Below are 144,179 nucleotides of genomic sequence, written 5' to 3' on the forward strand. Positions count from 1 at the left end.
TAAGTAAAGTGAAGGAAATTAGTAAGTTAGAAGAACTAGTATTGACAGCACGACACCAACAGGAAAGATACTTAAAAACATGGACTTCCTGGAAATCCTTTTTGGATTCCAGGGTAGAGATGTAAGGAGGGTAAGGGCAAATATTACAGAGGCCACTGCGAACATGGAGGGGGGATGGGGGGTGCAGGGAGAGGATAACGGGGAGTGGTTGGGGCAGGGGGGTGGGGTTTTTTTTTTTCTCTTCCTCTTTTCTCTTTTTTTTATTTTTTTTATTTGATGTATTGTTTTGGGTGGTGTCGTTGTCTCCCCCGGATAACCAGGAGGAGGGGTGGGAAGTAAGGCTGTGATGACTAAGGTTAAAAGGGGAGGCTCGATAGTATGTACTGTATTATTGTATATTGTATGCTCAGTTGTACCATTTGTACATGTATTATTATTTTGTTTTAAATAAAAAAAGCTTAAATCTAAAAAAAAAAAAAAATCCGATCGAGTCCAACGCGGTGACGTAAAACACAACGACGTGCTGAAAAAAACGAAGTTCAATGCTTCCTATCATGGGTCGACTTGATTCTGAGCATGCACGGGTTTTTAAAACGATGCTTTTGCGTACTAACCATCGGTTTTGACCGATCGGTCATCAGTCCATCAGTCCGATTTTAAAGCAAGTTCTAAAACTTTGGACTGAAGGACAAAAGTCTGATGGGCCATACACACGGTAGGTTTGGACTGATGAAACTGAACCTCAGTCCGTTTTCATCAGTTTGGACTGATCGTGTGTACAGGGCCTCAGACGTCTCCTCAATATTTGGAACCAAATATTCCGTGATCAGGCACACAATCCTCCATTTTCCCATTTTGGCAAAGTGCCTAGAAGCTGACACATAAAAATCGAATCTGTAACTTCTTCACCTGACTATCAAGTCATAGTAGGTTCCGCTAGCCATGTACGCCAGATTTTATCATATTTCAAGGGGCAACCTCTATTTTCATATGTATCTTTATACAGGGGAAGACTCTCGTTTACGAGGCGCTTCCATTGAGCCAGAGAAGGCACAGAGGGTTTCTTCCAGTGCATAGCTATATAGTGTGGTCAGTTTTTAATAGGAAAGCAGAGCGACTGGAAGGAACACCAGGAATTTCACAAAATAAGCAATACAAAGTGAACAGGATACTTCTTCATACAAGTACATGGTGCAGCAGGCACATATCAGGAATATTAAGTTTTGGGGTAACAAATGCTTTAATTGCATCCGTTCTGGAGGTGTTGTAGTCCTTGCTAGCACTTTGAGCCCAAAGGTGAGCCTTTACTTTACTGTGATCACATGGCCAATGCAATTGCTTCTAAATTACCTTGATTCTTTGGCTCCATGTACACGGGACATTTTTACAACTGCTCCTGAACAATTTAACTTGACAGATAGTAACCCATTTTTAAAATGGACGTTTAGCCGTGTTTACATGCCGTGTTTAACCACGTTTGCGTCTAAAAGCATTTGGAAAAACAAATTTTTTTTGTTAAAATGAAAAACGTCTGTAAACTAAACGCAGCTAAACGCAAGTTTCTGCGTTTAGCCGTGTTTGGTGCTTCAACTGTCTCTAAACACAGCTTCTGAACTAATTTTTTGGGGTTCAAGAAAAAGCCTCTAATCACAACTGCCTAGAAAAAAACTACTGATAAGATAACTGATAAGATAACATAGAGGAAAAAATGTCCAACTGCTCCTAAACGTCAGTTTACCAGCAGCAGTGTACAGGCCCTTTCACACGGGCGGACCGTATGTCCGCTTTTTCATCCTTCCGTGTACAAATGAAAAAGGGACATACATTGGTCCCTATGAGATCGCGGGTGTCAGCGGATGAATATCCGCTGACACCCGATCTCGCCTGGTTCCGCATTCCTCAGATTCTTCACACAGAGGAAAACCCTATTTTTTCATCCATCTGCGGATCGGATCGGGTGAACACAGACAGACGGTCTGTGTTCATCGATCCCCCCATAGAGGAGAGCAGAGAAAAGACAGGGAGGTCCCTGCACAGTGTGCGGGGACCGCCCTGTCATCCACCGGCTCAGCGGGGATCAGCGGAGTGATCCCTGCTGAGCAGGCGGAGATTCACTGGGCGTGAAAGGGCCCTACATGAGGCCTTAACTGCCAGGAGAGCATTTGCCCGGGAATCCCAGCCGTATGTATGCTCCCTAGAAATTTTCCCATCAGGAAAACAGTCGGGAATCCCGACGGGAAAATAGAGAACCCTTCTCTCTATTTTCTTGTCAGGTTTCCTGACAGAGTGTTTCCTGCTGAGAAAAAACAGTCTTCTACCTGTCCCAAGGTAAACCCGCGCATGCTTGATAAACCTTCGATGCATGCGCGGTAGCATACAAGGCATAGTGTGGGGTGTAACAAGATGGCGGCGACGTATATAACTAGTTTGGAAATTGGATAGAAATGTTAACTAATGCATTACAATTTAATTATACTCATTAGATTTTAGACGACTAAAATGAGTTTTAGTTGACTAAATACGACTAAAACTAAGACAATTGTAGAAGATTAAAATGGGACTAAAACTAAAATGCTATTTTAGTCCTAAAACTAATGCCTCGTACACATGGCCAGTTTTCCCAATGGAAAAACTGCCCAGAAACTGCCGGACAAAAAAAGAGAACCATCTCTCTTTTTTCTCGCCGGGAAAACCGGCAGACTTTTGCGGTTTTTGGCAGTCGGATTCCCAACCAAAGCTCCATTGCAGTTTTCCTGTAGGGAACTCTGGCACTAACCTAGATCAAACCTTGATAATAAATATATATAAATATATATAATGCTCTACTTTTTTTCCAATTCCTTTTTAGTACGTTTTGTCGTATCGTGGTACAAAACAGAGGCAATTTGGCATATCCTGGCTTGCATAAAATACAAAACACAAAAGTCATCTATGAACAACGACAGTAGAATTCACCTAGACTAAAGAATGTACCTCCAGAGAGACATTGGTAGGGTTTAGCCAAACATCCCATACCTTAGCCCATATCCCCAGAGGTATACAGGAACTTATAAGGTAGGATAGCTGAATGGACTAGAATCTTCCTTTACTCTAAGATTGAAGCCATTGGAGATTTTTACTTCAAAATGATTGCTTTCCTAGCATAAAATAAAAGGAGACCCAGGTGGATCCTAATCACTCTGGTGGGAGATAATGGGTTGACCTGGCCCAGTATACAAATATCTATCCTCAAGGAGATTTGGATGGTAATCAACTAAAAAATAAAGCATACAAGCTCAGCCCAGAACGTTTGTATCAGTAAGCAATTCCAAAACATTCAACGTAGTCAACCTGGTCAGCCATACTTTGCCAGCAGCCTTGTGGGACAGAAGGATATATGTAACTGCTGGAGAGTAAGCTATATCCTATGCACGAAGTGTATTATCCGGTCTCTGGCAGAAACTAAATGGAGCATTGGGTATTCTCATATATCCTACCAATTCGTCCCATCCAGTTCCAGCACCTCCGCTCACCAGTTAAGCCGATCAGTCCATCCGATGAGAACGGACCGACGGACCGCTGTCATAGGTTAACCGATGAAGCTGACTGATGGTCCGTCGCGCCTACACACCATCGGTTAAAAAAACGATCCTGTCAGAACGCGGTGACGTAAAACACAACGACGTGCTGAAAAAAACGAAGTTCAATGCTTCCAAGCCTGCGTCGACTTGATTCTGAGCATGCGTGGATTTTTAACCGATGGTTGTGCCTACTAACGATCGTTTTTTTCCCATCGGTAAGCAATCCATCGGTTAAATTTTAAAGCAAGTTGGCTTTTTTTTTACCCCAAGGTTAAATAACCTATGTGGCCTACACACGATCGATTTGGACTGATGAAAACGGTCCATCAGACCGTTATCCTCTGGTTAACCGATCGTGTGTACAAAGCCTTAGAGTTTAAAGTTAGTTTAAAATTTAAGAATTTAAAGTATCTAAGCCATCATGAATGGAAGGTATCAAGGCCTTGTAAATGTTGGATAAAGGTTTTGGTTAGGGAGTCATTTTTAAGAGACCAGAGGAGATACTAGACACCTCTGCTGTGAGCTTTGCAATTGAGCTTTGAAATTCTGTACTTTAACCCAAATTTTGCAATATATGATTAATAAATGATATATATGTGCAGCCTATGGGTCTTATTACTCTTTATCTACTTTGTTAAAAAAGAAATCACATACAAATTGAGAAAATTTGTCAGCCACTTAACATAATCCATCTCTCTCCCCTGATTTTGCCAAAGTTGGCAAGTTAATAAATTGGGTCTTTGTATTTTTTTAATAACAAATATGAATCATTAAACTTTAATTATGTGGGAAGACAATTTACTGTTAATGTTATGTTACAGTAATTTAGGTCGCTAATTAGTATTATTAGTCAAGTGAAAATTACTTTTTATTTAATAGTCTAAAGAACAGTAAAATTCTGACAAAATCCACAATTGTTTGCCGCACAACACAAAGGTTTGTTGGTACACTTTTGTAGAAGTAACAGGACAAACTTTTTTTCTTATATATAATATAATATAATATAATATATAATAATATATAATATAATTTTCCCTGTCATAATTGTAAATTCAGTCATCCAGGAGGTATTTTCTGACCCCGGAATCTAAATCTAGTAATAATTGCATATGCAAAAAATTTGATCTTCCTGGGTGTATTGGTGTTTGCTGTGGACCAACGAGCCTGAAACTGTATGGAAGGTCCCAAATCTATTTTTTTAGTACGATTGACATCATGCTTCACTGTATACAGTTGATAGGATTGCAGACTGACAAGGCTAAGCCACTGCCTCACAATTAGCAGTAATCTTGTCTGTCTGCCATGTTCTCTCCTTCAGTTAGTCCTTGAACTGCTTATCTGATAGACCTGATAGGCAACCCAACAGTTCAAATCTGGACTGGTTCAGTAGAGACCGAAATTTGAAATTGATCAACTTGGGTACAACGAGCCTGTTGGATTTTCCATGTGTTTATTGCCATATAGCAATAATCAATGTGTGTTTTCCTGCTTGGGACCAGAGTCATCTTAAGAGCATTATAGGCCCCCGGGCAAAACAGTGCACTGGGGCCCTGTCTACACAATCACGCACGAGAATTTACTGACAAAAATCATAAAATTTACTGGCAGAACCACATCTTTTACTGCCACTGCAAAAAAAGTACCTAAAAATACAGTTTTCAGTGCCAAACAATGCAAATGTCAGTATTTAAACTATAAACATATAGCTAGTGCTATTAGCAATGTGTTTAAGTTAAACAAAAGTAACAAAAATTTACATGGTCAGGTTACTATAACCCAGCCAGCACAGAGTTTCCTCTTACATCAGAGTGTGCAGGATTCCTCCTTACAGTGAAAGGGAACTCTTATGTAAAGGGGAACGCTGCAGATCATGATCTAAGGGGGGAACTCTGATGTGGAGGGGGGCTCTGGTGACCAGAGACCACCTTATATCAGAGTCCACTGCTTTCTCTTTCCCACTTACATCAGGGTCCACAGACTGAGTTCCCCCTTGCACTGTAAGGGGGAATCCTGCAGACTCTGATGTAAAGGGGAACTCTGATGTGGGGGGCACTCTGGTGACCAGAGAACACCTTCCGTAGAGTAAATACACTAAGGTAAGGGGGGTCACTAATATAGGAGGGGGAACCTTTATATCAGTGCCCCCTTACATTTTTGCATTCACTCCCCCCTTACATCAGCAACCCCCCGCACTTGTGGAGGACCGGATCTTCTCTGTGATTTCAGCAAACTGGGCATGGGTAGTTCTAACCCGTCACTCTCCACAATTTTTTACTGGGGTTTCTGGGCAGCCGGTGGGGCCCCCCAGGCAAGCGGGGCCCCCGGGCAACTGCCCAGCGTGCCCAATGGAAAAGATGGCCCTGCTTGGGACGCCCCCTGCCTGGAGAACACAATAGCTCTGTGGGAGGGATTTCCCCACTGACTATGTAGATGGGGAATCAAGTGATTTTACTTCCTGAAACCCATGATTGCAAGACCCATCTATGGCTTGGATAAAAGACTGTACATGGCAGTCTAACAACGATGCAGTGAATCGAGAGGCCATGGATTAGCATTGTAAGACAAGAAGGGGGAGAAAGGGGAAGTGCCACCTAAGTGTAAAGGAGAGGGAGGTAGGCAAGGGTTGGGAAGGGAAGGAGAGAGATGGATAAATGGGATGGTAGGGGAGGCTTCATTACTGGCAGGGACTAATGCAAACAACCCAATGCTCCATTAACCTCCCTGATTCTTTCAGATTTTTGGTGCTGAAAGCAGTACCATTATGTTGCATGGAAATTTCGCATTTTATATTGTAGGCCTGTAATTCTTAGGAATGACTCACTTAAATCTGTCCAAACAAGAGTCTAGTAGACATCCCGGGTATGATAAAATTTGAAAAACAAAATCATAAATTATAATATTATAAATAACTATAAATAATTATAATAAATAATAATTTAATTATAATAAAAATGATTCAATAATGTAATCAAATCAAAAACATCTACGTAACTTGAATGCGGCGGCGTAGAATTGTGTGCAATATTACGTTGGCCGCTAGGGGCGCTTCCGTTGTTTTTGGCGTAGAATATGCAAATTACCTAGATACGACGATTCACAAACGTACGTGCGCCCGGCGGTAGTTTTTTACGTTGTTTGCGTAAAGGCTTTTTCTGCGTAAGGTTGCTCCTGCTATTAGGAGGAGCAGCCAATGTTAAGTATGGACGTCGTTCCCGCTTCGAAATTTGAATTATTTACGTTGTTTGCGTAAGTCGTTCGCGAAAAGGGCTGGACATAATTTACGTTCACGTCTAAACCAATACGTTGTTGCGCCGTACTTGGAAGCAATGCACACTGGGATATGTACACGGCCGGCGCATGTCAGGTCATCATACATTTACATAAAACACGCCCCCCTTCCACATTTGAATTACGCACGCTTACGCCGGCCCCATTTACGCTACACCGCCGCAACTTACGGAGCAAGTGCTTTGTGAATACTGTGCTTGCTCCTGTAAGTTACGGCGGCATAGCGCAAATACGATATGCTGCGCCACCGTAAGAAGAAGCGCACGTACCTGAATCTACCCCATTGTCTATAAATGGAGAAAGTTTAGCACTGCTGCTACTCTCCCTAGGAGTGGCCGTCCTGTAAAGATGACTGCAAGAGCACAGCACAGACTGCTCAATGAGGTGAGGAGGAATCATAGAGTGTCAGCTAAAGACTTACAAATGTCTCTGTCTTATGCTAACATCCCTGTTAGGGAATCTACGATTCGCAAAACACTAGACAAGAATGGATCCAATGGGAGGATACCACGGAGGAAGCCACTGCTGTCCAAAAAAAAACATTGCTGCACATTTACAGTTTGCACAAGAGCACCTGGATGTTCCAGAGGCACAGCACACCAACATCAAAACCTTAATCCCAACTGTGAAGTATGGTGATGGGGGCATCATGGTTTGGGGCTGCTTTGCTGCGTCAGGGCCTGAATGGATTGCTATCATCGAAGGAAAAATGAATTCCCAAGTAACATTTAATTCTTTGTATGTTATTCGTTTAAGCAGACTGTGATTGTCTATTGTTGTGACTTAGATGAAGATCAGATCACATTTTATAACCAATTTGTGCAGAAATCCATATCATTCCAAAAGGGTTCACATACTTTTTCTTGCAACTGTATAATAAATTATTTTCCTGTGCTTTTACCTGTCCTTTTCTAAGGTGGGGACCAGGGATGGACTAGCCATTGGGACTACAAGGAGTTTCCCGGTGGGCTGATGGCTCAGTGGGCCGGCTTCAGTGACAGCGGACTGCCGCCCCCTCCGCTCCTCTGTCTCTCCCTCCCCGCAGCACTCACCTGGGGGGAACAAAGAAACAGGGGGATGACCAGAGGAGCAGGGATGACGACAGGGGAGCATCGGGGGAGGGGACAGACAGCTGACTTAACAGCTATGGCACTGAACTGATTCTTTGCCCCGGATGAAATAATTACTAGCTTCCCCACTGGTACCAGCCGTTCTACTCTAATAAAGTAGAACGGCTAGTGGCTAGTGAAGGGGGAGAGGGGGCTTGGGTGGCTGGGGGGGTGCGGGAGTTGTCCGACCGCCATGGGAGAGACCTGTCAAAATGGGCCAGTCTGGATGAAGTCCAGGGCCAAATTTCTGTCCCAGTCCAGCCCTGGTGGGGACAGGGTCTCTTTAACTGATAGCAGCAGAGTACAAGCACTGATAGGACAGGCTCAACCCTCATTGAAATTCAACTTATGTTTCCCCATAATTTTTTTTTTTTAGGAATGACATAGAATATGAATTTAACTTGTTGTATGTCAGTGACAAAGCGCAGTGGCTTTTGGAACTTGGAACATATGGTTTCTGTCGGCATTCACCGCACAAGTCCCTGCAACCAGCCCGACAAAGGCGTCTTTTATTTTACTGGCATAAACGCTCACCACATGGATCCGGCACTTTATGATTCTTCTGTTTAAAAAATCCGCAAATGAAATTCAAATTTCTCAGAGAAGAAAATGGGATATTGTTATATAACAGGTGCTCCAAATGTTTCCACAATACGACTCGTGGTATCATCCTTCTGGCTAGCATAAATATGTATAGGTACAGCACAATTCTGCTTGCCTTTTCTCAAGTCAATTCATCATATTTCTGTAAGTTACATGTGATTTATGATTTATCCTGGATTGTTATGCAAATGAAGTGCCAGCGTCTTCTTTTTTATTTTTTTTAAGATGAGGTGCTAAGACTACGGCGTGCATTGATTGCCTGCAATATGTTCCTGAAAACATACTGGTGTTTTTTTCTTCAAATCTACAAAGCATTACTATTTTTACTTTGTTACTATTATGACTTTTTTGTACATTTAAATACATATGGCAGTTAGGTACTGCAATATAGTAAGATAAGTACAGAAGGACAAATCTCCTGTGGTTTCAAATACGATACGCTACGCCGCCTTAAAGATGCGGCGCCCTACCTGAATCCAGCTAAATTAGTCAATTGAGCAGAGAGAGCCAAGATGGGCAGTCTTCCACAATGATCATGTGAACCCAGGCTTTTTCAGGAGCAGCTTCCAGGGGTCTTGTAGGTGACCGTAAGATTGAGAAACCAAGTTGAAAAAGCCGAGTGGAAGGGCCAAAAGAAAACTCTCATCGAGGAAGATGAAAAGAGAAAAAAAAAGGGCTCCACATGATATAGATCAAAAAGGATAGGTTTTATTGAATAAAAACCATTTGGCATCCGTTTGTGATCAGAAAAGTAAAAAGGAGCAACATGGAGAGCAATAAGCCAAGACAGACGCGTTTCGTCTAAGTAGACTTCAACAGAGGTGTATCTCAGCCAAGAAAAAAATATACAGTATGTGTGGCACTTTGTATTTTAAAGCTGAATTCAAGGCTAGGGAGTAGGCAGGTGTTGGGGTGCAGTTTGTCCTCCGAACCTGAAGGTGGTGCTGAACTTTTGCAGGCTGCTAGGAAACCTGCCTCGCCCACATGAGTTCAATTTGTCCTGCATGCAAGAGTAAATTCTTGCTAATGGGTAATAAATAAGGTGGAATACTTACCATATTCATTGCTCCTCCGGCAGCCACAATTCTTCTCTGCATTCCAGCGTTTCTGGGATGTGGGCAGGTCTTCAGCGTCATCTTGTACTACATGTTACTGCATTGTGCATGATGACATCGGAGAGCTGGGACTGAAAGGATTTTGCAATAAAATATGTTTTAAAGTGCTTTTCCAAAATTTGAGTTGCCACCAGAACAGTAATAGAGGGGAAATCTTCCAATGGACACTAGTTTTGGTGACTCTGATGACACCCTGTGATTTTCACTTCTTGTTTTGAGCGATGGGACAGGAAGTGAATGAAAAATCTCCCCTATGGGACACAAATGGCAAAAGAAAAAAAAAACTGACACAGGTTATACCCTTCATTACTGTTGTTTGTGCTGGGGAGCTGAGTAATTGCATCCGCAGCGCAGGGACCGCACTGTCACCCACAGCTCCAGGTCACTGCTTGTGATTGGGAGCCAGGGATGGGCTTTTGAACATGTGATTACTGTGACAGATTATGCATCAAAGAATGATTAGTGGAATTTATACCTTTCAATAAGCTTGATCAGCTGGGGAATCATCCCATAATAAATAACAGAGCAAATAAGGAAACATTGGGGCTTTAAATGCAACCCTCAGGAAACCATAACACACAATGAACAGGCATGTAAAAATATATAATTGTTTATTATACCAATTTAAACAGATAATGATGGACAACACCCAATGCATATAATAACACAAAAAATCTAAGAACCATAACACATAGTTATTCTGTGTACATGTTTCACTAAGACCACTTCATCAGGACAGAGGCACCAATCTTCATAGGTATTGTGCTAATACAGATTTGTTACAATTCTTCTGTCTTTGCAGTTAGGGGACTGCAATCAGGACCGAGGAGCCCAGTAGAAGAATTTATTGAAAGGATTAAGAACACTCACAAGAGTAAGAAATAAACACTATATTACCAAAAGTATTGGGGAGCCTGCCTTTACACACACATGAACTTTAATGGAATCCCAGTCTTAGTCCATAGGGTTGAATATTAAGTTGGTCCACCCTTTGCACCTTTAACAGCTTCAACTCTTCCGGGAAAGCTGTCCACAAGGTTTAGGAGTGTGTCTATGGAAATGTTTGGCCATTCTTGTTCTAGAAGCGCATGTGTGAGGTCAGGCACTGATGTCAACGAGAAGGCCTGGCTCACAGTTTCCGCTCTAATTCATCCCAAAGGTATTCTGTTGGCTTGAGGTCAGGACTCTGTGCAGGTCAGTCAATTTCATCCACCCCAGACTCTCTCATCCATGTCTTTATGGACCTTGCTTTGTGCACTGGTCCAAATCTTTTGGTGGAGGGGAGATTATGGTGTGGTGTTGTTTTTCAGAGGTTGGGCTTGGCCCCTTAGTTCCAGTGAAGGGAACTCTTAACCTCCCTGGCGGTATGATTCTTTCTGAAAAAAGGTGCTGAAAGCGGTACCATTATTTTGCATGGAAATTTGGCGTTTTAGATTGCAGGCCTGCAATTCTTAGGAATAACTCACCTAAATCTGTCCAAACCAGAGTCTCTAATAGACTATGACAAAGTTTGAAACACAAAATCATAAATTATAATATAATAAATAATAACAAATAATAATTTAATAATAACAATAGTTTTTATTCAATAAATTTTAACAAATAATATATTCAGATACTCTGATTTTTTGGGGGGTCAAACAGGGGTGCAAAATGATAATTCAATAAATGTCTCGGGTGTGGAAATCCTTAAAGCACGGTATGGCGCAAAGTCCAACATCACAGTCGAGACAACAGTAGCGCGTTTCTTTGCGAATTTTCCTTCCGCTGGCGTCGCGCTTGGAGCAGCAAACCACACACATCCGTGTGGGTGCTGCTTTTTTTGGAGTGGGTGGTGCATATTCCAAAAAATGTCGACCAGTTAGTCGCTCTGGATTTACAACCCCAGAAGCCCGTCGTCCAGAACGGTTTACCACCGTTGGTTTTTGTTTTTGAGGAAAATTTGTTCAGCCACCTTCCACATAAAGTCCGCATGGACGATAGACCTGACATTTTTTTTTTTGAGCAGGATGAAAGAGTTCCAAAGACATTGCTCCAAAAGATGTCGGAAAATCTTTTTATAATATTTTTTTTGCTGCTTTCTCATTGCAGGGTAAAAAGTCATGGCCTGGTCAGCCCTGTCCACACCTCCCATCGTGTGGTTGTAGTCCAACACCACCTGTGGCTTTAGAACGTCTTTCCCACCTTTGGTATGGACCATGGCGGTCGAGGTGTTGTGGACCGTGCTCAAAAGGGAAACGTCCTTTTTGTCCCGCCACTTCAGAGCCAACATTTTCCCCTTTTGCCATGCAGCTACTTGTCCTTTCCCGAGCTTTTTGTTTGGAAATCCTGACGGCATGTCACGCCGGTTAGGCCTCACAGTCCCATAAGCGTCTGTCCTATTCAGAAGTAGGAACTCGTATAGTTCTGGGGACGTATAGAAATTGTCCGTAGTGATACAGTAGCCCTGGTTGAGCAAGGGCTCTATCAATGAAAGCACTGACGCGGTTGCCATCCCAAAATCACTGAATCTCGGGGAGAATTTGGTCCCTTTGCCAGTATAAAGTACTGAGTTCCAAATATATCCCGAGCTGGACTCACATAACATAAAGGATTTTATCCCAAAGCGAGCGCGCTTAGACGCAATGAATTGAATCCAGCTTAGGCGACCTTTGTAGGCCATGAGACTTTCGTCTATTGAAATGTCCCTCTCCGGTATGTAGGTCCGCTGGAAATTCTGCAGGACCATTTGGTAAATATCCCAAATTTTTTTAAGCTTTGGAGCTGGATGAGACCGTTCGTCAAATTCCTCATTATTTGCAAAGTGCAAATATTTCATTATTAGTGAAAACCGATATTCGGACATTACTGTTCCAAAAAAAGGTGTGGCCAATAATTTATTTGTGGTCCAGTACCACTTTTGGAGTGGTTTTCCCACCACTCCCTGCAAAATTAGGAGGCCAAGGAATTTCCATATATCCTCGCTGGTCACAGGCTCCCATTTTCTGCGTCTTGAAAATAACTGCTGGGTAGCAGATTGCTGTTCTTCATACCGATTGGTCTCCAAAACAATTTTGTCGATCACCTCATCGGTCAAAAATAGTTGGAGGTATTCTAAGGGATTGTCATCCTCTATGTCCACTTTTATTCCAGGTGATCCTGTAAACGGAAACCTAGGGGGCGCTACGTGCTCCGTAGCGCAATCAATTGCGCACCAGGTCCGCACGTCGCTGGGCACAGGTGCAGGATCGTCAACCACATCACTTTCTGCATCCGACGATGAACTTTCCCACGCGTCGCTGTCGCTCAGCTCCTCCGCAATGGATTCGGCATCGCTGTCGCTGTTTGGCAGCAAGTCGCATAATAAGTTTGATGCAGAGGCGCGCTTTGCCATTATTGCTGTGCAATATACAGACACTGATACAGTAATTCTGCAGACAGGGCACTGGAAAGCACTGGGGGGGGCAATCAAAGGTCACTGTATTTTTTTAAAATTTAATCCAATGATATCAGTGTGTTTTTACTGTGTTTTACTTTGTTTTACTTTTTATACGTTTGAATTTCCCGCCGCCCCCCCCTCCTTCCGCCCCCTGCGTCGCGACGCTCGCAGGGAAGGGAATCAGGGGAACACACAGCATCGAGCGGACATCCGCCCGCCGTGCACTGCGAGGATTCAACGCTGGATCGCGGAGAAAAGGTAAGAAAACCTTTTTTCTGCATCGAGCGAGGCAAGCCCGTGTGTGACTCGGGGTGACCATTCGCAGCCTGAAAATCTCACCCCGAGTCACACACGGGAAGACCGCCAGGCAGGTTAAGGTATCAGCATACCAAGACATTTTGGACAATTTCATGCTCCTAACTTTGTGGGAACAGCTTGGAGATGGCCCCTTCCTGTTCCAACATGACTGCGCACCAGTGCACAAAGAAAGGTCAATGAAGACATGGATGAGTGAGTTTGGGGTGGAGGAACTTGACTGGCCTTCACAGAGTCCTGACCTCAACCCGATAGAACACCTTTGGGATGAATTAGAGTGAAGGCTGCAAGCCAGGCCTTTTCATCTACATCGGTGCCGGACCTCACAAATGCACTTCTGGAAGAATGGTTAAACATTCCCATAGACACACTCCTAAACCTTGTGGACAGCCTTCCCAGAAGAGTTAAAGGTGTTATAGCTGTGAAGGGTGGGCCAACTCAATACTGAACCCTATGGACTGGGTTGTCGTTAAAGTCCATATGTGTATAAAGGCAGGCGTCCCAATACTTTTGGCCATCTAGTGTACATGCTCATTTGGTAAATGACAAGGAGGATACATCCATCATCCATTGTGCAGGGTCGCTGGAGTCAGGTTCCGACTGCTGGATGCCTCTCCTCTTTTGAAGGAGCTAGATGGTCTTCCTTTCCTTCCGGTGACATCACTACCGCTGTGCGTACCATGCTGGTTAGCATGGTCTCCTGCAGGACAGATGATGGATGGATCCTCCTTGTCATTTACCAGATTAGCATGAATATTTCTATCATACTAGCTCATTATTCCTTTGTCTTGCAGGGTTTTTTTTTGAAGGGTTTACTACCTCTTTAAAGGGCTGGCTCCTGCAGAGATGCTCTTTACAATCCCTGATATGCAGGAGACCACTAGAGGGAGCATATACTGTACACATGGGCATAAAGATGGAAATGCACACATCAATCTAATTGTACAATTTCCCTTTTTGCCCTGACCCTGGTAAAAGCAAGGACAGGCCAGCATCTGCCTTCTGGCATTAGGAACCCCTTAAAGGGCTGGCTCCTGCAGAGATGCTCTTTACAGTCCCTGATATGCAGGAGCCCACTAGAGGGAGCATATATTGTACACATGGACATAAAGATGGAAATGCATACATCAATCCAGTTGCACAATTTCCTTTTTTTGCCTTGGCCCTGGTAAAAGCGAGGAAAGGCCAGCATCTGCCTTCTGGCATTAGGAACCCCATAAAGGGCTGGCTCCTGCAGAGATGCTCTTTACAGTTCCTGATATGCAGGAGCCCACTAGAGGGGGCATATACTGTACACATGGGCATAAAGATGGAAATGCATACATCAATCCAGTTGCACAATTTCCTTTTCTTGCCTTGGCCCTGGTAAAAGCAAGGACAGGCCAGCATCTGCCTTCTGGCATTAGGAACCCCATAAAGGGCTGGCTCCTGCAGAGATGCTCTTTACAGTTCCTGATATGCAGGAGCCCACTATAGGGAGTATATACTGTACACATAGGCATAAAGATAGAAACACATACATCAATCCAATTGTACAATTTCCTTTTTTGCCTTGGCCCTGGTAAAAGCAAGCAATATAACAGATCTGAGCATCGCTTGCTATAATCAGTCCATGAACTGGTTAAAGCCCATCTCCAATTTGCAATGCCAGCTGTGCAGTGATTCAAGCAAAAACAGAGAGATCTTTCACCTCTCGTTCTCAGCGATAAATTCGCCCATCTAGGGCCCTCTAACACTCCAAGCCAATTCCTATTAGCAGACAATTATTGTGGTGCTGGTCGATAGTCCTCATTCACAGCCGCGTGTTTTCTGTACATCTTGTTTTTTCATTTACGTCTTTCAGCTCCATATAAATCCCACATGTTTTCAGCTGCTCGCTATCGCTCACTTCTCACAACAGCGGCTCTGCTCTCCTGAGTTACCCCGACTCGGCACGTCCTTCAAATAACACTTTTCCTGACAACTGCTGTCAACTCCATCATCCGACTATCCACTTTCACTCATTGACTCCCAGCAGATAGCCGCATTCCCGGCTCCCTCGCACGGTGCAGCACAAATAGGTCTTCACAGCTGCGCGTTGGATAATTCCTAACCGATTCCTGCTGCTATTAATTGTCTTCCCATATTTCTATTGAGATGATCTGATAGAATCTGACAAGTTGTGAAAACCGGAGAAAACAAAACGTTTTTGTGAGTTAGCCAAGACGTGTATCCTTTGATCTTAACCTGTGAACCCTTGAATATTTTATACCTAGAATGCTGCTTTTTATTGTCCTTAAAGGGACTAAAACCTAAAAAAAAAAAAAGTGTGCTGAAAAGAAAATAATAGTCTTTTGATAAAATGTGATTGGCTAAATCAGCTTAAAGAGACCCCATCACTGACTTAAATAGCTTTAGGTTAAAGCACAGAAAAGTTAAGTATTTTAAATGCTTACTTCTAGTATTTTTTCTTTCCATGATTGTGCTTGCAATGTGCTTTTGAAGTTGCTAGAAAATGTACTGTCTGTGATGCCAGCCTTTCCACCTCTCCCTTCACCTCCTTATATAACTTTTTAAGTGGCTGCCAGGGAGGAATGAAGGGGAATACTATAGGACAGCCTTTCCCAACTCTTGAAATTATTTTTAGGTCCTTGCTAAAAATAATTAATTAGGGGTATGTGGGAAGAATGTCCTAATATTGGTGGTCATCGGAAAGAATGCTGATGGAAAGAGTGGTCAGAAAAAAGAAGAATGCCCCTTACAGTGATGGTCAGTGGGCAGAACGCCCTCCTGACAGTGGCGGTCAGTGGGAAGAATGCCCCCTTACAGCAGTGGTCAGTGGGAAGAATGCCTCTTACAATGGTGGTCAGTGGGAAGAATGCTCCCCTTAGAGTGGTGGCTAGTGCAAAGAATGCCTCTTACAGTGCTGGTCAGTAGAAATAACACCTTCCTTACAATGGTAGTCAGTAGGAAGAATGCCCTCCTTACAGTGGTAGCCAGTAGGAAGAATGTCCCCCTTACAGTGGTGGTGATCAGTGGGAAGAATGTCCCTTACGGTGGTGATCTGTGGGAACAATGCCCCCTTACAGTGGTGGTGAGTGGGAAGAATGCTCCCTTACAGTGATGGTCAGTGGGAAGAATGCCCCCTTACAGTGATGGTCAATGAGAAGAATGCCCCCTTACAGCAGTAGTCAGTGGGAAAAATGCCTCTTGCAATGGTAGTCAATGGGAACAATGCTCCCCTTACAGTGGTGGCTAGTGGGCTAGTGGAATGAATGCCCCTTACAGTGCTGGTCAGTGGAAAAAATGCCCTCCTTACAATGGTAGTCAGCAAGAAAAAGGTCCCCCTTAAAGTAGTGGTCAGTAGGACCCCCCTTTACAGTGATGGTCAGGGGGAATAATGCCCCCTTACAGTGAAGGTCAGGGGGGAAGAATGCCCACCCCCCTCTTACTATGATGGTGAGTGGGAATAATGCCCCCCTTACAGTGATGATCAGTGGGAAGAATGCTCCCCTTAGAGCAGTGTTTCTCAATTCCAGTCCTCAGGCCCCCCCAACAGGTCAGGTTTTCAGGATTTCCATTATTTTGCACAGGTGATTTGATCAGTTTCACTGCCTTAGTAATCACCACAGCCTTTTCATCTGAGGGAAATCCTGAAAACCTGACCTGTTGGGGGGGCCTGAGGACTGGAATTGAGAAACACTGCCTTAGAGTGATGGTCAGTGGCAAAGGCCCCATTTGGCACATTTGCAACAACATCATACTGGTGGTCAGTGGCAGTGTGATAAACCAAGGGGCATACCATATTTATAAGGCGGTTACTTTGACGGTCACCAAACATTTACTGCAGATGAATCTTCTGGTGGAGGTGTTTTAAATCACAGCCAGTGAATGTATAATGAAAGTCACCTCCCCTACCATCAGGCCTATATGAGACCATCAGGCCTATATGAGCTTGTTGGAGGTCCCATACCCAACAAGGACTTTATTATTGATTTGCCCCTCTTTGAGGCTATAACAAGCACCAGTCTCTCAATATGCTTCTCATAATATTTTGGAGTGTGTCTATAGAAATGTGTGCCCATTCAGCCAGAAGGGCTTGTGAGGTCATGTACTGATGTTGGATGAAAAAGACCTGGCTCGCAGCCAATGCCCTAATTTATCCCAAAGGTGTTCAGTAAGGTTAAAGTCAAGTTTCTGTGCAGGCCACTCAGATTGCTCCTCACCAACCTCCTCAAGCAATGGGGTTCATTTACTAAAACTGGAGAGTGCAAAATACGCTGAAGGTTTGCATATAAATCAATCAGCTTCCATTTTTTTGGTCAAAGCTTACAGCGGAGTTCCGGCCACAATTTCACTTTTTAAATATAAATACCCCTGTAATACACAAGCTTAATGTATTCTAGTAAAGTTAGTCTGTAAACTAAGGTCCGTTTTGTTAGGTTGTTACAGCATTTAGACACTTTATAAAATAGAAATTGACTGGGGCCATCTTAAGTGTGGGCATCATGAAGCCAGACTGTATGACTTCCTGGATTTCAGCCTTGCAGATCTCGCACATGCTCAGTGCTGCACAAGCAGTGTCAGATCAGGTTTCAGCCCCTGTGCTGTCCAAGTCACATGATTCTTTGAGACTGGGGAGTGCACAGACTCCTGGAAAGTTACACCCACTACATTCCCAGGAGTCTGTGCGGTGTAGGTTAGGAAGCATTAAGCACCTGGGTGCAGGAAGTGGGAAGATTAACTATTCTGCCTAGCAACAACACTTTGAAGGCATCTAAAAAAAAAAAAAAAATTCGTAAAGGACTAATGACATTTTTTTAAAACTACTGATGTAATGTTATATTTATGGGTGGAACTCCACTTTAATTGAACAAGCTGACATCAAATGCTGATTGGCTACCATGCACAGCTGCACCAGATTTTGCACTCTCTAGTTTTAGTAAATCAACCCCAACGTCTAAAAGCCCAGCTCCGGGGTAAAAAAAAAATGCATACCTTACATGAGTCAGCTGCTCTTTTTTCCTTAGGGGAGGGGAGAAAGGAGATTTACTTACCTAATCCTCCAATCCTCCCAACACAAGACCAGTTTGGCATCCTTGCACTCCAGCGGTTTTGAGTTGTGGACTGTTCCTGATGTCGTCAAGCCCAGAGCAGGCTCCATCGATCAGGAACAGTCCACTGTTGGACCATGAGGGAGCACTGTCTGCCGATGGAAAGAAGGATTGGCTGAGTATAAGATTTCTCCTCACCCCTAGAGGAAATTAACAGTTGACCCATGCACTGTGGGCACAGCCCGGCTGCTTGGGTTTTAAAGTGGTTGTAAAGGCAGAAGTTGTTTTTTATCCAAATGCATTCTATGCATTAAGATAAAAAGCCTTCTGTGTGCCTCAGCCCCCCCCCCCTAATACTTTCCCCGAGCCCCCTTCTCAATCCAGTGATGTTGCACGAGAGACTCTGCTGCCCAGGACTCTCACTCCTGATAGGCTGAGACTGCAGTGAAGGGCCATTGGCTCCCGCTGTTGTCAATCAAAGTCAGTGAGCCATAGAAGACAGAGAGGGGGCGAGGCCAGGCCACGGCTCTGTGTCTTAATGGACACCGGGTGTTGCGGCTCTGCTCGGGTGCCCCCCATAGCAAGCTGCTTGCTGTGGGGGCACTCAACAGGAGAGGGGGCTAGGACAGTGATGGCGAACCTTGGCACTCTAAATGTTTTGGAACTACATTTCCCATGTTGCTCATCTACACTGAAGAGTGCATGAGCATCATGGGAAATGTAGTTCCAAAACATCTGGGGTGCCAAAGTTCGCCACCACTGGGCTAGGAGCACCGAAGAAGGACCTGGGAAGAGGAGGATCTGGGCTTCTCTCTGTAAAACCATTACAGAGAGCAGGTAAGTATAACATGTTTGAGACTTTAACGGAGCTGGCTTTAGATACAGGAGCGCAGTCATGGTGGAACACAAAGGTTCCCACAAGGTTGGAAGCTCCAAATCACGTAAAATGCCTTTATAGTATATAGCTTCACTGGAAACAACTGAACTTATTTGGAGGGGTGTCCACTTTGGCCATGGCGTGTGTGTGTTTGTGAGTATACTGTGACCCCCTTGGTCCTTCCATACAGTGCTATTGACATTAACACAGCAAGATCCCGGTTATTCTAGATACACCAGGTAATTTCTCACCTTAGACACTGTTACAGCTTTATGATATAAGATCCTTTACAAGACTTTAGTCTCTAAAAGTTTTATATTTCATATAAATTCAAAGTGGATAATTATTCAGTGCCCATCGATAAATACAGGTAATGTCTTGCCATGTTAATTCTGAGAAGAGCAATTGTGTTTTCCGCTGGGGAGCGGAATCTATAGCAGCGTTAGCGAGAGATTGACATAGCCATGTATCAGCAAACTCATTACTGATAATAACATTGACTGCGCCACTCACCAGCAGTGAATGAGCGTGCTAAAAACGGCTGGGTTTCTTATATATTAAAATATTGTTTTTCATTTTCAAGACGTATTAAATAACCCGAAACTCACTGGTGACATTATAACTGGTTCTTTGTAAATTAGGTTTAAATAAATAGATGCTCTAAATAGGAGCTTGTCGAGTGTATTTTCCTGTTTACTGACGCCTTGGAAGTGTTAAAGTAGAACTCTTGACTAACGGCAAATCGGGATATTGTTTTAAATGAGAAGCTGCTTAAACCAGTAAATAAAACTGAAAAAAGAATTGTCTACTTCCCTTACAATGGCATAACAGTTAAGTGGAAGAGCAGTAATGTACAGTATATCCTCTCTTCTACTATACCAAACTGATTGACGTTGTACCGATCAACCATGATTCCTTTTATTCATTGGAGACCTGACTATGCCTTTTTCCCTGCATAGGTTCCAAGTGACCTATATTTTGCAAACAGTCCTGATTAAGGATGAGTCGAATCCTGGGCAAGTTTACAGAACATGAATAAAGTTTGAGTGCCAAATCTGAGCCCCCATAAAGTCAATAAGAGCTGAATGTTAAAAAAAAAGTATAGGCTATTAAAGCGTGTGGGGTGTTGGGCACTTACTCAGAACCCCCAAACATCATATATATATATATATATATATATATATATATATATATATATATATATATATATATATATATATATATATATATATAAAAATAGCAGATACCCTAGGGACACCCTAGGGAATAAAATGGCGGTAATTGCAACTTTTTATCTTGCACGGTATTTGCGCAATAACTTTTCAAACACCCTTTTCTTTATCGTACATCACGGGACACAGAGCAGCATATTCATTACTATGTGGGTTATATGGAGTACCTTCAGGTGATGGACACTGGCAATCTCAAACAGGAAATGCCCCTCCCTATATAACCCCCTCCCATAGGAGGAGTACCTCAGTTTTTACGCCAGTGTCTTAGGTGTTGGTCATGGTTTAGCTTGCCTCCGCATCCTTGGGATTAGGTGAGCTAACCGGTTCTGTCCAAAGGCCTCAGCGCTAAAGTGGTCAGTAACCGGACCCCAAACCCTTGGGGTATAGCCCATAATGCTTCTCTTTTTAGAGAGCTGGACCCTGGGCCCAGAACTTAGAAACCTTTGGGGGCCTAATGTTTCTGTTGCCAGAGTGCTATATGGGCCCAGGACAGTGGATCCTTCATAGGAACCCAGGGCCTGAAGGTCTAGACAGCCCCACGGAGATGGGGGAAGATTGGGCCTCTTGCTTGGCAAAGTCCTGCGGCATGGAGCAGGTAAGTGAGGGGAAACTTGCGGAACTTGGTTCTTAGCAGGTTTTTCTGGGGGGTCACAGGGGACATGCCTAAAGTTATGCGCTGCATCTGGCAAAGTAAGTCACATATCTTAATGATAGGATGGCTTTATGTGTTATTTCCCCATAAGAGGTGACCTCCCTAGTAGTATTGAAGCATTGAGTGGCTGTGTATGTGTGTTAAAGAGAGCTGTGCTTACCTGCAAGCCTCCAGGCGATGCTGCATGGGTTTCTTCCTCCTAGCCTGGATGACAGGCAAACGCTGGCCTCCTCGTGGGCTCCCTTCCCCCCACCCCCCCCCCCCGGTCGGCGGGCGCGCGCCCCCGTTTTATGAGCGCAATTTCGCGCCGTTAGCTGAGGGGGGAAGGGCGGGTCAGTCGGTTTAAGGAAGGGGCGGCCCTTCCTTTCGTTCCATCAGCTCAGTTTATGCTGGAACTGAGGAGGAAGAGACCAGAGCGGCAGCACGGGGCGCCGAGGACACACAGTGGCCAAAAAAGATATTACAGTCTTCATAAGACTGTCTAGCCTAGAAATAGGCTGTTCTTTTCTATCTCAGCAGTTTTTTGGCAATACTACTAAGGGGGACAGAATGTTTTTTCTTTCTTGGGTTTAAAAAAAAAAAAAAAGAAAAAGAGAAAATCCATCAAAGGGAGAGAAGGCATTTTTTCCCCCAAACGGGTTTTTGGACAATAATTGTTATAGTTCCAAACACCGACAAGTTAGCGGGCGTACCTCGGTATTGTACCATGGCATCCGGGTCAGAGGGTACAAGAGGTGGGGATTCCCCCAGAGAGTCTGAGGTCTCGGAAAAAATTATGCCGCTGCTTTCCCGAGAGGGAGCCTTGGGGCCATCGGGATCTGGGGCTGGAGCTGGCTCGGGTCAGTCCAACCCTAGGATGGTCACGGACGAGGTATTGTCCACCTCATTAAAGGAGATGGAAAAAAGAATGGAAAAGATGATAACCATGGCTCTGCGGGGCAAGAAACGGAATAGATCTCCGTCGCCCGAGCATGGACCCTCTGAGGAGGAGGTCCTTTCCGCAGGAGAATTGGAAAACCTCTTGGACAAGGACCAAGCAGGTTCGGGGATCGAGGATTCGGATACAGAGGAGTCTGGGACAGTCTCCCAAAAGGAGAGCTGTTGGGTTCAAGCCTTAACGGACTTGGTCCATAGTGCTTTCAACTTGCCAACACCAGATCTCCAGGTATCGACTGTTTCAGCTTTGGGCTCACTAAGGGCGCCTCAAAACAACGCAGTTTTTCCGATCCATCCTCTGCTAGAGGAAGTTTTGTTCCAAGATTGGATCAAACCAGACAGAGTCTTTTTACCACCTAAAAGATTCTCTGCCTTGTATCCTATGGAAGATAAATTTTCCAAGAGATGGGCAACCCCTTCGGTGGACGCAGCCATCTCATGTGTTAACAAGTCTTTAACATGCCCTGTAGAAAACATACAGGTGTTCAAGGATCTGGTTGATAAACGCTTGGAAGCACTACTTAAAAGCTCCTTCACTACTGCAGGGGCAGTAGTGCAGCCAGCTGTGGCTGCGATTGGGGTTGCACAAGCATTATCGGATCAAGCTAAGCAGATGCTTAAACTTATTCCTGCCCAGCAGGCAGAAGAATTTTCGGATGTCCCTAGGGCCATACGCTTTACGGTAGATGCGATTAAGGATTCTATCCAGCAAGCGTCACGTTTATCGTTATCCCTTATCCATATGAGAAGACTCTTATGGTTAAAGAGCTGGGAGGCCGAGCCCCCATGCAAGAAGCTCCTGGTAGGGTTCCCCTTCCATGGAGGACGACTCTTCGGAGAAGACCTGGATAAATACATTCAGACTATTTCAAGCGGCAAAAGTACTCTTTTGCCAACCAAGAAGAAGTTTCAGGGGCCTGCGTTTAAACGACAGCACTCCCCTGGGCAGGGGCCCTCTAATGCCAAACAGTATCGACGGCCTCCTGCAAGATCAAACTTTAACTTCAATAGCAGATCGCAGGGCCAGGCTGCTAGAGGCAAGAGGCAGTGGTTTCGCAAACCAGCAAAGCCAGCCCCCAAGCCGACCTTATGAAGGGGCGCCCCCACCCACGAAGGTGGGGGGAAGGCTGCGTCTCTTTTCAGAGATTTGGGAAGCCAGCATTCCCGACAAGTGGGTACGGTCTTCCGTGGCCACGGGCTACAAATTAGACTTCCTAAGGTTTCCGCCTCCTCATTTCCAGGAGTCAAGGATTCCAAACGATCCGGAGAAGTGAGCCGCATTAATGACGGCATTAAATCACCTACTCTCCCAGGAAGTAATAATAGACGTACCAGTCCTAGAGCAAGGGCTGGGTTTCTACTCCAACCTATTCATCGTCCCAAAGTCCAATGGAGATGTCAGGCCAATTTTGGGCCTAAAGATGGTAAATGCATACCTAAAGGTCCGCTCATTTCGGATGGAATCCGTGCGGTCAGCAGCTGCCACACTCCAAAAGGACGACTTCATGGCTTCCATAGACATAAAGGATGCCTACCTTCATGTCCCAATTTATCAGCCACATCAAAGATATCTACGCTTTATGGTGGCTTCGCGTCAGTTCCAGTTCGTGGCGCTTCCCTTCGGGTTGGCTACGGCCCCCCGGGTGTTCACGAAGGTCCTAGCCAAGCTAAGGATCCAAGGGGTCACGATCCTAGCGTACCTGGACGACCTCCTAGTCATAGATCACTCGTCTCCTGGCTTGGAACGAGCAGTGGCCCTCACGGTCCAATACCTCGAGAGGTTCGGCTGGGTCCTAAATCGAGACAAGTCAGCATTCCAGCCCACAAGGCAGTTGGAATATCTCGGCATGAGGTTAGACACAGAACAACAAAGAGTGTTTCTACCTCTGATGAAGGTCAAAGCCATCAAGGAATTAATCCTACTGGTTCTAAGCAAAAGCGAACCAACTATTCGCCTATGTATGCGGTTACTAGGCAAGATGGTGGCCACATTCGAGGCGGTACCGTACGCCCAGAGCCACACTCGCATCCTGCAGGCAGCCATCCTGTCAGCATGGAGCAGGAGGCCACAGGCCTTGGATATCCCTTTGCCGCTCTCATCAAGAGTCTGACAAAGTCTGTGTTGGTGGTTAGACCCTCAGAATCTAGTGAAGGGGAAGTCTTTCAGCCCAGTGGCTTGGAAGATAGTAACCACAGACGCCAGCCTGACGGGCTGGGGAGCAATTTTGGATGGTTGCACTCGCCAAGGTACTTGGGCAAAGCCAGAGAGGCAGTTGCCCATCAACATCTTGGAGTTCAGAGCTGCTCGACTAGCCCTCAGGGCTTGGACGTCCAAATTGCAGGGGTTCCCGGTGAGAATTCAATCAGACAATGCCACGGCCGTGGCATACATAAATCACCAAGGGGGAACCAAGAGTCAAGCCGCTCAGAGAGAGGTGAGCTTGATTCTCCTATGGGCAGAGGCTAATGTGCCCTGCATATCGGCAATATTCATTCCAGGAGTGGACAATCTTCAGGCGGACTTCTTAAGTCGCCAGACTCTGTTGCCGGGGGAATGGTCTCTACATCCACAGATCTTTCAAGCACTCTGCCAAAGATGGGGAGTGCCGGACGTGGATGTCATGGCATCGAGACTCAACAAGAAGCTAGACAGGTTCATATCCCGCTCAAGGGATCCGATGGCCTGCGGAACCGATGCGCTGGTTTGCCCTTGGCATCAGTTCAAACTTCTTTATGCTTTTCCCCCGATCCAGTTACTACCTCGCCTGCTGCGCAGGATCAGGGTGGAGCACATACCAGTCATCCTGGTAGCTCCAGCATGGCCCAGAAGAGCATGGTATTCACTAATCCTAAAGATGGTAGTGGGAGACCCTTGGACTCTTCCTCTACGGCCAGACCTGCTATCGCAAGGTCCGATCCTCCACCCTGCCTTACGGCGTCTAAATTTGACGGCCTGGAAGCTGAATCCCTGATTCTCAGGGGTAGAGGTCTGTCTCAGAAAGTAATCTCTACCCTAATCAGAGCCAGGAAACCGGTCTCTAGGGTGATTTATTACAGGGTCTGGAAGGCCTATGTAGGCTGGTGTGAGTCCATGCGATGGCTTTCTCGCAAATTTACCATCGATAGAGTATTAAGTTTTCTCCAGCTAGGAGTGGATAAAGGACTGGCATTAAGCACAATCAAAGGACAGATTTCGGCTTTGTCAGTGTGGTTTCAGCGGCCGCTGGCCACCCACTCGCTAGTTAAGACCTTCATTCAGGGGGTCTTACGTATTAATCCTCCAGTTAAATCCCCGCTTTGTCCGTGGGATTTAAATCTTGTTCTGTCAAGTTTACAGAAACAACCTTTTGAGCCGTTGGCTGAAATTCCTTTGGTTTTACTGACAAGGAAGTTAGTATTTTTGGTCGCCATGGTTTCCGCCAGAAGAGTGTCGGAACTGGCCGCCTTATCCTGTAAGGAACCATATCTTATTTTTCATAAGGACAAGGTCGTTCTCCGCCCTCATCCTTCCTTCCTACCAAAGGTTATATCCAGTTTTCATCTAAACCAGGATTTGGTATTACCATCCTTCTTTCCTAAACCTACTTCCAGAAAGGAAGGGTTGCTGCATACCTTGGATATTGTCAGGGCCATGAAGGCCTATCTTAAAGCTACAGAGAAGATCCGGAAAACAGATGTGTTGTTCATTTTACCGGATGGGCCCAAGAAGGGGCAGGCAGCTGCAAAGTCCACCATCTCTAGATGGATTAAGCAGTTAATCACTCAGGCTTACGGCTTGAAAGGGTTGCCTCCTCCGTTATCATTAAAGGCTCATTCTACTAGGGCCATGGGTGCCTCCTGGGCAGCACACCACCAGATCCCTATGGCTCAAGTTTGCAAGGCGGCAACCTGGTCTTCTGTCCACACGTTTACAAAATTCTACCAGTTGGACGTAAGAAGGAATACTGATACAGCCTTTGGGCAGGCAGTACTGCAGGCTGCAGTTTGAGACCCTCGGATTCCGGGGGCTCCCTTTTGAGTTAAATTTAATATTTAAAATTATTTTTCTCAACTAAGTTGGATTTATTATGATTTGAGTATACCTCTAAATTAAATCCTTTTGTCTTGGAGATGTTCTCCCTCCCCTCATTGTAAGCATTGCTTTGGGACATCCCACATAGTAATGAATATGCTGCTCTGTGTCCCGTGATGTACGATAAAGAAAAAGGGATTTTTAATACAGCTTACCTGTAAAATCCTTTTCTTGGAGTACATCACGGGACACAGAGCTCCCACCCCTCTTTTGGGGACCATTTTGGGAGGCATACTGCTTGCTACAAAACTGAGGTACTCCTCCTATGGGAGGGGGTTATATAGGGAGGGGCATTTCCTGTTTGAGATTGCCAGTGTCCATCACCTGAAGGTACTCCATATAACCCACATAGTAATGAATATGCTGCTCTGTGTCCCGTGATGTACTCCAAGAAAAGGATTTTACAGGTAAGCTGTATTAAAAATCCCTTTTTTTAGGAAAAAAAACTGTTTCGTGAATTAAAAAATAACAAAACAGTAAAGTTAGCCCAATTTTTTGGTATAATGTGAAAGATGATGTTACGCTGAGTAAATAGATACCTAACTTGTCACACTTTAAAATTACGCACACTCATGGAATGGCGCCAAACTTCGGTAATTAAAAATCTCCATAGGCGAAGCTTTAATTTTTTTTAATGTTCGTTTCCAGTTTATTTACCCCTATTGGATTACAAATTGTTTACGTGCACCAACTAATGCTAGCAAAGACTTCAGTTAACCGTAAGGGAACTATTGCAAGGCTTAGCCTGATCAACTAAGCTACCATAGTAGGACACATGTCCAAGGACTGCCCGCTAGGGGGTGCTAAGAGTTATAGACTCATATACCTAGAGTAGTTACTTTATACTAATTTTGTACAGTGTTGCTGTTCCGTAGAGCTGGGTGAGGCCTGGTGGAGAGGTACTTCAGTGCTAATAGTACTGTACTGGAAAGGCCCCTCCCCCTCATTCTTACACAGGTATGTACTTTGATTTGTGATATTTAAACCTGATATTTAAACCTGTGATACAGCAGGTGTGGTGCCCACAGAAGCACGGGTGTCGGGAAGCTGGAACTGTAGACAGGTGGGCCTGGGTGGTCCAGGAAGCAGGAACTAGATAGCGGAGTAGGGAGCCAAACAGTCAAGTTTAGGGAGCAAAATAAACGAGTAGCCAGGCCAGGATCGGGTGCAGGAAGCAGGCAGAGAGAAGTCAGGTGCAAGCCAAGGATCAAGCCAGAAGGTCAGAAGGATCAGGTCAGAGCAAGCTGGGTCGGTACACAGATCAGGAACAGCAGATACACGGAACTCAGGAATGCAGGACAAGCTGAAGATAGCTTGTTTAGGCCGGGGGAACCATCACGCTGGGAATGCGCCATTGCACATCCTTGTGCGCACATGCACATCAGCGCGTCTATTTCCCTGATATCCAGTTGTGCCAAGGGAGAGTTTGAACCAAATATATTGGGGTTGATAGGCAGAGTACAGACCAAAAATATAATCAGCAGCTCCTTCAGGGGTAGTGCTACATGTAGTTTGGAGTTTTGTCGTGATGGAGACGTCCGGAAAATCTGACAACACACAATTGTTGGTGGATAATTTTAAAGCATGCTATCCCACATTTGTCCACGGAAAATCCGACAAAATTGTTGGATGGAGCATACAAACGGTCATATTTTCCGACAACAGCCTGTCATCAGACAATTCCCATCGGAAAATGCAATCGTGTGTACGAGGTTACTACTAGGAATATTATAGCTTTGACTATAAGGCACTTTGTTGGTAGGGTGATGTCTCTGCTTTTTATAATGTTGTCTAGGTTTCCAATTGCTTTCCTCCCAAGAAGCAAGTGTCTCTTACGTAATATCATGGCTACGATCACCATCTTCCATGATCTTGGAGCCTAGGAAGATAAAATCTGTCACTGTTTCCATTTCTTCTCCTTCTATTTGCCAAGGATTTATGGGACCCGTTGCCATGATCTTAGTTTTCTTAATGTTTAATTTCAGGCCAGCTTTTGTGCTCTCCTCTTTCACCTTCATTAAAGGGTCACTAAAGGCAAACTTTTTTTTTAAATAACAAACATGCTTGTTTTGCACAGAGTGTCCTCTAGCCCTGTCTTCTGGGGTCCCTCGGCGGCTGTCTCGGCTCCTCCTCGCAAAAGCTTTCCACCTTCATGCGAGCGAGCGAGCATGGTGGAAAGCTTTTGCGAGTGTGCTCCCGTGATAGCATAGCCGCCGTCTGTATCACTCGGCCCCGCCCCCCGCATCATCCACTGTGATTGACAGCAGCGCCAGCCAATGGCTGCGCTGCTATCAATCCGTCCAGCCCAGCCAATCGACGGCCAGGCTGTGAACCGAAGAGGATCACGTGGACGCGCGGTACTTTCGAGGGGTCAGGTAAGTAAAACGGGGGTTCCGGGGGGGGGGGGGGGTGGGTGCTACCGTTGGATGTTTTTTTACCTTAATGCATAGGATGCATTAAGGTGAAAAAAACATTTACCTTTACAACCCCTTTAAGAGACTCTTTAGTTCTTCTTCACTTTCTGCCATTAGTGTGGTATCGTCTGTAATGCCTTGTACACACGATCAGAATTTCTGATGAAAAAAGTCCGACTGACTTTTTCCATAGGAAATTCCGATCGTGTGTATGCCCCATCGGAGAAAATCCATCGGAAATTCCGATGAATTCCATCAGAGTTTAAATATAGAACATTTTACTCCGATGGAATTCCGTCGGAATTCTGATGTGCTTTTTGTCAGGCAAAAGCCAGATCGTGTGTACAAGGCATAAGGATTTACAACCACTTTAAGGTAAAAAATAAAAACACTCAGAATTTAGTACTACTTTAATAGAGTTAAAACAAAGTCTAATGTCAATCATGTTCCCATTCAAATATTGTCTATTATCACATACATTTTTTTCTATACTCCCCTATATCTTCTGTTTCCCAAAAGGCAGAAAATGCCCAGCTTCCTCCCAACTTCCCAACTCCAAAGGCCTTAAAAGTTTGTGAATCTGTCCTGAGATTTTCGTGAAAGAATTGCAAGTGCAAAGCCAAGTGTGGAAGACTCTTTCGCTACCATGTCCTCCCTTCTAATGAAAAACTACCCCTCCGACAGAAAGCCGTCTCTGTTTTTATTTCACTCAGGAGGCAAATAACTAGTCAGTCAGGCCTGAGGCACTCATGAGTGATATGGGCCGTGTAATATGCTTTCTATTGCGCTTACTATTATTAAGGACTTCAGAATTAACTGTGACAATTATTCTATCCAGAGTTGGCATCGCCATTAGCTTGCGCCGTTTACTGCTAATAAAACTTTTAATTGACTGTTACTAGTAATAACCTTCCTGCTACCTTTCCGATAGGAATTAGACTAAAAGCGTTGTTCCCCGACTCGCCTATTGATATTTTCAAGAGGTGCAGCACAGCGGGGTGGTAATAGGTTCCTAAACATCATTATTGAGAATTATTTATAAACGGCGTATGTAAAGTAGATCTCACTCACCACTGAGCTGATAAATGGAATGGGCTCGCTAGCAATATTCAACAGTTACCATTGCAGACGATTAATCCGGTAGACCAGTCACCACTTCAAGTGATTGCCGCTTAAGCACGAGGCAGTATTAAAACCTGTTTCATCAGATACATAGTAAGTGTTAATTTTTGTTCTTTTTCTGAAGGAGGGAAAAAGAAAAAAAAAACAGCCAACGGATATGGAATATTTTATTCTCTTTTAAATAACATTTTGCTATCTTTTTAAAGAGGCTGGTGCGTAATAAACAAACTCGAGCATAGTGGTAAATGCATGACGGATGGGGTTGGAGGAGTTTTAAAGGGATTTTCAGGTTTTAATGTGATGTTTTAAACAATGCAAAAGCACCAAATGGTCACAAACAAGGGAGGCCGTTCTTGGTTAATATTTGCTATCTATATAAAGCCTCGTACACACGATCGGACTTCCATCAGAATTTTCCGTGGGTTTTGGTCCGAAGGGCATTGGCCGTGAACTTGTTCTTCATACAGACAGCACAACATTTTCAGCCAACATTCACCAAACCACGTTTTTCAGCTCTTTACCGCTAACCCTTTGGGCAACTTCTGCTATTGTTGTCTGATGTTTTAGCATTGACTCCGAGCATAGGACTTTTGGTCTCCAAAACCAAAAAGACCAGAAGAGGTCTTTTTGGTTTTGGGGACCAAAACTTCTATCTAATAATAATAATAAAAAAAAAATGTTGGTACTATTAGTTAAAGCGGAGGTCCACCCTTAAAAAAAAATGCCAAAAAGGCTACAAAAAAATTAGGGAAAAAAATAATAATTATACTTGCCAGAAGTGGTTTCTACTAGGCAGATCTCCTAATCTGCCACTTCCTTGTCCACGGTGGTCTTCTTTCTTCTCCTCCTCGCGCTGCCTCCTGGGAAATGGGGGCGGGGTCTTCTGGGACCTTGTGTGTGTCCCAGGAGACATCCGCCCATTCACATAGCGCCGCGCGGCTCGTGCGTAGTAGGGAATCGGGCAGTGAAGCTGCAACGCTTCGCTTCCTGATTCCCTCACCGAGCAATTGCTCAGCTTCGGCTGCCGACATTACGGGCACCCTGGACAGGTAAGTGTCCTTATTAAAAGTCAGCAGCTACAGTGTTTGTAGCTGACGACTTTTCATTTTTCTTTTTTTTTTTTTGCCAGACCGCGGCTTTAACAATATTATGCATTTTCTTTTAAGAGGCAAAATTTTAATTCACATTGGTCCCGAGCATGCGTGGATTTTAGTTGGATGGACTTGTGTACACACGATCGGATAAACCGACGTAACAGATTTATTGTCAGACAGTTGGTGAGCATGAACAGCCAATATTTGTTGTCGTTAATTCGGCCAACAATTGTCTGATGGAGCATACAGACGGTCGGATTATCCGACACAACGCGTCCATCAGACAATTATGGCCATAAAATTGGATTGTGTGTACAGGTCTTATGGCACACAGTGAACTAGTAAAAAGGTTTGTTGGACCCCTTACAATTTCACTTGGGGCCCTCTGACTGCGCTAGCAACATATTTTTTTAAGCTCCTACGGTGACATTACTGAAACACATAGACTGCCATTACTGACTTCTTCTACTTCTTCTTCTTCTTCTGCAAATTTTAGTTGCCTGGCTGTCATAGTTTATTAGGCACAAAAAAGGGGTTTATTAGGGAGCAAAAAATACACTGTCATAGGTTTCTGCAGGCTCAAAGAGCGGGTGGTGCTGCAACCAGGAACGCATAGAGGAACCATGTTTCTCCTGACTTTCTCTTCAACTGTAATGTCACTGCAGACTAGCGCCACCTACAGTGGACAAAGTAGACTGCACCTGCCTACATGTAGGCTCAGAGAGAGGACAGTGCTGGTACCAGGGAACACATAGCGATGAATTTCTGCAGGCAAAGAGAGAGGTTGATGCTGGAACTAGGGTAAATATAGCCATGGATATCTGCAGCCTTAGGGAGTGTACAATGGTGTATTTAACACATAGCCTAAAATAACAAACATCTCATACTTACCTGCTCTGTGCAATGGGTTTGCACAGAGCAGCCCTGATCCTCCTTTTCAATGATTGCACCCGCGTATGCTCGCTCCCAAGCCGCCCAGTCTGCGTCTTTTGGCACAGACCAGGCAACTCAGCCCCACTCCCCACTTCCTCATCACTACATTTGATTGATAGCAGCAGGAGCCACTGCTATCAATCTCCCCAACGAGGAAGAAGACAGCGACAAGAACTGCACATCATTGAACAAGATCAAGCTCAGTTAAGAATAAGGAGGGGGGGGCTGGGGGTCTCCTGCAGCACAGAAGTTTTTTTTTACCTTAATGCATATAATGCATTAACTTTTATTCCAAATTTTTTATTCTCTTGTTGTGCATCCGTATCTTGCTCCACTGGTCTCATCAAAGCATCACTGGTTGGTATCTTCCAACAGGACCTATCTTGACCAGAGCTGTTGCTGGTGACTGTCTAGTCATCATATATTGCGCTCTCTGTAAAACTTTCCAACCATTTGTCATCTGAACCACTGATATAAGATACAGTGGGGATCGAAAGTTTGGGCACCCTGCTGATTGTTGGGGCAAGGTCAGATGAGTCTGGGCATTTAAAACCTTTGAGATTGACATCACCTGGTCTTCCCAGACGATGATTGAGAACAATGCATGACACTGGCAGGTCTCAGCTTTGCAAAGGGGGCAGTGCATGCTATAAATTCTGCAGGGTGCCCAAACTTTTGCAGACGCCATTTTTTTGTTTTCTGTAATTCTGAAAGTGTAAATGATGGAAATAAAATCTAACTTTTTTTGACATATTATAAGAATGTCTAATCTGTAATTTAATGCCTTTTGGAGATTTTCCCATCTTTCCTTGGCTTCCTTATGCACATTAATACAAATTTTTACCTGGGGTGCCCAAACTTTCGATCCCCACTGTACAACTACTAGACTTCCCCACCAGTCTCTAAAGCCCTGTACACACGACCGGTTTTCCAGTCTGTAAAACTCGGATGAGAGCTTTTGGCCAGGAATCCCGACCATGTGTATGCTCCATCTGACTTTTTCCAACAGGAAAATTGCCGGGAAAAAAAGGTAGAGCAGGATCTTTTTCATCGGACATGTCCCGTCGTGTGTACGAGGCCTTAGAAGGCCACAAAGGAACTTGCCCCCAGAAATCTCTGCAGCCTTATAGCCCTCAACTAATGCAGTTCTCTGTCATTTCCTACACAGCAGCAGTAGCAAAGTCAAACACACTGTAAAGATAAGCACACAGTGTGCGCCTGGGAATTCCACAATCCCCAATATCTCATTACACAAATGCACTACTTTATGCTCTTTTATTCTTTCAATAAGATTGACATAATTAGTAGATTAAACTCTAAAGGTGGATCGGTCTTTTCATGTTGTCGCTGTGTAACAGGCAAGCTTTTTTTTTTCAGTGTTTCTGTCCTCTATGTCTTTGTTCTGTAGTTGCGTCAGGGGAATTTCAGCTACTTGTATTTCAAACTGAAGTGAGTTATGGAAAGAATAGTTATTTAGGCATACATTATTTTTGCGTGCTTGCAATGTCTGTTTACCCATCAAAACAAAATTCTTGTTTGGGGTTATAAATAAGAAACTGGAAGGTGTGCATGATTTTTTAAATTAGGATGTGTTGCAAAAAATATGTTTTATTTGTACTTTTCACCCTCCACTTCCACATTGTGTTCTCCCCTGCAGGGCCGATCCTAGGCAGGGTGCACAGGGTGCATTGCACCCAGGCGCCTGCAGAGGTGGGGGCGCCGAACATCTAACAGACTCTTTAACAGAAGCCCTCTCTGTGTCCATCACAGAGGCCCCCCTCCAGGTCCCAATAAAGTACTCTGCTTCTCGCCCTGCCATTTCTCATCTACTTCCGGACTAAATGAAAGCCATTTAAAGGGTCACTAAAGGAATTTTTTTTTTTAGCTAAATAGCTTCCTTTACCTTGCTGCAGTCCTGGTTTCATGTCCTCATTGTTCGTTTTTGCTTTGATGTTGCTGTAAATCCTCTCTGTTTTGGACACTTCCTGGTTGCCTGTTTCCTGATAACCACAGTACTGGGAGATTTCTCACGGTGGTCACTAATCAAGGAGGTGTGATTACTGTGTGTAAAACGAAACTGGATTGGTGCTGAGGAGTTTTAGACAAAGTATCACTGCTCTCTATTGGCTGACTGCCCTCTAGTGGCTCTCTGTACATCAGAGAACCAGGAAACAACAGCAAAAACGAAACTACACTGCAGGCACATTATATGATTGTTTTTTTTATCAATTTTTAATCATTTTTAAAAGGAATCAGTTAACTATTATGTCTCTATGCCCTGTAAACAGTCATTTCAGCTAAAAAAAAAAATTCCTTTAGTGACCCTTTAAGGTCTTCCTGTGAGCCTAGGCCATCATGGACATTCCCCTTTGCGGGTGCATCATCACACTGAGCTCAGACATCATTTTATGTGCTGTGTTGGACCCCTGTTGCTGCATTGCTGGGACTGGTGAGGGGACACTGCTGCCATTAACCTAATGCTGCTAGCAGAGACTGAGCACATAGGGACTGGCCATCCAATCAGTAGCATTATTTATTGTATAAAAACCAATAGATGCGCAGTGATTAGCAGAGGCATTAGCTTAAAAAATAACCGTATAAATATAAACATACTGTATATAGTCGGATTCAGAAAGCACTTACGCCGATGTATCTTTCTATACGCTGCGTAAGTGCACTGATGCGCCGTCATATCTATGCGCCTGATTCTTAAAGCTAGATACGCCTGAATTTTGGCTTCACCCGACCGACGTAAGTTTCTTACGCCATCGGAGCCTGGGCGCATATTTACGCTGGCCGCAAGGGGCGCTTCCATTGATTTACGCGTCGAATATGCAAATGACCGAGATACGCCGATTCACGAACGTACTTGCGCCCGTCGCTGTAATCTACGCCGTTTACGTAAGGCGTACGTCCGGCGTAAAGTTATTCCACCTATAGGAGGCGCATCCCATGCAAAGGTATGGACGACGGAACAGCCGTTGTATTTTACATTGTTTACGTAGGACTATGTGAATAGGGCTGGGCGTAGGTTAGGATCAGTGATTCGACGTATCTTAGGCGTTAGGTCCGACGTGATTCTGAGTATGCACACTGGGAAGCGCCCACGGGACGGCGCATGCGCCGTTCGTTCGGCCATTCATTTGCATGGGGTCACGGTTCATTTAAATGGATCACGCCCACTTCCTTCCTACTTTGAATTAGGCGGGCTTACGCCGGCCAATTTACGTTACGCCGGCGCAACGTTAGGGGCGAGTGCTTTGTGAATACTGTTCTTGCCTCACTGATTTACGTTGTATCTCATATGCGCTACGCCGGAACAAAGATGCGCCGATCTACCTGAATCTGGCCCATAATACCGCCGCTAAACACTGCACATCTATTGTTTTTTTGTGGTTTACGAGGGTTGTACAGTCACTTTGAGTGCTAGCTGCTGCATTGGTTTGGTGCGCTCACTATATATATATATATATATATATTATTGATTGGATTATTTATGAAGACTTTACTGGGACTGTGTCAGAGAACAGTCTGCAGAAGGATTGGCAGATCTGTCAATATCCAGCAGAATCGCGCATTGATGAACAGAAATTCGCCAATGCTAATGCACCCATGCACAGGGGCAAGAATGGTCAAGAATAGATATGTGCCAGTGCACACGTGCGTTCACCTATGTGCAAGCAATGCGTAATGAATTCTGGTGCCCTGTGGCCTATTTAAGGCCAGAAGCAGCAGCCACTAATTGCTGGATGATCTTCAGCTTCCTCTGTGTGTTCCTTTGTTCCTGCTCTTGATATCTTTGGATTTCCTGTTAACGACCCGGCTTGCCTTTGATCTGTCTTGTCTCCACTGCCAGCTTTGACACTTACTCAAGTGACACAGCTTCTGCCTGCTGATCCGTGCTTGACCCCTGGCTTGGTTTTCTTACTCTGCTACTGCCTGATTACCAGTGAATGACCCTGGCTGACTCCTGACTCTGCTTGCTGCTGTACCCCTGGCTGATCTTATGTGCATAACTTCTGGCCTGGCTCCTGACTCTGCTCCTGGCTCCCCCTGCTGCCAAGTCTCAAGAGGTACTCCTGAGGGACTCCTGCCCAGCAGTGCATTCGGCTCGTCAGTCGCCATCCAGAGGGCATCTCGTCATCGCCTCAGCCTGTTGCAGCTGGCAACCCCTGATTCTCTGAGCACAGCATTCCTCTTACCATCTTCAGAGACGCGCTCTGCACTCAGCTGCAAGGAAAGCCCTTTCAGGTACTTGACAGACTGTCCTTATGTGCACCACCTTAAAGACTGGGCCCCAAAGCTAGCCTGCTGATGAACTAGGGATAAATACTGCTCACTTAGATAGCTGCTTTACACAAACTTTGCCAATTGTCCATAGTAAGAGGTACCTCTTAAAGGAGTTGTAAAGGATTTTTTTTCTGCCTAAATAGCTTCCTTTACCTTAGTGCAGTCCTCCTTCACTTACCTCATCCTTCAATTTTGCTTTTAAATGTCCTTATTTCTTCTGAGAAATCCTCACTTCCTGTTCTTCTGTCTGTAACTCACCACCGTAATGCGAGGCTTTCTTCCGGGTGAGGAGAAAGCCTCTTGAGGGGGAGGGGGCGAGCAGGCAAGTCAGGACGCTCTCTACTTTTCAAATAGAGAAAGGAGCTGTGTGTTAGCGGGTGTCCTGACACTCCTGCTCGCCCCCTCCCCCCTCAAGAGGCTTTCTCCACACCAGGAAGAAAGCCTTGCATTACGGTGGTGAGTTACAAACAGAAAAACAGGAAGTGAGGATTTATCAGAAGAAATAAGGACATTTAAAAGCAAAATGGAAGGATGAGGTAAGTGAAGGAGGACTGCACTAAGGTAAAGGAAGCTATTTAGGGAAAACATTTTTTCCTATACTACCCCTTTAAGGATGTTTTCCATTTCAATATTTTTATTGATTTTCATCAGTGAAAAACGGAGTAACAATACTGTAACTGAATGACCCGCGACACCCAGACACTTTTGAAGGATGGAGGGTACTCCTGTGCCAGCATCACTAATGACTCTTGGGTCTAGGGTCACCCTGTGCCCCTTTTGGGCATAGGGTGACTGATAAATGATAATTCATGTTTTGCAGGATATCTTGGAATATTACAAGTTGTTAAAGTCTGACTCCAAATGGAGTGTTTTCATTCAATGTGGGGACACATGCTTTTGAGGTGTTAATTGCGTCTGCTCCTAGACATTCCATTGTGTTATGCTAATACATTCTGTGTCCATTGTACTAATTAAGTCTGAAAGGTCAGATGTCTCCTTTCAGGGGTAGGGAATTAGCATGTCAATTATGTTTAGTAAAGGAATGTAATTTGTGTAACAGGTGAGGGGGACTTGTCAAGCTGTATGCGGAGACAGGCCGTCTGGATAATGACTAATAATTAACTCAACTGAATGTCATTGTCTAAGAGAATGTGTATTGAAGCCCCCCATTGTGTGATGTGTGGGGGGGGGTGTGTCTTTGTCCCTGTGATTAACTGTAACATTCTTGTACTGTATATAAGAGAGCTAGGATACCATTAAAGTTCATTCATACATTTTGAAACCAGAGAACAGAGCGTATGTCTCATTTATTCTGAGGGAATTCTTATGGATCGTGTCTGCTGGCTTGTCGGACTGTCGGATAAGCTGTCGTGGGGCAATGGAATAGGAATATCGTAAACGGTGGTGACCGTTACAAATACAATGATTTGGCTTGCCCTTGTCAAACTTTTAGAGTAGCTAACAATAACCATCAGAGTTATACATAAGAGGAGTAGAGACACGTAAATGCTTAGAATCTCTTTGTGGCTTATGTATTGATCTACAATACGTATAAAGAGTTTTCCACCATGCTGGAAGTCAGTGTTTTCCCCCACTCCAACCAAACTTCCCTACCACCCCATTAGGTTCACGCTGTGGACTGGGGGAATCCAGTCAAGCCAGCCAGACAGTAACCTTGTTATCCAAAAACGGGTCCTTGTTCAGACTGGGTCTTAGGAGGGTCAGGGAGGTCACTACTCCGCAACTCAGTTAAATCTCAATTTTTATTTAGGTAATCCAAGGAACTTAGAATCTGCATTTAATTATTACCCGTCAGTCATCTTGCCAGGGAAGAATTACCCAATGTGAGACTTTGAAGTTTGACTCCCTTCCTTTGTTTTATTGATGCTTATAAAAGAAAGGAAAGAGGAAGAGTGATGCAGCGTACACACGACCGTTTTTCGGGTTGTAAAAAAAAAAGTTTTTAATGGTCTAGAAAAAACAACGTTTTTTTCAACCCGATCATTAAAACGGCCTTGCCTACACACGATCGTGAAAAAAAAAATGCTCTAGCAAAGCGCAGTGACGTACAACACGTACAACGGCACTATAAAGGGGAAGTTCCATGCGGATGGCGCCACCCTTGGGGCTGCTTTTGCTGATTTTGTGTTAGTAAAAGACAATTTACGCTTTTCAGTCTGTTACAGCGTGATGAATGTGCTTACTCCATTACGAACGGTAGTTTTACCAGAACGAGCGCTTCTGAGCATGCAACTTGCTTCTGAGCATGCACGTTTTTTTCACGTCGTTAAAGCCAACAGACGACCATTTTTTACGATGTTAAAAACGACAACGTTAAAAACGGCGTGAAAAATTAGAGCATGTTCGAAATTTTTAATGCCCATTTTTTGTGCTCAGAAGCCCACACATGATTGTTTTTAATGACATTAAAAAAATCTTGACGTTTGGCCACTATTTGTTCCGGGGACATAATCCAGGAAATTTTATTTTTTGCTGCCATAAGAGACACTGAAGATTTCTTCCAGGCACCTGTGATGGTAATTTTAGGTTTAGGAAGTGTTAAACTTCATCATTGCCTTTCATATAAAGTGCACTCTAAAGTCAATATAGCCTACTGTTTACAGAGGAGTTATCTCAGTATTGATTATTATTGTTGTTACTGTTATTAATGCCATTACTTATTGCTGATTTTGTGGATTACCAGGTTTACTGTGATTTAGCTGCATAGAACTCTATTCTATGCTGCTTTAGTCTATTGAATGTATTGTCTAGTGAACTGTGATATTTTTTTTCCCTGTTACTTATTAATTTATGTGCATACTTCTTTTTACAGCAACCCACAGTAATACAGTATACTGGGTTCATTTACCACTAACCAGTCGTTTTGCTTTCAGCGTTGGTCTGAGGCTATTCTTAAGCCTTGTACACACGATCAGTCCATCTGATGAGAACGTTCTGAAGGACCGTTGTCATAGGTTAACCGATGAAGCTGACTGATGGTCCATCACGCCTATGGTGTGTAGGCGTGATGGACCATCAGACAGCTTCATCGGTTAACCTATGACAACGGTCAGGTTAAAAAAGAAACGATCGTGTCAGAACGCGGTGACGTAAAACACAACGACGTGCTGAAAACAACGAAGTTCAATGCTTCCAAGCATGCGTCGACTTGATTCTGAGCATGCATGGATTTTTAACCGATGGTTGTGTCTACTAACGATCGGTTTTGGCCTATCGGTTAGGAATCCATCAGTCAAATTTAAAGCAAGTTGGCTTTTTTTTAACCGATGGTTAAATAACCGATGGGGCCCACACACGATCGGTTTTGACCGATAAAAACGGTCCATCAGACAGTTGACCTCTGGTTAACCTATCGTGGGTACGAGGCCTCAGAGTTGGAGCAGAAGAACAAAGAACCCGATCCACAAAGCGGCTCCTGTGTCTGGTGCTACACTTTTCAGCTAGCCAGGAAAAAAAAAATACACTCCCTAACAATTGGCATTAAAAACAGAGGGCCAGATTCACATAGAATCCGCGGCAGCATAGTGTAAGCCATTTACACTACGCCGCCACAACTTACTGGAGCAAGTGCCGTATTCTCCAAGCACTTGCTCCGTAATTTGCGGCGGCGTAGTGTAAATGGCCCGGCGTATGGCCGAGTAATTCAAAGGGGGCGGCTTGTATTTAAATTAAGCGCGCCCCCGCGCCGATCGAACTGCGCATGCGCCGGTCGTAAAAATAGCCCAGTGCGCATGCTCAGCTCACGACGTAAATGACGACGAGGCGGCGCAAAAACGTTCGGGAATCGGTGTATCAGGCTCATTTGCATAGACAAATGAGAAATCGTCGTAAACGCCATCTAGCGGCCAGCATGGAATTACATCTAAGATCCGACGGTGTAAGTGACTTACGCCAGTCGGATCTACGCCGTATCTATGCGTAAATGATTCTAAGAATCACTCGCATAGATACCCAGGCTCAGAAACAGAGATACAACGGCGTATCCAAAAGAGGGGGTGGGACTGACTTGGGGAAATGACTGATCGCTGTTCATACATTGTATGAACAGACAGAACAGTCATTTCTCCCCCTGACACCCGCGATCGCTCTGTAATGAGCGATCGCGGGTGCCCGGTGGTGATCGTGCCCGCCGGGCACGTGCGCGGCACCAGGGGCAAGCAGGGGGAGCGCGCGCCCCTAGTGGCTGAAATGCGAAATTACGTTATATTACGTGATTGTGCGCAGCCGAGCCGACCTGCTGCCATAAAACTGCGGCACCTGGTCGGCTATTGGTTAATGATTGTTACAAACATTAGCAATGAAACAAAATACAGATCTGAAACTTTCCTGCCCTGGGCTGGAACCTATGCAGACCTTTATCCACTAATCCTGGAAGGTCAGCCTTATCTGCACAATATATGATTTATCTATTTCAACTATCTTGTCTCCATTATAAAGCAATCCTTTTGGTTGCATGCTTCATTTTTTTGGGCTTAAGGCTTTTAAAGTGGAATACTGTGTAAGATAATACAGACAAGTGATATCGAGCGAGATCAATGGAAATTGTTCAGCGGGATATCGTTTTGGGGGGGCTTAGCACGACACTCACTACAATATATTTAGTCTTCCCCAGCACAAGTGTGTTAAGAGGCTCTCAAAAATCAAATGTCTGATAAGATCGTGTGCGGAGGGAATATCCCGCTGCTAACTCTTGTCAGAGAAGATCCTAAACAAGTTCCTCCAGCCAGGATCAAAATGGAGAGAGGTAAAAGGTCACCGTTGAATGTCAGAGGTCATATCAAAGCTCTGCAAGGATAAGCTAAAGAGCTTATAAATGGGAACAATAAGACCATTTTTTTCCTCTCTTGTTTCCTCAGATCAGACACTCCGAGCAATAACGCACTACGGGGCGCCGAAAGAAGATGCATGGAAAGTTGTTGAGAGAAGCAAAATCATTTAGAAATTATTGATTCGGGTTTGGATTCCATTTCTTGTTATAAGGCAGGAGATTCTGAATGAGGAATATATTTCTGAAAGTGTTACACCATCTGAACTGTATGATACGAAGGGATTTGGGATTTAACACTTTGTTCATGCCCGGTCACCCTCTAGTGTTGTCTGGGGAAGATTTGTAGAATTAAGAAGTAACAACAAATGATCTGAAAATAGCAGAACTTTTGTGTAAGTTTGTGTATACAGTAAGGGCCAGATTCACAAAAGAGATACGACAGCGTATCTCCTGATACGCCGTCGTATCTCTGTGTTAGGGCCGTCCTAACAATGCAACTGATTCTTAGAATCAGTTACGCATAGCTAGCCCTAAGATCCGACAGGTGTAATTGAATTACACTGTCGGATCTTAAGGATGCAATTCTAGGCCTGCTAGGTGGCGAGGCCATTGCGGTCGGCGTAGAATATGCAAATGAATAGATACGGCGATCCCCGAACGTCCACGCTGCCCATCGATCTAACTTCACGTCGTTTCCGTCGAGTTACGCCGCGTAAAATTAGGGCTGAGCCCTAATTGTCCTAAGCCATGTTAAGTATGGCCGTCGTTCCCGCGTCGAAATTTAAAAAACAACGTCGTTTGTGTAAGTCGTCCGTGAATGGCGCTGGACGCCATTTACGTTCACCTCTAAACAAATGACGTCCGTGCGACGTCATTTAGCGCAATGCACGTCGGGTAATTTACCCGACGGAGCATGCGCAGTACGTTTGGCGCGGGAACGCGCCTAATTTAAATGGTGCCCGCCCCATTTGAATTGGGTGGGCTTGCGCCGAGCGCATTTACGTTACACCGCCACAAGTTTACAGGTAAGAGTTCTGAGAATCAGGCACTTACGCTGTAAACCTGCGGCGGTGTAACGTAAATCACATACGTTACGCTGCCGTGGAGCAACGTAATTCTACGAGAATCTGGCCTTAAGTTTGTATGTAGACAATGATTTTTACAAATATGCTCACTGTGTTTACAACGTACTGTATTTATCGGCGTATAACACGCACCTAATTTTTTAGAGGGAAGTTTCAGGAAAAAAACTTTAAAGCGGGAGTAAATGATGTTTTATCCTGTTTTTACCCTTAGTCTGATGCTCATTTAGTCTAGGGCAGGGGTCTCAAACTGGTGGCCCTCCAGATGTTGTGAAACTACAAGTCCCATCATGCCTCTGCCTGAGGGAGTCATGCTTGTAACTGTCAGCCTTGCAATGCCTCATGGGACTTGTAGTTTCGTAACAGCTGGAGGGCCGCCAGTTTGAGACCCCTGGTCTAGGGGAATCGGCTAGTTGTTTTAAAATCCGAGCATTACTTACCGTTGTAGAGGGCGATCTTCTCCGCCACTTCCGGGTATGGGTCTTCGGGACTGGGCGTTCCTTCTTGATTGACAGTCTTCCGACAGGCTTCCGAAAGGCTTCCGACGGTCGCATCCATCGCGTCACGAGTAGCCGAAAGAAGCCGAACGTCGGTGCGGCTCTATGCTGCGCCTGCGCACCGACGTTCGGCTACTTTCGGAAAATCGTGACGCGATGGATGCGACCGTCGGAAGCCTTTTTGGAAGCCTGTCGGAAGACTGTCAATCAAGAAGGAACGCCCAGTCCCGAAGACCCATACCCGGAAGTGGCGGAGAAGATCGCCCTCTACAACGGTAAGTAATGCTCGGATTTTAAAACAACTAGCCGATTCCCCTAGACTAAATGAGCATCAGACTAAGGGTAAAAACAGGATTGTACCGGTGAACCTCCGCTTTAAACAGACCCCCTGCACAATGCACAGACCCCCTGCACAATGCACAGACCCCCGGCACAATGCACAGACCCCCGGCACAATGCACAGACCCCCGGCACAATGCACAGACCCCCGGCACAATGCACAGACCCCCGGCACAATGCACAGACCCCTGGCACAATGCACAGACCCCCGGAACAATGCACAGACCCCCAGAACAATGCACAGACTCCTGGAAAAATGCACAGACCCCCGGAACAATGTGCAGAGCCCCTCCACAATGCACAGAGCCCCTCCACAATGCACAGACCCCCTGCACTCCCAGGAGACCCCCAGTCTCCTGGGATGGCCCTGCCAGCTTACTCTAAATTTGAGAAGACTTCACACTTCACACTGTCAGCCTGCCGACCCCTTCTTGTGCGCCGCTGCTCCTGTGTCACTCGTGGATCGGGGCTGGATACATGGATACATACATTGACGCTGGACCCGGTCATGTGACTGCTTTCATTGACAGTTATGTGACCGCTCCTCCTCCAATCAAAAGCTACACACGAGGAGGAGGCGAGAGGGAGGAGGAGAGAAGCCACAACGAGCAGAGTTGGTTGAGGGATTCAGAGGCTTGGATTTGCGATGAGAATTACAGTGGAGGAGCGGTGTATGACAGGGGGCTGGTAGTGGTGTTTTCTGGGCTTTGGGGTTTGCTGGAAGCACTGTCCTAGGGCTAGGAGAGGCGGGCGCCCGGCCTGACACCCTCCCAAAGGGTGGCACCCAGGGCAGACAGCCCGGTCCACGCCCCCTGCTCATAAAAAAAAACAGATATGGGCGTATAACACGCAGGCACGGTTTACCCTCTAATTTCAGGGTAAAAAAGTGTGTGTTATACACTGATAAATACGGTAATTCCTGTCCATGCACCAACATATTATTAACAACAGTATATTACTAAGATACATCGTCATTAAAAATGTTGCAATCCCCATGTGTTCTTTTTTCTTCTACCTTCCATATCACCACTGACATGTTTTTTTTAAAATAACAAACATTTCATACTTACTAGATTGTAAGCTCTAATGAGCAGGGCCCTCTGATCCCTCCTGTATTAAATTGTACAGTAACTGTACTGTCTTCCCTGATGTTGTAAAGTGCTGCGCAAACTGCTGGCGCTATATAAATCCTGTATAATAGTAATAATTTCATACTTACTTACACTGTGCAGCTCGTTTTGCACAGAGTGGCCCATATCGTCCTCTTCTGGGGTCTAACAGAGTCTCTCGCAGCTCCTCCCCGCAATAGCTAACCCCCTCCATAGCTGCCGAGTTTATGACTTGGCCCCGCCCCCGGCTGCAGCATCATTGGATTTGATTGACAGCAGCGGGAGCCAATGGCTACGCTGCTATCAATCTATCCAATGAAGAGCCGAGGCGAAAGCAACGCGGGATCGCGCCCACAGAGATTCAGGGCTCAGGAAAGTAAAACGAGGGGGCTTGGGGGGGGTCAGGCACAGCAAGGTGTTTTTTCACCTTAATGCATAGGATGGGACAGGAAGTGAAGGGAAATATCCCCAATGGAACTCAAATGACAGAAAATAATCACAAGGGTTATGACCCTCCCTTTCTTTATCCAAAATGGAAAAAAAATGTTCCTCGGCTTCCCAGCGGTATAGGGGGTGTCCGCCCATAAATACACACACAGATCCACATCCTGTCATGGGAGAGGGGACAGATTGTGTGTTACGAGTACAGAGGAACATCGATCGGTCTCCTCCCCTAGCCAGTCCCCTCCCCCCACAGTTGGAATCACTCCCTAGGTAACACATTTAACCCCTTGATCGCCCCCTAGTGTTAACTCCTTCCCTGCCAGTGACATTTATACAGTAATCAGTGCATGTTTATAGCTCTGATCGCTATATAAGTGTCAGTGGTCCCAAAATAGTGTCAAAAGTGTCCGATCTGTCCGCCGCAATGTCACAGTCATGATAAAAATCACAGATCACCGCCATTATTAGTAAAAAAAAATATTATAATAAAAATGCCATAAATCTATCCCTTATTTTGTAGGCGCTCTTATACTACTATAGAAAGAGGTGAGTACTCTTGGGTTTGTTTGCTGATGTTTTTTCTTTTTCCTTTTGCTAACTTTCTAAATCCAGAGGAATGTTATCTTTGCTCATTTGTCAAAGAACTTCTCTCTGGATTACTATACAATAGCAAGATACTACACAGCATAGCAGTAAATGTACATATGCTTACCCATTACTCATTACTTATAGGTAGTTGTGTAGTCACTTTTCACCCATGATCTGATATTATGATCATATATATATATATATATATATATATATATATATATATATATATATATATATATATTATGTTAGATTGGTTTCCCATCTCATGGTGATCTCTGCGATTTTTGGTGCTTTTTCCAGCCAAGGTGAAGCTGCAAGGCTCCTCAGCATGTACTACTTTTCACACAAAGGTCTCTTAGGAATTCCATCACCCTTGGTGAATGTGAGACACATTATTGCAGACTCACTCGTAGTTTCCAGAGTCCCTCATGCAACTGAGCGAATGCAGAGATGCAAGCCCCTCCTACTTGTGAACTTCTGATGTGTATTGTATTTCTAAGGACATGATCCTCTGTGGGTATGATGAAATCCCATGTCCCATGAATAGATGTTTTGCTGCTTACCTGCTGTATTCATATACATTTATATTTATTTTCTAGCATTTATATGTACTTATGCGTTTTTTCTCTATGCACATTCTTTTGAATAGAAGAAGGAATTGAAGAAGGAATTGAATACCCACACCTCCCATCTCCGAAACATGTTGGGATCATCTGTGACCAAACATTTACTGTAACCTCTAATTTTGAGGCTAGTGTGTTCCAGTATTCAGTTGCTGTTCACATGCATTTTTTTTAGGTGTACATACTTGTGCATTTTCAATATATATGTTAGACATGTGCACAACACAAATTTTTGTAATTTTTTGTTCCGTTTCGTCTCGTTGCGTAGATTCGTAAAGATTTGTAATTTCGTAAGACGCAAGTTTTCCTATTCGGACCCGTTCGTATTTCGTAACAGTTTTATTTTCCTTTATACTGAATGATTTGTAATTCTGTCTAATTTATTTGCGTTGATTCGAAATTCGTAATTTTGTTAGATAATAATTTTCGTTTAATGGATTCGTAATTTTGTACTTTCATGAACCCCAAGGACAGGGATATAACCCCTCTAAATAGGCCTCTAAACTAACCAATTTCTCAAAAAATGTATAGGATTCCTCTAATGGGTGAGTGGCAGGAGCAGCTAAATTTTCTCTTTACATACAAGTGGGTGACAAAGGCAATTATCTTTGACAACATTCTTTGCAAACAATTTAAATAATGCTAAGATGAATGTATGCATGTTGTCGGATAGAGCTGACAGTCCCTTGCAAGTAGAACAGGCACACTGTGACAGCAGATACGCCGGTAATGAGTTGGAATAAGTCAGATTCTGCAGGGTTCATTTACTAGTCAGATAGGCTATTCACTTTGCAAGGGAAGTTGAGCTTTGCAATAGAGATTGTCCAAGAGCTTAGTGAATGGGGTAAAGCTCTGCTGACTTCTATCATCCAATCATTGGCAAGCAAAAATGTGTTTTTAAAAAAAAAATGTCACATGCATGTGATAGCATATTCTTTGCAAATCGAAACTTCACTGCATTCCGTAAGCCAACCTAAATAAAAAATGTGCGGAGGTCCCCGCAAATTCAATAACCAGACCCTTTAGGTCTGGTATGGAAATTAAGGGGAACCCCGCCGTCAATTTAAAACAAAAATGACGTGCGGTTCCCCCTAAATATCCATAACCAGACCCGTTATCCGAGCACGTTGACCTGGCCGGCCGCAGAAAAGAGGGGGGGACAGAGTGCGGCCCCCCCTCTCCTGAACCGCACCAGGCCACATGCCCTCAACATGGGGAGGATGTCCCCATGTTGATGGGGACAAGGGTATCATCCCCACAACCCTTGCCCGGTGGTTGTGGGGGTATGCGGGCGGGAGGCTTATCAGAATCTGGAAGACCCCCCCTGTGTGAAATGGTAATGGGGTACACTGTACCCCTACCATTTCACGAAGGAAGTGTAAATTCTTGTTAAAAAAAAACACACACACACCGTAGAATAAAGTCCTTTAATATAAAGTCCTTTAAGTCCTTTAAAAAAAAAAAGAAAAAAGCTCCAGCGGTTATAATCCACTCGTTCCCGGATTCCTGCTCCAACGATGTCCTGATCCAGCGACGAGTGCGGGTGATCTCCAGCGATGAGAAGATCCAGCGACGGCCGGGTGATCTCCGCTCCAGCGATGAGAAGATCCATCCGGAGCGCAGCATCGCCGACCTCCTCTCATCGCTGGACACAGACCAGCGAATGACGCGCTGGAGCTGTGACATTACTTATGTAGAGGAGGCAGGGCCACCCGTCACGTGACCCCGCACCCTCTGACGTACCCTCTGCTACGTCACTGGGGAAGCCCAGGAAGAGGGAAGACTCTGTCCACCTGAACTTGGCCCTATCTGTATATGTTATTGACAAGGAATATTTTACAGACAAGGGATATAGTCTTATATACAGTATACCTTTTTAAAGCTGATGTTTTGTATATTATAGTTATTAGTTACTTACTGTACATCCAATCCTAATTTGACAAATACACATTTAATATAGGATGCACCTAGACACTGGTGTCGGAGACACTAAGGGGTTGATTTACTAAAGGCAAAAAACAACTGAATTTTTACTTGCACATGTTTGGATGATGGAAGTCAGCAGAGCTTCTGCTCAGTTACTAAGCTCTTGCAAAGTGCAACTGCACTTTGCAGAGTGCACTGTTGTTTGGCCTTTAGTAAATCCACCCCATACTGTATGATTTTTTTTCTTCTGAAGATAGAGCAGAAGCTGTTTTGCCTTCAGACTGTCTCTCTCTGATTGACATTTTGTATGACTCAATTGGAGCAGAGCAGGCAGGGAGTAGAAAGAAGAACCTATTCAGTCATATGTGTAAATTTCAGCTTGAGACATTTAACTCAGTAAGAAGGTTGTTAATATGTGACTCAGTTGTGTTATCAATAGCAGCCAGTCAGATTTCTCTTTTCATACTTCCAGTATGTTAGATGAATAAGGGAAAAATATGATGGTACTAAGCAACATAGAAAATTCCTATAGACCCCCTGTTAGATGAAGCCTAGACTCCTTCACAGTCTCATCCATGTCGATACTTCCTATATAGTTCCTAATTTAGAGATGCAATGGGCTTATCTACTAAAACTGGAGTATGTAAAATCTGGTGCAGCTCTGCAAAGAATCCAATCAGCTTCCAGATTTTTTTTATCAAAGCTTAATTGAACAAGCTGAAGTTAGAAGCTGATTGGCTATCATGCACAGTTGCACCTTTTTTCCCCTTTTCAGTTTTAGTAAATCAACGCCATTATGTCATCACCCATACTGCTGCCCTTTCAATAAACCTAAAACTAAGGCCTCATACACACAATAGGTTAACCAGAGGACAATCGTCTGAAGGACCATTGTCATAGGTTAACCGATGAAGCTGACTGATGGTCCGTCACGCCTACACACCATCAGTTAAAAAACAGATCGTGTCAGAACGCGGTGACGTAAAACACTACGACGTGCTGAGAAAAACGAAGTTCAATGCTTCCAAGCATGCGTCGACTTGGTTCTGAGCATGCGTGAATTTTTAACCGATGGTCGTGCCTACTAACGATCGGTTTTGACCTATCGGTTAGTAATCCATAGGTTAATTTTAAAGCAAGTTGGCTTTTCTTTAACCTATAGTTAAATAACCTATGTGGCCCACACACGATCGGTTTTGAGCGATGAAAATGGTCCACCAGACCGTTGTCCTCTGGTTAACCTATCGTGTGTACGACGCCTTAGGAAACTTTCTTCAGAAGACTTTGACCTTAGGCCATGTGTTGTGTCTTGTTGACATGTTTCTTTTTCCAGTTCAGAGATCATATAACTGATAGACTGCCAGTTCACAACCATACATTTACAATTCTTGAAAAATGTCTTCATTATTAAATGGAATTCCTGACATTCTACACAGCCATCATGTATTAAAACTTTTCCGGCGTTGGTGAGAACTCTGTCCATTTCCAGATGTTTACGTAAGACTCTATGAAGTGTTTTGTTTAATAGCGCGTGGCAGGTGCATTCCGGTAAAGCATGACACACACACACTTACACACACACATGTGGTACTCATGTAACCCAAGACTATACAAACTTCTTCATACCCGTTGGCCATTGTCCAGGAAACAACACAAACACGGTATAGCTGTTATATGAAACGGACCAACTGATCTTCTTCCAAGTGCACACTGTATTGTTCAAATTGTATTCACTAAAATGTCACCACACCTCCTCCATCTGAAATACTTACTCAATTAAATTCCAACTCCAGCTTGTAATTTAAAAAGTAATTATTCAAATTAAAAATAACACCATCCTTCTCCTCTTTGGTGAGTTCTCTTGCCGATGCAGGCCGGCTCCCGTCAGCTTTGACGGGAAGAATCTTTGTGGCGCCTGGTCATCGCTGCAGGTCAGGGATGTATTAGGAAGCCTTTGCAGTGAAGATGTCGGTGCCGGGCGTTCGTGGATGTACGGATCCCCCACAGTGCTGGCAGAGCTGGGTCTCTATGCAGCCATCATGGATCAACGGTCGCTCCACCCCATTTTTTATCTGGCTTTTGACTACATGACATGAGTGTAATGCCTCGTACACACGACCGAGAATCTCGTCGTAAAAGAAATGTCGTTTTTCTCGACGAGGTTCTTGTCAAGCTTGATGAGATACTTGTCAAGCTTTCCTTGCATACACACTGTCGAGACAAAATCTCTTCATTCTCAAACGTGGTGATGTACAACACGTACGACGGCACTATAAAGGCGAGGTTCAATTTCACTGGCGCCACCCTTGGGGCTGCTTTTGCTAATCCAATGTTACCGCGTGTTAAGTAAAAGTTTGGTGAGAGACGATTCACGCTTTTCAGTCTGTTACAGCGTGACGAATGTGCTATCTCCATTACGTACACTACTTTTACCGAAGGTCCGCTCCCGTCTCATACTTTATTCTAAGCATGCACGGGTTTTTAAGCATACACACGAACGTGTTTCTCATCGTAAACCAGCCCGACGAGAGGCGTAAGGGTGCGGAATTCAAATGACAAAGATGTGGGCGTGTTTTATGTTAATTCAACTTGACCCCACGTAAATGACGTTTTTTTTTTAACGCCGCATGCGCCGTCCGTGGGGGTATCCCAGTGCGCATGCTCGAAATCACGTCGCAAATAGTCAATGCTTTCAACGTGAACGTAATTTACGCAAAGCCCTATTCGCGAACGTTTTACGCAAACAACGTAAACAACGGAAAATTCGACACTGGCCCGACGTCCATACTTAACATTGCGTACGCCTCGTAGACCCAGGGGGTAACGTTATGTCGAAAAAAGCCTTACGTAAACGTCGTAAAAAAATGTGCCGGCCGGACGTACGTTCTGAGAATTGGCGTATCTAGCTAATTTGCATACTCTATGCGGAAATCAATGAAATCGCCACCTAGCGGCCAGCGTAAATATGCACCTAAGATCCGACGGCGTACTAAGATGTACGTCAGTCGGATCTAGCCCCCATTCAGGCGTATCTTGTTTTGTGGATACAAAACAAAGATACGCCGGAGCATCCTAGAAGTTACGTGGCGTATCAATAGATACGCCGAAATAACTTCTTTGTGGTTCTGGCCCATAGTGTCCCATTGGGTAGACTTCCTTTCACTTCCTGTCCCTAAGCCAAAAAAGGAAGTGAGAGGAAATCCAATCAAAGTGAGGGAGTCTATTCTTGTCACGAAGGTCACCACAACTAGTGTCCCCACTGGAAATTTTGGATTTTCTTTCACTTTAACTTTTAATGATAATGGTAAATAAGACAAATAAAGAGGGTGAATCTCCCTAACCTGGGCGCAGACAGCGATAAAACCTGACAGGTGTTCTAAACCCTCTCTGCTCTATCCAAAACCCCCCAAAAAAATATGTTTTGCATTTAATTTTATTTGTTATTTTTACTTTTCCCCTGCCACATGTCTTTATTTCCCCTTTGGCAGCATGAGATATTAACAAGCTTTGAGTCACTGGCGCAGTCATCAATAAATGACTTGTCTGTGAGAGTTCACAGACCAAAACTACTAAATGTATTCATTTTCAGTAGCCTGCAGCTTCAATTCTCAAATGCCAGGGCAAGGCAGTTCATTTACTAAAGCGGAACTAAACTCTCTCAATTAACTTTTTTTAAAGGATAATTTCAACTTTGTAAAATGTTACACCCATATTCAGGTGTAACGTGACACAAACGGACCAGCCCCCCATCCCCTCGTCCCCCGATTCCCTAACCTGTCAGCTGGCGGGGTTCTTCAAACCCTCCCCCCCGCCAGTGCCATCTTAAGAGCATTATAGGCCCCCGGGCAATACAGTGCACTGGGGCCCTGTCTACACAATCGCGCACGAGAATTTACTGACAAAAATTATGAAATTTACTGGCAGAACCACATTTTTTTACCGGCACTGCAAAAAAAGTACCTAAAATTACAGTTTTACAAATGTCTTCATTGACATTGAAGGTTAGGTTACTATAACCCAGCCTGCTCAGAGTTTCCTCTTACATCAGAGTCTGCAGGATTCCCCCTTACAGTGAAAGGGAACTCTTATGTAAAGGGGAACGCTGCAGATCATGATGTAATGGGGAACTCTGATGTGGAGGGGGGCTCTGGTGACCAGAGTCCACCTTATATCAGAGTCCACTGCTTTCTCTTTACATCAGAGTTCCCACTTACATCAGGGTCCTAAGACTGATTTCCCCCTTGCACTGTAAGGGGGAATCCTGCAGACTCTGATGTAAAGGGGAACACCAGGAACTCTGATGTGTGGGGCACTCTGGTGACCAGAGACCACCTTCCGTAGAGTAAATACACTAAGGTAAATGGGGGGGTCACTAATATTTTTGTATTCACTCCCCCCTTACATCAGCAACCACCTGCCCCTTAGACTGGCCTGGCGGTGCCATCACTGGCCTCCTCTAAGGTGCACCATGCAAGGCTCAGTCAGATGGCTCCAGCTTGGCTGCTCTGGTTTTATCCTACAGTCTCCTCGTGTCTGACTTCTCCCATGACCCCCATCCTGGCGACGCTCCCACTCTTGACTCCTCTCCAGACTCTCCCTCAGAGACTGTAGACACGATACAGTTCTACAGTTCTGACCCGCCGCTCTCCACCATTTTTTACTGGGGTCACTGGGCAGCCGATGGGGGGCCCCCCAGGCAAGTGGGGCCCCCGGGCAACTGCCCAGCGTGCCCAATGGAAAAGACAGCCCTGCCCCCCGCCCTTGCTAGCTGTCACAATTGTCTCAAAAAAAAACGTGACCGAGTGGTGCTCCGCCCACATGGCCGTGTCACTCATTTGCAGTGCTTTGTGAATGGAAAACTACAAGGTCCGGCAGCCTTTGAGGCTGTTGGCTTGTAGCCACGGCGCTGTGGTGTGGAGCACTATGGTACTTCATTCTCTCTTCCTGTCATTTTGTATCTGCTTGCCTGTATGGGATGTGCATGCACACAGATACACTGACAGATCTGTAGAAGACCTGCATGGCACCAGAGATCTGCTGGTCGCTTGTGCAATGCTTTAGAGGCTCCAGAAACAAAAAATAATAAATAAACCTGCAGAAAATTGTCCATTTATTATTCTTTGTTAAAAAGTGAACTTATCCTTTAATTCTCTTGCTATTATCATAATAAATAGATAGGAAGGTATATTATATTTACTTGTTTTAATTATTTATTTCTTCTGGCTTCCTGATTTCTGGCCTTGGCCAAAATAATGTCATTCATCCCATAATTCTTTATTTTGCCATTTTTTTCTTCCCTTTATCTGAAGGAAGAAGGAGGGGTTTTCCCAGCTAAACACACCCTCCTGGCTGAATGCCTGAGCTAAGGGCAAATGGATCCCAGACAGTAAATGCTACAATAATCATCTGCCTTTATGCATGAAGGCTGCAGTTAGAAATGCTTGCTCAACAAAATAAAGCTTGGGGTCATGGCTGGATGGGTAAACTTGCTTTCAATGGTGCCTAGATACAGATTTTTTTCCTCTTAAAGCGGAGGTTCACCCTAACAACATGTATATAACATTACATTCTGCATACTTCCAACATTTACAGTATGCTGTTTTTTTTTTTTGCTGTACATACCGTATTATTGATATTTTCCACCTAGCTTCTGGGTACTCACTACCGCTGGAGTAGGCGTTCCTATGCAGAGGCGCAGTGTCATGTGGGACTTCGCCCAGATGATTGACGTCTTGAGAAAAACTTCCCCCTGGCAGATAAGGCACGTCACGAGTTTCCGAAAGTATCCGAACTGCGATACGGCTCTATACGGCGCTATACGGCGCCTGCGCACTGACTAGGAGCCGTGTAGAGCTGACTGCGCAGGCACGGTATAGAGCCGACTAGCAGTTCGGCTACTTTCGGAAACTCATGACGCGCCTTATCCGCCGAGGGGAAGTTTTTCTCAAGACGTCAATCATCTGGGCGAAGTCCCACATGACACTGCGCTTCTGCATAGGAACACCTACTCCCGCGGGAGTGAGTACCCGGAAGCCGGGTGGAAAATAGCAATAATAGCAATAATACGGTATGTACAGCAAAAAAACAAAAACAAACAGCATACTGTAAATGTTGGAAGTATGCAGAATGTAATGTTATATACATGTTTTTAGGGTGAACCTAGCCACAGCTAGCAGTATATATAACAATATAGCATTTACCCTATACAAAAAAGTATATCATCAGGGGTGGCCCGTCTATTAAGGGTGCAGGGCACCGCCCCCTCTATCCATGTCACCCCCTATATAAGTAATGGATAGATTCATGCATAGCATGAATCTAACCACGGCCGCCGCCACCCCCTATCAATGATTACGACCCCTTTCAGGGCGATGTGCGCCTAAATTACAACGCCAGGGGTGTTTTTTTTAAGTACCTGATTAGAGCCATAGACTCTAATAGGCTTCAAAATAGAGTGAACTTGTGGCGCAGAGCTTTGCGCTCGGAGCCCAACCAGGTGTGTTATAAAAGCAAACGAATATTCACTTTTCTAACACTAAATCGCCTTTCCGCCAATCAGGAAGTGTGGGTCTGATACTCATTTCCCAATTGGCTGAAAGGTCAGGTGGTCCTATTGGGCGCCTAGGAGGAGGAGAAGGGGGATGCCCGCCGTAATCCACACCACAGGAGGAGAAAGAAAGCCGTTGGACTCGCTGCCTAGTTTGGGTAAGTGCGGGGCTTTGATGTCCTGACTGTCCTCCAGGGGGGGAGGGGGTGTAGGGGGGTGGCTGTTTGCTGCCCCCCAAAAGAAAAAAAAAACAGCTGCCACTGGTGATCATTCCTTGGTTGTCCTGATTTTTACTCTGAAATAAACATGAATAGTCCGTTTTCAAGTTGGATTTGGGTAGACGAAAGCTGGCCATATATTATACAATTTTCTTATTCAGTTTCTCTTAGATTTACCTTCAAATATGTAGTGCCAGGGCCTGCCTGATTGCATACAAATTTAAAGTGTTTAAGTTTGACCTCATATTATATGGTTTTGGTAAAATTGTACAATAAATGTGTATAAAGTACTGTATGGCCAGCCTAGGAACTTGAGGAACTACAAAGACCCAGTAGGGCTTATTTTCGGGGTAGGTCTTAATATATTCACTCTCTCGCTGTCTGTCAGGAATCCACAGTTTGAACAAACTTAAAATACCCAAATTCTTTCTTTTACAGCAGTAGCACACAATACAGAATGTGTGTGCTTCTGCAATCCAACAGTGCTAAATACCTCAGCCTTCCTCCACCTCTCCCAGCCACTAGCGAGGGACCCCAGCCCCCCTCCCTCTGCAATGCTCGAAGCAGGGAAGAGGGCACACCAGCATGTGAGGAAAAAAAAAACTGTAAATACCTTGTGGAGACCATAGTCAGGCGATCCTATTGGTATGCAGCATGGATATGCTGCATACCACACACATGTTGATTGCAGAGGCTCTGCACTGTAGATTCAGAGACACGCCAAAGCTCTGTGAAGGGAGGGGGACCAAGCTCCCCGCAGACAGGCAGGAGAAGAGACCGAAGTATCCGCGCTGCATACCGCACACGTTGATTCCAGAGGCTCCGCACTGTACAGTGCTTTCAATTACCCGCCAAAGCTCTGTGAAGGGAGGGGGGCCCAAGATCCCACACAGACAGGTGGGGGAAGAGGAGACCAGCGGGGAGATCAGCTGAGCGCCGCTCTGCATTAAAGGGCACCTGACACCGATACAGACACACAGCACCCTGCACACCACCGTAACAGGATTATACCGTGTTTCCTCAAAAATCACACAATCACCTCGAACTAGTGCTTATTTTGGGGGTAGGGCTTATATTGCAGCCCTCCTGGAAAATAGTGCTAGGTCTTATTTTCGGGGTAGGTCTTATTTTCGGGGAAACACGGTATACTGCCAGGCCATTGGATGCCTCTTTTAATTTCCATATGTTATGGTAAGCATGGATCTGGTGTTTATTTTCTCCCACGACTGTAGGTAAACCTACTAAATCATCACACTTTCCCATGATTCTCAGATACGGTAACCATTGAGCTAAGTGAAAGAGCCACTTAATTCTGTTTGCCCTTCAGGACAATTATTTGCATCATTGATAACCCAACAGTATTTTATTCAGAACTAACAGGGAATTATTAGAGACATCTGTAGTATAGTGCTAACCATTGCCGCACAGACATGTTTTTTTTTTCTCCGTCTGGAATTTGCCTTCCATTATATGAAGCCTAATATTATCCACATTCAGCTGCCTGACTTTTATCTTGTCATATTGATCTATCCATGAGTCTATATTAGAAGATGGAGTCTGGATCAGTAAAAGGTAACCACCATTAGAAAAGATAGCCGAGCTAAAATAGGCAAGGCAGCAGGACACTTAGCGCCTGGAATTGTACAATTTGCAGACAAGGTAAGTGACAGGGATAAGTGTCCCCTTCAATGCAAGATGTTACAAAACACGGACTGCATCGATAACCTCATGACCTCTCTTCACAATATTATACGCTTTAAGATTGATTTTTTTTTTCTACGTTTTTTCCTGCTGAAATAGATCTAAGTAAATGCTGGCTACAAATCCTCCTCAGCCTAACAATTTACAGGTCTTTTATTTTTTAATATTATTTGTTTTCTCTTATACAGTATGTATGAAGTTTTCAAACTAATTCAAAAACTTTCTACAAGAGCCACTACTAGTCAAACTATTTTGAGGTTATTTTTTAGATGTACAAGGTTCTCCCATGATTGATCACAGCTTGTTGATTTCTGAGACACGGGGGGGTGATATACGAAAGGCAAATAGGTTGTTCACTTGGTAAGTGAATTCTTAGACCTCGTACACACGACCGTTTTCCTCGATAGAATCCATCAAGAAACTTGGTGGGAGAGCTTTTTTTTTGAGGAAACTGTCGAGGAACTCAACGAGGAAAAAAGAGAACAAGTTCTCTTTTTCCTCGACGGGAGTCTCAATTTCCTCGTCGGGCTGGTTTTCGACGAGAAACACGATCGTGTGTATGTTAAGAAACCCGCGCATGCTCAGAATAAAGTATGAGACGGGAGCGTACCTTCGGTGAAAGTAGCGTTTGTAATGGAGAAAGCACATTCGTCACCCTGTAATGCCCCGTACACACCATCACTTTATGTGATGAAAAAAAAACGACACTTTCTGTGAAGTAAAAAATGACGTTTTTGAAACTTCAATTTTCAAAGACGAAGTTGCCTACACACCATCGTTTTCTCACAATGATCTTGCAAAGTGAGGTTACGTTCCACCACGTTTTACCATTGAAGCTTGCTTCATAAGTAGCTTCTGGGCATGCGTGGATGAAAAAACGTCTTAGAAAACGACGTTTTTTGCTACACACGGTCAATTTCTGTGAAGTAAAAAGTGCACTTTTGAAAAACGACACATAAAATTGAAGCATGCTTCAATTTTTTTTGGTCGTTTTTTACAAGACATAAAACAACGTTTTCCCCCACACACAGTCAATTAAAGTGACGTTTTTAAAAACGTCATTTTTTTTCATCACATAAAGTGATGGTGTGTACGCGGCATTACAGACTGAAAAGTGCAAATCGTCTCTTACCAAACTTTTACTTAACACGCAGTAACATGAGATTAGCAAAAGCAGCCCCAAGGGTGGCGCCAGTGGAATGGAACTTCCCCTGCCGTTGTATGTGTTGTACGTCACCGCGTTTGAGATCGAGGAGATTTTGTCTTGACAGTGTGTACGCAAAGCAAACTTGTCGAGTTCCTCGACAAGCCTAACAAGGAGCTCGGCGAGGAAAATGATGTGTCTTTTCTGACGAGTTCCTCGGTCGTGTGTACGAGGCCTCACTTAGTGACTGTGGTGAAAATTCACTGTGACTAAAATCCACAATCACGTACAAGAAGAAAAAAATGTTTGCAGGTGACTGGATGATGAAATTCAGTTTACCTACAAATTCTAAGCTAAGGGAAACTTTGCATGATCCACTGCTGTAGCCAGACCCAACTGGCTCTCATTGGGATCGCTATATGTTCATAGGCGTGTGCAGCCTATTGCATTAGGGTGTGCGCCTCAAACCAAAGTTCAGACACACATGCGTCTGTGTGTATATATAAGACTATATATATATATATATATATATATATATACATACATACATATATATATATATATATATACTGTATATATTTATTATTATGGTACTTATATAGCGCCGTCAATTTACACAGCGCTTTACATATACAATGCACATTCACATCAGTCCCTACCCTCAAGGAGCTTACATTCCAAGGTCCCTAACTCGCATACACATACTAGGGCCAATTTAGGCAGAAGCCAATGAACCTACCAGCATGTCTTTGGAGTGTGGGAGGAAACCAAAGTACCCGGAGGAAACCCACGCAGGCACAGGGAGAACATGCAAACTCCAGGCAGATGGTGTCGTGGCCGGGATTCGAACCAGCAACGCTTTTTACTGCTAGGCAAGAGTGCTACTCACTACACAACTGTTCTGCCCATTTATATTTTTTTGTAAATATTTCATATCGATTCGAATTGTATATGTAATATATTTATATTCATATATATAATATAATTTATATATATATATATATATATATATATATATATATATATATATACACACATATATATACAAATAAATACACAGTTTTTTGTAACAAGCCAAGGGTTCATATCGATTTGAATTGCCTTTTTTTTAGCCTGCCCTGCTCAGTGCTGTCTCAGGGCTCACCTTGATCTTTCCGCCACCTGCCTGCCACCTACCTATTGATGGGGGGTCCAATCACAGCGCCTGTCATTTAAGCCAATCAGGTGACAAGTAACAGACCCGAGCACCTGATTGGCCACTGTGCCCATCAAACGCAGCTACTGTGCCTATCAAACGCAGCCACTGTGCCTATAAAATGCAGCCACTGTGCCAATCAATTGCCACCACTGTGCCATCAAACGCAGCCACTGTGCCCATCAAATGCAGCCACTGTGCCATCAAACACAGCCACTGTATCATCAATTGCCACCACTACGCCATCAAATGCAGCCACTGTGTCCATCAAACGCATTCACCGTGCCATCAATTGCCGCCACTGTGCCAAAAAATGCAGCCACTGTGCCATCAATTGCCATCTCTGTGCCATCAATTGCTGCCACTGTGCCCACCAATTGCCGCTACTGTGCCCATCAATTTCTGCCAGTGCGCCCATCAATTGCTGCTACTGTGCTCCATCAAATGCTGCCAGTGTGCATCCCCCACCCATCTCGGTGGGGAAGCGGGTCACATCGCTGTACTCCATGATCCTCAATGTCTTCTCCCGTCCTCTCTTCCCGTCCTCTGCTATGATTGGATGCCTGCTAGTCTTCCAATCACAGCACCTGTCGTTTCAGCCAATCAGGTGACAGGTTACAGACCCTAGCACCTGGTTGGCTGAGAGGCGGTTCAGTGTTAGGAATGTGAATATTCATTTGCTTTGCTAACACAACTCTGAGTGAACACCAAGCGCCCAGCATGGCTCCTGCTGTTCACCTTTTTTGGACGCCTATGGCTCTAATCAGGTGCTTCCAAAAAAGACCCCCCCCCCTCCGCTGGATGCATACCTTAGCCCAGAGGGTGTGTCTGTGACAGCCTGTTCTAAAATGAAGGGGTTGGATGATGCTGGGTCTCATCTAACCTGGAAACGGAGCTGCAACTGATGTTGCAAAAGATGTGAAGGGCAGAGCTTGAGTATGGAGCTATAAAAAGATAAAAAAAAAAGAGGGTGCACCAGCCTCGTGCATTATGCAAATGCAATTTATTCGTAAAACAAAATAAAAACTACTCACAAACATGTGGACCGTAAATGCTTGTAAAAGCCATCAAATTGTGGCAATCAGTCCTGGAACCAACAGTCTCCAGATAACAAACGGGAGGACATCAGGAATGCTGCTGACTGACGCGGTTCAAAGGAGTACCTTCTTCCTCAGAGTCTCCTTTGAAATGCGTCAGTCAGCAGCACTTGGATAATGCACAAGGCTGGTGCGCCCTCTTCTTTTTACCTTTTTATGACTATTAGGCTATCCCCTATCCTGGAGGGCAGGAAAGCCAGAGACACTGGGCTAGATTCAGCAAGCATTTACGGCGGCGTATCTCCAGATACGCCGCCGTAATTTTAAATCTGCGTCAGCGTATCGTTACGCCGATTCTCCAAGGCAGATACGTCTAAAAAATAGGCTTCCTCCGCCGACGTAACTTGAATGCGGCGGTGTATAATTGTGTGCAATTCTACGCTGGCCGCTAGGGGCGTTTCCGTTGTTTTCGGCGTAGAATATGCAAATTACCTAGATACGCCGATTCACAAATGTACGTTAGCCTTTTTCGGCGTAAGGTTGTTCCTGCTATTAGGAGGCGCAGCCAATGTTAAGTATGGACGTCGTTCCCGCTTCGAAATTTGAATTTTTTACGTCGTTTGCGTAAGTCGTTCGCGAATAGGGCTGGACGTAATTTACATTCACGTCGAAACCATTGTCATTGCAGCGTACTTGGGAGCAATGCACACTGGGATATGTACACGGACGGTGCATGCGCCGTTCGTAAAACACGTCAATCACGTCAGGTCATCACACATTAGCATAAAACACACCCCCACTTCCACATTTGAATTACGCGGGCTTACGCCGGCCCCATTTACGCTACGTCGCCGCAACTTACGGAGCAAGTGCTTTGTAAATACTGCACTTGCTCCTGTAAGTTGCAGCGGCGTAGCGTAAATACGATACGCTGCACCGCCGTTAAAATGCGTGCCCCTACCTGAATCTAGCCCACTATCCCTTGAGCTATAGACCACTTGGTCATCACACTAATGCGCAAGAGTGTTTGTTTGCTGTAGTTTGAGTATGGAGCATTTTAACCTTTTTTTTTTCTAAGGGGAAAATGTAATATTTAACAAAATGAAAAAAACAAAAAAAACAAAAAAACAACTGAAGCTGGTGAAAGTCTTTAATAATTCATAGAACTTGATACAGAAGTACAACAGCTTAGTAAGTGTCACATATTTTCCAGTGATATAGTAATACAATGACAGGTACTGACATGTATGTTATTTCATATGCTCAACGTAGATAAATATTTTTTTTCTTAAGAATGGACCACTGAGCTTGTACTTATTTGTTCATGTTCATAAATATCATAACCTTAACACTCAAATATGCAAGATATGAGAAAAGGTTTAGAAAGTATAATTCCGCGTACACACAACCGTTTTTCGGGTTCTAAAAAATTATGTTTTTTTTTTTTAATGTCATTAAAAACGATCGTGTGTGGGCTTCAGAGCATTGTTCGGGTTCTAAAAAATGGCCAATTTTTTTTCTGAACATGCACTATTTTTTCACAACGTTTTTAACGTTGTCGTTTTTAAGGTTGTAAAAAAATGGTCGCGTGTAGGCTTTAACGACGTGAAAAATCCACGCATGCTCAGAAGCAAGTTATGAGACGGGAGCGCTCGTTCTGGTAAAACTACCGTTCGTAATGGAGTAAGCACATTCATCACGCTGTAACAGACAGAAAAGCGCAAATTGTCTTTTACTAACACAAAATCAGCTAAAGCAGCCCCAAGGGTGGCGCTATCCGCATGGAACTTCCCCTTTATAGTGCCGACATACGTGTTGTACGTCACCGCGCTTTGCTAGAGCATTTTTTTCATGATCGTGTGTAGGCAAGGCCGTTTTAATGATCGGGTTGAAAAAACTTTGGGCCAGATCCACAGCCAGCCGCCGTAACTTAAATATTCCCATTTAAGTTACACCGCCGCAAAATTTCTACCTAAGTGCCCGATCCACAAAGCACTTACCTAGAAATTTTCGGCTGTGTAACTTAAATCCGGCCGGCGCAAGGCGTTCCTATTCAAATGGGGCGAGTCCCATTTAAATTAGGCGCGCTCCCACGCCGGCTGTACTGCGCATGCTCACAACGTCATTTTCCCGACGTGCATTGCGCGGTTTTACGTTACGCCGAGTTTTGTGAATCGCGCCGGGTAAAAAAAGTTGCGTCGGGGAAAAAAAAAGATACGGCGGAAAAAATAAATAAATAAATAAAAAAAAATAACAGCGTCGCGGGAAAGAAGGGTCTACTTTTACAAGGTGTACTAACTTTACACTTTGTAAAAGCAGCCCTAATTTTGCGTTTGCAAACTAATACTTACGGAGTAAAAACGAAGCGTAAAAGCTTTGTGGATCTCCGTAAGTGCTAATTTGCATACCCGAGGCGGCATTTCGACTCAAAATGCCCCCAGCGGCGGATGCGGTACTGCATCCTAAGATCCGGCAGTGTAAGTCCCTCACACATGTCGGATCTTCTGCCTATCTATTGGAAACTGATTCTGTGGATCAGTTCCAAAGATAGAAACAGGGATACGACGGTGTATCAGTAGATACACCGGTGTATCCCTTTTGAGGATCTGGCCCTTTGTTTTTTCTAGACCATTAAAAACTTCGGGCCAGATCCACAGCCAGCCGCCGTAACTTAAATATTCCCATTTAAGTTACACCGCCGCAAAATTTCTACCTAAGTGCCCGATCCACAAAGCACTTACCTAGAAATTTTCGGCTGTGTAACTTAAATCCGGCCGGCGCAAGGCGTTCCTATTCAAATGGGGCGAGTCCCATTTTAATTAGGCGCGCTCCCGCGCCGGCCGTACTGCGCATGCTCACGACGTCATTTTCCCGACGTGCTTTGCACGGTTTTACGTTGCGCCGGGTTTTGAGAATCGCGACGGGCGTAAAAAAAAAATACGAGTTGCGGCGGGAAAAAAACAAATTGAAAAAAAAAGACGGCGACGCGGGATAGAAGGGTCTACTTTTACAAGGCCTAAACAGTATAGGCCTTGTAAAAGCAGCCCTAATTTTGCGTTTGCAAACTAATACTTACGGAGAAAAAACGAAGCGTAAAAGCTTTGTGGATCTCCGTAAGTGCTAATTTGCATACCCGAAGCGGCATTTCGACTCGAAATGCCCCCAGCGGCGGATGCGGTACTGCATCCTAAGATCCGACAGTGTAAGTCCCTTACACATGTCGGATCTTCTGCCTATCTATGTGAAACTGATTCTGTGGATCAGTTCCAAAGATAGAAACAGGGATATGACGGCGTATCGTACTACGTACTGATTCGTATCCCTTTTGTGGATCTGGCCCTTCATTTTTTAGAACCCGAAAAACGGTCGTGTGTACGTGGCATAAGACAACCTCTTCTATATGGAAGAGTCACCAGAATAATAGAGAGAGGGAAAAGCGTAGGTGTTAAAGAATGATAATGGGTTGAGAGTTTCTTGGATGAGGCTTCAGCGTATGGAAAGTAATGACTTGTAGATTATAAATTTTTTAGTTAAACCTCATGTCAGGGTTTAAATTCTTTGTGTATATATCCATTTATATAGAGAGGAGTTATGTCTATCATGGCAAAGGATGACCAAAACTGAAAATGTTTCCTTTGTCAAAATTTTTGCAAAAAGAAAACATTTCAGAAAATCCACGAGTTGTAATTAAAGTCCAACCCTGCGTTCCTCCATATTGTTTTTCCACCTCCTTCCAGAGGATGTCAGCAGCGATAATGTATGTTTTTTACCCTTTTCAGGTGTCTTCAGGCCTGTCCTTTTCCTCTTTGGATCTTCTCATGGTTGGTGGGCAGTACTTGATGACACTGGCAGTGAAGGGGTTAACCAGGAGGGGCGCTGTAGGGGTTAAGTGTGACCTAAGGGAGTATTTTTACTGTGGGGGGGCGTGGCTGTGCGTGTGACATCACTGATCATCGTTCCCTAACACAGGGAACCGACAATCAGTGACACACACACTAGGAAGCACGGGGAGAGGTTTGTTTACACTTACCTCTCCTCGTTCTTCCTCTCAATGACCAGATCGCGGGACACCGGCGGCGATCAGGTCCGCTGTTCCCGCGGGGCGGTCACTGAGAAGAGGACCCGGTGGCTGCGCGACTCATGGCTGGGCTCTTAAAGGGGATGTGCATGTACGCCCTTGTGCCCAGCCGTGCCATTTTGTCAACGTATATCGTCGTGCGGCAGTCCTCAAGTGGTTAAACGTAGCTGTTAAATCCGTGCAGCCACTTTCTGTCTATATGCACTTACTCCAGCAAAACTCTATGGGCCAGATTCACATACATTTGCGGCCGTGTAACGTAACCCGTTTACGTTACACCACCGCAAGTTTCCAGTTTTAGTGCCCGTTCCACAAAGCACTTACCTGGAAACTTGCGGCGGTGTATCGTAAATACGTCCGGCGCAAGGCGGGCCAATTCAAATGGGCGTGTGCCATTTAAATTAGGCGCGCTCCCGCGCCGGACCTACTGCGCTTCGGAATTCCCGCTGTGCTTTGCGCGCAGTGACGTCATTTTTTCGAATGGCGACGCGCGTAGCATAATTCCGTATTCCCGGGCAGTTTACGCAAACGACGTTAATTTTTAAATTTCGACGCGGGAATGACGGCCATACTTTATACAGCAATACGATTGCTGTGTAAAGTTAAGGTACCAAAAACGACGACTAACTTTGCAACGGGAAACTAGACCAGCGGCGACGTAGCGAACGTGAAAATCCGTCGTGGATCGCCGTAACTCCTAATTTGCATACCCGATGCTGGTTTACGAACGCGAATTCCCCCCAGCGGCGGCCGCGGTACTGCATCCTAAGATCCGACAGTGTAAAACAATTACACCTGTCGGATCTTATGGATATCTATGCGTAACTGATTCTATGAATCAGCCGCATAGATACTCTGAGAGATACGACGGCGTATCTGAGATACTCCGTCGTATCTCCTTTGTGAATCTGGCCCTATAATCCTAGAAATGTCACCCCTTTAAATGAAGCATTGTTTTTTTCCATTTCATATTTTCGTGACTGGATGTCTTTTTTACTAATTCATAAATGTTTCTAAATAAATAATCTATTGATACGAGTGTACCGACATAATATAATTTGCTCTTTTCAGCACGGCACAAAACTGCCAACCTTTTGCAGAAAAGATCAGGATTATGCTCGCTAATTGGAAAATGAAAACCGTTTCAAATATGATTTCATAACAGAATGCCGTTGAATATCACAGCACAATATATGGAATGTTTTGCCTTTACGGAAATAAAGATACAAAATGGCTTCTCGGCACAACAGTGATTAAACCAAACTCTCTTTTGTCTCCAATCAGCGAGCTGTTGCTTCATCCATGAACAGATGTTGGCTGCCTGTATTTCATATGGAATCTTTTCAAATCACATTTCCGACAAATTCAGAAGTGAGAGAAAAAAAACTCATTGTGAGACAGTAAGGCTCTTTTATTCTGAGGTAAATGAGGTCAGTTTTATCTGTTTTCAGGTAATTGAGCACCATTTGACAACATTTTCTGTCGTGGAAGGTACAATATGTTAAGCAGACACTACTGCATATTTTCAGCGTGTACGTTTTATGTTATAATTTGTACATGTTCCTATAATTTATACATGTTTTATGCTTTATTATTATGCCTGTAAGTAATATTTGGTAAAATATATTTACATGCTTGTGCCATATTTTTATTATTTTAACCACTTGAGACCCGCGCTAGTGACAAAAGACGTCAACAGCGCGGCTCTCAAGTGCCGGGTGGACGTCTTTGGACGTCTTTTTAAAAGCATTACCCGCACGCACCACTGGGTGGCGCGCAGCGGGTAAACACTGTCCCGGCGCATCGCTGGGAAGCTGATGCGTGTACCTGGCGGCCGCGATGTCCGCCGGGTACACGCGATCGTCGGGAACACAGCAGGGACGTGGAGCTCTGTGTGTAAACACAGAGCTCCACGTGCTGTCAGAGGAGAGGAGACCGATCTGTGTCTCTTGTACATAGGGACACAGCATCGGTCACCTCCCCCAGTCACCCCTCTCCCCACACAGTTTGAACACACCCAGGATACACATTTAACCCCTTCCTCACCCCCTAGTGTTAACCCCTTCCCTGACAGTCACATTTATACAGTAATTAGTGCATTTTTATAGCACTGATCGCTGTATAAATGTGAATGGTCCCAAATTTGTGTCAAAAGTGTCCGATACGTCCGCCGCAATATCAAGGTCCCAATAAAAATCGCAGATCGCCGCCATTACTAGTAAAAAAAATAATAATAAAAAAAAAATCATAATTCTGTTTTTTTTGTAGGCGCTATAACTTTTGCGCAAACCAGTCGCTTATTGCGATTTTTTTTTTTTTACAAAAATACGTCGAAAAATACGTATCGGCCTTAACTGAGAAAAAAAATAGATCTTTTAAAAAAAAAATTGGGATATTTATTATAACAACAAGTAAAAAATATATATCTTTTTTAAATTGTCGCTCTTTTTTTGTTTATAGCGCAAAAAATAAAAACCGCAGAGGTGATCAAATACCACCAAAATAAAGTTCTATTTGTGGGGAAAAATTTGTGGGAGCCACGTCGCACGACCGCACAAATGTCAGTTAAAGCGATGCAGTGCCGGAAGCCGAAATTTCGCCTGGGCACGAAGGGGGTTTATGTGCCCAGTAAACAAGTGGTTAACTCATATGCAGATTATGTATTCCCCCCTCTAGTGGTCAGACAATGTTTTGCGTTTCAAAAATGGACTTTGAACACATTTTGCACTATAATAGAAGAAACAGCTTATAAAAGGTATCTATCACCTGTCTGGTCACTGCTGGTAAACGTTATCCCTAGGAAAATGTTTAAATTTGGTTTGCCGCAAGTGCAGTTGAAGGTTGTAAACCATAAACAGGCACTACTGAGACAACTCAGAACTGTTCCCACTGTGTACAAAACTTCCAGGCAGAGCCCCTCCTGCCACAAAGCACCCACCACCCCATGTTGAGGGCATGGGGCCTGGTATGGTTCAGGGGGCACTCGTTTATCACCCCCCTTTCCTGATATATCCAGCTGCAGGCCTGGATAAGGGTCTGGTACAGATTTTGGGGGGACCCCACGCCTTTTTTTTTTTTTTTACAATCCATACCAGATCTGAAGTGCCTGGTATGTACTGGGGTGGGGCACGCTGTTTTTTTCTTTCTTTTTTTGCCGGAACATTTTTTCATTGTTCCACTGATAGCGGAAAACCCATTGACAACTGATGACTCATCGGTTGTAAAGGACGTCGGCCTCCCAGACCTGCTTCTTAACACCCAGCTTATACTACACCCTGATTTGGCAGAGCATGCACTTTACAGTACTCAGTGCTTTACAGGGTGTTTGTAGGGGCGAACACCCGACAAAAACCCTGCAAATTCAGATGTTCGGCGATTGGTCGAACGGCAAATGTTCAGCCCAAACTCATTCTCGGGCCAAAACGGCTTGCCCATCCCTAATGGCGATTAGTGCTGTGCTTTCTTGTCAGCTACCCTATGATGGAGATTACTATTGTTCATGCTTTGCCAATTGTGACCTAGAGTTTTCTTTTGGTGGTATTTGATCACCTCTGCGGTTTTTATTTTTTGCGCTATAAACAAAAATAGAGTCACAATTTTGAAAAAAAAAGAAAATGTTTTACTTTGGCTGTTAATGAACGTAACAAATACAAATTTATCCGAAAGTTACAAATTATCCGAAATAACACATGCCATATCCAAACGAATAGAACGTAACAAATGAATAATATCAATAATAATAAAAACTTTTTTTATGATTACTATTATTATTTATTATTAATTTGTTCCGTTCGGGCATTCGTTTTTTCAGATAATTCGTAACTTCGAATAAATTTGTATTCGTTACGTTCACTAACAGCCAAATTTAAAAGAAAATTCTAAATACCTTTAATTCAATAATTAGTTATTATGAGTTAGTTAGTAATTCTTTAGAATTTTTGGATTTTCTTTTGAATTTTTGGATTTTCTTTCAAATCTTTGGATTTTCGAATTTACGAAATTACAAATTTCCGAATTTACAACATTTTTAATCTACGAGTTTAGGAAATTAGGAATTTACGAATTGCGATCATAGTGACTAACCCAAAAAACTAAAAAATAATTAAATGAAAATTAACAATGGCAGTGCACGTGTCTAGTTGCAATGCTTTGCAGGCTCCTTTGCAAAAAATATTAACTGCATTTTTTTTCTGCAAAAATATGCGCATTTATAATTTTTTGGGGTGGACATTGGGCCAGATTCACAAATGAGATACAACGGCGTTTCTCCTGATACGCCGTCGTATCTCTGTTTCTATCTATGCGACTGATTCATAGAATCAGTTACGCATAGATAGCCATAAGATCCGACAGGTGTAATTGTTTTACACTGTTGGATCTTAGGATGTAGTACCGCGGCCGCCGCTTGGGGGAGTTTGCGTCGTAAACCAGCGTCGGGTATGCAAATTAGGAGGTAAGGTATTTTTTTGGTGCCCTAACTTTAGTCAGCAAATGTATTGCTGTCTAAAGTATGGCCGTCGTTCCCGCGTCGAAATAAAAAATTTAACGTCGTTTGCGTAAGCCGTCCGGGAATACGGAAGTACGCTACGCGCGTCGCCGTTCAGAAAAATGACGTCACGGCGCGCAAAGCACGGCGGGAGTTAAGAAACGAAGCATGCGCAGTAGGTCCGGCGCGGAAGCGCGCCTAATTTAAATGGCTCACGCCCATTTGAATTGGCCCGCCTTGCGCCGGAGGCCGCCGGCGTAGTTTTCATCGCAAGTGCTTGGTGAATCAGGCACTTGCGATGAAAAATTGCGGCGGTGTAACGTATCTAGGATACGTTACGCCGCCGCGATTCTACGTGAATCTGGCCCTTAGTCTTTAAGATTCTGATATAATTTCACCGGCTTATATCTCTGCATTTGCTGATCATTTGAACCTGTTGCTTCAAAGGTAACCTCAGTTGAGTCATTTTTCATCATATGTTCAAGGACGACTACAGACAGCAATTTTTAAGATTTTTTTTTCATCTTTAATCAACACATAAACCATGTCTTTCTTTTACTCCTATACCTCTGCTAAAAGCTGCCGAGATGTACAGCCCACTTCCGGCTCCCGCTGCATCGGAACAGGGTCTATGATTGACAGATTGGGTGTTGTGCCTCCGCCCCCTCTCCCACTTACCTTGCTGTGCCATTCAAAAAGCTCAGCTACAGCGTCATCACAATACATATTAAAAGCTTTTATCAAAGCTTAGCGGGCACTTGAAGTAGTAAAAGAAAGATATTATTTATGTGTTGATTAAAGATTTAAAAAAAAAAAGTATAAAAATTGCTGTGCCTGAAGTTAGGCTTCCAGTATGAATTGCTCAGGCGTGTGACAGTTTTAATTTAACATATATGTAAATGTAACTGAATTGCATTGTAGATTATTAACAACTGCAGTGATTTGAATACAACACTTGATTCAACCTTTTTTTTTTATCCTCTGTTGCATCTCTGTAATGCTTATCTCCCGCAACCGCTTTGCAGCCACTTCTTTTATACATGCACCCCAGTGATGGCTGGATGGCATTTCTCAGTGTAGGTTTCCTGATGTTGATAGCGGGGGAGCGTGCCCTTGTATTGTGTGTTGAAATAACCACTTGTAATTAGGATGAGCTTGTTTGGGGTCCGAACGCAGAAGTCAGCTGATCCTGGGCCAATGATCTTCAGGTGTGGATTTCCCCGCCCTGCGACTGACGCACACAAGGGCTCGGGGATACCGTAACATCATCAACATAATATGAACACATGACCATATTAGGTTACCGCTTGCTGACTGTATACTGTGGCCCGGATTCAGATAGGAGATACGACGGCGTATCTCCTGATACGCCGTCGTATCTCTGAGTGCGGGCCGTCGTACCTATGCGCCTGATTCAGAGAATTAGGTTACGCATAGATTTCCCTAAGATCCGACTGGTGTAAGTGTCTTAGGCCTAGTACACACGAGTACACACGAGAGGATTTATCCGCGGATACGGTCCACCGGACCGTATCCGCGGATAAATCCTCTCGAGGATTTCTACGGATTTGGATCCGATGGAGTGTACTCACCATCGGATCGAAATCCGCGCCGAAATCCCCTCGCGATGACGTGTCGCGCCGTCGGCGCGATGATGATGCGGCGACGTGCGCGACGCTGTCATAAAAGGAATTCCACGCATGCGTCGAATCGTTACGACGCATGCGTGGGATCCCTTCGGACGGATCGATCCGGTGAGTCTGTACAGACCACCGGATCGATCCGCGGGAGCCAATTCAAGCGGATAGATTTGTAGACATGTCTACAAATTTTTATCTGCTGGAATTGGGAAATTTCCGCGGATAAATATCCGCAGGACTGTACACACCATAGAATCTATCCGCTGAAACCGATCCGCTGAGATTTTTCAGCGGATGGATTCTATCGTGTGTACGGGGCCTTAGGCTGCATATTTCCGCTGGCCGCTAGGTGGCGCTTCCGTATATTTCCGCGAGGAATATGCAAATTAGGAAGTTACGCCGATTCAGAAACGTACGTCCGGCCGGCGCATTTTTTTACGTCGTTTACGTTAGGCTTTTTTCGGCATATAGTTACCCCTGCTATATGAGGCGTATCCTATGTTAAGTATGGCCGTCGTTTCCGCGTCGAGATTTGAAAATTTTACGTCGTTTGGGTAAGTCGTTTGCGAATAGGGCTGGACGTAATTTACGTTCACGTCGAAAGCAATGACGTTTTGTGGCGGAATTTCGAGCATGCGCACTGGGATTTTTTCACGAACGGCGCATGCGCCGTTCACAAAAAACGTAAAATACGCGGGGTCAAGTGAAATTTAAATAAAACACGCCCCCAACATCCCCATTTGAATTAGGCGGGCTTACGCTGCCACACATACGTGACGACGCCGTAACTAAGGGCGCAAGTTCTTTCTGCATACAGAACTTGCGCTCAAAGTTACGGCGGCGTAACGTATCTGAGATACGTTACGCCAGCAGAAAGATCCGCTGATCTTTCTGAATCCAGCCCTGTATATATACAGCAGCAAAGCTCTCCTGGGCAGTATGTGATCCTGCACTTCCGGATCTGGGGCGCGCATGCACACTGCTGGCGAACCCGTTACCGATGTGATTGGACATAGCAGGTCCGCCGGTCGTTCATGACACAGCCCGACACAGGCCAACACAGGCCTATGTAAACAAGGCAGATCGCCGTTCTGTGAGAAGGGAAGGTTATGATCCTGTGTTCCTGCAAAGCAGGAACTGTCTTCCCATAGTACAAGCATCTCACACACAGTGTACACAAGTACAGGTTAGGCACACATTTAACTCTATGATCGCCCTGGATGTTTAACCCCTTCCCGGCCAGTGTCATTAGTACTGTGACAATGCATATTTTTAGCTCTGATCACTGTATTAGTGTCATTGGTCCCCAAAAAGTGTCATTTAGGGCCAGGTTCACAAAGAATTGCGTTACGCTGCGGCGACGTAACGTATCCCATTTACGTTACACCGCCGCAAGTTTACAGCGTAAGTGCCTGATTCACAAAGCACTTACCAGTAAACTTGCGGCGGCGTAGCGTAAATCCGCTCGGCGCAAGCCCGCCTAATTCAAATGGGGCGGGCACCATTTAAATTAGGCGCGTTCCCGCGACGAACGTACTGCGCATGCTCCGTCCGTAAAATTACCCGACGTGCATTGCGCTAAATGACGTCGCAAGGACGTCATTGGTTTCGACGTTAACGTAAATGGCGTCCAGCGCCATTCACGGACGACTTACGCAAACAATGTGAATTTTCAAATTTCGACGCGGGAACGACGGCCATACTTAACATTGGCTAGACCACCTAGAGGGCAGCCTTAGTTTTACACGGCGTATCTCGACGGAAACAACGTACATTTAGAGCGACGGGTAAAACGTACGTTCGTGAATCGCCGTAACTAGTCATTTGCATATTCTACGCCGACCGCAATGGAATCGCCACCTAGCGGCCGGCCTAGAATTGCAGCCTAAGATCCGACGGTGTAAGTCACTTACACCTGTCGGATCTTAGTGAGATCTATGCGTAACTGATTCTATGAATCAGGCGCATAGTTACGACGGGCGGATCACAGAGATACGACGGCGTATCAGGAGATACGCCGTCGTATCTCTTTTGTGAATCTGGCCCTTAGTGTCCGATTTGTCACTGGCAGGGAAGGGGTTAACACTGGGGGGCGATCAAGGGGGTTAAAAAAATCACATTAATTCCAAAGTAACACACATATATGAGGTCTCACTGCACTGTGCTTTTTTTATGTGGGGCCACATAACGCTCCCAGCACAGAGACCGGGGTTTCACCTGAGAGCCAGGCGCCCTGTAATAACAATCAGGACCTGGATCTTCTGATTCTGGGTCACCTGATCGTTGTGGTTTCCTCTCATTGGCTGCCATAGGGATCAGTCACCGTGAAGCCCGCCCCTGTGTTTTTTTCTTCCTGTGAATGAAGAAGGAGGATGCAATGTATCTTTCATATTCCTTGCAGAAAGAAAAAAAAAGTGTTTATATTTTTTTACATAAATAAATAATAAAAAATAAAAAAATAAAAAAAAATACCTAGATCAAGGTTTGATCTAGGTCAGTGCCAGGGTTAGTGTGTGGGTCGAGTAAGGGTCAAAAGGTCACAGTTTATTTCGGACTATTTTTTTTTTTTTTTAATTAGCATCAGTGTCAGTTAATATCACCATGTTTTAGGTAGGACAACAAAAAAAAAAACACAAAGGGGCAGATTCACAAAAGAATTACGCCGGCGTATCTATTGATACGCCGGCGTAATTAATTTTAATATTCCCGCGTCGTATCTTTGTTTTGTATCTACAAAACAAGATACGACTGCATCTCGGGTCCATCCGACAGGCGTACGTCTTAGTACGCTGTCGAATCTTAGGTGCATTTTTTCCGCCGGCCGCTAGGTGGCGTTTCCGTCGAATTCCGCTTTGAGTATGCTAATTAGCTAGTTACGGCGATCCACGAACGTACGTCCGGCCGGCGCATTTTTTTACGTCGTTTGCGTTCGCCTTTTTCCGGCGTATAGTTAAAGCTGCTATATGGTGGCGTACTCAATGTTAAGTATGGCCGTCGTTCCCGCGTCGAAATTTGAATTTTTTACGTCGTTTGCGTAAGTCGTTCGCGAATAGGGATTTGCGTAGAATGACTTCACCGTCGTAAGCATTGGCTTGTTCCGGTTTAATTTCGAGCATGCGCACTGGGATACCCCCACTGACGGCGCATGCGCCGTTAAAAAAAAAACTTTGTTTACGTCGGTCACAACGTATTTACATAAAACACGCCCCCATCACATCGTTTTGAATTGCGCGCCCTTACGCCACAAAAGATTAACTACGCCGCCGTAACTTACGGCGCGCATTCTTTGTGGATTTAAAAAAAAAAAAAAAGTTACGGCGGCGTAGTGTATCTTGGATACGCTACGCCCGGCGGGAAGATGCGCCGCGCTACGTGGATCTGCCCCAAAATGCGCACTATTGCTTCTGGGCTGTACTATGGGTACAAACAACAAATACCATACACATGCAGTATGTGGTAGCGTTAAGATCGCCAGGAGCAGGAGAATTTATTTTGGCTTGTTCTTTGGTGGTAGGTAGTACTATTATAGTAACAAGAAATATACAGCTATATTTAATTTTTTTTTTTTTTTTTTTTAACTATTTTGGCCCAGTTTTCCTTTGATAATATTTTTTTTCTTTAAATCAGGAGATATCCACAGCTATTTACTACCAAATGAAAGCCAAATTTGGTATAATCCGCTGGATGCACAAAATAGTTGATGATATGATATGTACGGTTTTTCTAACACGTGTCGAAATTGCTAAATTGTGCTTAGGCATTTATTTTTGTTAGGTGTGAAGGGGTTAACATAATAAAACGTATATAAGATTTTAGTAATTGGGTTTAAATCTACTTTGAGGTCATTTTTCATAGTTTGTGGTAAATTTAGATACATCGGGCCAGATCCAGAGAGCGAGTACGCCGGCGTATCTACTGATACGCCGGCGTACTTTCAAATTACCCGCGTCGTATCTTTAGTATGAATCCTCAAACCAAGATACGACGGCATCTGGGTTCAATCCGACGGCGTACGGCTTCGTACGCCTTCGGATCGTAGATGCAATACTTCGGCGTCCGCTGGGTGGAGTTCGCGTCGTTTTCCGCGACCATATCCACGATCCACGAACGTACGCGCGGCCGTCGCATTCTCTCACGTCGTCTCTAGTCGGCTTTTTCCGGCGTATAGTTAAAGCTGCTATTTTGCGGCGTATAGATAGACTTGCCATGTTAAAGTATGGCCGTTGTTCCCTTCGTCGAAATTTGAATTTTTTTTTTTTTTGCGTAAGTCGTCCGTGAATAGGGATGGATGTAAGTCACGTCTAAGTTAAAAAAAATGACGTCGTTGCGACGTCATTTTGCGCAAAGCACGGCGGGAAATTTAGAAACGGAGCATGCGCAGTTGAATCGGCGCGGGGACACGCTTCATTTAAATGAATCACGTCCCCTAATCGGCGAATTGAATTCCGCCGCCAGAAATACACTACGCCGCCGTAACTTTCGGCGCAAAATCGTTGCGGCGCCAGGTAAGGTATGGCAACGTAGCGTATCTCTGATACACTGCGCCTATCTAATTCTCTGTGAATCTGCCCCTTCATGTGCTTATTTCATTTTACAATAAAAAAAAAAAAATTAAAAAAAATCTTTATTTTATTTTTATAAAAAATTTTTAATAGTCATGTCCAGCTAATATTGCTGTGACATCAAAAGAAGCATATATGTATTTACCATGGGTCAATACTAAATGGTAGCCCTCAATTTAGACAGAGGCTTTACAATCCATTAAGTTTCAGGCCTAAACTGTTATGGATTTGACGAAAGCATTACCGTTATATTCCAATTTTTTTTATTTATTTTTTTTTGTTGACTCAGACTCGATGTCAGCAAAACCAAACATTTTGGCTTGAGGCCCAGGCTCCCGCTGTCTATGAAGGAATCGTAGCTGCTTCTTCCACCATGACAGTAATGAGAAGCCGGTATTAGCGTCATTTGCATAATTGCGATTTTTAAAAAGTTGTCCTCTTTGTCAGTGGGAGACAACCAGTCTCGATGATGCGGCCGGAACATTATTCTGCGCGTTTTGTACTATCAGCAGTTATTTATGTAAATCCCATCATTACGAAGGGGTCATTTTCCAATTTCCCACCATTAACTGACTACCCTTGACAACAAGATTTGGGGAAATAGTTTGAAGCAATGAGGAGATACGCCGTGTCATTCAACGGACCATCTGAATTGTCTTGTGAAAAAATCATCTTTTTTTTTTTTTTTTTTTTGTTTCTTGACTTTTTGAGGAGCTGACAAGCCAGATGACAGAGGTAAAAAGATAGGACATTCTCTTGTTTTAGACATGAGTTGCCAAACAAGTGGGAGATCAAACAAGCAAAGCCCGGGAGCTTTTCAGGAAGAATTATTATTTTTATTTTTTTATTTTTTTAAAGCAGCACATTTTTTTTTCTTATTTTTTGTTTCTTTTTTTCTGAAGATGTTTTTCTTCTGACAAATAAATAATGAGTAAAAATTCCACGCATAAAGCATTAGAATTCATTTTTCAGATTTCTTAGAGTGCATTTGAAATGCCCCTTATATTAAAGCGGGGGTTCACCCTAAAAAAAAAAACGTTTTTTCTAGCATGCCATCAAGCATACTAGCGCGATCTACAGTACGCTTTTCTTTCTTTTTTTTGCGCCGTACTCACAGTTTACTGCCGTAGTGAAGTTTCAGACTCCCCGCGGGGAATGGGCGTTCCTATGCAGAGGGAAGATGATTGACGGCCGGCTATGGTGCGTCACGCTTCCCGAAGATAGCCGAAATAGGACTTGCCTCTTCACGGCACCTGCGCAGTCAGCTCCGATGTCTGTGCGCAGTCGCCGTATAGCGCCGTGAAGAGACAAGTCCTATTTCGGCTAGCTTCGGGAAGCGTGACGCACCATAGCCGGCCGTCAATCATCTTCCCTCTGCATAGGAACGCCCATTCCCCGCGGGGAGTCTGAAATCTCACTACGGCAGTAAACTGTGAGTACGGCGCAAAAAAAAAAAGAAAGGCGTACTGTAGATCGCGCTAGTATGCTTGATGGCATGCTAGAAACTTGTTTTTAGGGTGAAACACCGCTTTAATAGATTGACATACTTTTTTTTTATTTATTTAAGGAGCACAATAGAAATATTTTTTTCAAAGTCCCATAAGTTCTAAAGAAAATGTACATAAAATAAAAATTTTAAATAAATAAAGGGTCCATTTATAAACATGCAAATTGTCAAGTACATCTATTTGTCAGTTTAATCTTATTTTATTAACCACTTCAAGACCAGGCCTTTTCCTGACTGTATTTTTTGCTAGAAAATAACTTTGAACCCCTAAACATGATATATATATATATATATATATATATATATATATATATATATATATATATATATATATATATATATATATATATATTTTTTTTTTTTTTTTTTTTTTTTAAGCAGAGACCCTAGAGAATAAAATGTTGTATCAATATTTTATGTAACACTATTTGCGCAGTAGTCTTTCAAACTTTTTTGGGGGAAAAAACACGCTTGAATGAGTAATTAAAAAAAAATACAGTAACGTTAGCCCAATTTTCTAAAAAATAGGAAAGATGATGTTACATCAAGTAAATTGATACAAACATGTCCTGCTTTAAAATTGCGCACGCTCGTGGAATGGCGACAGACTGCGGTACTTAAAAATCTCAATAGGGGACTTTTTTTAAAGATTACCTGTTTAGAGATGCAGAGGGGTCTTGTGCTAGAACTATTGCTCTCACTCCAACGATCGTGGTGATACCTCACATGTGTGGTTTGAACACCATTTACAATGGGACGCAACTTACGGATGCGTTTGCTTTTCTGCGCCCGAGTTCCGATAGATTGGGTGCTTTCATTTTTCTTTTCTTAATTATTTTACTTTTAATTTTTACACTGTCCATTTATTTATTTTAATGTAAACATCCCTTGTAATACAAATAAGCATGACAGGTCCTCTTTATTTAGAGACCTGGGGCCAAAAAGATCCCAGGTCTCTCATTTACCTTTAAAATAAACATAAAATGTAATTTTGATTTTAAGTAACAAGTCCCGTGGATCTGCCCGAGGACCGGAAGTGACATCGGAGGTCGCTCCGGTCCTCCAAGGGCATAGAGCCCAGTGGGGGCAATCTTGCCCTCACTCGGCTTCCTGCCTATCAATCGGTCACATTGGATCGGTTCCGAGCTTACCGGCTGTTCCGGTAAGCTCAGAATTGACTGGAAAAAGGCAGAAGGGGGACACCGCTGCCTATAAAACTAATCTGCATTAACAGTAGCAAGGTCATCTAGAGTGTAACAATGAGCAGTAATAAAGCTTGATTTCCTGAACACAGGAACTATGCTGCCAGAGTACATTAAGCACTTGCTTACTGGGCACATATACCCCCCTTCCTGCCCAGGTGAAATTTCAAGCTTTCAGCACAGTCACGCTTTGAATGACAATTGCGCGGTCGTGCGACGTGGCTCTCAGACAAAATTTACGTCCTTTTTTTCCCACAAATAGAGCTTTTTTTTGGTGGTATTTGATCACCTCTGCGGTTTTTATTTTTTGCGCTATAAACAAAAATAGAGCGACAATTTTGAAAAAAAAACTAAATTTTTTACTTTTTGCTACAATAAATATCCAATAAAAAAAAATAAAAAAAATCTCAGTTTAGTCCGATACGTATTCTTCTACATATTTTTGGTAAAAAAGAAATTGCAATAATCGTATAGTGATTGGTTTACACAAACGTTATAGCGTCTACAAAATAGGGGATAGAATTACGATTTGTTTTTTTTACTAGTAATGGCAGCGATCTGCGATTTTTGTCAGGACTGCGATATTGCTGTGGACACATCGGACACTTTTGACACATTTTTGGGACCATTCACATTTATACAGCGAACAGTGCTATAAATATGCACTGATTACTGTATAAATGTGACTGTCAGGGAAGGGGTTAACACTAGGGGCCGAGGAAGGGGTTAATGTATTCCCTAACTAGTGATTCTTACTGTGGGGGGAGGGGGGTGACTGGGGGAGGTGACCGATGGTTGTCCCTATATATAAGGGACACACCATCAGTCTCCTCTCCCTGAAAGGATGTGGAGCTCTGTGTTTACACACAGAGCTCCACATCCCGGTCTCCGTGACCGCCGATCGCGGGTGCCTGGCGGACATCGCGGCCGCCAGGCTCGCGCATCGGCACCTGACTGACACGGGGGGCCGCATTGTGGCCGTAAATTGAGAGCCGCATTGTGGCCGTAAAATGAGAGCCGCATTGAGAGCCGCATTGTGGCCGTAAAAACACTCCGTGCGGGCGGGAAGAGGTTAAAGTGATTGTAAAGTCTCTTTGTTTTTTTTTAAATAGCTAACATGTCATACTTACCTCCTCTGTGCAGTTGTTTTTGCACAGAGCAGCCTGGAACCTTCATAGGAAAAACATTTATAATTACCTGTTCTACTGCCTATTCCTTCAATTTCTTCTCTCTTGCAGAGCTATGGCATCTCCAAATCCCACACTTCCAGCTGTGTCAGATATCTTGGTCCTCCCACCGGCCTCTACATCATTGCAGGACGCAGTACTGATATAGGAGTAGAAGGTACTATAGTGCTTGGCACAGCCTGCCAGGATCCAACACTCCAGGCAGTGTCAGGCCGGGTTGACACTTGTACGACAAACCCTCCGACATTGGGAGCTCATGTCGCATTACGTGTGAAAATCAATGTTTCCCTATGGGAGTCGTCTTAACTAGTCAGACACAAATCGGTCCGACTTTGAAAATGCTCTCTGCACTACTTTGGTCTGACTTTGATCCTACTTCAGCCCATTGAATATCACACGTCAGCTCAAAGTTGGATGCCCGTCTTAAGTTATCCGACTTTGGCATGCAACTTGTGCTCTGATTATCTTGAAGGGGAACTCTGTGCCAAAATAAAAATCGGCATGGGTTCCCCCTCCAAGAGCATACCAAGCCCTTTGGTTCTCCCCAAAATCCATACCAGACCCTTATCCAAGCACACAGCCCGGAAAGCCAGGAAAGGGGGTGTAGACAAGCGAGAGCCCCCCAACCCCTGAACTGTACCAGACAGCATGCTTCCAACATGGGGGGGTTGGTTCCATGTTGATGATGAGGACAAGGGCCTCTTCCCGACAACCCTGGCCGTTGGTTTCGGGGTCTGCAGGCGGGGGGCTTATCGGAATCTGGAAGCCCCATTTATAAAAGGGGGCCCCCAGATCTCGGCCCCCCAGCCTATGTGAATGATTATGGGGTACATTGTGCCCCTACCCATTCACCTAAATAAAAAGTGTCAAAAATAAAACACAGTACACAGGTTTTTAAAGAAATTCATTAAGGCAGCTCTGGCGACTCTTCCAACTTCTTCTCCCCTCTCTGGCTCTTCTCCCTCTTCTGGCGACGTCTTCTGCCTCTGCCATTTCTTCTAGCCGTCTCTGGTTTTCCCCCTCTGTCCGGGGACCCCACGCTGTTTTTTCAGCATGGGGGTTCCCCTTAAAATCCATGCCAGACTGAAGGGTCTGGTATGGTCTTGGAGGGGGAACCCATGCCATTTTTTTTGCATGTTCCCTCTAAAGATTAATACCAGACACACGGTGCCTAGCATTGTCGGGATCAAAGTCAGATCCCTGTCCATTGAAGTCGGACGCATGTCGTACTTCAGGTTGCAGGGCAAAGTTGGAACCCGCGGTCGTATGACTGTCGTGTCACACCCGACCTTAAACATGAAGATTCTTCAGGTGTCATTAGGAACAGGTGAATATAAACCATCTTCCTTTGCAGGTGGTGTTTTTTTTATGCTATTTTTATGCTAACCAAGCAAAAGAGCCACTTTAAGGCATAGTTTTGACTGTTTTACATTTTGAGAACAGTAAATATGATTCAGCATTGGGGAGGATGTTGTTAACTCCTGTGAGGGAATTCTCTGCAGCTTTTCATTGCCCAGATCCAGCCAACAATTGCACAAGTCCCACAGCTTGTTTAGCACACGACTCCTGAAAGGACTGTGTTGATGCTAAATAAGCTGAGGGACTTGCGAAACAGTTAGCTAGGTTTGCTCACTGAAAGACTGCAAAGTGTTTATTTAGCACATAGCATTCCTGCTGAGGAACTTAATAACAGCCATGTGCATACACTGTATCTCTCTGTCACTTATTGTAAACCATATTTACCATATTTTTTTTAAAGTAACACAATAAAAAGCTACATCAAAAAAATGGAACTCCAGCTTTTAGTTTTTGATTGAGTACACGGCACAAAGTAAGGATTTCCCCAATGGGATTATAGACGGCAATAAAATAGGAGATCTTCTTTATCCCAACTCTGCTAAAAATGTTCTTTTTTATTGCTGTTTGTGTACTGGAGATATTTGGAGAGATATATCCTCAGAGAAGTACGGCTGGCCATACATGGCTTAAAGGGTCACTAAAGGATTTTTTTTTTAGCTTAATAGCTTCCTTTACCTTACTGCAGTCCCGGTTTCATGTCCTCATTGTTCGTTTTTGCTTTGATGTGGCTGTAATTCCTCTCTGTTCTGGACACTTCCTGGTTGTCTGTTTCCTGATAACCACAGTACTGGGAGATTTCTCACTGTGGTGACTAATCAAGGAGGTGTGATTACTGTTTGTAAAACGAAACTGGATTGGTGCTGAGGGGTTTTAGACAAATGAATGAATAATGTAGCTGTGTGGTCAGAGCTCTCTCAATTGACATTAACTATTTTTAATCCTTATGCTAGCCTTAAACTGACCATACATGGATCGAAATTCATCAATTGCTGACACTGTGTCCATCAATAGCCGCCAGTGTGCCCCATCAAATTCTGCCAGTGTGCCGATCAATTGCTGTTACTGTGCCCCATAAGATGCTGCCTGTGTGCCAATCAATTGCCACTACTGTGCCCCATCAAATGCTGCCAGTGTGCCAATCAATTGCTACTACTGTGCCCCATCAAATGCTGCCAGTGTGCCGATCAATTGCCTCTACTGTGCCCCATCAGATGCTGCCAGTGTGCCCATTAATTGCTGCTACTGTGCTCCATTAGATGCTGCCCGGCACTTACCTGTCTCGCAGCGGGTCAGCGGTGGTCTCCTGCACGTCCTTCATGTCTTCTTCTGTCCTCTCTCAGGCATCCAATCACAGCACCTGATGTTTCAGCCAATCAGGTGACCGGTAACAGACCCGGGAACCTGATTGGCTGAGAGGCGGTTCAGTGTTAGCAAAGTGAATTCCTTCGCTCTGCTAACACACAGCTGAGTGAACAGCGAATGCACAGCATGGCTCCCGCTGTTCAATGTTTTGGGGCGCCTATTAGAGCATAGGCTCTAATCAGGTGCTTCCGAAAAACACCCCCGTCACTGTAATTCAGGTGCCCTCCGCCTGAAAATGGGCCGGGCACCTGAATAGGGGGTGTAAGCAGCGATAATAGAGCGGTGTAGGAGAGAGGGGACGCACCGCCACTGTTGCATGAGCTAGCTGGTTCAACCCGCTGGTTGAACAAAAATACAAATGAATCATGTATGGCCTGCCTTAGTAAATAGATAGAAAGGTATATTATATTGTTTAAATCTTTTTTTTAACCTTTTTTTACATTTCTTCAGCTGCATTCTGGTCTCTGGCCCAGGGCAAAAAGATGTCATACAGCTCAAGAGATGCCTTTCTATTATCTCTGCCCAACAAGACATTTTCCGCCACACAACTGCCACTCATTGGATATTTTCTCCTTTTCAGACCATTCCCTGTAAACCCGAGAGATGGTTGTGTGTGAAAATCCCAGCAGATCGCTATTTTTATAAATACTCACACCAGCCTTTCTGGCACCAATAACCATACCTGGTTCAAAGTCACGTAAATCCCCTTTATTCCCCATTCTGATACTCGGTTTGAATTTCAGCAAGTTGTCTTCACCACATCTAGATGTCTAAATGCATTGAGTTGCTGCCATGTTATTGGCTGATTAGCAATTTGTATTACCAAGAAATTGAACAGGTGTACCTAAAAAAGTGTCAGGTGAGTGTAATTTTTCTTCTTCATCTGAAAGAGGGGATGAGGGGCTTTCTCAGCTAAACACGACCTCCCGCTTGCTAAGGGCAGATGAATTCCAGGAAGTGAATGCTTCATGAGTCATCTACCCTTACTCAAGATGGCCTTGACTAGAAATCTTAGGGGGGGGGGGGGGGTTCAAAGTGATTTTTCAACAATAAAATAAGGCGTGAAGATATGGATGGATGAGTGAGTTTGCTTTTATAATTTTCAAGTTTTCATTTTTTTTGTCCTCACTTTAGTTCCATTTTAAAGTGGCGGTACAAAAATAATGATCAAATACACAGAAAAAACGTGTAGCGGATGGTTGCTACTAGTTACTAACATCCACCATATCACCCTGCTGCCAGACCTCCATTTATCACCTCAGGCCTCGTACACACGACCGAGTTTCTCGGGATATTTTTTTGCCGAGGAAACCGGTCGTGTGTACATTTTCGTCGAGGAAACTGTCGAGAAACTTGACGAGCCAAAAAGAGAGCATGTTCTCTATTTCCTTGACGGGAATGGAGAAAATTGGCTTGTCGAGTTTCGACGGCTTCACAAGGAACTCGACGAGCAAAACGATGTGATTCGCCCGTCGAGTTCCTCGGTCGTGTGTACGAGGCTTTAGAGACAATGAGCAGTCATTTGCTTTGTTTTGTTTTTGTTTATTTGGGGGATATAACTTGGTTGGGGAACGGAGATATGGGATGCCCATAGAATAGATCGCTTTGCCATCATATTTAAGAATTGGTTAAATGAATTGAGCTTTTGAAGAACTGTGTCACACTCACCGACCTTCTCCTGCCCTGAGTCCATGGTGAAGAACTTAACCTGACATGCGTTCCAATCGCTTTTTCAGCCCCTCTGTTCTAGGACACCTGTTCCATGATCGTGTAAGGACGAGTCTCCCTCCTAGCTCCCGGGCTTCTCTGCCCCCTCCCCCCCCCAGATGGAGAGATGGGCCTCCTGCAGTGATCTAGCACTCCATTCTTCACATCTTCCAGCCGACAACTCCCCTCCAGTGGGCTGGACCTGAGTTTGTGAAGGAGGCCTGCCCCCTGCCAATTCAAGTTGGGGATTGGTCAGGGTTTCTCACATGAGCTCCATGTCTTTCCAACTCTCAGCCCTGCCCCTCTTCTAGAACAATCTCCCTGAAAGCAGGGGAGGCGCGCAAAAAATGAAGCACGGGTGATCACACCCACTGCTACACTAACCACTCCCTACCTCCAGATCAAAACCAGCAGGCCTAGCCCGAAGCATAGGCCTGCCTAAATTTACCTGCCTTGCAGCTACCACACAAACATCCTCACCTCTAGCACCTACCTATGGTAGAGGATGCTACTTAAGAAAACAAGCACATACAAAGAACAAGAAGTAAAAGAGAAAACAGTGTAAATTACACTAAATACACACAAAATTACTCTAAATAAAGAAAAGAATGGATCTTAATTATTAAGCAAATTTTGCAGCTCAATAAGCAAAAATTACAGTTTTCATTTCCTCATAATGTTGGTAAATTTCAAAGATTGCACAGCATTCCTGAACAAGCAAATATCTTTTCCTTATTGGTCACTGAGGACTGGAGTTGAAAATCCCTGATGTATACATTATATTTCCTTTCCCTTTTAATTCCCCATTAGTAGATCAATCTCTGAGGTCAGGTGGATGGATACAGATCTTTTTTTACAGTAATCACTGCCATACATCCAAACATTACTCTGGTCTCTCCCTAAAGCCTCTAATTGCCTTGATACATAACGAGACATTGCAAACTCTGCTGCCTTCTCTATCTATCAAGCGAATGAAAGCGCGGGAGCAGAGTATTGATCGGACAAAGATTTGGTTTCCACTTACACAATTAGTCATGAATGAATTTATACATGTGATGAAGTGGTGTTTGGAAAGGCCGGCTGATCAATATTACTCGAAGGAAGAGGTCGAACGACCCAAACATTAATATAAATCTTCCATATTGCGAAACATGTTAGTTTGCGCTTATAGTTTTCATTCGTACCATGGCGGCTCAGTAAGAAGAGCTCAGCGAAGAAAATTGCCAATATCAATAAATCAGTGTCAATATTAAGTTGTGTTAGTTCAGCTAAGTTTTTTGCCTTTATTATTTTTTTGTTGCTGTCTCTGTTAGGCCCCATACACACGGGAGGATTTATCCGTGGATACGGTCCAGCGGACCGTTTCCACGGATAAATCCTCTCGAGGATTTCCGCGGATTTCTATGCATTGAAATCCGCGCCAAAATCCATCGCATTGAAATCCGCGCCAAAATCCTCTGGCGATGACGTGTCGCGCCATCGCCGCGATTATGACGCGGCGACGTGCGCGACGCTGTCATATAAGGAATTCCACGCATGCGTCGAATCATTACGACGCATGCGGGGGATCCCTTCGGACGGATGGATCCGGTGAGTCTATACAGACCAGCGGATCCATCCGTTGGGATGGATTCCAGCAGATGGATTTGTTTGTCATGTCAGCAAATATTCGATCTGCTGGAATCCATCCCAGGGGAGAAATATCCGCGGAAACAGATCCGCTGGAGTGTACACACCATAAGATTTATCCGCTGAAACCCATTTGCTGGGATTTTTCAACGGATGGATTCTATCGTGTGTATGGGGCCTAAGGGAGATACACGGGGGCAGATCTACAAAAGAATTACAACGGCGTATCTATTGATACGCCGGCGTAATTTTAAATTTCCCGCGTCGTATCTTTGTTTTGTATCTACAAAACAAGATACAACGGCATCTGGGATCGATCCGACAGGCGTACGTCTTAGTACGCCATCGGATCTTAGATGCAATTTTTTGGCGGCCGCTAGGTGGCGTTTCCGCCGAATTCCGTGTCGAGTATGCAAATTAGCTAGTTACGACGATCCACGAACGTACGTCCGGCCGGCGCATTTTTTTACGTCGTTTGCGTTCGGCTTTTTCCGGCGTATAGTTAAAGCTACTGTTATGAGGCGTACTCAATGTTAAGTATGGCCGTCGTTCCCGCCTCGCATTTTTTATTTTTTACGTCGTTTACGTACGTCGTTCGCGAATAGGGATTTACGTAGAATGACGTCTCCGTCGTGAGCATTGGCTTGTTCCGGGTTAATTTCGAGCATGCGCACTGGGATACCCCCACGGACGGCGCATGCGCAGTAAAAAAAAACGTGGTTTACGTCGGGTCACAACGTATTTACATAAAACACGCCCCCATCACAGAGATTTGAATGCCGCGCCATTACGCCGCCAAAGATATACTACGCCACCGTAACTTACGGCGCGGATTCTTTGTGGATTTGAAAAAAAAAAGTAAGTTACGGCGGCATAGTATATCTTAGATATGCTATGCCCGGTGGATAAATGCGCCACTGTACGTGGATCTGCCCCACTGTCTCTATATGTTGTGGTGACCACCATCACCTGGAAGGAAGGTGGGGGTGAAAAACAAATTTTGAGTTGCCACCAGAACAGGAAAAAAGGGCGAAATTATCCACCAGGGACACTTGTTCCAAATGCAACTGCCTAATGCCTTGTCCACACGAAGAAGAAAAAGTCTGACGGAATTTTTTCATCGGATATTCCAACCGTGTGTGTGCCCAATCTGACTTTTGTCCCGTCGGAATTTAGAAAGAGAACATGTTCTCTTTTTTTCCGAAGGAAAAAAAAATTCTTTCGGAAATTCCGTTAGTCTGCAGGGAACTCCGACGGAGAAAAGAACATGCATGCTCAGAATCAAGTCGACGCATGGTCGGAAGCATTGAACTTAATTTTTCTCGGCTCGTCGTAGTGTTGTTGTACGTCAGTGCGTTCTTGACGGTCAGAATTTGGTGTGACAGTGTGTATGCAAGACAGCTTGAACGGAATTCCGTTGGAAAAATCAGTCTGAGTTTATCCGGGCGGAATATCCGATCGTGTGGATTAGGCATTAGAAGGAATTTTCCTTTTTTGAAGATATTTCTTCTCACCTCCTGTTATCTCTACAGTTTGGATAAGCCGGAGTTTGGTCCAAAGTCATGTTCAGCCAAATCTGGAAGGAAGTGGTCAGTGCCAGCCCAATCGGCTGTGGTCAGAGCATTTCCTATCCAGCAGCAGCATGAGTAAAATGGGTACGGAATGATTGTGACATCACTGACCTAATATGGCCACATGGCCATGTTAGGTCAAGGATATTGACCTGTTGGGCGAGCAATGCTACAAAGGTGGCTGTTTGGGCCAGCACTGACAGCTTCAGTCTGGGTTCAGCTGAACATGGCTTTGGATAGAACCCAAGCTCATCCCTACACTACAGCACAGTAAATGAAGGGGCATCTTCCCAGCGGGACACAGATAGAAAGAAAGACCTGACAGAGGTTTTTGTTATTTCCATACTGTACCCAAGATGAAAAAAAAGTTTTGATTTTCATAATACTTTAAACAAGAAATAAACCCAATCGCTAAAGTCTCATATAAGCTTTAACATGGTTATGCTAATTTCATTGTACATTTCAGTATTTTAAAATTGGAAACTTACGTAATAATACCTAGAGATCATGTCATTGAGGTCCTTGTTCAGGTGCTCCCCTTTGTAGGGTGACAATGCTCTATCCCTGTCCCTATATTCCAGAGTTACTCAACAAGGGTTCCATGGAATCCTGGAGTTCTTCCAGAGGTTGTTAGGGGTTCATTGAGCAATGAGCATTTTTTGCTTCTCAGATAAGTTCCCACTGACACCAATGATCTTTTTAGCTATCTGTAAAGGGGTAATTCTTCCCAATGGCCACAAGCGTGAGGAGCATTCTTCCTACTGATGTATCATGAGCTGTAGATACAGTAATTTTTAGCAGGGGTTCATCTGTGTTGAAAAGGTTCAAAAAGTCTGCTATATACCAGTTGACTTATTTGGGGGTGAGGGGGATGGAGATCACACTGGAAAAGTCCTGCATACTGTAGAAGTCCATGAAAAACCACTTCTGATCACGCTTAGTGTGAGGGACGAAACATGCTAGGTGGTAACTACCACTGATATAATTTGCTGTCAATGGAGTGCATGGTGGAATGCACGTTGATGCATTGCTTCTGGTCCGGCTGATTTGAAATAAATGGAATTACGCTATGTGGATCCCTTCTGTCGTTCCCTTTACATGTGAGAGTAAACCATCACCCTGGAGCATTATTACTACAGTAAAGGAGTGGTCTTAGAGGAATAATACATGTCCCAAGAATCCTAGGAGTGCTGCTGCTCAATAGGAATGGTCCCAAAGGAGGAATATAAGTCCCAGCAACACCAGGACAACTGATTATCAAGCGCATATGACTATCATCTCATATGTAAGAGTCCACAACTGTTGGTGAGTGAGTGGGGACCCTGAAGGGGAGCACCCCATTGAAAAGATTTTTCACTTCAGTTCAAGCAATAGCACAAAGCACTACTAAGAGACCGAACTTTTGTTAATTTCTGAAAGATACATGTGGATACAGTTTGGACTTTTTTTTGCATGTGTTTAAATTAATTTGTTATTTATGCCTGGTAGTGTTTAATTAGGCAGTGCTTTATTGTTTGTTTGCAATTTTGAGGGTTCAGAACCTTACCAAAGCAGCAGCCTATTATAATAATTTGAGGTTTACTTTCTGGTTTAATTGTTTCACATAAGTTAATATCACACCCGCACTTTGGCCAGACCACAGCGTAGCAGTGTGATACAGTCCTATAGGGCAATTTGCTGGGAACTAGGGTTGTCCCGATACCACTTTTTTGAGACCGAGTACAAGTACCGATACTTTTTTTCCTGTACTCGCCGATACCGAATACCGATACTTTTTTTTAATGTCATTTTTTTTTTACTATTTTTTAATGTCATTTTTTTTTTACTATTTTTTTTTTTTTTAGGGGGGGGGGTTTAGTGGATTGTCAGTGTTTTTTTTTTTTTATTATTATTATTTACATTTTTTTTTTTATTATTTATTGCAATTTTTTTTTTAACAGCCCTGTTGGGGGGGCTTGGGTGAGATATTAGGGGTCCTTTACAGACCTCTGACATCTTCCCTTTAAGACAGAGAAAGGGACTAGGGATATAGATTCCCCAGTCCCTTTCTCAGCTGCCTCTGCTGCGCTGAAAATGGAGAGAAGACAGCCGCTTCTCTTCATTCATAAACTGAAACATTGTAATCACAGTTTACGATGTTTCAGTTATGTGAATGGACAGAGTCAGTGATCACTGACTCTGTCCATTCGGAACAGTAAGGAGCCGGATTTACCGGCTCCTACCTCCGCTCTCCATCCTGACAGTTCCAGGGGGTGGAGGAGGAGTACGGAGGGGGAAAGAAACACTGGAGAAAGTGCAGAGAAGAGCAACCAAACTGATAAGAGGCATGGAGGAGCTCAGCTATGAGGAAAGATTAGAAGAACTAAATCTATTCACTCTTGAGAAGAGGAGAATTAGGGGGGATATGATCAACATGTACAAATATATAAGAGGTCCATACAGTGTACTTGGTGTTGAGTTATTCACTTTACGGTCAACACTGAGGACAAGGGGGCACTCTTTACGTCTAGAGGAAAAGAGATTTCACCTCCAAATACGGAAAGGTTTTTTCACAGTAAGAGCTGTGAAAATGTGGAACAGACTCCCTCCAGAGGTGGTTCTGGCCAGCTCAGTAGATTGCTTTAAGAAAGGCCTGGATTCTTTCCTAAATGTACATAAAATAACTGAGTACTAAGATTTGTAGGTAAAGTTGATCCAGGGTAAATCCGATTGCCTCTCGGGGGATCAGGAAGGAATTTTTTCCCCTGCTGTAGCAAATTGGATCATGCTCTGCTGGGGTTTTTTGCCTTCCTCTGGATCAACTGTGGGTATGGAGTTGGGTGTATGGGATTGTATTGTGTTTTTTATTTTGTTTGTTTATTTTTTTTGTGGTTGAACTGGATGGACTTGTGTCTTTTTTCAACCTGACTAACTATGTAACTAACTATGTAACTATGTAACAGAGGGGGACACGGGGGAGACGCAAACACCGAGGGGGACACGGGGGAGACGCAAACACCGAGGGGGACACGGGGGAGATTCAAACACCGAGCGGGACACGGAGGGAGACACAAATACCGAGCGGGACACGGAGGGAGAAGCAAACACAGAGGGAGGGAGACTGAAGCAAAATGGATGGGGGACTGGAGGAGGACACGGGACAATCAGCGGTGATCGTGTGTGGGGGAGAGTTACAAGCACCGATCACCGCTGATTTTAAAGCAGCTGAAAGCCGCGGGTGGGGGGGGGGGGGTGAAGAGAGAAGTGGAGAAATTACTTTTAAATCTATACAGCGGTGATCGGTGATTGTAACTTCCCCACACACTAATCAACGCTGACTGTAAAAAGTATCGGTTGAAGCATCGGGAGCATTTGTCCGAGTACAAGTACTCGGGCAAATGCTTGGTATCGGTCCCGGTACCGATACTAGTATTGGTATCGGGACAACCCTACTGGGAACTATAGGCATGTGCACACCCTAATCACCCAATGCGGTAAAGATTCCCCCTGCTGATATTTGACCAAAGCTCTTTTTTTTTTTTATTATTATTATTATTATTATTATTATTTAACAAAATGAATACAATTGTAAAAAATAATAGAAAATTTAAATATATATATAAACGCACGCATGTGTGTTTGAGTTTTGGGATGCATACCCTAATGCAATAGGTTGCGCACACCTATGCTGGGAAATAATGGAAAATACAAGCAAATCTGGGCCCGACTTTCATAACATGTGCTGTTAATAAGCAACATTGGCTGCCAAAATGCACCAATGATTTTTTTCCGCTGTGGAGTGGCTGCAAATCAGCACTGCTCTTATGCCTACTCTTTATAAATAGACTCCTATAATAATGATTCCTGTTCAGCGTAATGGTTTATTGAAAAAGATTGTCTATCATCTACTTTGCTATAGAAATTGTTTCTCTAATTGTCTTATACAAACAAGCTTTTCATGTTTAGATTCCTATTTACTATTTGGAGAGAATGTGCCATTGCAGGCTTTTCTACGTCTATTAAGCCATTCTTCTGAAACCCAATATAGAACACAAGTCTTGCAAAATAGTCAGTATGTGCATAAAAGAATCTCATCTTCTGAAAAGAATTAAATCCATATAATGGCTCCATACCTTATGAAAGTAATGCTTGTGCGTATAGCTGAAAAGCAACAATTGGATTATAGCTCCACTTGCCTGCTAGTGGGTTGTTGCACGTAATGCATACTGCCTGGCAATCATATGACATAACGAGGTTAGTGCATTTAAATAGATGTTCTGAAATGCACACATTCCTACCCTAATCGCCTCCATTAATGTGGACCTGAACTAAAGAAGTGAAGATTTGCTGTGTTGAAGGCAGTGGCGGCTGGTGCTCAAATTATTTTTTTTTGGGGGGGGGGCGCGAAAAAACTGAAAAAAAAAAAACATTGGGCCAGATCCACGAAGAAGTTGCGTCGGTGTATCTATTGATACGCCGCGTAACTTCTAGGATGCTCCGGCGTATCTTTGTTTTGTATCCACAAAACAAGATACGCCTGAAGCTGGGCTAGATCCGACTGACGCACGTCTTAGTACGCCGTCGGATCTAAGGTGCATATTTACGCTGGCCGCTAGGTGGCGCTTCCGTTGATTTCCGCGTCGAGTATGCAAATTAGCTAGATACGCCAATCCACAAACGCACGTCCGGCTGGCGCATTTTTTTACGCCGTTTACGTAAGGCTTTTTTTGGCGTAACGTTACCCCTGCTCTATGAGGCGTGCGCAATGTTAAGTATGGACGTCGGGCCAGCGTCAAATTTTCCGTTGTGTACGTCGTTTGCTTAAAACGTTCGCGAATAGGGCTTTGCGTAAATTACGTTCCTATCGTCTAGGCATTGAGCGGGCGTAATTTAATTTGAAAATTCAACGTGATACTGAGCATGCGTGCGCATGCTCCGTACGAAAAAAGCGTCATTTACGTGGGGTCATGCTTACTTTACATAAAACACGCCCCCCTGTTTCTCATTTGATTTAGGCGCGCTTGCGCCGGCAGATTTGTGCTACGCTGCCGTAACTTTAGATTCAAGTGCTTTGTGAATACAGCACTTGCCTCTCAAAGTTGCAGCGGCATAGTGTAACTACGATACTCTACGCCTGCCTAAAATTACGCAGCGCTACGTGGATCTGGCCCATTGTGCCCATCAAACGCAGCCACTGTGCCCATCAAGCGCAGCCAGTGTGCCATCAAACGCAGTCACTGTGCCATCAATCACAGCCACTGTACCCATAAATTGCTGCCCTTGTGCCATCAATTAGGTGGCACTCATGATGAGCACTAATATACGGCACTGATGGTCACTCATAGGTGGCACTCATACTGATGAGCACTGATGGGTTCTTATGGTGGCACTGATAGGAGGCACTGATGGGCACTGATAGGTGGCACAAATAGGCACTGATGAGTGGCATGGATGGGCATCCCAGTAAAGGCATCACTGGCGTGCATTACTGAGGGGCACCGTGTGGCATCATATATGGGCACTGATTGGCATACTTTTTGGGCACAGGTTTGCATCCCTGGTGGCCATGGGTTGCATCCCTGGTGTTCCTGGGTGGGCATCCTCGAGGGGGGGCTGCGCTGATAATTAATCAGCGCAGACCCCCCCTGTCAGGAGAACAGCCGCTCGGCTCTCTTCTACTCACTGCAGTTTGGAGACCACTGGTTTACAGGGAAAACTTAGGCTCTACCAAGCTTAAAAAAATGAACATAAAGTGCAAGGTTTCGATTTTTCCTGATGTGAGATTTTAAATGAACCCACCACCAAACTGAGGTCCACATGGTGTGTAAATAACACCCCCCCCCCCCCCCTCCAGTGCACTTCTCTTTCATGTTAATCTCCCTTCTCGGCGCATCTTAGAACTTATATAGTTTCCTCTTCCTAAGTGTGAGAATTCCCATAGACTTCTCCAGTTCTTCACATGCCCCAGGAATGTCCTGCTGTGGAGCTAGGATGTGATTTTAAGCATTTGAGTCAGTGGAATGAAGGCAAAGAAGCCAAATGATAATTATGTAGCACACTAGTTAGGCAGCACACTTACCACAATTGTCTCCATCTATTAGGCTGATGGAAGGTACACCAAACCTTGGGATTTACCAATGTTGACCGTTGTGACTCCACGATGGCATAATACAGTAATAGATGCGGAAAAGTGATAGAAGAGAACCCAACAGATATAATTCCATCCAGCTGCATAGACCTAATTCACCATAGACAGATCTGTGAATGAAAAATAGTCTAACCACTTCAGAACATTCTCCGTGTCTACCTCCCGAGGAGAACCATTCATTGGCTCCGTGAGACAGATGGGATATTGCCGACAAGTGACAAGATTAAACCCACCACTTCTTCCTAAAGAAATATTGGCAAGCTGTGATTTTTCCATCGAGATCACACATGTCAGCCGAGTCAGATTACCTGTGGCTAAGAAGGACGGTGGTTGTACGCGGGATCACAATAAAGCCTGCAGCAACTCAGGTGGAGTAAGTCAAGGCTCCTTCTCTAACTAAGATTCTTGTGGCTTCAGAAAACTGATATTCCAGGAATCTCATAATCTGTCCCCAGAGAGATGAAGAATGAGGGTGATTTAAGTTCTTTTCAGTCTATTCCATTTTTCAGTGACTACCCCTCAAACAGGAAAAGTATGATAATAAGTAGAACCGTCTCCTGCTAGTGCAGAGTATGGCATTACACATACAGCTGGAGACTACCTGTGGCTCTCCATCTGCTGTGGAACTACAAGTCCTGACTTCTAGTTTGTAGGACAGGACATGCTGGGACTTAAACATCCGGGCCAGATGGAGAATCACAGTTTGCTATTCTTAGCTTGAAAGGCTCATGCAGAGTGTAAAGGAGAACTCCAAGAAGAACCCCAAATATAGCCATGGAAGGAGTACAGAGAGGAAAGCAATATACCCAGGTCTGCCTTTAGGTTTTCTTTGGTTATGACTTTGTTTGTCCCTTTGGTGTTACCTTCTGATCTGTTTCTGCTGGGTAATCCAGCTTTCACAACTGTCCCTGATTTCGAGGGACTGTCCCTGATTTGGAGCAAATCGACGAAATTTGGACGAAATTCTAATCGATTTGAATAGTTTTCGAATCAATTTTGAATTGTTTTTGAATTCGAATAGTTTTCAAATTTGAATTTAAAAAGATTTCCAATTTCCAAAGAGAATAAACTAGAATGGAAATAAAGGAATAGAATGGATTTTTTTTTTTTTTAGAATAGAATAGAAAAAAATATAACAGAAAATAAAAGAATATAATATAATAGAGTAAAACAGAACAAAATAGAAAAAAAAAATAACAGAATATAATAGAAAGAACATAAAAATCTTCTGAAATTCGGATTTAAAAAAATGAATATGTAAGAAAAGAATAGAATATAAAAAAAAAAGAATAGCCTAGAATAGGCTATAATAGAATAGAAAAGAATAACATTAAAAAACAATAGAATAGAATAGAAAGAATATAACCATTACCCAAAATTCTAATAGGATCAAGTCGAATTTAAATAGAATAGAAAATAATACATTAGAATAGAATAGAAAATAACAGAATAGTATAGAAAAAAACAACAGGATATAGTAGAAATATAACCATCTTCCGCAATTTGAATTTCAAATAGAATACATTTTAATAGAAAAGAATAGAATAGAATAGACTAGGGTAGAATAGAATAGAAAATAAAATAATATAATAGAAAAGAATAGAATAGAATAAACACGTAGAAAAATAAGACAGTCCCCTGATTGAGGACACTGTCCGCGGACCAAGTCTGTCCCTGGTTTTGTCCCCAGATTGGATTTAATAGGGGACAGGGGCAATTTCAAAGACAGTCAGTGCAGAATTAAAATAAAAAAACTTGGATTACACACCCCCGCTCCGCCGTGCCTACTAGCATAGGGGGTTGTATTTTTCCTATTATGTGTGCCCCTTTCTGATGATCGTGTGCTGGTCGGAGCAGAGGGAATATTTCTTCAGCTTCGCTCGCATGTTCTTCTGCCTTGGCTCAAATCCTGGCCAGCCACCTGCCTATCTCCTTGCCTTCCCTGGCGGAGTGATCTTCCTCCGCTCCCCATCCAGTAGTACTCGGGGCCCGAAGAGTAAGACTTGAGAGGCTGTGAGGCGGGCAGCAATGAGCAGAGAGTCGCTGATTGTTGCCATTACTAGTAAAGAAAAAATATGTCCCTGGATTTCATTTAAAAAATCTGGTCACCTTAGGTTAGGAGCCATCTCTTCACCTTCTGGGCCATCCTTACCAAGGTATTGGTAGTGATCCTTTAAATATTCAGGCCCTAATCTTTGCCCCTCCGCCCACTAAGTTCTAGAACCTTCAGGGAGTTTCTAGAAAACCAGGGGAAGGCAACAGAGACTGCAGAGCCTGACAGCTAACTGAACAATTGAACCCTGGCTCCATTGGTTACAGAGGAGCCCAAGTTAATTTACTTAAACAACTATGTACACAGAGGGGGCTCTGCACAGGTTTTCAAAATAATATAATATCATCATTGGCTGCAGGGGGAAATATGAACAGTATCATCTCCTATTGTTCCTCCTTGTGATCAGTATGTGATCAGTATGCTGAGGGACTGGCCAAAGGCCGGAGCATTAGGAAGAAGATTTGAGCACCGGCTGCTGGGGGATTTAGGTAAGTAAAAGTGCTCGTTATGGTTTCCCTATGTATTTAACCCTCACAGTGCGGGGGATCCCCACAGCAAGGGAATTCTTTTCTTTTCCCTCGGAGTTCAGCTTTAAATGATAATGACATTGGCTTCATGCAGTATAATTTATGAAACAATTAGACTTTGCATATGATAACAATCTTGCACCGACGTTCTGTTTTTAAGCCGGTGACCGAAAAACAGCCAGGCTTTCCCCTTAGGCTAATTTCGAGATTTATCCTAATTAAAAGTCAATGATAATTTTACACTTTTTATGTGTAACACATGCTTTTGCTTTGTATTAGTATAGCTCTGTACTGTATTATGGAGGTATTGGGATACGCCGCACAAAAGGAATTCATCTGAATATTTCTGTTAGATCTAATAAGCAATTCACGGTGTGCAGAGGGAACCTCACCTATCTAGCACCCTAATAAACTATCTGCAAATTAAAAGACAAAGGTGACATCTTCTTAACTTCTTCAGGATATACAGTAGGGCCCGGATTCACATACATTGGCGCATATTTATGCCGGCGTAGCGTATCGAATATACGCTACACCGAAGCAGCGCAGAGAGGCAAGCACAGTATTCACATAGCACTTGCTCCCACTCGCTCTCAAATCTACGCTGGATTTCCTCAGCGTAAGCCAGCGTAGGTGGAAGTGGGCGTGCGCCATGCTAATGAGGCGTGACCCCATGCAAATGATGGGCCAAGCGCCATAGAAGTACTTAAAACAAACGGCGCATGCGCCGTCCCGTGGCCGCATCCCAGTGCGCATGCTCAGAATCACGTCGAAACAACTGCCTAAGATACGTCGAATCACTGCCTATGACGTGAACGTAACCTACGCCTAGCCATATTCACGTACTACGTAAACTACGTAAAATACGGCGGCTGTGTTCCCTGGTCCTACCTTTGCATGAGTTGCGCCTCCTATATGGGGAATAACTTTACGCCGGACGTACGACTTATGCAAACTGCGTATATTATGCGCCGGGCGCAAGTACATTTGTGAATCAGCGTATCTCCCTCATTTGCATATGTGCATAGAAAATCAATGGGAGCGGCAAATGCACCTACGATACGACGGCATAGGCAAGTTACGTCAGTCGTAGGAAGCCTATTTTTAGGCGTATCTCAGATTGTGGGCACGGCGCACAAATACGACGGCGCATAGTTACACTTACGCGGCGTATCTCGAGATACGTCGGCGTAAGTGCTATGTGAATCCGGGCCTAGGTCTTCAAGCTTTCATGTGTTGCAACTGAGCCCTTCTAAATGCCCATACACACAATCGTATTTTCCGACGGGAATTGTGTGATGACAGGTTGTTGTCGAAAAATCTGATCATTTGTGCACTCCATCGGACAATTGATGTTGGATTTTCCGACAACAAATGTTGGATAGAATGCTTTAAAATTATCGGATTATCTGATCGTGTCTACACAAGTCCTTCGGAAAAAAAATCCAAAGTACAAACACGCATGCTTGGAAGCAATGCTAACCATAACACAACATTAGCAGAAGTTACCCAAAGGGTGGTGCTAAAGTGCTGAAAGAACACGTAGTTTGATGTTTGTTGGTCGACAATTATTTGCCGTTTGTATGCAAGACAAGTTCATGGCCAATGCCCTTCGGACAAAAAAACTTACGCTTTGTCTGCAGAAAATACCATCATGTGTACCAGGCTTTAGGTATGCTGGTGGTAGGATATTTCAATGAAACTGTTGTGTAGTGGTGGAACGCAACTACTTTTTTACTTATTCCCCATGGTTAAGTCCCTTAATTCGGCTGAGTACTGCACTGGTCATCTAGGAAGCAACTGCAGTGCAAACGAACCAGGCCTAACCAGCATTAACTAGGATACTTTCCAAACCTTTCTAGGCTTAATTTTGCAATGGACCCCACCAAAGCAGGGCCACTTCCAAAAGATGATCCTACGTAGGTTAGAGGAAGAAGAAGCAGTCTACCATTGCCCATGGTAGATTCCCTTGATTGAGCTGAGTACTGCACTGGCCATCTAGGGAACACCTGCAGGGAACATGAACCAGGCCTAACAAGTACTCACTAGGATACATAACCACCCTTTCTAAACTTAATTGGCAATAAACCCCACCACAGCATTGATGCAAATGGCCACTTCCAGAAGATGAGCCTACGTAGGTTAGAGGAAGAAGAAGCAGTCCACCATTCCCTATGGTGGAGTCCTTAAATCAGCTAAGTACTGCACTGGTCATCTAGAGCAGTGTTTCTCAACTTCAGTCCTCAAGGCGCCCCAACAGGTCATGTTTTCAAGTTTTCATCAGATGAAACGGCTGTGGTAATTACAAAGGCAGTAAAACTGATCAAATCACCTGTGCAAAAAATGGAAAGCCTAAAAACATGACCTGTTGGGGCGCCTTGAGGACTGGAGTGGAGAAACACTGATCTAGAGAACACCTACAGGGCAAACCGGCCAGGCCTAGCCATCACTCACCAGGATTCTCTCCCACCCTTCCTAGGCTAACTGGCAATGAACACCACCAAAACGCTAATGCAACGGGCTACTTCCAGAAGATGATCTTACATGAGTTAGAAGAAGAAAAAGGTGTCCACATGAAAAATACATTTTCAAGTATCTACTGAACAATGAAAGCAATGATATTTACACGTAACAGCCATCCTCTGAGGGTGACATCACGCAGCTTGCAGTTGCAAACAGTTGAGAGTGGAGTGGGAGTAGAAATGAGAGACAAGTACCTACAGAAGAGCTGTCCTAGAGTGCAGCATCCTTTGCCAAGGGGGTGCAAGTAGTCCCACAAATGCATACCACCCCTTAATTTCTCCAGGCTTCCCTCTTAAAGGGAAGTTAAATGGGTAGGACCCAACTGACTACATGTTAGTCTAGCTTGTTACACCCGCAGAGAAACCTCAAGTCACAAACTCTGGGTGGCAAACTGCCTGTTAGTTCTCTGTTTACATATGCCCAGCTTTCATAGTGGCAGGGGCAGGCTGGCTTAACTGATAGTTTGTAGCACACCCTGTAGGAGACGCTAGTGAATGTAATCCTATTTTCCCATTTAAAGCACACATAGTCAGACACCCAAAATTTTTCTCACTCTTCCACTGGCTCTGAAGAACAGTCTTGCAATTTATTTTTTGGGGGTTTTATTGGGAATGATGAACTGGGAAAAATCTTTCAATGGGGACACTAATTCTGGCGACCACCAGGGATTTCCTCTTTTTGGAAAGATTTCTTATTACTTCATGTTTTGGCTTTGGGACAGGAAGTGAAGGTAAATCTCCCAAATGAAACACAGATGGCAAAAAAAAAAACTGAAACCCTCCATTACTCTATCCAAATAAAAACAATAAGTTGTATTGTAACCCCAGCAACTTGTAGGCTTTTTAACCGCTTAACGACCGCCGCATGTACATATACGTCGGCAAAATGGCACAGACAGGCAGAACGACGTGCCCGTGCGTCGCTGCCTTTCCGCGGGTCGGGGGTCCGATCGGAACCCCCCCAGTACATGCGGCGTTCGGTAAGCCTCAGGGAGCGATCCGGGACGAGGGCGCAGCTATTCGTTTCTAGCCGCCCCCTCGCGGTCGCTCCCCGGAGCTGAAGAACGGGGAGAGCCGTATGTAAACACGGCTTCCCCGTGCTTCACTGTGGCGGCTGCATCGATCGAGTCATCCCTTTTATAGGGAGACTCGATCGATGACGTCAGACTTACAGCCACACCTCCCTACAGTTGTAAACACACACTAGGTGAACCCTAACTCCTACAGCGCCCCCTGTGGTTAACTCCCAAACTGCAACTTTCATTTTCACAATAAACAATGCAATTTAAATGCATTTTTTGCTGAAAATGACAATGGTCCCATAAATGTGTCAAAATTGTCAGAAGTGTCCGCCATAATGTGGCAGTCATGAAAAAAATCGCTGATCGCCGCCATTAGTAGTAAAAAAAATAAAAAAATAAACAAATGCAATAAAACTATCCCCTATTTTGTAAACGCTATAAATTTTGCGCAAACCAATCGATAAACGCTTATTGCGATTTTTTTTATACCAAAAACAGGTAGAAGAATACGTATCGGCCTAAACTGAGGAAAAAAAAAATATATATGTTTTTGGGGGATATTTATTATAGCAAAAAGTAAAAAATATTGAATTTTTTTCTAAATTGTCGCTCTATTTTTGTTTATAGCGCAAAAAATAAAAACCGCAGAGGTGATCAAATACCACCAAAAGAAAGCTCTATTTGTGGGAAAAAAAGGACGTCAATTTTGTTTGGGAGCCACGTCGCATGACCGCGCAATTGTCAGTTAAAGCGACACAGTGCCGAATCGCAAAACCTGGCCTGGGCATTTAGCTGCCTAAAGGTCCGGGGCTTAAGTGGTTAAAGGCAGCTTTAAATCTATTTTAAGCAAACATTCAGAGCTAAAATATTTTACACATTTTGGAAGAGTGAGCTAATTGTGCTTTATATAACAAGCTTAACGTACGTGTTAATGTGCTATGCAAGGTAAAGGTGTGTAAAGGTATAGTCACACATTTCTATACGTATGTGCATTGCCTGCTGTGTTATATTCGGTGTCATCCAGTTTAAATGCTCACAGTATAGAGGGTGGAAACTTGCCACAATAACTGTGACAGCGAACATAAATGGGCATGCCGAACACTGGAAACTTTTGTTATGATATATGACAGGAGGTGAGCTACCCTCTAGATAAAGGAAGGCTCCTAGACGTGGTGTATCTGGATTTTGCAAAAGCATTTGACTCTATTCCCCATAAACGTTTACTGTACAAAGTAAGGTCCGTTGGCATGGACCATAGGGTGAGTACATGGATTGAAAACTGGCTACAAGGGTGAGTTCAGAGGGTGGTGATAAATGGGGAATACTTGGAATGGTCAGGGGTGGGTAGTCCTGAGACCAATCCTATTTAATTTGTTTATAAACGACCTGGAGGATGGGGTAAGCAGTGCAATCTCTGTATTTGCAGACAATACTAAACTAAGCAGGGCAATACTTTCTCCGCAGGATGTGGAAACCTTGCAAGAAGGTCTGAACAAATTAACCTCCCTGGCGGTATGATTATTTCAGAAAAAAGGTGCTGAAAGCGGTACCATTATTTGCAAGGAAATTTAGCGTTTTATACTGTAGGCCTGTGATTTTTTAGGAATAACTCACTTAAATCTGACCAAACAAGAGTCTAATAGGCATCCCGGGTATGACATTTTTTTAAAAACAAAATTATAAATTATAATATAATAAATAATTATAAATAATTATAACAAATAATAATATAATTCTAATAAAAATTATTCAATAATGTAATCAACTCAAAATCACTGAAATTTGCTCAGTTGCAGAATTGTCGCTGTCATTATTTATTTTTTTATGACGAATTTCCCCACAAATCGCTATCGCACAATTCTGCAAGTGATTATAATTTATTATCGCTGTTTTCTAGCTGCTCTAAAACCATTTTTGACATAAAGGGACACTTTTGGTTGCTATGGACAATCTACAGTTTGCAGGGAGAAAGAACCGTTTTTATTATATAAAAGTACATGTAGGACACTGGGCAGACCACTAGGGACAAGGGGGGTGTGTATTTTTTTCATACAGTACTGTAATCTATAAGATTACAGTATACTGTATGTATACTGTTTGTTTACCTTTTTGAATTTGGCGCCGATCTCCGCCCCCGTGCGTCGTAACGTCACAGGGAACGGAGATCGGCGGCACAGGAGGACACTGTGTGAATCGAGCGAGGTCCCGCTCGCTCACACAGCGCGGTGGCATCGCTGGATCCAGGAACAAGGTAAGCCAGCGCACGCTGCAGGCTCTGCTTAGCTACCCCGAGCGTGACTCGGGGTTACCGATTCTGGCACAAAAAATCCATCCCGAGTCACGCTTGGGAATACCGCCAGGAGGGTTAATGGGGTGGACAACTACATGGCAAATGAGGTTTAATGTGGAAAAATTTAAAATATGCATTTGGGTGGCAAAAATACAAATGCAATTTATATACAGGGGGAGGACCACTGGGGGGAATCTAGGATGGAAAAGGACATGGTGGTCATAGTAGATTATATGCTCTGCAATGGCATGCAATGCCAAGCTGCTGCTAACAAAGCAAACAGAATATTGGCATTAAAAAGGGGATTAACTCCAGAGATAAAACGATAATTCTCCCGCTCTACAAGACTCTGGTCCAGCCGCACCTGGAGTATGCTGTCCAGTTCTGGGCACCAGTCCTCAGGAAGGATGTGCTGGAACTGGAGCGAGTACAAAGAAGGGCAGTTAAGGGTCTGGAGGGTATTAATTATGAGGAAAGGTTACAAGCACTGAACTTATTCTCTCTGGAGAAGAGACGCTTGAGAGGGGATATGATTTAAATTTACAAATACTGTACTGGTGACCCCACAATAGGGATAAAACTTTTTCACAGAAGGGAGTTTAATAAGACACGTGGCCACTCATTAAAACTAGAAGAAAAGTGGTTTAACCTTAAACTACGTAGAGGGTCTTTACTGTAAGAGCGGCAAGGATGTGGGATTCCCTTCCACAGGTGGTGGTCTCAGCGGGGGGCATCGAAAGTTTCAAAAAACTATTAGATAAGCACCTGAAAGACCACAACATACAGGGATATACAATGTAATACTGACATATAATCACACACATAGGTTGGACTTGATGGACTTGTGTCTTTTTTTCAATCTCACCTACTATGACATCTTACTTTAACCATTTGGCAAAAAGTTGCTGCTTTGTTCTATTAAATATGAGAACCTGTTCTAAAGCAAACCAACAAATAATTATACTCATCTGGGAAATGTTGCCATCACTATGACTTTTTTTTGTTTATCTTTTAGTAAATTTTACAGGAAAATTACTGCATCTTTTTGCACTTTGACATTGGACACAAGTGCAATGATTTACCTTTTGGTGTCACTTTGACATTTTTACTCACTTGCTGTATCATATTTTTATTATTGTACTGTGATTACAGATTTGTGAGTGTGCTCCCTCTAGTGGACACCTGTGTTTGTTTCACTCTGTATGCCTGATTAACCACTTTACCTCCAGAAGATTTGCCCCCTTTGCGACCAGGCCATTTTTTGCAAAATGGTATTGTCTTTCTTTAACTGACGATCGCGCGGTCATGCGAGACTGTACCCAAATAAAATGTATGTATTTTTTTCCCACATAGTGGTATTTGATCACCTCTTCATTTTTTATTTTTTGCGCTATAAACAAAAAAAAAATACGACAATTTAAAAAAAACAAATATATATATATATATATATATATATATACACACATTGGGCCAGATTTACGTAGAATTGCGGCCGTGTAAAGTAACCCGTTTACGTTACACCGCCGCAAGTTTTCAGTGTAAGTGCCTGATCCACAAAGCACTTACCTGTAAACTTGCGGCGGTGTATCGTAAACACGTCCGGCGCAAGCCCGCCCAATTCAAATGGGGCGGGTACCATTTAAATTAGGCCCGCTCCCGCGCCAGACGTACTGCGCATGTTCAGTTTTAAAATTCCCGCCGTGCTTTGCGCGATGTGACGTCATTTTTTAGAACGGCGACGTGCGTAGCGTCCATTTGTATTCCCGGACGTCTTACGCCAAAACAATTAAAAATTGAAATTCGACCCGGGAACGACGGCCATACTTTAACATGGCTCGACTAAAGTTAAGCCATGTTAAAGCAGGTGTAAATTTGCGACCGGAAAAAATGACTAGCAACGACGGGAAAAAACTTAGTGGTTCGCCGTTAATCCTCATTTGCATACCCGACGCAGGAATACGACGCAAACTCCCCCCAGCGGCGGCCGAAGTATTGCATCCTAAGATCCGACGGTGTAAGTCAATTACACCTGTCGGATCTTAGGGCTATCTATGCGGAACTGATTCTATGAATCTCCTCTGTGAATCTGGCCCGGTATATATATGTTTACTTTCTGCTATAAAACCTATCCAATATAAAAAAAAAATATCAAATTTCTTTATAAATTTAGGCCAATATGTATTCTGCTACAAATGTTTGGTAAAAAATCCCAATAAGCGTATGTGGATTGGTTTGCACAAAAGTTATACCATCTACAAACTAGGATATTTTTATTTATTTATTAATATTTGATTACTAGTAATGGGGGTGAATTATATTTAAAATGGACCCACTCGGATCGCACAAGATTAAGAGACGTCCTAAAAGCAAACGCCTTTTGTTCATTAGCGGAGTTACGGGGAAAATACGGTACAACACCACGGGATGGCTGGAGATACAGACAGCTACAACACTTCATAGAATCCTTCCCAAAACCCCTTTGCTAGTAGGTTCAATCCATGGGAAAGATTAGTTGACCAGGGGGGGAAAGCAGACAGGGGATCTCTAGAATATACAGGATGCTGATAACCTCTATGGGCGATGAAAAAAAGTGATTGGTGTATCCTCTATTGGATCCGGCACCTCATCCCTATAAAGTAGTAGTATAGGGTTGTGAAAAATGGGAGGGATTATAGCGGTGCCTTAAACAAGTCACAAAAAATTATAGTCAAAATCCAAAAATAAATGCAAACATTTTATTAGTAGTATAAATGGTTTAAAAACACAGACAATAAACTAGGATTGACATAAATTGTTACAGTATCCCGACATGTTTCGGCAAATCGTTGCCTTCCTCAGGGATATGTGAGTCAATCAGTGTATTTTGTACAATCTATTGAAAAAATACATACAGGTATATAGTTCAGACATAAGAAGAAAATGAATGTTTCATAACAAGGTAGTTCTTCAGAAAATAGACGAACAAAAATAGATCCAATGTGTGGAATAAACCATTGTGAAAAAGCTGAGTGCTAAAACAATGCCGTGCCTACCCCAAGTCTATCCAAGAAGCATAGCGAGATGTCGCAAACATGGACGATGGGTTAATGTGTCCCTTGGGGAGGTGGGAGATAGAACTGAACCAATCAGTACCGGAGATGCTGAAAGGAAAGGTTATAAACTACGTCCACTCTACCTCAAGGGACACAAGGATAAAAAAAATGAATTATAAATTATTGACTAATTGATACTACGTTCCATCCAAGATGCATAAGATGAATCATGATTTATCACCTCTACGTTGGAGGGAATGTGGGAAGGAAGCAACCCATGCTCATATATGGTGGTAGTGTAGCTCGATCCAGTCATACTGGATGGAAGTATTGGATTTAATTAAAAAGATTGATGGGACGGAAATAGAATTAGACCCCTGGAAATTCTTGTTCTATGAGATTGGGGGTTCTAGGAAGAAGTATAGTGCAGCACTTACTCCTTTCCTGCTGAATGCAGCAAAAGCACTAATCCTGAAACATTGGAAAACAAAGGAAAACAAAGGAATCACCAATTATAAGGGATTGGTTTAGAGAAAAAGATAGAACGAGGATAATGGAAAAAATGTATATGTTTACAAAGGGACGCAGAAACAAGATTTCAGGGTATCTGGAAGAAATGGCTAGAATTTAAACAGTCCCTGATTTATCTGGTAATTATGGGAAGCGGATGGAGTACTTTCCATCTGAGACGCTTTCCATCTGCGTCCCTTTTCCCCTCTCTTTCCCCCCTTTTTTTGTACAATTTGAAGGAGGATAGTAATGGGGACAGAGAGATGAGAATCTCTCCTCTCTTCCCCTCGAAAGTAAAGATAAATAGACATGGGTAAGAGGGGTATAGATTTGTTTATATTGGGGTAATGTAGTTCACATAATATAAGAAAGGGGAAAAGAAAGGAAAGAGGGAAACTCTTTTTTTTATTCTTTTTTTTTCTTTTCTCCTTGCACAATTTGAAGGAGGATAGTAATAGGGATAGAGAGATGGGAATCTCTCCCCCCCCCCTTGAAAGTAAAGATAAACAGACATGGGCAAGAGGGGGTATAGATTTGGGGTACCCCCCTTTTTTTGGGGTGGGGATAGGGGAATGGCCTGCTCCCATGCTTCTCTTTTTCTTTTTTTTCTTGTTTGTTGCTTAGAGGGCCCAGGTGAATTAAGAGTATATGCTGCAGTATAGATAAATTGTTGTATTTAAGTGCTAGAAGACAGATCCATTTGTGTACCTATTCTGAATCGGCTACAAAGGCTATGAATGTATTTTTCAGTAGCACATGGAGCTCATTGCCCTGAAGAGATTATCCATCCCAAATCACCTTTCCAGATAGCTTACTCAGTCACAACTCACATGAAAGAAGATCTGGCGATGTTTATTCGTCGTATGATCCGTAGAATGCAAGTTACAACAGGTAAAAGAACGATTCTTACATGCAGGTAGAAGAAACATACAGGTCACATGAAGTACAGCATTGAAATGACTGATACAGAAAAGAGGGGGAGGAGACTGAGCAGCATGCAAACTAAGGAATGCCACAAGAGTCAAACTAGATAGGGATTAAAGAGACAGTACATAATAAAAATAATATCATGTAACATGACACTCCCCGCCTGAAATCTTTAGATTTCAAAGTCTATTACATATATAAAGATAAGTCCAACTTGAACCTGTAGGGGAAGAAACGTTAAAGGTAAAACTGGTGTGTAAACCATAGATACGAGATACCCGCAAACACAAGAAGGTATGCAGTAAATGAACAATGAAACATGACGTCCAAAAAACAGATGGCTTGAGTCCTGCAGTCTATCGTTTGTAATCGTGGGACTTCAACAGTAGCACAGTCAATAGTGATAGTGATATTCTCCCCGCCATAGCGGGTATAGCCGGTACTCCTGCCTAAGTCACTCATTATGACTTCAGCTATTTCCACTGCTAGCACAGCTGCACAAAGTTCAAGTCTGGGTATGGTATGTGCGGGTTTTGGTGTTAGCTTTGTCTTGCCTAGAACAAAGTTGCAGTGTATGTCTCCATTAACTCCTGAGGTCTTCAAATAGGCCACTGCAGCTATAGCTTCAACTGATGCATCAGAGAAAATATGGATTTCCCTCTGGACAGCGGCTGAGATGGAGACTGGGGCATAGCAACGTGGAATTTGGAGCTGTTCTAATGTCTTCAGAGAACCTCTCCATTTCTCCCATCTTTGTTGTTTCTCAATAGGTAACGGAGTGTCCCAATCTAGGTTATCAGTAGTAAGCTGTCTTAATAACATCTTACCTTGGATGGTGACTGGGGCTATAAATCCCAGTGGGTCGTAGATGCTGTTCACTACGGACAAGACTCCTCTCTTGGTGAAGGGTTTGTCACAGGTTGACACCTGGAAGGTGAATGTGTCTACTTTGATGTTCCACAGCAGACCTAGACTTCTCTGCATAGGGGGTGTGTCTGACCCAAGGTCAAGGTCTTTCACACTGGCGGCATAGTCCTCAGGGTGAAATGCATTCATTAGCTCTTGGCTGTTAGATATAATTTTGTGAAGTCTCAAGTTTGCTACAGCTAGCATCTCCTTTGTTCTGGTAAGAAGATTAATTGCTTCTTTAGCAGTAGGAAAGGATTTGAGCCCGTCATCTACGTAAAAGTTCCTTTCAACAAATTGACGAGCATCGGATCCATACTCAGCTTCTCCAAGCTGAGCTGTCTTTTTTAGTCCATAGATTGCTACAGCTGGGGAAGGGCTGTTCCCAAAGACATGTACCCTCATTCGGTAATCAATTACCTCTTTGTTGATGTCGTTGTCCTTGTGCCATAGAAACCTGAGGTAATTCCTGTTATCTTCCTTGACGATGAAGCAGTGGAACATTTGTTGAATGTCGGCCATCACCGCTACAGGTTCTTGACGAAAGCGAATTAGGACTCCAATGAGGTTGTTGTTCAAGTTGGGCCCTGTGAGGAGCATGTCGTTAAGTGAGAAGCCTTCATGTTGGGCACTGGAGTCAAAGACAACTCTGATTTGGTCTGGCTTTCGTGGGTGATACACACCGAAGGAAGGGAGGTACCAGCATTCTTCTCCTTCTTTCAATGGGGGTGCGGGTTCGGCATGACCCCTGTCGAAGATATTCTGTATGAAGTCCACAAAATGTCTTTCCATCTCTGGCTTCCTGCTTAAAGTACGCTTTAAGGAGGAGAATCTTTTGACTGCTTGATGTAGATTGTTTGGTAGCTTCTCTCTCGGGAGGCGAAAGGGTAGGGGTGCTACCCAGCTATTGGAATCTTCCTGAAAGAACTCATTGTCCATTACTTTAAGGAATTCTTTGTCTTCTGCCGAAGGAGCCAACTTGTCGTCTTCACTGCTTACGTTGAAAACTGTAGAACCAAAGCTGTCATCGTAGGTGCGGGAAAGGTTTGTGTTGCAATGTCGCAACTTGCAGCTAGTTACCTTCTCCTTTACCCAGTAGTGATGTGGGCATGGCTCAAAGTGAGTATTACGACCATTTGGCAATACATTTGTCTTGAATGAAGAAATGTTAGTAGGCCCTTTCATTTTGCCTATACAGACGTTGCCTATGATGACCCAGCCTAAGTCCAGGTACTGGGCGAATGGGGCCTCTGGAGGTCCGCTGACCTGCCTGTGTACCTTGTGGATCCTTAGAATATCTCTTCCCAGCAGAAGAAGGATTTTAGCATCTTTGTCAAGTGGTGGGATTTCACTGGCTATTGACCTTAGATGAGGGTGGTAGAAGGCAACTTCTGGTGTAGGTATTTCTTCTTTGTTGGCTGGTATCTGGTTACACTCTACAAGTGTAGGTAAGGGTAATTGTAGGTTATTTTCTAGGGAGGACACAATAAATCCATGAGCCCTTCTTCCAAAAACCTCTGTAGTTCCACTACAAGTGCCTAATGTGTAAGGGTGAACCTCTCCTTTTGTGCAAAATAGATCGAACAGTTCGGATCGTGCAAGCGATCGATTGCTTTGATCGTCTAAGATAGCATACACCCTTAAAGTCTTTTCTGGCTGATCCTTGTGATGAATATTCACTAGGCATATTTTAGCGCAAGATTTGTCACAGTGGTCTTCCCCACAGACTTCAGTGCACGAAGAAAATACCATGGTGGAATTAGGTACGTGATCTGTACTCTTCCCGCTGTGGTTCTGCCCAGGAGGAAGATCTGCATGTTGTGAAGGATTGGACTCAAGGGGATGGAGTGCTTGCACGTGGTCCTCGGAACCGCACTCTATGCACTTGATAGGAGTTTTACATTCCTTGGCAAAGTGATCGGTGGAAGCACAGCATCTATAACATACCCCAAAAGTCTTTAGGAGTTCCTTTCGTTCTTGTAGGGGCTTCTTTCTGAAACCGATACATTTTTTGAGGGGATGAGGCTTCTTGTGGATGGGACATAATCGGTTTGGGTTTTCGATCTTGCCGCTCTTGTTTGGGGCGGGAGTGGGAATAATGTCTGTCTTCCTAACGGACACGGGACCTCTGCGGTTCCTGTAGCTAGTATGTAGGTTGTCACCTTTAGGTGAGGGAGTATTGAACTCGCTGAATGCAAAACTAGGATCGTTCTTGGTGTCGGCAATGTTCCTGACGAAATTGCAGAAGTAGGAGAACGGGGGAAAGGAAACCTTGTTTTCCCGTTTGTATGATGACCCAACTTGGATCCACTTTTCTTGTAGGCCATGCGGAAGCTTGCAAACGATAGGGTTAACTCCTCGAGCAGTGTCCAGGTAACTGAGGCCAGGTAGCTTAGGGTCAGTTTTGGCAAGCTGGACTTCGAGAAGAAGGTCGCTGAGTCTCTGGAACTCTATATTGTCCTTACCAGATATCCTTGGGAAATTTTCCAATCGTTTGAGCAATGCATTCTCTATGGCTTCAGGACTACCGTAAGTCTGTTCTAGACGCTCCCATGCTGCGGTGAGACCTGCAGTTGGATTGTCGATGTAAACTGACCTGAGGCTCTTGACACGTTCTGTTGACTGTGGGCCAAGCAACCCGATCAGCAGATCCAGCTCACGATCGGCAGTAAAACCGATACCGCCTAATGTAGTTTTGAAAGCGGCTTTCCAGCTTCTATAATTTTCAGGATGGTCGTCGAAGTTTACTAGGCCTGACTTGGCGAGCTCATGTCGAAGTAAGTACTTTACTACCTCTGTTGCCTCTGACTTTACATAGGAGGTTGCTGGTTGATTGTTGTGGATAGCATTGTTTATGGTATCGTTGCAAAGAGACGTGGGAAGATATGGTGCAGCAAGGGCATTCAGCTGAATTGTTGGGTGAAGGTCTGGAACAGTACTGTTAGCAGGAGGCTGGCGACTTGCTTGCGGATTAGTGTGCCGTTTTGTGACATATGCGGGATCAGCATGACAGTCGGGAGCTGCACTGGGGTGGGTTTGCATGTAGGAAGTGGCTGGAACAGCTTTTACCTGATGATGTGGTGAAGTCCTTGCGTTGCCGTGAAACGTGGAGGTAATTGAGTGTTCACTGCTGTGGTTTAGAACATAGTTCTTAGTGCGTTCAAAAGGATCTTCTACATCTGCCTTGACGCTGACCCTTTCGCTAGCATCTTCATCTGCACCGATAGCTTGTTCCAAAACCTTTAGTTTTGCTGCAGCTGCCTCGTAGTTGCTCTGTTCCTTTAAAGCTTCAATTGCTGCCCTTTGACGTGCCGTTTGAGCTTCTATTGCTGCCTTTTGATGCGCTGCCTCGGCTTCCATTACTGCCTTTTGATGCGCTGCCTCGGTTTCCATTACTGCCTTTTGATGCGCTGCCTCGGTTTCCATTACTGCCTTTTGATGCGCTGCCTCGGTTTCCATTTCTGCTCTCTTTTTTGCATATGCGGCCCGTACCTTGATAGCCTCTGCTTCGGCGCGGGCATTCATTAGCTGTTCACTAAGCGTTGAGTGCCTTGAACTTCGGGATCTAGAGGAACCTTTAGAACGTCTAGTGGATACAGATTTGTGAGATACAGTGTCCCGTGGCAGCATTAATTTTGCTTCTGCCTTTGCTTTAGTTCGCTGGATAAAGCTTTCTCTTTCCTCATTAAGAAGCTGGGCATTGTTAAGTTGCTCTAAGGACTCCTCAGTGTTGATGCTTTGCAGAATAGTTTTATACTTGTTGCTTGTAGTCTGGTACAGTTCGTATGAAGCAGAGAGATGCTTTATGGCGCCCTCTAGTTGCAGTACCTCATGGCTGGGACATGAAATCACATCAATGTGGGTGAGGATTTTATCCCAAATCTGCTTCAAACTGGTTGCTAGTTCAGTTCTCATGGATTCATAGTTCTCTTTAACCTTCCAAGTGGGTTTCACAGAGCGTTTGGTCAATGCAGTGGACTCTGGGTCCTCATCCTGGCTTTCTCTGTGTGAAGCATGCTGTGGTGTTTCATCACACACTGAGCCCTTTCCACTCATGATGGCCTGCAGTACACAGGCTTGACTGTAGCAGTGAAGAGAGTCTGTATACTGTGAGGAGCTGTAACAAGCTGTGCTGGGGTTGTATGCAGAATTCTCATGCAATACACACAGTTACACTTCCCTATGATCTGTCCTGTGACGCAGTTATCTCTGTGCAGGCTGCTGGATACGTTCTTTTACTATTCTGAATCGGCTACAAAGGCTATGAATGTATTTTTCAGTAGCACATGGAGCTCATTGCCCTGAAGAGATTATCCATCCCAAATCACCTTTCCAGATAGCTTACTCAGTCACAACTCACATGAAAGAAGATCTGGCGATGTTTATTTGTCGTATGATCCGTAGAATGCAAGTTACAACAGGTAAAAGAACGATTCTTACATGCAGGTAGAAGAAACATACAGGTCACATGAAGTACAGCATTGAAATGACTGATACAGAAAAGAGGGGGAGGAGACTGAGCAGCATGCAAACTAAGGAATGCCACAAGAGTCAAACTAGATAGGGATTAAAGAGACAGTACATAATAAAAATAATATCATGTAACATGACAGTACCTATATGTATTATTTATGTATTTATGTGTACTTTGAAAATGTTTTGTATTTTTTTGAATGACTTGCAAATTGTTTTGCAAAGTGTTTTCCTGCCGAGAAACCCGAGGGTGTGTATACTTACCTGTCGCCGTGGAAACCCGCGCATGCTCGAAATTACTTTGACGCATGCGCGATAGCTTCCTAGGCATAGGTAGGGTGTAGCAAGATGGCGGCGACGGCATCAAATGTGACGAGCGCATGCTCGTTGTAGTCGATGACGTCACCGGTTCTTTTGAATGGAGTGTCTGTACACTTGGCCGGGCAAGAGATTCTTGCCAAGAATCTCATCAGGAAAAACAATGTTTTTTTTCCTGACGAGATTCTGGGCTGTGTGTACAGGGCTTTAGAAGGAAAAGTGAATGCGAAAAATAATGGCACAGAGAAAATAAAAATTAGAGGCAAAGGGTGAAGGACAAGGTGAAAGAAAAACTAAGGGCGTGGCGTGGCTTGACGCACGATGTGAATGGCCGCATAGCGTGTGAGCTCCTCTCTCCCCGCAGCTTCCACAACCAGACACTGACCCCGCTCTGGAATAATGCCGCAAACCGCTCAGTAATAGCCGACAGTTAGCGCTCGGTGTACCCGCATAGCCTGTTCCCTTTGCTCGCTCTGCTTCTCACGCTCCCCCCGCAGTCTCTACAGTCAGTCAGTCAGACCCCGCTCTGATCCGCCTTTGATCTGGCCCGGGTATAGACTCGCACTGCTCAGTGAGCACTCGGTTCACCAGTCAACCTAACGGCAGCAGCACAGGCTCTCCCCCTATTCCATAGGCTTTCCTTAGTAGCCTAGCAGTCTCTTCATTGCCACAGCTGTCTTCTAATTCTCGAAAGTTATACTCCAACCGGCCGATCCTCCGACCCTGCCTGGAGTAAAATATGGGTAAAATCAATCTACCACCACCTGCTTTACCTGTCACTCGCTCCTCTTCGGTCCCACGATCCCAGATCATCCCTGACCTATTTAGGTCCCGCTCAGCAGCACGTAACACAGGCAACTCAGACACCCCAGGCATGGCAAGCATTTCAGGAATCTCAGACATCCCAGGCACTTCAGATGGCACAGATATCCCCAAGATGACGCCGGATGATCTTGAGCAGGAACATGAGGACGGTGAGGACTCGCAAGCACCTCTGGAGGACACGGTGAGACATTGCACCTCCGCTGACCATTTACTAACCTATGCTGATATGGCAGTTTTTGTGGATGATATTAAGCATACTTTAGCCTCTGCTATCACAGAGCTGAAAACTGATATGCTGGTACTGAATGAAATGGCTCACACTGCTGAACGTCTAGGTAAAAAAAGAGACACTGCAATTTCCAGATTAGTGTCGGTTTCGAATGCACACACTGCACAATTAATTGCCGTAAACCGTCACCTAGAAGATTTGGAAAATAGGGGGAGGAGACATAACATCAGGGTGAGGGGGGTACCCGAATCAGTCATACCTGAGCAAATTGTCCCCACCTTGTCCTCTATTTTCAATAATTTATTGCAGAAACCAGCGGATACTTTGATTGATTTTGACAGAGCCCATCAGGCACTCCGCCCACGTCCGAGCGAACTAGCACCACCCAGGGACATTATTTGCTGTATTCCGAATTATAAGCTTAAAGAGGACATTCTGGCACATGCCCGTCAAAATGAGTCGATTATTTTTTGTGACCAAAAGATCTCCTTATACCAAGATCTCTCCCCTATTACCTTAGGTAATCGTAGGGCTTTGCGCCCTTTACTTGAAGTACTTATAGAACATAATCTCACTTATCGATGGAAGTTCCCTTTTGCTCTCTCCGTCACTCTGGAAGGAGTTCCACATACTCTTAAGACCCCGGATGACTTACCGTCATTTTGTGAAGCTCTCCACTTACCGTTGGTGGAGTTACCTGATTGGTATAGGGAATTTAGGTTCCTTGCGGACCAGCCTAGCCCTAGCCTTAGTCCACTAGCTTCACACCAACCAACTTTGACTAAGCAAATACCGAAGAAGAGGAAACATCAAAAACAACAGGGTGTGGACCCCGAAAGATCTTCCCAGATGACCAGGAATACGAGGGCTAGAGAATACACTTGAATAAGGAAAAGGGGAAAGAAAAGATAAAGAGAAGAAAGAGAAAGACAATTTTTTTTTTTTTTTGGCAACCGCCACCTTTGTTGTTTTTTTATGTATATGTGTGTGTATGTATATGTACATATACATATGTATACAAATTGGCAATTGAATAAATGTGGCTCTCTGTATGGACCATCCCCATCTACTGCGTATGGAATGAAGGTTTGCTGCAGTTATATTGGATGGGGTTTGTTTGCTTTTTTTTTTTTTTTTTTGTTCCTTTTTTTTTTTTTTTTTTTGGTTGTTTAACTGGTGACGGAGTTATTCCTATGGATTTATGTATGTTGCTATTTTTATATGGGTCAGTGTTTGTTTGTTTTTTTGGGTATGTTTTGCCCTTTCTTATTATAATATGCTTCTTGTAGGCTGCGGGTGGGAGTAGTTGTTTTTCTGTTATTTTGATCTAAAAATAAATTTTGTTATTGACCATTTCACGGGTTTCTCCCACGTACCCTATTCTGTGTCTACCCCGGGTGTTCCACGGAGCTTTTTTCCTTCTGCCCGCGTACCCCTGGCTAGACACAATTTTTCCGGAGCCCCTCTGCAGCGGCAGAGGAGTGCTAGATCGTTTTTTTTGTTTATATCTAGCCTGTTTATTCAGGAGACTTTTTTTTTTTTTTTTTTTTGGGTTTTTGTTTGTGTGTTGTTGGACTAAAATGGCTTATTCCTCGCTAGGAAGACACCCTACCCTGATTTCTCATAACTTAAGGGGTCTTAACGTTCCAGAGAAGAGGGTAACCCTCTTAAGAGAACTGAAAAAGGTTCAACCTGCTTTTGTGTTTATTCAAGAGACCCATTTTAAATCCTCGTCTGTACCTAGATTATTTGACAGACACTTCCCAGAGGTGTACCATGCACCAAACCCTGAATATAAGTCCAAGGGTGTGTCTATTTTGTTGCACAAACATGCAAACTTTAAAGTGTTCCAGCAATACACGGACCCCAAGGGACGTTATCTATTCCTTAAGGGAATGTGGCATAGTAGAGAGGTCACATTGGCAAATGTGTATTTTCCAAACTCAGGCCATCTTGCATTCTGTCGTCATTTTATAGACGAATTAAAGGGCTTTGCTACTGGCTGTATTATCCTGGGTGGGGACTTTAATATTCCTCTGTCACCTTTACAGGATACCTCCAATGGTAGGTCTAGTATCTCATACTCCATTATACAGAAAATTAAATCCCAGCTGAATTCTTTGGGCTTGGTGGACGTTTGGCGCTTGGTATATCCGATGGGCAGAGATTTTACGTATTATTCTCCTTTGCATAAAAAGCATTCTCGTATTGATTATGTATTTATCTCACAGCGCGACCTACCTTTGCTCCAGGCTGCCAATATAGGCATACAATCAGTTTCGGATCATTGTCCGGTATCGATCACTCTTTCACAATCAGACAGGCCCCTGAGACCATGCAGCTGGCGGCTGAACTCTACATTACTGACTGACCCCTCCACCTGCCAACAAGTTCTAGAGGTGCTTAAACAATATTTTCAGCTTAATGATACAGAGGATATGTCACCCCTGACGATTTGGGAGGCCCACAAGTGTGTCCTACGTGGCGAACTGATCCGTCTGGGCTCCTTTAAGAAAAAAGAAGCTGAGAAAGTTACCTTGGCATTGGCAAAGAAAATAGCGTTGTTAGAAAGCCAACATAAACAGTCACATATGGAGGCCATCTTAACGGAACTTTACAAGACGCGGGAAAAACTTAACTCCCTACTTAATCTTAAAGCAAAACGTATTCTCTATTTCAAGAAAGGCTTCTATTATGAACATGGGGATAAATGTGGCAAATTTCTGGCAAAAGCCCTTAAAACAATTTCTCATGCTCATTCTATTCTTTCTATCAAAACTTCTAATGGCCAACTTATACAAAAAACGGACCAGATTGCATCACAGTTTCACGCTTTTTATTCCAAGCTTTATAACCTTCCTTTGGCACATAAACCCCCGGAGCTTCAGGGAAATAGAGAATCCGTTTTGCGGGAATATATCATGAAGAGTGGTATGCCCAGCTTATCGTCGTCTGAGAGTGAATCTTTGGAATCACCGATTTCAGAGGAAGAACTCCTTGCGGCAATAAAGACTTTAAAACCGGGCAAGAGTCCAGGCCCGGATGGGTTTACGGCCCATTACTATAAAACTTTTATAGATATCTTGAAAGCTCCCTTACTTCGGGCACTTGAATACTTGCGAACGTCACCATCGGCTTCGAGCTCTTTTACGACGGCTTACGTAACCTTGATCCCCAAACCAGCTAAGGACCCCACCGAGTGTACAAGCTATAGGCCAATCTCATTGCTGAATTTGGATCTAAAAATACTGGCGAAATTATTGGCTTCCAGATTGACATCTTTTCTACCAAGACTCATAGGACCAGAACAAGTGGGGTTTATGCCGGGGAGGGAAGCCCGGGACAATGTCATAAAAGCTCTTAATCTGGTGCATAATGCACACTCCCGGGGAATCTAGGGCCTTCTCCTGTCTACTGACGCGGAGAAGGCCTTCGACCGTGTTGCGTGGGACTATTTGTTTGCTACTTGCAGACATATAGGGTTGGGACCACATATGATGGCGTGGATATCTGCCCTATATCATAAACCACGGGCACAGCTTAAAATTAACGGCTCTCTTTCAGAACCAGTGGATATCAATAATGGCACAAGGCAGGGATGCCCTCTCTCGCCCCTTCTATTTATCTTATCTTTAGAACCTTTTATTCGCTCAGTTAATACAAATTCTGATGTACAAGGCTTCCAGATAGGCCAACGTGACTTTAAAATAGCAGCATACGCGGATGACCTTTTATTTTTTTTAACACAACCTCATATATCAATTCCGAATCTCACTAAAGCCTTTAAAATTTTTAGCTATATCTCAAATATGAAAATTAATTATTCAAAGTCAGAAGCTCTGAATCTTACATTGCCATCTAACTCCCTAGAGAGGGTACGTGCTTTGTGTTCATTTAAGTGGGTAACGTCATCTATCACTTATTTAGGAATCAAACTCGCGGCCAACTTTGGGGCTATCTATAATATTAACTTCATCCCTTTGCTAAACAAAATCGAAGCAGATCTTAAAGGCTGGACATCTAGACCCTTTTCTTGGTTTGGTAGAGCGGCCATCTTGAAGATGGCAGTTCTACCCAGAATTCTATATTATTTTCACACTTTACCCATCCCACTTCCAGGTCCTTTTTTCAAACGTCTTCAGGCAATTTTACGCATTTTTATCTGGAAGGGACAAAAACCCAGGATAAGATTTGACACGCTTATAAAACCTAAGGAGGAGGGGGGTATGGGCGTGCCCGATTTTAAACTTTACCATATTGGGATACATTTAGCCAGAATCTTGGACTGGAACTGTCACAGGGAAAATAAGGATTGGGTCGCACTAGAGGAATTATTCTCTCCACTCCACCTTAGATTCCTTCCTTGGATTCCATGGCGGAAATTACCGCAGAGTTTGCAGCAGCACCCTTTGCTGGGGACCACGCTTAAGGTGTTTCACGCGATGACGGATCATCATAAATTGTCCTCATCCCCCGGCCCGCTTACTCCTATTACATGCAACCCAGACTTTATGCCCGGGATGAATTTGCATTACCATGCACCTACGGACCAATTGACGCCCCTTTTAATGACACACTGTGTAGAGGCTAATACCCTAAAATCTTTTGACTCTCTAAAACGAGAATTTAACACCCAGAGCCCTCTTTCATTTTGGACATACCGCCAGCTGCATAATTATATACAGGTTTCCCAGACTAAAAAACATTTTTTTAGACCATTGACTCCCTTTGAACAAGTGTGCATGGCTGGAGCACCGGTTTTCAGATCCACTTCTCTCATGTACTCTTGGCTTCAACGCGATAGGGGGGGATAGAGTCTGGAATACGAGCACAGTGGGAAAAGGCGATTAAAATAAGCTTTACTGATAAGCAATGGAAACGGGCCAGTATCTTTGCTCATAAGTGTTCTTCTGGTACGAGATTGCAGGAAATGTCTTATAAGCTTTTAACACAATGGTATGCCACTCCGGATAAAATCAAAAAATGGTATCCGTTGACCTCAGATTTATGCTGGAGATGTGAACAAGCCAAGGGGACCATAGTCCATATTTGGTGGGAGTGTCCTCGTCTGAGACCCTTTTGGGATAAGATATGTGAATTGATCAAAGTCATTACAGGTACCACAATCTCTCTTACACCTGCATGTTGCCTACTTCATATCGCGGATTGCTCTATGCAGCATTATAAAAAATCATTGACGCGACATTTGCTGAATGCAGCGAAAGTCTTGATTCCCAGGCACTGGAAATCGAAGGACATTCCTTCTATCCCGGAATGGCTTAGTTCCATAGGGAACATTTACCAAATGGAGGAAACAGTAGCCATGGCCAGGGAATCATCGAATAAATTCAATCAGATATGGTCACCTTGGGTGGCATTTAAGCATTCTGATCAGTACTCACAACTAGATTTGGGATAGATTGATGTTCTGGCTTTGATCTTCTCTCTTTCAAGCACCTTGATATGTTGAGATTCTAGATAGTTTATCTATTACAGTGCTTTTTTCGGGTGCGTGTCGGTGCCTATATTTGAGATACTCTTTTATTGTTTATTGTTCTCCGTGCCTTCCTCAGAGGAATGGAGTATTTTGTCCAAAACAAACACATTTTTTTCTTATTTTTTCTTTCCTCCCTCCATTTTTTTTTTTTTTTTTTCCCTAGTTATAGCTAGTATTGGGTAATATCCTAGATTGTGATGTTTCCCTCTGCTTTCTTTTGATATAAAAGTTCCTCATTTTTTTTTGAGTATGTATTGATCTGTTCTGATTATGTGTTAATGTGCGGTACTCATATACAATGGCTGTATTTTGCATTTTGATTTATCTTTTTCTTAATAAAAAAAAAAAACTTTAATGTTAAAAAAAAAAAAAAAAAGGTGAAAGAAAAGGGCAAGTAGAAGATGAAGGACACGTAGAAGTAGAACTGGTAGGAGGAGAAGGGCAGGGAGAAGGACAAAGACATAAATAAGGAGAGGGACAGGGAGAATTAGAAGGATGGGAAGAAGAAGGATGGGGAAAAAACAAGAGAAAGGAATGCAGGAGGGAAAAATGAGGACAGAGAGAAAGATAATTATTTAATAAATGTCAACTGGTCTGAATATCTTTGGTTACAGAAGTCTAAAGATCTTTAGATCCAAAAGAGAACAGGGTAAATACCGTATAATATATATGATTGTAAAATTTCATCACCGGCTACATGCAGAGCACAAATTGCAAGATGACAAATAGAACAGAGCAACAGTCAAGCTTTATTCTTTTGGTTTATTTGAAAAGATATCAAGTTTAGCTAGAATGTGACTTTAACTAAGCCACATTTTCATCATTTAGCAAATAAGAAATGAGAAAGACATCGATTGTGATCACAATGTGCAAGGGAATCCGGTCTGTGATAGATGGCCTTTTGTTCCATTAGCAAGTCATTAAAGCAGTAGTGCGGTACTGAAAAATAAAATAAAATAAAGGAACAACTTTTGGCTGTCGATAAGTAATTTTTTAAACCTTTTTTAAAACGTTCATGCATAAGGAAGAAAAATGTTAAAACAGAACAGAACCCTCCCAATATCCCTTTGTCCCTCTTTAAATAGCCATTTTGCCGACATCTTTGCGATCTTTTATGTGATTTCTCAAACAATACCTTCCCATAAAATTAAAACACAAAATAAGCAGCTTTACCTGAACAAAAGATGGTGCATACATTAAATATTCTCAAACATTCTTCTGATTAATAATGTTTAATCCCTAATCTGTGCCGTTCATTGTAATAAAAATAAGGCAGCGAAGGGCATTCAAAAAAAAATTATCATTTGTTAAAATGCAAAACACTATCAGTCTATTGTGGCTTAGGGTGTTGACTTTAAAGTAAATCTTAAAAGAAAATTGAAGGAAACCTTTCATAAAAAAAAAATGGAGGACACAGTTCACAAATACTGGGCTGCCATGCCTGTCATCTTGATTCAATGCTTTGAGTCACTATATACAGTGGAACCTTGGATTATGAGCATAATCCGTTCCAGGAGAATTCTCGCAATCCAAAACACTCACATATCAAAGCGAGTTTCCCCATAGAAGTCAATGGAAATTAAAATTATTTGTTCTGCATTGACTTCAATGGCATGCAATACCACATGTGGCCAGAGGTGTGGGGGGGGGGGCACCGGAGAGCCTCGGAAACATGTGCACAGTACTCCAGTAATGGGAAACAAAGAACATTCCTCTGCTCCGGGCACCACTCCTCTACAACCCTGATTTCAGGGAGCAGGCTCCCAGCAGTCGCTCAACGCTCTTCAAAAAAGGTTAAAGGGTTAAGAGAACTTCTGTAACGTATATGCCTATATGCATGTCATGCTGGTCTTCCAAGGTGCCACACATGATAGGAAAAAAAATGAAAAGTAATAAATAAGTCATGCTTGCCTTTTTTCCAAATACCAGGTAAGAATAGATGTGTGGTACTATGGCTGAGTGATAAGTGCTCTTAACTGATTTTAATATTCACCTATAAGTGAAATATAGGGTGCTTCTGCCTCATGGGTCTTTACAGTGTGGATGAAGATAACACGTAGAATGCATGGAAATGGCACTAAGGCAGCTCTTCGGAGAGTAGAAGCAACTCTGGCATTAGAAGAAAGGACAGAGAAGGCACCTATAAGCGCAGTATGCCAGTGACACACAATTTAAAATCACTTACAATAAGGTGGTGTAAAATAGATGCATCAAGTTTGTGCATTTCTGGTGGGGTTCCTGCTGATATCATTCCAACTCCCACTGCTGTCCAGCATCTAGGGGGTGGATTGATTAACCTGGTCAAGATCCAGAGAAGTCCGGAGTAAAACATAGAATACATAGACGAAGGGCGGACATGACAGGGTTAACAGTGGTCCATTGTAGGAGGGTTATGAGAGAGGGTATGCAATTGGGTATAGGAGAGAGGGGGAGGAGCAAAAGGCATGAAGGAAAGTGTTGGTCCCTCACCAGCTCAGTGTTAGCAGGAGGAGCGAGCTTCCCAACCTCCCTCCCTGATTGCGGTAAGTATTGTGATTGTTTTCGTGCTAATGCAAACAGTTTTTTCTACAGAGAAGTTGATGTCATGGCAGTGGCGGGTGTCGGTCTTTGCAGGTGAACAAATAAATCTTTGAAACGGAAGAGTTTGGGCCCCCAGCTTAGTGTGGTCTGCATTTATGGGTAAAAGGTATGGGGAATTGGGAGCTGGGGGTTGGTCCGGCAGATAGATGGTAAGCATGTAGCATCTGTTATACATCTGTTATACAGTAGTGTTGGAAGGCATCATGAGTTAATCTGGAATTTCGCTTCCTAGTTCATATAGCGAGATGACCCCAAGTTGTAAGGACATTCAAAGCTTTGGAACATATCAGAATCTGCATAGCAAGATGGCTTGGCTCCAGCCCACCTGGGGTGATACAAGCTTCAATGACAATTATCAAAAGCCAGCAAGCTATTGGAGATGATATGGGCAATACTGCCCCCAGAGGGCAAGTATGGCAGGGCAGTCAGTAATATAATTTATTAAGGAGGATTGTATTGTGAACACTATAATTGGTCCAGAAGCAAAGCGGGTTGGCAATGGGGGGAGTTTGAATGAGTCTGTTAATGAGTTTTTGTAAAAAGGGCTGTTAGAGAGAGCTCTGTCTGATTTCGCTGGATGGCCTTTGCCATGAGGCTGTCTCTTGAGAGCCTCATGGGGATTGGGCCTAGCCATGAGGCTTAGTCCTTTCTGTTAACATCTGAACTCAGCCAGTGAGGGTTTACCCAGAGGAGGCGATAAGTCTTTTTGATGATGCTGTTATATGTTGTAGATATTGGCTGTTTAGTTTGGTGATATTCCTATTTTCTTGGGAAATAAATGTAACATTGTCTTCATAGTTAAAATTATATCATTAGGCCTAGCATATTCTGATGGTAGTCTAGCAGTCATAGGGATAGACAAGAATACATATATGCAATAGCTACATAGGCTACAATAGAGTGTATATTATATTATTATAAGTTGTACTTCAAATAGTCATGTTCCTCCTGGTAAGGCACAGGAAAAACTGTCTGTATTTTGGTAAGCCTAATAAACAGTATTGAAGCTTTTATAACTTGATATGCATCAGGTTTGTGTATTTTTGGTGCGGTTCCTGCTGCTCTCATTCCAACTCCCACTGCTGTTCAGCAGATAGAGGGTGGATGGAATAGCCTGGTCAAGATCCTGGTCCTCCTGGTAAAGCACAGGAGGAACTGGTTGTATTTTGGTGAACCTAAATAAACAGTATTGAAGGTTTTTTTATGGTGATTGGCTTCCCCTTCTTTTTTTGGAGAGTTGGAGTTGACAGTATTCTAGTTGCATATCAAAAACAAGACCCCAGTGCTCCAAGTCAAAAGCACTAATTACATCGCCACGGTGTTACACGTCTATCCTTATCTGAATATTTGAAAAAAAAAGGCAAGCATGACTTATTTATTACCTTTCATTTTTTTTCCTATCATGGAAATACCAGCATGACATGCATATTGGCATATAAATGACAGAAGCTCTCTCGACCTCTTTAACGACACGCCAAAAATGTATATCTGGCTTTTTGTGTCTTCCAGTCTCTGTATAATGTCAGTCACTTCATCTTGGGAAATCATTGTCTGGAACAGGCATCTCAAGCTCGGTTTCTTGAGCGGAATGAAGAGAAGAAAAAAAAAACTTCAAGTGTTGCTCCACTGGGAGTGTACACAATAATATCTACACACAGCCTGCCTCCCAGTCATAGACTTGACAGTTGTTGCCTATGGGGATATATTAAATGGTGGAGATAGCCTGACAAATATTCTGCTTGACTTTTCCCTCACCATTCACAGGACAAGTGCGACTATGGGGATTACAAACGCCTCGTCTTTCCCAGTATTTATATGCAACATGTACTTTTTTTTCTTCACTAAATATGCACAATCATTCATTCTAGCCCTGACCTCGGCAGAGGTGAAATGTAATTTCATATTTGGCTGAAAATGTTTGTAGGAGGGAAAAAAGATCACAGCTCAACCTGAAACAGAGTTGGGAGCTTGGAACAAACTTCAAACATGCTCATTTTTCTATTTAAACCAAGATTTTAGTCTTATTAATCTCTACATGTGTCAAAACTTACACCGGTAATAGCCCTCGAAACTATTAAATTGTGTTTGAAACCTGTCTCGTACTCTTAATGCTTTTTTTCCTGCTTAAGAAAGCTTTTTTTTTCCATGCCCTGCAAGTTGAAAGCAACTCCAGGCAACCTGTCAGGACTCTCGGGGAACTGCCAATCAGTGAAGAGTTAACACCAGTTGGGTTACACAGCAATGGCGCTAAATTCAGGAAAACTGTTTTTCTTTAGGATGTTTTATTTAAATTCATAGTCAAGTCAGCATTACTTAATCATATTATTAAATTGAGTTTAAAAAGCACCCTGTTCTTCCTGTATGTAAAAATATGCATATTCCTTGTGTGACCTACAGTCAGGGCTGCTGAGCCACTGCTTGGAGGGGGAGCTGAGCTGCTCAGTTACTGCTGGAAAGGGGAAGCAGAAGGAACTGAGCTGCTGAGTCACTACTGGAAAGTGGGAACAGGGGGAGCTAACCTAATTTATTTTAGGCCACCATTTGCACGTACTGGTTTTTGTACATTCACATAGAGCAGCCAATTGAGTTCAAAAAGCGTCCCTACGCACAACAAACGGGGCAAAGTAGCTCATGAACTTTCCAGCTTTGTGCATTCTTTATCTGTGTTTGCATCGTTTGTCATGCATTTTTACATGCAACATATGTGCATCCTTTTTGCCTTGTTTGGGGTGCCACTAACAATGAATGGCAACGCAATCGCGAGCTGGATTTTTGGGGGCTTTTTGTAAATGTGTGCAAAATTGTGTGTAGCACCCTCTAGTGTGCTAGGTGTAAATAGGTTTAATTGTTAGTGTAGGGAAATTTGGTCTGGCTGAGAGCCAGGCCTGGGTTTAATCTGGGTCAGAGTTGAGTGACTCAGGGAGGCTGGGTGATTAAACAGACAGCATCTCTGGTACCCCCCCCCTGCTTTATATAAACTTGGAGACACTACTAAAAGCAGTGGGTAGAAACTAGGAGGAGCTTCTTGGAGTATTCATGGGGGCCCCAGCCAAATCCCAGCAAATGGCACCCCATAAATGCTCATGGATCGTGCCAGCAGGGGCAGCCAGGTGGAAGATGAAGATGGAGTGCTGAGGAGGCTGTTGGCGGCCCTTGAGGGTGCCCCCCAGTCTGGGGGAGGGTTACCTTGATTCTGGGGCTCGGGTGCTGGAAGGACCCTCTACAACACATGGAGAAATCCCATCCTGGAGGCATGGGAGCAAGAAAGGACAGCGGGTGAGAGTCAGCACATCTGGAAGATCTCCTGAGGAATCAGCAGGGTGGGCTAGTGAGTGTTTCACTCTGGAGAGGACTGTGGAGAAGTTAGCCAGGAGTACTAGTTAAAGTGGCAGCTACAGTCTGGAGTGCTGGCAGTGCCTGAAAGGGTGGTGCTGGGATGAGCAGTCACGTGGATGTATGCTGGACACTGAAATTTGCTACACACTTAAAGGGGGCCTCGGGTTCCTACCTGTAAAGGTTTATTGCTAAAAATCTGACTGAGTGCCTTTGTCAGATCCACAAAACAGTGTGCCAGCTGGAGTTCTGCAAGCAAGTTGCTGGAGGAAGAGAAGGAGTGTATATAGACTGCATATAGTAAAGTTGTCCCTGAAGTTCTTTGAAGTCAAGTGGGCATCCCATAATTTCCAAATCCCTATCCAAGTTACCGTATATCTAATAGCAAAAAAAAGCAAAGCACTGAACTGTTCTCTTACTCTGGAGTGCCAGTGAAGATTCGGTGTGCCTGGCTGTGCAGGGTGGGGGATCCCAGTCTACTTGCAGATTCTTAGGGGGTGCACTACATTTGATTATACATGCATTCATAAAATGCTAAATTGTGAATACAGTCATTGGGTCTCTGCTCTGGACTTTGAGGGGGAATTGCTCCACAGTGTCTAAAGCTACAAAGGTCAATGAGGGTGTGTTTTAAAGCACATCTACTGCTTGTTAAGAATATGTAAATGCTTTACAATTTAGAGCCTGGTCGCAATCTTTATAAAGGCTAGAGAACTCTACTAAGCACTGATACAATGTATGAACAGTGATCGGTCATTTCCCCAAGTCAGTCCACCCCCCCTCAGTTAGAACACACCTAGGGAACATACTTAACCCCTTCCTCGCCCCCTAGTGTTAACTCCTTCCCTGCCAGTGGCATTTTTATAGTAATCAATGCATTTTTATAGCACTGATCGCTATAAAAATGACAATGGTCCCAAAAATGTGTCAAAAGTGTCCTGAAGTGTCCGCCATAATGTCACAGTACCGATAAAAATCGCTGATCGCCGCCATTACTAGTAAAAAAAAATATTAATAAAAATGCCATAAAACTATCCCTTATTTTGTAAGCGCTATAACTTTTGCACAAAACCAATCAATAAATGCTTATTGCGATTTTTTTTTTTACGAAAAATATGTAGAAGAATACATATCGGCCTAAACTGAGGAAAAAAATCTGGGGATATTTATTACAGCAAAAAGTAAAAAATATTCATTTTTTTCAAAATTGTCGCTCTATTTTTGTTTATAGTGCAAAAACTAAAAACCGCAGAGGTGATCAAGTACCACCAAAAGAAAGCTCTATTTGTGGGAAAAAAAGGACGCCAATTTTGTTTGGGAGCCACGTCGCACGACCGCGCAATTGTCAGTTAAAGCGACGCAGTGCCGAATCGCAAAAAGTGGCCTGGTCTTTGACCAGCAATATGGTCCGGGGCTGAAGTGGTTAACAGTACATTGCAAATTAACTCAACTCAGATGTGGACTAGGGAACTGTGGGATACTCCAGAACTCTGAACAATATGAGGACACTATCCCCTTAGCAGCAGCATCTGAGCACAGTCCACCAAGCATTAGGACATGAAGTGGACAACACTGGAACACTATTGGCAATGTCCCAAGCCAGGCATGCCTAGAATGAATGTAGCAGGGATAAGCAACAGCACAGTACTCCCAGCGCCTCTCGGATGTTCTTTTTTTCATTGGACCCTAGGCTTAGATGTCTTCCTCAGAACCAAGCAGGCAGTGTTCTCTGTGGCACCTCCAGATGTGATCCTCAGTGGCAACCCTTTTTTGTTCCCCAAGGACCGGTAGACAGATGGGCCCCCTATAGACAAGCACAGCTGGGGCCCTGATGAGCATGTGGACTCTTCAGCAGGATGGCCAGGGAGGATAGGTATCCCCCTTCCCCGACTGGGAACCTCTCTGACTGAAAAAGGACATTGCTTTCTGGTCTGGTGTTTCTGATTATTTATACATTCCCCAACCACCATCTGGACACACCTCCTCGGGGATTGGCTGGAGCTACATAAATATTCAGGCTGCCTGTTTGACTCTCCCACCAGCTGTATTCTGAAAAACTCTAGAAAACAGGGGGAAGCAGTCAAAACTGCAGCCTGTGGAATGCAGAGTAGCCTAAAGCAAATGCACACTCTGCTCTGCTGGTTACAGGAGAGCCAAAAACTTAATTTGCCTAACCAAAACCTAGCAATCTAGCAGGAGGGTGCTACATCCAGCAATGGTAAGGATGGTGGTGGTGCATACACAGCATGACTTTACCTGACATCCAGTGACCCTTATACAGGATGGGATGGACAACAAATTATTCAGAGGATTTGGTTTAGGACACTACATAAGTAGCCTGCTGCAATCAGGAATAAAGAGAAAGTTGTCAAAGGGTTATATTTAGCACTGCTTTTTCTTTGTCTGGGCTGGATTTTTATTTATTTTTTATAGTAAAGATTAACATTATCTTTAAACCTATTATATATCACATTTGCCTGGAACTTTTTACATACCTCCCAGACTTTCACAAACTTTTTATTTTTTTCTACTAAGTATAAAATAATTCTGAAACTTTTTCTTGAGGCCAAAAACTTGTTTTAAAAAAATTACATCTAAGGTAGCAATAAAAAAATAATTCACCAAAAGGATACGATGGTCCTCTTTTGTTCTCATCTATAACAAGGTTATTGTACGAAAACATACATAGGTTTCATAAAGAAAACGGCAATGTAACCTTCCTACACTGTAGCAAATGAAACCAAAATGAGAATTGAATTTGAGGACTGGAATTTAATTTATCACCCATTCTACAATAAAATAAACCCCAGCAGGTCTACAACTTGCTGTACAACAAATGTGTTTGATATATAGAAACTTTAAATCAAAATTGCCCTTAGCGTTTAGGGATGCAAATTTTATTCGGCTAAATTCCGGTAATAATATGTTTATGCAGCAGTTTTCCCTTAGCTGGGCAGATGACACTGTATAATTATACAAAGAGATCATATTTAATAAAAGAAAAGTATTGTTAGTCAAAGTGTACTTATAGTGTAACCAAATAAAACACTGGTCTGTTTATTCTATCCTTCTAACTCTCCAACTTCCCTTCTCTTCTATTCTTTCGTTTTTTCCTAACTCCCCATGTTTCGTTTTTTTTATTTCCTATTTTCTTTCCTTCTCTACTTCCCTCCTTACTTCCATTCTCTCTTCCTTCCTGCCTCTCCCAAGCATACTTATAGTGTAACCAAATAAAACACAAGTCTATTTACTCCTATTCTCTCCATCTCTTCTTTCTTTATTCTGTAGCACCCCCTACTGTGCGTTAGAGGTTGGTATAGGTCAGTGATGGCAAACCTTGGCATCCCAAATGTTTTGGAACTACATTTCCCATGATGCTCATTCACTCTGCAGTGTAGTGGAGCATCATGGGAAATGTAGTTTCAAATCATCTGGAGTGCCAAGGTTCGCCATCACTGGTATAGGTAAACCATACTTAGACTCATATTTAAGCTGGTGAGTCTTAATTGGGTCAGGGTTTACTAGATTCCGAGGTTGGGTGACTCCTCCTGGCAGCTCTCTGGTGCCTCCCCTTAGTCTAGAAGGTTGAAGACTCTTCTAGAACTAGAGGTTGATGGTTAAGGGGAGTTGCCTTAAATATTTTTGGAGCCTTGACCAATTCTCAGCAGTGGGCCAGCAGGAGGCTGAGATAACTCCATAAATAGACATGGGCCAGGCCAGCAGGGCAGTCAGGTGCAAGACTGACATAAAGTGTTAAGGAGGCTGTCGTGGCCTTAGGGGTGTCCCCTAGTCTTGGGGGTGGGGTGTCTTGCCCTGGGCCGGGACTCAGGTGCTGGAAGGATCCTGCCAAAAACACACTGGAGGAGGCTTTCCCAGAGGCAAGTGAGGACAGAGTGAGTAGTGCAACACTGTTGGGGACCAATAAAGGGGAAAGACTGCCACATGTAGCCAGTCTCCCTTGAAGACAGCGATATGCTTAAGTCTTCAGTCCTTTCCCTGAGTGATCTCCCGGGAGTCAGCCGGGTGAGCTGGTGAAGAGTCAGTGCGGTGGACTGGTGTAGAAACGCAGCCAGGTGGATTGGCAGTGCCTGAAGAGGTGGTGCTGGGATTAGTTGCTGCAGAGGAGAATATACATGCTCTTTCACTATACCTGAGCTACCCTTAAGGGGCTGCGAGTTCCTGCCTGTAATTGGCTGTTGTTAAATCTGATTGGGAGACTGTCAGTTATTCTCAAGAGTGATTAAGCTGGAGCAAGAAAATGTTTGTGCTAGAGGAAAGAGGAGAAGAGACTGTATATAAATGTATGTATACACTTCCAGGTATTTGTTGAGGAGCAAAAGTCTAGAAAAAGCCTGTCAGTGGTCAGATCTGCAGAGGCACCCTCCTAGTTTTGTTGCTATAGTTTAGGTAAATTTAGTCTTTGGCTTCCAGGGAAGCAGTACTCCATTGCTTTTGACTGGGTTCAGCTGGTGCAGGTTCAACTACTTGCCCTGCTTTCCACTGAGTTCTGGAATATAGTGGGTGGAAGAGGCTGAATATTTATACAGCCTCGGCCAATCTATGGCCAAGAGAGTGACCAGCAGAGGGGGGGGGGGAATAAATAGTTTGGGGCCTGAAATAATAGTCTCTTGTTCCTGGGGGAAGAAGATCCCACTTGAGGGCTAGTTATGAGGCAGAACTTGGGGACCTTTATCCAGAGCACCCTGAAGCAGTGCTGGGACTGTTGCAGAAGATCCAGGCAGGAGGCTTCCAGTACAGACACTGGCTGGTACTACAGGAAGCATTATAGTACCCAATGCATAGTGAGTACAATCATCAAGGATCCTAAACACTGTCCTTGCCCCCTCGTGAGAGCTTATTACAGTGTTATTGACTCTCCTGCATTGTAGTTCTCTTAACTTCTGAATTTAAGAGGGTGGTTAGTTTTAGTATCCCCAAGGCTCACCTACACCCCACCCAAGTAAACCAGCAAATAAACTACAAAAAACACAATCCGTTTTCTAGCTCTGATAAATGTGAACTACTGTGTGCCTGGCTGCCATGTGCCTTTCAGGGAATAGATACCTGGTATATTACACCCAGCCCGGTTTGAGGTCTGTGCTACATATGTCAAAAGGCACCTCTGCCGGTCAGACCACCGATGGCCTTTTTCTAGAACCTTCCTGCTCAACGAGTTTTGGAACCACATATCATCAAGAGAGAGAACATACTAGAGAAGGAGAGAAAAAGGAAGAGATGGAGAAGATCACCAAGGGAATTTTTCTAGAACTTTCCTGCTCAACAAGTTTTGGACCTGCATATCATCAAGAGAGAAATCATACTAGCGAAGGAGAGAAAGAGGAAGAGATGGTAGAGGACCACCAATGGCATTTTTCTAGAACTTTCCTGCTCAACAAGTTTCGGACCTGCATACAGTATCATCAAGAGAGAAAACATACTAGCGAACAAGAGAAAGAGGAAGAGATGGAGAAGACCACCAAAAGCATTTTTCTAGACCTTTCCTGCTAAACAAGATTTGGACCTGCATATCATCAAGAGAGAAAACATACTAGCGAAAAAGAGAAAGAGGAACCAATGGAGGATGAGGATGAGTAAGGGAGACTACGAGAAAGAGAAAACAGAGAGAGAAGAACAGGAAGAAAAAGGAGTGTGAAAGGGAGGAAAATGGAAAGAAAGAGAGGTAGGGAGAGAGAGAGAAAGGGAGGTGGTCTGAGAAAACATATTAGAGAAGGAGATAAAGAGAGAGAGGAGAGGAAGCAAGTGGATTAGAATAGATAAAGAGAACATGAAGGGAAAGGGGGAGAGGTAGGACAGGGGGGTGAAGGACAATACAGTAGAGGAAGAGAGAGAGAGAGAAAGAGAAAACAGGGGGAGAACGGGAGCAAGAGTGAGAAAGAAAAAAGGGAGGAAACGAACTTGAAAAGAATGAAAGAAAAGGGGAGAATGAATGAGGGAAAGGGGAAGAGAGACACAGAAAAGAGAGAGGGTCAAAAATGAATCGAAGGAGAGGAATAGAAAGCAAGAGAAAGTTTGAGAGAGAAAGATATAGAAAGCAGGGAGAGGAGTGAAAGAGTAAAGCCTTGTACACACCATAGGTTAAACAGAGGACAACGGTCTGATGGACCGTTTTCATCAGTCAAAACCGATTGTGTGTGGGCCCCATAGGTTATTTAACCATCGGTTAAAAAAAAGCCAACTTGCTTTAAATTTAACCGATGGATTCCTTACCGATGGGAAAAAAACGATCGTTAGTAGGCACAACCATCGATTAAAAATCCATGCATGCTCAGAATCAAGTTGACGCATGCTTTGAAGCATTGAACTTCGTTTTTTTAGCACATCGTTGTGTTTTACGTCACCGCGTTCTGACACGATCGTTTTTTTAACCGATGGTGTGTAGGCGTGACAGACCATCAGTCAGCTTCATCGGTTAATCGATGAAAACGGTCCATCGGTCCGTTCTCATCGGATGGACTGATCGTGTGTACGCGGCATAAGATAAAGAGAGAGAGAAGACAAAAAAAAAAGAACAGGGGGGAAAGGAGAGAAAGAGAAAGAGGAAGAAGAAAAAAGAGAGGGAGAAAGGGAGAGAAAAGGAAAGCAAGAGATAGAGGGAGATATAAAGGAAAGAGAGAAAGAGGGGGAAATGTGTATTAGGAGAGAAAGGGAAAAATGGTAAAACAAAAAGAGAAAGAAAAAAGGACAGAGAGATGGAAAAGAGGAAGCAAAAGAAAGACAGATGTAATATAGTACAGCATTTAAAGAAATAACCTTTAAATTATTAAAAACATTATTTAAAAAAAATTACTCAAAACCAAGTCCCTTTAAAGTTTTTTTTTTTTAACACTATTAGTATACATTATAGAACAGCTGGTGAAGGTTACAGGGTAAAAAGTAAAGTTAAGTTGGTCCCTTGAATAAAAGAGTCGGCGAATCATTAAGTGCCAGTACTGTAGCAAAACACAAGTATCCCGGTGCGCAGAGCTGTGTATAAATAAATTCAGCGTTTCCTGTATTGAAGACCGGCCTTAAACCATGTGCAACATTCACAAAGCAGTCAACAGGAGAACGTCAATTTTTCTATTAAAATCACATTGTTGACAATATCATTGCATTGAGAGAGGTCAAGAGGTGTTAAATTGAACAAGCACAGTGCTTTGCTGGTGGGAGGTCTTCAGAACACAAGCAATACCATGTATTTTTCTGAAACCTGCCTGAAATAGGTCAGAGATTCCAGGAGGCTATGCATTTAATTTTTTTATATTTTTTTTGCTTTGGTTTCTGCCACTTTCTTTGGACAGGAGGGAAGGAAAACAGATCTGTTACTTGTTAGACGGAATAGAAGTTGCTTTCTTTTGTGGGCTAAGGGATAAAGAAAATCTGAAAAGAATTTCAGACAATTATTGTAGAGATATTTTGAACTTAAATCTTTGTTCTTTTGTAAGCTGGATCTGTGTTATTATAATTAGCTTATACATTCCCTCAAGTAATTCTTTACACTCTTCAGGGAACATTCACATATATATTTATATATATATATATGTGTGTGTATTTAACCACTTAAGCCCCGGACCTTTAGGCAGCTAAATGCCCAGGCCAGGTTTTGCGATTCTGCACTGCGTCGCTTTAACAGATAATTGCGCGGTCGTGCGACGTGGCTCCCAAACAAAATTGGCGTCCTTTTTTCCCCACAAGTAGAGCTTTCTGTTGGTGGTATTTGATCACCTCTGCGGTTTTTATTTTTTGCGCTATAAACAAAAATAGAGGGACAATTTTGAAAAAAATCAATATTTTTTACTTTTTGCTATAATAAATATATATAAAAACATATATAAACATATATAAAAAAAAATTTCCTCAGTTTAGGCCGATACGTATTCTTCTACCTATTTTTGTTAAAAAAAATCGCAATAGGCGTTTATCGATTGGTTCGCGCAAAATTTATAGCGTTTACAAAATAGGGGATTTTTTTTTCTACTAATAATGGCGGCGATCAGCAATTTTTTTCATGACTGTGACATTATGGCGGACACTTCGGACAATTTTGACAAATTTTTGGGACCATTGTCATTTTCACAGCAAAAAATGCATTTAAATTGCATTGTTTATTGTGAAAATGACAGTTGCAGTTTGGGAGTTAACCACATGGGGCGCTGTAGGAGTTAGTGTTCACTTAGTGTGTGTTTACAACTGTAGGGGGGTGTGGCTGTAGGACTGACGTCATCGATCGAGTCTCCCTATATAAGGGATCACTCGAGCGATGCAGCGCCATAGTGAAGCACGGGGAAGCCGTGTTTACATATGGCTCTCCCCGTTCTTCAGCTCCAGGGAGCGATCGCAACGGATCGGCTAAAAACGAATAGCCGCGCCGTCGTCCCGGATCGCTCTCCGCGGGAATCCGACCGCCGCATGTAGCGGGGGGGTCCCAATCGGACCCCCCACCCGCTAGAAGGCAAGGACGTACATGTACGCCCATTTGCCTGTACGTGCCATTCTGTGGACGTACATTTACATGCGGCGGTCGGGAAGTGGTTAAGTGGTTGTAAACCTCACACATGATATATGAACAAAGCATATCCCTCTATAGTGTACTTGTCTCAGTTAACCACTTGCCGACCGCCACACGAACATTTACGTCGGCAGAATGGCACGGCTGCGCAAAGGGACGTATCTGCCCGCAAGCTCTGTGACTGTGCCCGCTGTACCCGCTGACTCGATGTCTGCCGGTGTCCCGCAATCGTGTCACAGAGCTACAGAACGGGAAGATGCCTATTAGCTAGATTCAGGTAGGGCGGCGCATCTTTCAGGCGGCGTAGCGTATCGTATTTACGCTACGCTGCCGTAAGTCAAAGAGGCAAGTGCTGTATTCACAAAGCACTTGCCTCCTAAGTTACGGCGGCGTAGCGTAAATGGGGCCGGCGTAAGAGCACCTAGTTCAAATGATGAGGGGGTGTGTTTTATGTAAATGATTGGTGACTCAACGTGATTGACGTTTTTTTACGAACAGCGAATGCGCCGTCCGTGTACATATCCCAGTGTGCATTGCTCCAAAGTAGGCCGCAAGGACGTATTGGTTTCGACGTGAACGTAAATTACGTCCAGCCCCATTCACAGACAGCTTACGCAAACAACGTAAAAATTTCAAATTTTGACGCGGGAACGATGGCCATACTTAACATTGACTAGGCCAGCAAGTCCACTCAGCCTTTCATCCTTCCGAGGTTGGTAAAATGAGTACCATTGAGTTGGGTAATAATGACAACCATTATCAGCGCTTAGACACATCGGCAACGGTGTAATTGCCGCTATATAAGTGTAAGCATTATTATTTGTTCGACTAACTTTACGCCGCAAAAAGCCGCACGTAAACGACGTAAAAAAAATGCGCTGGGCGCACGTATGTTTCTGAATCGGCGTATCTAGTCATTTGCATATTCTACGCCGAACTCAATGGAAGCGCCACCTAGCGGCCAGCCTAAATATTGCACCCTAAGATACGACGGCGTAGGAGACTTACGCCGCTCGTATCTTAGCCTAATTTAAGCGTATCTGGTTTCCAGAATACGCTTAAATTTAGGACGGCGTAGATTCAGAGTTACGTCTGCCTACCTACTGATAGGCCGGCATAAAGCTATCTGAATCCAGCTATATGTAAACAAGGCATTTCCCTGTTCTGCCTAGTGACAGGACAGTGATCTACTGCTCCCTGTCATCGGGAGCAATGATCAGTGTCATGTCACATGTAGCCCAGCCACCCCACAGTTAGAATCACTCCCTAGGTCATACTTAACCCCTTCCTCGCCCCCTACTGGTTAACCCCTTCCCTGCCAGTGTCATTTACACAGTAATCAGTGCATTTTTATAGCACTGATCGCTGTTTAAATGAAAATGGTCCCAAAATAGCGTCAAAATGTGTCCGCCATAATGTTGCAGTCCAGATAAAAGTCGCAGATCGCCGCCGTTTCTATTGAAAAAAAAATTAATAAAAATGCCATAAAACTATCCCCTATTTTATAGACGCTATAGCCAAGTAGCATGACCGCACAATTGTCAGTTAAAGCGAAGCAGTGCCGAATCGCAAAAAATGGCCCGATCTTTGGGCAGCCAAATCCTCCAGGGCTGAAGTGGTTAAGAGTAATAAGTGTCATTTCTGTCTACTGCTTCATTCCTCTGCTATCAGCATGAGTCACCTCTGACAAGTTTTCCTGACAGGGGAAAAGGGAATAGCCGCTCCAGGTGGGAACCCAGATGAATATCCTCCGTTGCAGACAACTCAGGTGCAGGCAATGCACTTAGCAAAGCAGGAACAAAGATTGTCTCTGGACAGCCACACTCTGAACAAATTGTAGCCTTTTATTAAAAGAAGGACAGCACTACAAGTCGCAGCAAAATAAAATAAAACCTGACGACTGACGCGTTTCGCACTGACTAAGCACTCGTTTCAGTGCGAAACGCGTCAAGGCAGGTTTTATTTTATTTTGCTGTGACTTGTAGTGCTGTCCTTTTAATAAAAGGCTACAATTTGTTCAGAGTGCGGCTGTCCAGAGACAATTTTCCAAATTTTGTCATGTTACTACCAAAAACGTACAAAAAGGAATAGGGGTGGGACTTTAAATGAGGCATATAGAGATACTACCATTGGCCTCCATCCCTGTTAATCCCTGGAAATTCCGACAGAAAAAGTCCGATGGGGCCTACACATGGTCGAAATTTCCAACCAAAAGCTCACATCTAACTTTTCTTTTCAGAAATTCAGATCGTGTGTACGCGGCATTAGAGTCTGCAAAAGGCTTGAGACTGGGGCGGAGGTTCACCTTCCAGCAGGACAACGGCCCTAAACATACAGCCAGAGCTACAATGGAATGGTTTAGATCAAAGCATATTCATGTGTTAGAATTGCCCAGTCAAAGTCCAGACCTAAATCATGAGAATCTGTGGCAAGACTTAAAAATTGTAGTTCACAGACGCTCTCCATCCAATCTGACAGAGCTTGAGCTATTTTGCAAAGAAGAATGGGCAAAAATGGGCATTATTTAATCTGGAAGTCTAAAGAAATCTAGTGGGGAAAAGCAAGGGACCGGTTTTAGAGAAGAGTGCCAGAGAAGGTGCCAGAGAAGACGTAAATATAAACATAGGCCCGGATTCACAAAGCACTTGCGCCGACGTATCTCCAGATACGCCGCGTAAGTGCAAATATGCGCCGTCGTATCTGTGCGCCGTACCCACAAACTAAGATACGCCTAAAAACAGGCTTAATCCCACCAACGTAACTTGCCTACACCGGCAAAGGGTGGGCGCACATTTACGCTGGCCGCATGGTGGCGCTGCCATTAATTAGCCATTCAAATATGCAAATGAGGAAAATACGACGATTCACGAACCTGCGCCCGCCCGACGCAGGCTACGAGAGGTGCGTGTAAGTTGTACGTCCGGCGTAAAGTTAAGCCCCATAAAGGAGGTGTAACTCAGCAGCAGACATGTAAAGGTCTGCATCAGGGAACAGAAGCCGGCGGTTTTTACGTAGGTTACATCTGGATGGGCGTAGATTACGTTCATGGCGTAGGCAGTGATCCGGCGTATCTTAGGTAGTTGTTCCGACGTGGTTATGAGCATGCGCATGGGGATGCGTCCACGACACGACGCATGCGCAGTTTGTTCAACGTACTTGTCTGGCTCTCAAACCATCATTTGCATGGGGTCACGCCTCATTTGCATGGGTTTGCATGGCTCACGCCCACTTCCACCTACGCTGACTTACGCCTTCGAAACCCAGCGCAGTTTTGGCAGCATTGGCTTTGTGAATTCCATGCTTGCTTCTCTGCGCTGCGTCAGCGTAGCGTACATTGAGATGCGCTACGGCGGCGTAATTTGCGCCCGTTCTCTGTGAATCCGGGCCATTTTGTCTAGAGTTGGGCTTTAAAAAATGCTATCATTGAATGTAAAATTCACCAGTCCAATTGCAAAACTCATTTCATTTCCTGGCCCCAGAATAAGTATGCTGCTTCAGTTTTGAGAAGTTTTAAAAACTACCCGACGGGTGACTAAACTTTCGCAAAAATTGAATTGGCTTAAAACACACAAACATATTTCATGTGGGCATCAAAGTCCCATGATTAGCTGTGATGGAATCTGCCAGGCACTAAAGAGTGTAAGCTCTTCTAAACAATAACTCATGTTGCCTTGCACAAAATCTATTACAGCCCTTATAAGAACAATATTTAATGCATCGTAAAGATATTTATTGCCAAGGTCTTTTCTGCTTACAGATGATCAAGTCCTCCACAGGGGTCCTTCATAAAACGCCTGCTTTACCTTGAAGAAGCCTTCATCCACAAAAGTGTGTATTTGTAATACAAGGCGCCGGAATTTCATTTTCATTTTGTTATCTAAAACATTTTTTTTTGCTGGGAATCAATAAACAACTCCATTTGGGGGGTTTTCATAGTGGTTGTTTATTTCTTTAAAGCAGACGGTAGACAATAACTACACAACTTGATAGATATCAATTATTCTAAAGTCTAACATACAACAGTTGGTGGGGGGTTTAGGAGCGTGACATGTTGTGAATGTTTTAAATAAAACAATTTCTTTAAATTAATTAAAGGGAATGTATATACTGATTTAATTTCTCTTCAGATATGCTTAGGATAGAGAGCAGCTTGCTGTCAATGATCTTACCAATGTGTTTTAGTGCTTTCGAAAACATATTTCTCTGTAATTTGAGGCAGCCATATTTATTCCTTACACACATATAGCCAGATTCAGAGAGATTAGAGCCAACGCAAATTCTGACTTAGGCTGGTGTATCTACTGATACGCCAGCCTAAGTCAGAATTTGCGTTGGCTCTAATTTAAGCGTATTTTGGTAACCAGATACGCTTAAATTAGGCTCAGATACGAGTGGCGTAAGTGTCTTACACCCTCGTATCCTAAAGTGTAATTTTTAGGCTGACCGCTAGGTGGCGCTTCCATTGCGGTCGGCGTAGAATATGTAAATCAGTAGATACGCCTATTCACGAACGTACGCCCGTCCGACGCAGTACAGATACGCTGTTTACGTAATGCATTAGCAGGCCTAAAGTTATTCCATCAAATAGATGGAATAGTAATGTTAAGTATGGCCGTCGTTCCAGCGTCGAAATTCGAAAATTTTACGTCGTTTGCGTAAATCGTCCGTGAATAGGGATTTACGTTGTTTACGTCCACGTCGAAATCAATAGGCCCGTGCGGCGGACTTAGCCGCAATGCACACTGGGAAATGTAGGCGCACGGCGCATGCGCAGTTAAAAAAAACGTCAATCACGTCGGGTCAAGCCTCATTATCATAAAACATGTCCCCTCAGACAAATTTGAATTAGGCGCCCTTACGCCCTCCCGCTTTAGGCTACGCCGCCGTAACTTAGCAGGCAAGTACATTGTGAATCATGTACTTGCCTCGCTAACTCACGGCAGCGTAGCTTAAATGCCTTAAGCTACGCCGCCACAAGTATGTGCTCGCCATCCTGAATCTAGCTAATACAATCTTTTTCATGCTATTCTCCCTTTAGGAAAAAGTGTAGTATGTTTAAACTTTCCAAACCACTGCCCTTCCCAAAACCCTTCAAAGAAACAAAAAGTAAATAAAATAAAATAAATAAATAAATAAATACATTTTATATACCATATATACTCGAGTATAAGCCAACCCGAATATAAGCCGAGGCACCCAATTTTACCACAAAAAAATGGGAAAACCTATTGACTCGAGTATAAGCCTAGGGTGTCCATCTGCATGCCTCACTTTGCCTCACTGTGTCCATGTGCATGCCTCACTGTGTCCATGCCTCACTGTGCTCATGCCTCACTGTGCCTTACTTTGCCTCACTGTGTCCATGTGCATGCCTCACTGTGTCCATGCCTCACTGTGCCCATGCCTCACTATGCCCATGACTAGACTGACATTTAACATGGGAGTCTATGGAAGGGGTGCCCGGGTTTGAAAAATCTGTGCTCCCCAGCCGTAGGTCCCCCAGACAACAAACTTTGCACACTTGTAGAGGAAAAAGGGGGCTATATATGTGCCAAGTCCGGGTCCAGGGGACCTACAACTGGCCGGTACCGGGTCCCCAAATTCGCTGGAGAAATTACCATTTAAAGCGGATGTCCGCTGAAAGAAAAAATATTAAAAGTCAGCAGCTACAAATACTACAGCTGCTGACTTTTAATATCGGCACACTTACCTGTCCTGGAGTCCAGCGCCTTCCGGAGCAGAGGACGAGCGATCGCTCGTCACTCTGCTGCCCCCCTGCAATCCTTGGTGAGGGAGCCAGGAAGTGAAGCGCTCCGGCTTCACTGCCCGGTTCCCTACGGCGCATGCGGGAGTCGCTCTGTGCCTGCTGACTGGCTCCCGCAGTGCTCTGGGAGCCGAGTGTTCCCAAAACACAACGGGGGGGGGACGATGACGGGAGGTGATGTCCTGCCCGTAGTCTGCCCACAGACTGTGGCCGTAAGTGGGTGCAAATGCCTGTCTTTAGACAGGTATCTGCACCCCCCTCCCCCCTGAAAGGTGTCAAATGTGACACCGGAGGGGGGGAGGTTTCCGATCAGCGGGAGTTCCACTTTAGGGTGGAGCTCCGCTTTAACATGGGAGTCTATGGAAGGGGTGCCCGGGTTTGAAAAATCGGTGCTCCCTTGCCGTAGGTCCCCCGGACAATACACTTTGCACACTTGTTGAGGAAGAGTGGGGCTACATGTGTGCCAAGTTTGTCAGGGGACATATGGCCAGCCAGTACCGGGTGCCCAAATTCCGGGAGATTAGGCGCAAAAAGGTGACTCGAGTATAAGCCATGGGGGGCATTTTCAACCAAAAATCCGGAAAAAACACGTAAAACAAATGCTATAAATTAAGTTGCAGTTCAGTGAGTAAAATAAGTATTTAATCCCCAAGCAAAGCATGACTTAGTACTTGGTGGATAAACCCTTGTTGGCAAGCACAGAGGTAAGAAGTTTCTTGTAGTTGGTTACCACCAGGTTTGCACACATCTCAGGAGGGATTTTGGTCTTTACAGATCTTCTCTAAATCCTTAAAGAGACACTAAAGGTTCACTTTAAAAAAAAAAATAACAAACATGTCATACTCACCTCCACTGTGCGGTTCGTTTTGCACAGAGTGGCCCCGATCCGCCCATCCTGGGGTCCCACGGCGGTTCTCATGGCTCCTCCCCGCAATAGATAACCCACTCTGGGAAGCTTTCTCCCGAGGGGGTTACCTTGCGGGCCCGCTTCTGTGTCATACAATTGGCGTCCATAGCCGCTGAGTGTATGACTCGGCCCCGCCCCAGAGTCATTGGATGTAATTGACAGCAGTGGGAGCCAATGGCTGCGCTGCTATCAATCTATCCAATGAAGAACCGAGAAGCAGTGGAGAGAGCGACACGGGATCAAGCCCACTGAATTTCAGGGCTCAGGTAAGTAAAATGGGGGGGGGGGGCTGGGGGTTTGTACTCAGTAGTTTGTATGGCCCCCACGTGATTGTATGCATGCCTCACAACATCAGGGCATGCTCCTAATGAGACGACAGATGGTGTCCCAGATCTGGACCAGAGCATCACTGAGCTCCTGAACAGACTGAGGTGCAACCTGGCGTCACCAGATGGACCGAAACATAATGTCCCAATGGTGTTCTTCTGGGGTCTTCCGCTGGGGCTCTTGACTCCTCCTGCCTTTTGAGTGTGCCCACAACAAGCCACTTGCTATGGGGGCACTTGTGTGGGCTCAATCCTGAGCCAGGCTGCGTGCACCTATTGACACACACAGTGCAGCTCAGCCCTGCCCCCCGCCCCCCAGCTCATTCTTCACTGAATTTGATTGACAGCAGCTGGCTCCTGCTGCTCTCACTGAGTCCAGTGAAGAGGGATAGAGAGAGAAAACAGTGCTGCTGCTCTTTCAGGGACATCGCTGGATAAAGATCGGGCTCAAGTATATAGGAGGAAGCTGTACATAAACGTTTTTTTTAGCCTTTATAACCACTTTAATTGCTTGAGAACACACCTGTCACTCTTCACATGACACTGTGTGAAAGTCAGTGAAGGAAATGTGTTGTGATGGAGGAGACATTAATAGCGGCGTTGAGCATCTTTAAGCCTTTGAAGCTGTAATGAGTTAATCTTGCACTATTTTTTTTGTTTGTGACATGGAAATGTATACCATGAGTGAGGAGAGTAGTGTGAGCTCATTCATTATGCAGGAGCATATGTCCCCTAACCTACTCCTCATCTGCACACTCTAAAGATCTGTGTTTAGGTTGATAAGGTGTTGATGTCTATCATGGAATGTTACTTTCTACGTGTTAAATAAAAACAACATTTGTCAGTCCTCGAATTGTACAGGATCTTCAATGATCACTCAGGAATATGGGTGAGGGGTTTGAAATGTCCTTCCTTTTTGTTTTACTGGTGTAGCGCGCCCCACGTAGGACCCGCGGCGCTGATGAATAGGGATCCCCCACCCTGCTCAGCCAGGCACCCTGGCCCAGATTCACAAAGGAGATACAACGGAGTATCTCAGATACTCCGTCGTATCTCTCAGAGTATCTATGCGACTGATTCATAGAACCAGTTACGCATAGATAGCCCTTAGATCTGACAGGTGTAATTGTTTTACACTGTCGGATCTTAGGATGCAATACCGCGGCCGCCGCTGGGGGGAGTTCGCATCGTAAACCAGCGTCGGGTATGCAAATTAGGAGTTATGGCGATCCACGATGGTTTTTCGCGTTCGCTACGTCGCTGCTAGTCTAGTATCCCATCGCAAAGTTAGTTGTCGTTTTTAGTGCCTTAACCTTACACAGCACACATATGTGCTGTATAAAGTATTGCCGTCGTTCCCGCGTCGAAATTTAAAAATGTTTCCTTCTTGCGTAAGACGTCCGGGAATACGGAAGTACGCTACGCACGTCGCCGTTCAAAAAAATGACGTCACTTCGCCCAACGCACGGCGGGAAATTCAAAAGGGAGCATGCGCAGTAGGTCCGGTGCGGGAGCGCGCCTAATTTAAATGGCACACGCCCCTTTGAATTACGCAGGCTTACGCCGGAGGCCGCCGGCATAGGTTTTCATTGCAAGTGCTTTGTGAATCAGGCACTTGCGATGAAAACTTGCGGCGGTGTAACGTATCTACGTTACGTTACGCCGCCACACTTCTACGTGAATCTGGCCCACTGGATTTTCACAGGCACACTTGAGTCAGGAAAACAGTCAAGCAACTTTGCTTTTGTATTTAATTAGGGGTTAATTAAACTGGATGGGGTTAGGGATATTATGGGATGATCACTTTGGGATGACTTTATTAGAAAATTCTTCAGGGACAACTCTTCCGCTATATACAGTCTATGCAGTACAATAACGTCCTTACAGGATGTCTCCAACTTACAAGCCAACCTCAATGCAATGTTTAATTGGACGACTATGTGGCAAATGAGGTTCAATGTGGATAAATGTAAAGTTATGCACTTGGGGGCTAAGAATATGCATGCATCATACATACTAGGAAGAGAACAGCTGGGGGAGTCAATGGTGGAGAAGGATCTGGGTGTTCTGGTAGATTATAAGCTTAATAATAACATGCAGTGCCAAGCTGCGGTTTTCAAGCAAGCAAAGTCCTTTCTTGTATAAAGAGAGGTATGGACTCCAGAGAGAGAGAAATATCAGTATACCCCTGTACAAATCATTAGTAAGACCTCGTCTGGAATATGCAGTTCAGTTTTGGGCCCCAGTTCACAAAAATGATATCAGGGAACTGGAGAAAGTGCAGAGAAGGGCAACCAAACTGATAAGCGGCATGGAGGAGCTCAGCTATGAGGAAAGATTAGAGGAACTGAATTTATTCTCTCGTGAGAAGAAGAGATTAAGAGGGGATTTGATCAACAAAACACATACGTGGTCCATATACTGAACTTGTGGTTGAGTTATTAACTTTAACCACTTGCCCATTGCCTTTGTATATATACAGTGGCAAGGTGGACTAGGCTGCACAAACTGACTTACCTGCACGTTGGTCTGTGCATGTGGTACTGCTGGAGGACTTGATGTCCGATGGCCACCTGTGATCACGTTAAAGAGAGGCAGAACGTGGATCAGGCAGATCCCTGTTCTGACAGGGGAGGAGAGAGAGATCAGCGATCTCCTAGTGATCAGGAACAGCGATCTCTCTCTACTCCCAGTCAGTCCATCCCCCTGACAGTTAGAAACACCTCCCTAACGAACACTTAACCCTTTGATCACCCCTAGTGTTAACCCCGTCCATGCCAGCGACCCGGTCCGAAGCTCCGTGACCGTGACCGCGGGACCAGCGGACCCGATCGCCGCTGGAGTCCTGCGATCGGTCACCGGAGCTGAAGAACGAGGCTTCCCCGTTCTTCACTGTGGCGGCGTCATCGATCGTGTGATCCCTTTTATAGGGATACATAATCGATGACGTCACACCTACAGCCACACCCCCCTACAGTTGTAAACACACATGAGGTCACACATAACCCCATCAGCGCCCCCTGTGGTAAACTCCCAAACTGCAACTGTCATTTTCACAATAAACAATGCATTTTAAATGCATTTTTTGCTGTGAAAATGACAATGGTCCCAAAAATGTGTCAAAATTGTCCGAAGTGTCCGTCATAATGTCGCAGTCACGAAAAAAATTGCTGATCGTCGCCATAAGTAGTAAAAAAAAAAAAAAAAAAAAATGGCCTCCCGGCTTTTGGGGTCCGCGCTGTAGCCATCATTTGGCTATAGCGTGGGCGCCAAGTGGTTAACTGAAATCGCTAATAGCACTACCTATGTGTTTATAGTTCAGATATTGATATTTGCACTGTTTAGTATAGAAAACTGTAATTTTAGGTACTTTTTTTGCAGTATAAGTAAAAAACGTGGCTCTATTAGTAAACTTCATTATTTTTGCAGTAAAAAAATGGCGCAGTTTGTAAATTTTGGCGTCCTGCCAGTAAATTTCACTACGGGGGGTTGTCAACACTGGTTAATAATCATTACTGAAAAAGGTACTAGTGGGTGAGGTTGCCCATCTGGTCTAGGCCAGCACAAAAAAAAACAGAAAAAAAAAGAATAAAACTTTCAAATGAAGTTTTCAGCACGCGCTACTTCTTTGTGTTTCTTTCACTGCTGATTTAACTGAGCAAGTGTAGATGTGAACAAATAGATGGAGCCGGGTACAGCTTGTACTAGTGCTGCGTGGTGAGATGGCACTGTACTGTCATATTGTTAAGGGTGAGTGGCACCTTGACTGACAGTTAATGAGAGAATGTTTAACTTGTGCGCGGAGCACTAACTGTGCCGTCTATATTCTGACAGCTCTGATGTTTTTTTTTTCCTGGTGCAAAAAAGAATTCCATAGCAGTGTTGGAACAAATTGGATGTATGAATTTCATTTCCTATCCAAGCACGTTTTTCTTCTTCTTCCACAAATATTTTATTGCTATTTTTGGCCCCATGAATGGTATGGGAGGAATGTGTACACTGACTGTACTGTGCAGAAAGACAGTTTGTTTGGACCTACCTAGTAGAACTTTTACAAGAATGCTTGGTGAATTGGCTGGTGAGTACCAAGGGCCAGATTCAGAGACAATTACGTTACTCTGCGGCGGTGTAACGTATCCCATTTACTTTACACCGCCGCAGGTTTACAGCGTAGGTGCCTGATTCACAAAGCTCTTACCTGTAAACTTGCGGCGTTGTAACGTAAATGCGCTCGGCGCAAGCCCGCCTAATTCAAATGGGGCGGGCACCATTTAAATTAGGCGCGTTCCCGCGCCGAACGTTCTGCGCATGCTCCATTAGGAAATTTCCCGACGTGCATTGCGCGAAATTACGGCGCCCCAACGTTTTTTTTTAAATGCGACGTGCGTTACGGCGTTTCGTATTCCCGGACGTCTTACGCAAAAAAGAAAAACGAAATTCGACGCGGGAACGACAGGCATACTTTAACATGGCTCCCGCGAATTGAGAAGCGGGGGGCCCTTTACAAAAAAAAGAGGAAAATAAAAATATATATAAAAAAAGGGGGGTAGCCATCCGGGGCCCTGGGGACCCCTGGGCCTTTTAATAAAAAAAATAAATAAAAAAATATATAAAAAATATATATTTCTTTTTTTTTTTTTAAAAGGGGGGCCCCTGGGGACCTCCGGACCCCCCCCCAAAAAAATTGTCCCTTTAATAAAAATTAAAATAAAAATATATTAAAACAAATATTTTTTTATAAAAAATAAATAAAAAAAGGGGGGGTTGCCATCTGGGGCCCTGGGGACCTCCGGACCCCTAAAAAAAAAGGGGGTTGCATCCGGGCCCCTTACTGGTGTACTGCCTGTACCCCCCTAATGGCGGCCCTGTACACATGACCGGTTTTCCAGACGAGAAAACTGCCATTTTTTAGATTGGTCGGGAAAACCGGTCGTCTGTATGCTCCATAGCAGTTTTCCCGACGAGAAAACTGTCTGCAAAAAAATTCAAAGTTGCTCTATTTTTCCCGTCGTGTTTCCCATCAGTTTTTTTCTCGGGGAATGTGGCTGACTGGAGGAGGAGACAGATCGTTGTTCCTACACACAATCTGTCTCCTCTCCCCTGACAGAAGCGGGATTTGAGTGTTTACACACAGATCTCAGTTCTCGCTCTGTCAGGAGCGATCGCGGGTGCCCGGCGGTTATCGCGCTCACCGGGCACGCGCATCGGCTCCGGGGACACGCTGTGGGCGCACACGCACCTGCTAGAGCATTTAAAGCGCAGACGTACAGCTATGGAAGCCAGGGCTGTCATAATAGCATCATGGGCCCCTGGGCAAAGTAGAGCACTGGGGCCCCACCAGGTTGCCCCAATCTACACACCTACTTTCAAGAAATAATGTATAAATAGTTGATAGAATTAAACATATTCATTAGTACTTAAAAAAAATTGATTTTACAAAAGGAAAGCATCCCATAAATCAAAGACTAGTCAACACAAAGAGCACAGTACATGGGGGGGGGGTCAGGAGGGCACAACACTGGGATCAGGAGGGCACAACACTGGGACCAGGAGGGCACAACACTGAGATCAGGAGGGCACAACACTGGGATCGGGGGGGCACAACACTGGGATCGGGAGGGCACAACACTGGGACCAGGAGGGCACAACACTGAGATCGGGAGGGCACAACACTGAGATCGGGAGGGCACAACACTGAGATCGGGTGGGAACAACACTGGGATCGGGAGGGAACAACACTGGGATCGGGAGGGAACAACACTGGGATTGGGAGGGCACAACACTGGGATCGGGAGGGAACAACACTGGGATCGGGAGGGAACAACACTGGGATCGGGAGGGAACAACACTGGGATCGGGAGGGAACAACACTGGGATCGGGAGGGAACAACACTGGGATCGGGAGGG

Source organism: Rana temporaria, chromosome 7 (assembly GCF_905171775.1).
Source record: "Rana temporaria chromosome 7, aRanTem1.1, whole genome shotgun sequence".
NCBI classification, from domain to species: domain Eukaryota; kingdom Metazoa; phylum Chordata; class Amphibia; order Anura; family Ranidae; genus Rana; species Rana temporaria.